Here is a 131,444-nt window from a genome sequence, read left to right on the forward strand (position 1 = left end):
TTGCAATATATAAAGTGATAATATAAAAGCTTACCACATTCTATATATGGATGCGTTCCCAACCACACATATATATAGTGATGAAAAGTCGCATTGTGAAGTGTAGTGTACTGCAATCAACCGTAAGTCTTCGACGATGAAAAAGTCGTGGATGCCCTTATTATCCACCACAAGCTAACCCTTTTTTGATAAACAGGAATGACATTCATCATTCTGTACGGGAACAGGATAAGGGAACATAAACTTAAAGAGCATAAATAATTCACCAAATGAAAAGGTACATCCATTAACAGCATTTAATACCAGCATTGTTGGCGGTAACCTCATTATAAGGTTTGCAAGTTTGCATCATTTGTTATTGTTTTTAAACACTGTATTCGAGTTGTATAACATTATTTACTCGTTTGTTTTGCATAACATTATGATGTGAAACTGTTGGAAACTATTTATTTTACTATTACATTTCCCGATAGGTTCATAAATATGATCTATTGAAATGATCTTTTTTTTCATTTATTCAAGCAAATGGCAAAGTGATCGCTGAAACACAGCTTGTATGACTTGCTGTAGCCGTCAAATTACCAACCTTAGGATGTAACGAAGCTAAAGGGAAAAAAATATTGTCTTTAAAACGCCGCAATCCATTGTAATACAGCCGAAAGGAAGGCACGTCCTTACAACACTATAAAAACGTTAAAGTAGATTTGCATTGTCGTTATTTGTAATGTTTCGTAGCACGAAAGTTTGAGAAAGTCGATAAGTGTAGTTTTCGTTCACATTGCTCTATCATCTCAGTGGGTTTTTTCTGGTTACCGTCTCAATATCGATAAGCAATGTTTTCTACTATATTTGTGTATTTTTTTGGGAATGCAGCATAAAACATTTTATAGTTGACTTTTATGATATAACATCTTTAAAACAATATCGATTTACAATGGGGTTTTTCAAACGTTAGAATTGCGCATCATGACTAATTTGCAGTGCTAGAATGAAAACGAAATCAGTCTGTCGGGCTTCAATGCCTTAGAATTTAAGCTCTCGCTGCGACTGTTTGCTTCAACAATTCATTAACCACAAATCAGGAAAAAAAGGATTGACATGAATTTCAAATTACTGGACAACGTACACTGGCATTAGTCTTTAATTTCCATTTCCATTGAAGACAGACATAGTTATGTATTGGACCTTAGACATATAATCGAGAATTTTCTCTGGGCACTCCGGTTTGTTCTTACTCTTCGCCGGCTTACATGTTCATCTAAGCTATCGATTTTTGTTCAGGTTATATCCTTTTTAAAATTAATAGTGTATGTTTTTGCTTTGATTTACCGGTATATTGTATCTGAGGTTAGCCTATTTTCCACAAATGACCATGAAAAGACATATAAGGATTTTAGTTTGGAAGAAAGGCAGAGTTTCCAAAGAGAAATCATATGACTTCTGCCTAGTTATGTCCAACGTAAGCCCTAAATGTAGCCAAAGTGTGGAAAGTTTGCGGTACAATAAGCAAGACAGTGTAACATATTCGTGCTAGCTCAGGAGTGTATTATTTAATCCAATCCATATGGAGTCTTCAATCCTCTTTATCGACTTTAGTAGACGCCATAATATAACAGAAAGAGGGATTGTGAGATTATAAGAACACTTAGATTTATAACGTGAAGAGATACTCTAGGCCTGGCAGACGAGACAGCTTGAATAATACCGGAGATTACTTTAAAAATGAAAGCGGACAGTTCACGCTGGTGTTCTGTAGACATCCATTCGAAGGTCATGTTGTCGTTGTCATCTGCGGGTGGGTCATTAAAGCCGGATATCCTCATCAATGGATCAGATAAACGCGATTACGATTGCACAATATGTAATATTGGGCATGTGAGCGTGTGATTTTCAGAGATAATATTCTTAGATAAAATATATATCTTATAAGTATATTGTTTCATTCCTACCACCACCATGACACGCCCTTCATAATACCTTACATTTATCACGCAAGGTGAATATATATTTTCACAGAAGAAAAATCATCGGACGGTTCATCGCTGAAAATAATATGCCGAATAATATTAAACAGATTCAAACCCAGAGTTAGTTTCGGTGGGTTTCCCCGATAAAGAGCAAAACGAGATTTATATACCATACTTCTCAGTAAACTAATTCGCTTCATCCCCTTAGGGTGTATTTTGTTTGTTTGTTTGATTAATCAACGTCCTATTAACAGCTATGGTCATGTAATGATGGCCTACCATGCATGTGGTGTATGCTGTGCGAGGTGTGTGCCTTGAGAGACTGATATATTTGTGTTTTGTCTTCTTGTATAGTGGAACTGTTGCCCTCTGTCTAGTGCTATGTCACTGAAGCATGCCGTCGAAGACATCAAGCAGCATACCCAACTCGGTCACATTATACTGACAACGGGCTAACCAGTCGTCCCACACCCTGTATGCTGAGCGCTAAGCAGGAGCAGAAACTACCACTTTTATAGACTTTGTTGTGTCTCGGCCAGGGGACAGAACCTAGAGCCTTATCACAGGGGCGAATGCTCAACTCAAGGCCAAAAGTGAGGCGATGCCAAGGTGGGCATTAGGAAAGATAAAGTCAGTTAAGAAGAAGAGAAAAGATAAGATCCTAAATTTATTCGCCTTTTACGATCATGCAATAGGGGCAGCAGCTACAATTCTAACGCCCTACCTGTAGGGTAATCCCCTTAGGGATTTTGCTTTAGAATATACAACATTGTTAAAAGCAACTGATAAAAACAATCAAGAAGATAGGAGACCAGTAATATTTCAACTAACTTGGAAAGCTCTATTCGTTAAAATTCTAACTTTACAGGTAATTGAAGCTTTTAATTGAATTACTTTTGATGTTAATCATCAAAACTGTTTCACGAAAACAAAATTGTTTACATTTTTCCTTGCAAGATTTACACACAAGACAATATATATAGTTTGGTTATGTGAAAATTAAGAGCAAACATTTACCTTACTAATTAGGCTTATAAATACTACTTTGTGATAAGATATACCAGTTATGTTTCTATAAAGCTCGTTTTTTTAATTATAAAATTTTAATCAGATTCGTTTAAAAACATTTAATTAGTTTTATAATTCATTCTTTTTTTTTTTACTTTGTAGTCACTAGATCAAGTGCGTATAATGCGTTTACTAGGCCAGGTTTCAGCATGGTTAATGTGCTCGCTTCAGAATGGGACACATTGTGTTGATCATAAAATGTGTATCTTTATCGTAAACCGTTTGGTTGCTGTAATACCCATAATGAAATCATTATGCCAAGAAAAAATAGACGATTTTTTGTTGACCGTTTTTCATATATCGTCTGAAAAAAATCCTTCTATTCAAACCATATATATGAAATTATTTAACTGCGACATCTTCCACGGCCCTACATGAAGGGCTTTAGAATTGCAATTGCTGCCTCTATTACATGATCGTAAAAGGCGCCTACATTTAGGATCTTAACTTTTCTTTTTTTCCTATCCTTCTTCCTTCTGTTAACGTCTCCCTTGACACCACCTGACTTTTGGCCTTTGGTTGAGCGCTCGCCCATGTGAGGTAGGCTCCGGGTTATGCCCTCTGGCCGGGACATACCATAGTCTATAAAAGTGGTAGTTTTTGTTCTTGTTTTCCGCTCAGCATTAAGGGAGGTTCGACCGTTGTCAGTATAATGTGACCGGATGAGTTGTGTTGCTTGCTGTCTTCGGTTGCATACTTTAGTGATATAGCACTGTAAAAAGGGCAAGAGTTCCACTATACAAAAAGACACAAAACGAACAGCTCTCACTACATACACGCTATATACTGCATACATGGGAGACCGTCCTTATATGACCAATAGAACGTTAATTAATCGAACAAACAAACAAAGACATCTCCCAATGCCTATATCGATAACTAAAACAACAAATGGATGTAGTTTATAATTTGTTTAAAGCTTTAATAAAGAGTTAATCTTGAGACAATGCAGGGTGGCGTTTTTTCGCAGTAATCATTTGGAGCTTATTTTTACGAAGGCATCTCTTGAAACATCACTGCTACACGAATGTCATCAATCAATTTCATGTTTCTTTTGTATTCAGTCTTGATGACTTCATCTACGCTTTCAATATATCCGCCTATCAAATAAGATATGAAATTTAAGCAGAAGCTGTACAAGTGTAATTTGACGGATTGTTATCCTTTCATAGTTGTAGCTAGCTATGTATTATGACGATGCAGCAACTCATGACATAACTGGTTGTAATCGATGGCATGTTGGAATGTTGACGTCATCAATCATTCATCCACAAGATGCCGCAGCATTATACAATATGAGTCTGTCATTCTTAGCAGCGATACCTAAGAGCTCTACTCGCATATTCACGAAATACGTCATATCGATCTACAAATTGTTTGTAGTGCTGTAAATCGGTTGTAGATGTTAATCAAAATATCTCTATAACCATATATATCTATTTGATCAAAGGATGCGTGTTTCATTGCCGCCGTATCTACTTGTTTCATCAGTTGTACAAATACAAACAAATTTATAATGACTAGAAACGATAAAACATTGTTTATTTGACTGCAAAATTGGCATTCTTATCCATCAGACTTGTTTTTTCCAGCAATGGCGTTCGATATACCGTGTATGGTGATATAAATCAATTTCTCTCATACCTATGGGGTGTTATACTGGTTCATCAGATGATTTGATACACTTATCGCCAAGACCTATATTAAATGGCTACCCATTCAATACAACTTCATGAAGTAACTACGTAAACAACACATTTCCTTGGTAAATTTAAACGCTGTTTTCAGAAACTGTTTTTTTATTATAGATAATACACATAATAGGATTTGCGTTAAAATATCACACCATTGTCATGTATGGATATTTGACAGTTGCAGTTTTTCTTCGAAATTATTTCTTAAAATGGCGGACTGTCATAATTGTAAAATGTTAATAAAGGTCGAGGCATGAGAAAACAAAAATACTCCTTCATTTGTGGATATGAAGGATAGGGATATTATACCCTCGGGATCACAATATGTTGTAATGCCAGCCATCTGTAATCCAAGCGTATCTTCTGATATACAAATGTAAAAGTTTTATAGTATTGGGCATGCAAAGAGATTTGCTGCAAAAAAGACAAGATATATTTCATCATTAAAATAAAGGCCAACATACTCCAATTACTCATTACGATAATACTATATTATGATTTTCATTATATTTTTAGACTCTGAATACACTGTTAGTGACATTACAAAACGTTTATCTTAGTAACATGTGTTAAATTATCGGATGAATTTTTTTCGGGATTTACTTTTTGAACTTATTCGCGGAAGTTTATATTTTGGAAGCGTCATTCATTCATGACAGGCTTGTATTATGTAAAGCTATAATTTAGGTAATATGTAACGATGAAATTTAGCGAAATTAAAACTCCCGGGAATATTAGCACCTATAAAGTAAGTCATATCAATTGTTTGATAACTACCAGATTAAATAGTAAAATATGAAACACGTATCGATAAGCACCTTGCAGTATTCATATCGCATAGAGGAGAGTTCCTTTATCACAAGGGGACATAACACGAACATACGTTAGTCTCCCAAACACACGCGCACTAATCACATGAAATAAACTGACACAAGCGAGGACTTTCTTAAATGATCTTATTTGTTTTAACTATCTTTGGGCCAATATCGAATCAACCGACTTAGTACCATTATATCAATGATAGAGATGAGTGACTGACATTAATGAGTCTTGATTCTAGATTTATATACGGTAAACCTGACCAGCGTGCATGGTCAATAGATTAATTATAAATGTATGGACTTACCTTCAGAAATATCGACCAGTCTAACAAGAATTATATATACAATATGTACGACTACCTTTTATGAAAATCGACTAGACTGTAATTAAATTAACTGTAGATGTGGCTTATCCCTTATTAGTATATCGACCAGACGTAAGTCAGTATAGACACTAGGAGGTCAATAGTACAGGTGGATATGCTATTAATAGATATGTCAATGTGATTAAAGGATTCTCTCACACACGCATGGAGATGATAGCTTCTAATTACATACAGACAGAGTTTATGTTACGGGAATCTAGAGAGAACTCTCCGTACATAAAAGCAGGAATAAACAGTTTTTAAGTATGATTGAATTTATTAAGTCTAGTAAAAGATTTTGATTTAATAAAAACGTAATTTTTGTATTTACTGTTAGAAATATCAATTAGTTTTATTGTCTCTTGTCTCGTCAGGAGAAGGCTTTTATAACTTGCAATAAATTTTGCCTGAAGGATAGTGATATTATACCCCTTTTGTCTTTTGTATTGACAACTAAAACTAGAAATCTTGCATATAGAAAGATCGTTTATAAGCATATTAAAATTTTTGAACATGAAACTTTTATCTAACGCTAGCATTTCTTTTTTAAAATAGTTTACGCGAATTATTTGAAATATCATATTAATTATGGAAAACAAATCAAAACCAATAAAAAAACACAAACAAATAAACAAAGCGGAAAAAAAGAAAAAAATATCGGTTGAGACAATTAACCGAAATTTCCTGCAGACTTAATGTGTAAACACTCCGTCAAATAAACAAACGTTAGGATATTTACAGAGTACTTGGTAACTCTAAACGGGGAGAGTATACGCTACTTTGGATCACTAAAGCATCCCTGGTACAATAAATTTGTCTAGAAGCGTTAGGCGCATTGTTCTTTACGAAAATCAATGGTGGTGTTTGTTGTTTGTTTTGCACACATTCAAACCGAGTTCCCCATGCTTTGGACCAGGAAGTCATATAGCCTTCACAAAACATGCACCATGTGCCGTTTTTTATTGCAGTAACCGTCCCTCTGTGGATACTTCAGAATCTATAACATTTCAGTAAAGTAGGGCTCTTCTAGCAGGAAGTGACATCAACACACCAGGGAATTCTGGGATAATTCTATTAAAATGTCTACGGCTAATATCTGCGCGACCGATGAGGCCGACAGAGCATCTAAGAAAGTCGGTAGAATATTTGGTCGTCAAGGCAACCACTGCGTCTTGTAGAGGTAGCTAGGTAGAGTGATTGCGTGTTTCCTAACAAAGATGCCTGATGCAGGCGTGTCCCTCGTGTAAATGTTTCTTCATTAGTCAAGGGAGATTATATACTCGAGATCGTATCATGGCGGCGAAATGATCATGTGTGCATGCAATGTCTCTATCATCAAACTTGTTATATTCAAAGAAAATAATTGAATTGTAACTGAAAGGAAATTCGCATGAATCTAAATTGCGGGAAAAAATCCCAACAAAATACATGTATAGTTAAATCAGATTGATTAAGGAATAATAAAATGATGGAGAGGTTTATTTTAATTGTAATAACGGAAAGCATTAAAGCTAGTCACAAAAGGGAACACTATATTATTGTGTACAAGATAATGGTATGCTGCCGGGCAATTTGTGGAAATTGTGTAATCATTCAAGTAATTATTTAACCAAATGTACTTGAAGCAGTTCGCTTTTATTTTGTTTATAATTATTGTAATGACAACTCAATTTACCGCATTTTTGTGGTTATCTGGAATTCCTTATGAATACGCATTTTCCGTCATTTTGATAACTGATTTGTCATATTTCTTATACATTTTAAGGAGTAGATGTAGGTCATATTTGGCTCTTCTCTCAGACTATCATTTAATCTTACTGTAGCTTGATAGGAGAAAGTGTAGCGGTCAGATTGGGCCTCGATCTTGGAATCTCCGAAAACTAGACAGATGGTCTAATGCTTGAGCTGCCTAGTCAACGACGTTCGACTCAGTCCAGATTCCAAATTCTCGAAACAAAAGTGTTTGTTTTTCAAGTCAACTGTATATATGTTTTTGTTTGATTAAAGAAATTGGAGCTGATCCCGCGACATTATAATTAACATGAAAAGGACAAATTGAAGCTGAAATATATAATATTTCTAATTTTCGACAAAGCGTTCCAAGAGCCCCTTGTGGCATGGATGAAACCTACGAAAGAAATACATCTACAATTCAGAATGTATAGTTATATTCCTATCGAACCCACCGGCGACAAAGGAGCGCCTTAAAGAATCAACAAACACTTAAAAAAGAAAAAGACAAATTGAATGCAAAACATATATATCTTTGTAACTTTAGACAAAGCATTTCTGAAGAGTCATGTGTGTCATGAATGATACCATCAAAACAAATATGTCTACAATTTAGGATTTAAGTTTATATTCCAATTAAATCCCAACGGCGACAAGGGAGCGCCTTGAAGTTTTACCGACCTTTTGGTATAAGTTTAGAAATGATTTAGACATTTCATTTTGCCAGCCAAGTCATTTTCATTTCAACACAATTCTATTTCGATATACAATTTAATTGAAAAACTCTTGTACAACAGTGTAAGTTCTCTCTCGGGTAACAAAAATGTTCATACACAAATGACGGAAATAGATATAAAATGGGTATAGTCGTAAAGGTTTTGCAGATACTTCTATAAAACATATTTTTAGAAGTAATGAAAAACAAATGTTTCCATATAAGTATGCTGCATTTGTTTTACTAAAAAGTATGATATAAAAAAATTCAACTCAGCAGGCATGAAGGAAATACTTTCATCCATAGAATGCAGACTAAATGACTAAAAAGTCCCGAAGATAACAAACTTCGCCAAAGACATCATAAAACATTTCCAGAATCCTCACTCAACTACTTTTTCTAAAACTCAAAACTCGCATATTACGTAATTTAAGGTCAAGGTCATAGACTAATTCCACTAAGGGCAGTTGAACTCTTGGATGTACCTGTGCCGAAAATTAAATACTTAAAAGTGAGGATGGAAATGTCAAAGGAGCAAAAGTGACGTTAATGTGTTTGTTTACATCGCTTCGGTCACGTAACTTGCCAAAACAAGTTGTGCCAGATGAGGAGATTATACCCAGTTGTATGGGCTTTTCTGGTCTGTTTGAATGCTGGTCTTTGAGGTCATTGAGGTCAATAAGGTCACTGAGGAGTTCTGTATCACTGTTCCCCGTCAATTATTTAGTACAAGAATCGATCGCCCAAAACAGTTCCTGTGTGTCGACGAACACATTAGAGAGTGAAAATTGGCATCTGTATAATGCAACATGGGTATGAACCAAACCACAAGGTAATACTTAAAACTTCGTATCATCATTATAATGAAACTAAGTTATATTGTTTACAAAGCATATAGCTCAGCTAAGGTCATTATATCTTGCCACATATTTGCTACCATTTTGTTGATTAAGTCGAGAAAGATTCTGTATTCATCTAGCTGGAGAAGTAATATTTGAATGTGGCAAACATTCAATTAAGAATATATCTTTCGTTAAACTACATTATTCTGATTATTGTTTTACACTAGAATTAAGACCCCACATTACGGGCCGAAACGTCGAATCATTGCTTATATATTGGAGAATAGACTAGCCTTGTACGACAATCGCCACATGAAATGTTAATCTAGACTCCCACTCGTCGATATAAATGTATCATAATTTGGTCCATTACATTATTGGACATTTGTTTTATGATGCTTCGAGGTTAAAGAACTTTTATATACTACGCAGACATGAACGAAGAAACAAAAATTATAGCACAGCAGACAAAATAAATGTAAATCAGGATTTACGTAATTATCAAGGAAATGTTTAATTGATACTAATAGTATAATTCCTGACATATGGACGAATGTTTCAATCAATCAATCGTTTCTGCCATCATAGCGGCAGAATTTTTGTTTTTCCAGTCTTTATATATCATAAACTTTTTACATCGATACAAAAAATGAACCTCATAAACCCGAGTAAACTGTATTTGTGTTGTGTTAAGATTGTTCATTATAACCTCGCTTTTGCCCCGCTTTTGCTTTGTGTTTTAAAAATTAATATGACGGTATATTTTCATATTTATTGTTATTAGTATTTTTCACATGTCCCTTACGATAAAGATAACAATGATTGTAATGAAATCATCAATAGCAATCTGAAAGTCATATCTAAACAAACAGAACAGCTTACTTTAGATCAGGATACTGTTAACGTGCTTATTTTAGCGTTAACTAATTTTAGCGCAAATACGCAAAAAATGTAAACGATGATTTATTACCGCTATAAATTAGCGCAAATGGGTGATTCAATAACGGAAATGCATTATATAAGACATAAGCGCTGTACGTGAATTAGCGCTTCAGAGAACGCATTGACGATGTACAGAGTCTAAAAGAGAAACTAGATATTCTCTTTGCTACACACGCTTTGCATAATAATGCTACAAATTGCAAAAAAAAAAAAAAAAAAAAATGAACATTAATACATTAAATGATTATGTCTGGTATTTATACCTTGGAGATGTGACACGCCGATAAGATCTTGTTTTCTATGAGGCTGCGATCAAATCTTACATTTACGGACAAACCAGCGTGTTCAAACACCATATCGAAGGTTATGGGTTGAGAGTACCGGGGGGTATGGATTTTATAATTTCAACTAAAATATCAAAATGTGCTTCGACCGATGAAGCAATGTATTGTGTAGATTGAAACAAATCATTTGATGTAAATGCGGACACATATTCCGACCTGACCGTTTTAAGAAGTGTTTTAATGTATAGCCCGCGGAGCCCACAACTTATAGATAAAGAAATTTTGTAATTATGCAATAAAGTAATCTAAACAATCAAGTTGGACTCTCAGATAGATAGTGCAAATGCACATTTTATTTATTACAAATACTTTTTATCTCTGTTACGGGTTCGCCCACTTCTAGCGAGAATGCTTGACTGATGTTAACACAGACAAAGATCCTGTCAGTTAGTTTCAATATTGAATTAGCCCCGAGACCGTTCGTCCATTTTGTATATTGGCATCTGACCCTGGTGAGAATCCCTAGAGAGCAAAAGTAATCTACATGTACAAAAAAGAAAATTGACAATGAATATGAAATAAATAATTTACATAGGTTTGAATCATGTCCAAAATTGAAAAAAAAAGTTATTTGGGAAAGTTTGCAATACGTTGAGATCCCGCAATGCTTATCAATAAATAACATTATGTCTGCCTGCAGAAGATACTTGTTGAGTTACGGAAGACCAATTCAATTATTCCTCCTCATTGCTGAACGAAATTTCGGGAATATTAAAAATGAAATTGATTAAATCATTTTTACTGACTTTAAAACATGCCAGATAACAACACAATGACTGCCTCTATTTTACACAACATAGATGTCAATTCTGGTTACATCCGCGAACAAATCAACAGATAAACTCATGAAATTCTACTATTGGTATCGAAAAATTCGCATTCATATGGAGATTGCAGAAGTAACGAAGTAACGAAAATCGAGGAACAAATGTCAAAACTCGCGAAGATAAACTGTACACGCGGAAGTGCAAAAATAGGTCACTAGAAAATAAGTGTTTGTTTGTGTATACCTGCGTCTCCCCAATGTCAACACGATGTAAACAAGTGCATACACATTTGACATGGTCGAAAATACTTATGTCCTCATTATGTTTTGAAGTAGGCAAAACCATTGGAAGAACTTCGTGAGTATTCGAATACATTTTTAGTTTATCTTCAGTAATAAAATAAACCAGAATAGCATTATAGAAACAATATCTTCGACATAAATGTGCTCAAGAGAACGAAGTAAATTCGACAAATCCGTATTACTGATAGTAGTTCGTGAAAAATTGCATCATCTGACAGCATCGTTTAAGTAGTATGGGTAATCTGAACGCGAATAAACACTTGAAATTCATTTAAACTCACCCAACACGAAAATAACCACGAATGCGCGTAAAGATTTCTTAAGGTTAATAAGATCATTCATTAACGTATCATTGACATTAGGCTTTCTCATGTTACAATGACCTGTCTTGGAGAATTTCAGGTGAATATTAGGTTAATTTTTTCATGTAAAATAAGAATGCAGTTCTTGCTAACTAAGATCACGTTACCTTGAATCTTCCTTGCTAGGAATACATGCATCCTCACGTTTACGTAAGCATGTTGGTTCTATTGCAAGAAATGCCACCCACATTGCAGTAAAAAATGTGTAGTTTTACATGCATATCCCTGAAAATATCTCCTGCAAATCACCTTAAGCCGTGTAAGAGACAAAAAATCGGTTTTACTTTCTAGGAAAAAGATGGTTATCGGCAATATACATCACCCCTTGTGGTATCATTTACATGTTGATTAACTTGTACACATGCTTATAGCACAAATACACCTTTAGAATTCGATTGGAAGGTATTAAAAAGCAGAAATTCAATTTATCACCCCTAAAAGAGCGCCGGCGTACCCCGATCAAATTACTGTGTCAAAATAAACAAACTAGGCAGGTGTTTGGAACGAACGTAGGAAAAGCTGAACTAAATCAAGACTGTGTGGGAGGAATAGGATTGGCTTGACTGTTGCGAAGGTGAGCCAGATATGGGCTTGGGTACAAGGTATTGGCATATGTATCTCAATGGAACTCAAAGGAAGTTAGATTTCCAACCATGACAATATGAGAATTTTTCATCACACCAGACAATCGAATGACGGAACGACTCCTGTGCATACACTGTTTGTGACACAACTGAGCGATTACAAAGATTTAAACAATTATGATTTAAAAAATAAGAAAATCAATTCTCTCTTTTCTATCTTTAAAGATGCTTACTTGGTGATTTGTATTTCTTTTTTAAAATGTTATGGGAAGCTGAGAGCAATCGAAAAACCAGTAATATGGGTTTTTTATCATAGTTTCCCCAGCTCTGCTCGTCTGTGATGCGGAGTGATATTATATAACCCTGTGTTACTCGTTCCTGTGATGTTTTCCTCCGCGCACAATAAGATTCGTTAGCTAAGAGGATATCGGTGGTTTTACTTATGTGCAAAACTTATATTTTACAAGATATCGTTTTATTAATAATGGATATATGTCACTAACCTGTGAACATTGCAAAGTGCTTATACATCGTCTGCAGTAAAAATGATTTTCTACCTCAGGCCTGAATGTAAAAAAAACCCGTTGAAAGTGGTTTTCAGGCTATCGATGGACAGACCATGTGTATCCTGGCCGTCAAATAAAGGTTTTAGCATATATAATATGTTTTTAATCCGTGCAGATAATGGGAAAGGATGAAGATTCGTGGCGTCCATTTCTCTTAATTTTGTCATTTTTCCGTCATAAAGAAAATGATAGTAAATTTCAGATGAGAAGAGACGGTATAATATTCAAACGGAATATGTGTGGTTCGTCCCTAGGGTACAGACGGCTGTCTAAAGAAGCTGCAATTACAAACACAACTGCTTACATATCCATGGAGGCGTAGCGATACCATTTTCAGATGGCTATCATTTACATCGATTGATTTTAGCCGGAGACCATTGTTTTGTTATTGCCTGGTAAAAGGTTTGAACGGAATAGATATAAATAAACAAACAAATAGCAGTAATTAAATAAGAATATAAATATGAATAAGTAATATCACTAATACTTGAAATAAACAATTACCTTCTGTATTTTATTATATAAATTGATGCGTCGACACATTCTATTTTCTAGACGCTATATACACGTAATGTTATGACAGAATTAAGAAAAGGAATGATCGGTGCAATTAAATAATGAACAGACGGTACGTGGAAAATGCCTTATGTGGCCTCGAACTTGCGCCCAGCGGTGGAAGACTGGATGTTGGTTCACACGTTAGTTACCTTATATGTAATAGCTTGTCTTGTCTTAGTTGGAATAGTTGTTTAAAGATCCTGGATGAAAATCTCAATATCACTCATGCAAGAAACCTTTTGATTGGTTCTACCATGACCGAAATCTTGACCAATCAAAGTTGACGTTTAAACATGCTTCAATATTGTGTCAGAATGTGACGAATGCGGCAGACATTGAAAATGATTGTTTGGCGAGTTGTTATCACCTTGGGGTTATAACATTAAAGACAAAATAGATTATCAAAAAACGCTTTCTGATTAGCTACATGTAATACATTTTACGTGGTCACGTGATGATTTGTATATATATAAACACTTTTTCAAAAATTCTGTAAATGTAATGTCAATGATGCGAGCAAAATGTTCAGACGTTGGGTTATTCTCAATGACATTCTTTATAATTTAGCAAATTAGATCACTTAAAAATCCCAAAAAGGATTTTTGAGTCCGTCGATATGGTGTTATACCGCCCTCGTGGAATGGAAAATAATCACATATGATTCTGTCAGGCTGTATAACTCCAGATTCATCACAACAAAGATTCATAATTGATATACATTGTAATTTGTTAGTATTTTTTATTCAATATCATTGCTATACAAATGCGTAATTGTTTTACATACACATACAGATGTATAGGAAATATAATTGAAAAAGAAACTTACCCAACGAGATCAGTCCATGGATACTGCTTCACTAGCCAGGTAAGCACGCATCAAGCTAAAGCTCTCCAGTCCATACAACAACTACCTGTATCAACTTTTAATCTGTCGGCTGATTGCAAACCCAGAGGCCCTTTTAGATATGTCATTCAAAACATTGACAACAGTATGTAGCATGTTATTGTGGAAATTCGCTCAGACACATATAATACATGAACAATCGTTATGAAGTGGGAGGTATACTGTAGTTCATTAAGGAAACACCAAATTGTTTTATTTTGTATTCTTCCTATTAACAATTAATATCATTTAATAATTTATCAGATGGACGAATATCAGGAGTACGCGAATAAAACCACCGCCTTGCTGTCAGTAACTGCTTACGTAGGCGGGGATCTCGCGACCTGATTGGACAACACCTATACTGTTTTTTCTTAACGGCACGCTTTGTTCTAAAATTGTACACTGGAATACACATAGCCACACGTTTTCTTTTAATAGAAATCCTTATTCGGAACCTTATTTGAGACTATAATGGTAAAACTTGTAATAAAGATTCTGCTGAGATAGACATCATTAAGACTAATAGGGGTTCCCAATAAACTTGATTGAGGGAAACAGAAGATCGCATGCATTATTTATCCAGAAAGCACTAAAACAACGTGTATTTTGTTCCGAGAGCATTTTTTGTAAGATTAGAAGGAGGTACAAATGTACTTTAGGTCTAAAGTCTCTTCCGTGTGACGAAATTAGGAAAACGAAAAATCAAAGCTACAACTCGTGCGCCATGAATCACTTAAAGATGTCAATGTGATCTGGTGTATTCTTTACGATAGAAAATTAAAAAAGTGTTCCACGATTGTTGTCAATGCATTTTTTTAAAATGTTTTCCTGGTCAGGGCAAATGATAAAAATCGTCTATATACAAGAGTACCTTTCAGCTACAATATAGCTGATTGTAAGCGAAGGGTTACTGGTCAGAGATTGCAGTATTGCAGTCAAGTCTAGGTCAACAATGACAATTTGGTGGTTCGTTAAACTTGTACCTGCTATTTCTATAATTTATTCATAAATGGCTACTATACATGGGGATTTTTTTTCCATTCGACATCAATGATTTTCTCTTTCTAAAGCTAACTTTTCCTTGACACCACGTCAATCTTGGCGCTGTGTTGGTTGTTAAGGAGGGTTCTAGGATCTGTTCCTTACGATCGAGAAACAGAAGAATGTGTAAAGGTAGTGACGTGAGCAGTTTTCTGCCTATTGTCAGAATCGTGAAAGGTTGCCACTATACTATTCATAGACGTTGGCAAAGCGCCTCAATGAGATGTCTTTCTTGGCGAGAGTTCTACCTATAAAATAAAAAACAACAACAAAATATACATGCAATGTACGACCATACTCACAACCCATCGGATAGGTTTTGTTTTGACTGACAAAACATACACAATTCTTCCAGTATTCACTGATATTGATATATATATGTATAGAGAAATAAATTAAGTTATATTTTGAAACAAGAGGTGTCAAAATATGGAACCTAGATAAAAATTTTGTGACAATATGCTATTCGGATCACTTGAGAATTCGTGATCATGTTGGAAGAATAATTCACCTTTTACGAGGTCATTAACAACTCCGAATTAAAATGCATGCCGGCAAATATCCACGATAATAGCACCCAGTACCCTCTGACTCCGAGTCTATCGTTATTGTCTATGGGTCTGAACAATGACTTGCATCTGCAGCTCAGCTCGTGTGTGACAGCCATTTCAACGAAAACATAAAACTTTGAATTGTTCTTTGGTAAGCATTTATTCTAAAAGTGGACCCATGAGTATTATTTGATTGCAAAAATACTTTTCTTAATTACTTTGTTTTGTTTAAGAAAAGACAATGGATAGTGTTTGTTTCTTCTTGCATTGACTTAAATTTAAAAAAAATCTTCTCTTCTCACAGATGTGGTAGAATCAAATACTCTTCATAGATAGAATGGTCTTATGGTCCTTCACAACAATTGTGAGTTATATGACCCTGGAGTCTCTTGTTAAATATAGTATATATAGAGAAAACACATTTTTGAGCATTATTTGGTCATTTGTAATAGGATATGAGTCAAATGTTGTCAGAATTATCGTTATGAAATGGCCATTAAATCATATTAACAAATTTTCTATGACTAACCCCAAGGGCCTTACGGGCGGGGTCAAAATGGGTCAAATAGGCTAAAACTTAAAAAATCTTCTTCTGAAATTCTGGAAATAATAGAATCAAATACTTTTCATAGATATAAGGATCTTAAGGTCCTTTACAAAATTATGAATTATATGACCTTGGGATCTATTGTGTCCCCCTGGGGAGGGGATCAAGTTTACTTTAGGGTAAAAACATTTATGAGCATTTTTTGTTCAATTTTCATAGGAAATGAGTCAAACTTTGTTAGCATAAGTAGCCTGAGATAGCATTTTAACATAATACCCGTATTGCTCCTGGCCTTCCGCTGGGGGCAGAGGGGCGGGGCCAAAAAGGTCAAATAGGCTAAAAATTCAAAAATCTTCTAAAATTCTGTAAATGGTAGAATGAAATACTCATTATAGATGGAAAGTTCTTAAGGTATTTTTTTAAACAAAATTGTGAAATATATGACCCTGGGTTCTCACGTTACCCCCTGGGGAGGGGTCAAGTTTAATTTAGTTTATATTGGAAAAACACATTTATGAACAATATTTGCTCAATTTTCATAGGAAACGAGTAAAACTTGATTAGAATTATTAGCCTGAAATATAGCATTTTAACATCCATATCGGTCCTCGCTGACTTCGTTGGGGACCAGAGGATCGGAAGCAAACAGGGTCAAAATGACCAAAAAATTCTTCTTCTGAGTTCACAGATTCGATGAAAGCAAACACTCTTCATAGACTAAAACTAAAATCAGGTGACTGTTAAGGCCCATGGGCCTCTTGTTATGATATATAATGTGGCGTTACATAGAATTGTGGGAGTCATACAATTATATTTTACTTTTTAACCAATTATTTTGTGATATTCAATGTTCAGTAATTCATTGTTTGTCACCATTAATTGTACTATATATGGACATTTATTATGAATTATCGAACAGTTAGTACTGGCTAAGCGTGGTCTAATTGGCATCACGGAGCGTCAGAAGAATGCCGAAGGACTAAAAGAAGTAATATGTTTGAATTACTTGAAAAGATTGAAGTGCGATCAGAATCCATTGAACGTTTTTCTTTTCAATCAATCTCGGTCCTAAATAAAACATGGTCACATTAGCGTTTACTGCTTACGGCGATGATCATGGTTAGAGGTCATGACCTTATGTAGGTCAAGGGGGCATACATCTGATAGAGTAATCACAAGTGTAAGATGTATTGATAACTATTCCTCCGGCTACATCTGGCGTCAGCCACTCGCTGTTGTGACGGCGGTGGCATATACCAAAACACAAATAAGCAGACATTTCATTCTAGCCTTCTAATACCTAACGATGCCGTTTTACATGCTACTGCGGCAGCTTACGGACTTGATACATGATACTTTCTACGGAACGTATTCTAAAAGTGTATATGTATATTTATAATGACTCATATTCATAGTCACAACGAGAACGGAGCTTTCGCTTTTCTAAAATTTCCGGCTAGTTATATTATATGTAAGTTCAGAACTGGTAATCTTCATATCAAAACGGTATTAAATCACTAACCACACTCACTCTTATATAATTCATGATTAGCCTTGTTGCACTTTGTGGACCGTTTAAGTATATACAATTTCAACGAAATACTTACACAATATTTTCAATTTTAATCCACACGCTGAAAACTTTAAAATACAGATTCAAATAACAGGTTTCACAAAGCAATTAGGATATGATTTCTCATTTCTCATTTCTTAATAACCACATTTTTGGATTATTTGTCTACTGATTTAGGTGTTTGCAAACATTTTGCTGCATCAAGCCAAATATGAAAATTTGCTGAAAAATCACCATTTTTGAGCTTAAAATCCAATTTTTTCATTCCTGCGTAGAAATCGCTATATATATTGGATTTTGTGGTCGTGATATGTATTTGTTGTTCTATTGTGGTCACCTTGATACCTCATTCGTGTATTTCGGTTGAAAAATGTCAATGTTATGACTTTTGTTCAATTTTTAGTGAAATTCGAGATGGCGGCCATCTTGATGGGGGGTGGGGGGTGCATGTGGGACCCTCCTAGCCCATGGCTTAACATACACGACCTTAAATTACCCTGTTGTGAACACCATAGCTGTCTCTTATGGTTCAAATTTACTTTAGAAATTTGTGTTTTCTTTATATTATATGGCTTTATCATTATATGATTGTTTTTTATAAAAATTAAAATCAAATAAAGTTGAAATCAAATAAGATCTTATTAAATGAAAATAATATAAAGATAACACAAAATGAAACAATGATAGATGTTAATCAAATAAATATGTCACCAAATCCTAAATAATGATTAATCGATTGATATAATGATAAAAGAAAACAACACCGTGACAAATGAAAATAAGATAATTGAAGTAGAAGCAAATGATGCATTGGTCAAATCAAATCAAATATAGATAAAATGAAAACAAATATTGATAGATCAAATCATATAATGATAACAATATATAATATACTGAAAACATAAATTCATATAATATAACAAAATTTTGAGCCATACGAGATAGCTATAGTGTTCCATAACTCTGGTTGTTAAAAGGACGTTACTGTAATCAGACAACCAACGAACACCGCCTCACTGACCAGGGATCTAGTAGTCAATGGTTTTATCACCAACTTTAAATTTGCCGTAGGGGTTGGCGAGGAGAAGTTCCGATTTGATGAATTTGTTTCGGTCTACAGAGAAAACATGAAACTATTCACCTCAACGGATACACGATCAGAATATGATATATTAAAAGGTTTCGGCCTTCGGAAATAAAAATTTAGTCGATATATATAGTATCTGTCAACCATATTCTCAGGTGCGGTAGATAGACAAAGCTTTGGATCCAGTTAGCAGCTTTGTAAAAACTGTCAAAAATATTTAGGAAACATATACTAAATTACCGTTGTGTTTAATACTAGGCATCTGTTCAAGTAATTTCGTCAAGGTATTTGAAAAAAATGTTTGAAGATATACCATTTCAATTTTCACAATTGTACTTTACACTATGAATGTAACACTAAGCATTGCTTCCTTTGGATCTACAGATAGTTTATTTGTCTTAATGTTCTTATTTGAGCAAAACCATGACATCATCACTGCAAAATACAATCTCACTGTCGTATTACTGCGAACCAACTTTTTTTTGGTGAATTAATTTCGCGTGTTATTGTCCAAAAACATTTTTCACGGCGATACGATTTCGCTACATGAACTTGTATGGAGCATAGTTGTAATATTTTCGGGGCGATTAATTTTTGCGATTTTCATCATCCGCAGAATAAGCAAAATTTTACCACACGCGAAAATAAATTGGTATACCGTGTTTCATATCAAAGCAACGAATACCAATGTTTCACTAGTAAATCGTTATTCGTTAGATGTTCTGTTTTAGGTTAAGATAATCCTTTTTTGTAAACCTTTATTTGGTTTTGAAAGAGAAAATAAACCGAATCATGAATATTTATATATAATTCATCTACAAAACCCCATTCTTAAGGGTTTCTAACAGACAATTACATTTCATTACTAAACTATGCTTTATATGTCACCTCTTTGCTTTCTGTCGAAATTTATACCCATGTTTAATCCATCGATATATCACTGTGTTATGCTGGCAGTAACTTTATATATTTATATACTTTGATGGTATAACTACAGCAATGGAGCTCCAATCTGTCGCTCATTCAGGAAAACATTTAAAACAATACATTACTTTTGTGTAATCTGTGGAATAAACATCATTGTCTGAAACGACTGCTATTTGCGTATCTGCGGTGGTAAATATTTTGTTTATTAAAGATGTTGGATTGCACACGTGGAAGAGAAAACTGAAACTTGTTTTCTAGACGGAATCTGGTCGTTAGTAACTGACAACTAGATCCAGTAATCATATTCCAATGTACAAAGCCAAGGTTGCTGATCACATCTTTCTGTGTTTGCTAGGAGATTAAAGCCTCATGTAAATTGACGGAAGCTGAAAAGGGATACCGGATTGAGATTTATGTTAGAACAAACGTTCAATTATCTGACTGAAGCAAACAGTTTATGATATTAAGCTCGCAAATACCTCCAGTTGTGAAATATGATGCTGCTTTCAGAGAACGCACATTGCTTGATATGTGTCGCTTAGCCCATAGACAAACATGTACCTTTTTAGTTGTAATCGTGATTAAAAGTAGTTCCTGCAGCTTGCCATTTCGTGATTAAAAAGATAGTTAAATTTCCATGTATATAGGAATCATTTCTTATATCAAAATCGGTACCTGTATAATAAAATATATTCTGACGTAACTGTATGACATTTCTCTTCTTACAGGTATTTAAAACCTGTATAGTCTAGACACCTGATTATGCCCGCTAAATATCATGTTCCCGATTCCATCCGGTAGTCCAAGTATACTTTAGTGTGTTTTGGTGACCATACCAGAGTCATCAGTTTTTCGACATGGGTTAGATTTGTTAGGGGATAAGAGTTGAAATGATTATTAAATAAAAAAAAAGTCATAATGTCACTCACTTTATTTTTAGTTAATTCCAACGTATAAGCGAACGCATAAATTCGCAATCGAGTGTTATTAAATTACATTTAATTCCAGTGAAACGAGCAATTCTAGTGAAATTATCATGTACAAAATACGTAATTAGACTAATGAAATACCGAGCTAATTACATTTTTGTCATGAAGGTGCCTATCTGATTGAAATACAGATATGTAATATCACTCTGTGTTTTATGGGGATCAAGTGGCAACATGTCACTACGGGTCATATTCTGATGACTGAGCCCTCTGTTCAGTTATTTGAAAGGTCACCAGACCGTGACCTCTTACGGGATGTTGACAGATCCTTTATGAAATGGTGTAATCATAAAGATATATATTTTAATCAGATAAGGAAACAAATGACTTAGACAGAAAGCGAATATAACGGGGCGGGCTCATTGCAATCAAATACATTTGTTATTTTCGGAATGTTTGCAAAAGAAAGCATGTTATCATTCATCATTTCGATCAACATAAAACAATATCAGCAAAATTAAATAAGCTTGGGGTTCATCACGGTTTACCGTTAATTTTCTAAATAAATGTCCGACTTATCTCCCGTTTTTATCGGTAGCTTGCCAAACATTGGGTGATTAGCTATGTTGCTGAATGTATGTCTTTCTTGATTTTTTTGTAAATATGTTTCTTTTTAAAACAGCTTATGGGAAGAAATGAGATATTTTTTTCTACCAACAATTCTTAAATAAAGGGTATATACATATATATATATATATATTATTTCATTCACCATTCCGTTCGAGTAAACGTCAAGTGCCATATTTAACTTTAATGAAAACATCACTTATGCTTTCTAGCAAGGCAAGATATATGACATGCTCTTATGTGGTTATATGGTAACCAACCATTGACAACTTAATTTTCCTATTTTCGTTTAATATCTTGTTTGTGGAATGACTTTTGACGCATTAAGACTCTTCATAATTAAAGACTAGACCAGCCCACTATGAACTTTTGGGGCTGAGTATCAGTAAATCCGTACCTAGTGAAAAAGTAAATCACAAACAGATACACCAGGTTTATTGACAGAAGATTCTCCCGACCATCATCTACACCATTGGAAAGAAATATGGAGAGAATGTCGGTATTTAATGCCTTTAAAGTTTTAGGTATTTACTTTTGTAGAAATCCCATGTGAGCTTGATTTTCTATCTTACAGCTTTTAACACGTCTTACTGATATGATAGAATGCCTAATAAAGAAAGAAAAAAGCCAACGAAATGCCCCCCTTGTGGCAAGACCTTCGTGAAACGTGTTTCAGAGGTGTCTGCCTAGATGCTTCGAGGATGTAAACAAGCTGCAAATAAAAATACATCTGCAATTCCATGACCTTGTCTATTGTTAATTAGTATTGTCATTTCTGGGTGGCCTGCAGTATTTTTGTTCTCCATCGCTCCAAGGAAATCTATTGTTTAAATCCGCCTATCTGTTTATTACACAGGTGTTAATATTACACTAAGTGTAAAATGATTACGTTGCCAGAAGCCGATATAACATAGATCATATTAATAATGAAATTTACTGATATAACATAGATCATATTAATAATGAAATTTACTGTACGATGTGAAATAAGAGAGTATATTAAGAAACATAAATGATGATGTTTTCGTATCTCCTTCATAAAAGTTGATTTATTTCCATAGGTTTGCATTAACGTCTGCCACTCACAACCATGTGTGCCATTTTGTTGCTACAGCAACCGGATTGAACTAGATTCAACATTACGTTTCAGAAAAATAATTAGTATGAGCGCATGTGACAATATAGTCACGTTATTCGAAAAAGGGTCATGGTATTTTTGTGTACTAGATAAATGCAACCGGGTTTCTCGAACTTTGAAATTAGTGTAATAAAAGAAGAAGACAAGCAGAGCAAAACAAAAAAAGCACAGAGAAAACGAGAGAACAAAAATGTATGTAAACCCAAACGTTTTATTGGTTGTTCGTTAAAAAATAGTTTAATCTTAACCAAACAAAGGTCATGGTATAGCTATCAAAAAATTGGATATGTTAACAGTCAATGAGCGTCATGACTACCCACACTTTTTAAAAACTTATTTATTTAATTCGAATCGACAATGCAAACATTTCGACCATTCGCAAGCCTTTCTTCGGGATCCATTTCCTCAATGATTTATCTACTACTATACGTTTAATGAGCATACCATTTTATTATTCCACAAAGAAACTGTCATGTAAGAAGCACAAAAACCTTTAGCAATGAGGAGCCATGGCGACTTCCTTGTATACATGTACGTGATCAAGGGATTTTTTTTTAAAAAAATGAGCAAAACATCATGTGGTTAATGAATTTCAGATATGAGATACAAAGCCATAGTGATTTCTGTAAGACTGTTTAAAATATATATATATATATATATATTTATCGCACCTCGGACAAAAATGTCCCCGAATGATTGGCGGAGAGCCGTCACAAGGTGACCCCCTATCACTTTATAGGGGGTCAGTAAATTTTATTATGGTGCAATATGGCGGCTCTCGCCCCCGCTTCAAAATTTAAACACATTATCTTCAACTAAATATACCACTTCATTACCGTAAAACTATATATTTATTGTTATTTTTTGTGTAAAAATATTTTTAATCGTTTTAATTCTTCAAATTACATGAAATGTATTTTTTTAAATACGAGTTGCTTCCCCCTACGCCAGTTTGAAAGTTGATGACGCGGCGAAAGTCAAACGTAACAATTCAAGCGTTTTCTAGACTGTGATTATAAACAAATGGAGGTGTTCGTACCTACAGATCAATCTTCACTCTACAATCAATTCATCGGCATAACTTTTAAGTGATTATCTCAGCGAGAATGCACAGACTCGACTCGGGGACTATACCTCGCCAGACAACACTATAGGAGAACAGTTCCTTCCGGAAAGGGCCATACTAGAATAACAGTATCCCTCAATATTTGAGCATGTTTTAAATGCTGGTAAACTATTTAAAACGACCAACTCTGGTAAGTTCCACATATATATATATATATATATTTATAATAAATAGATGTTCAATATCCTTGTGATGGAATTAAAAAAAAAACCACAACAAAACTAAAACAAATCTGCGATCGATCTCTAACGTTTTCTTAGCTGCCGCTGTTCTTCAGGAGATGTTTATTGATGTTGATAAGGCAACAACACAAATAATAAGGATTGATGACGTCATTGTTAACAATACACTATGACGTCATAAGATAAGCATATTAGAAGTCACACTTATGAATTAAGGATGTATTCTTCTGAGGTTTCAGTCCCGTTGAAGTCTCGTTTCGACAAAAAACAAAGAAGTTATGAGATTTTCAAATACAATTTATCAATATCTGTAGCAAGTTGCCAGTTGCAAATTTTGTCAAAAAATTACATTTCTATTCTTAGTAGATTTTTTTATACGGGGATTTTAAGAAATGGCCAATTTGGCGGCCATTTTGAAATTGTGTCTTTTTTCGCTTTGAGTAGAGCCACAGTTTTACCATTTTTTAATGAAATTGTTTTCACTTAAATCATCACTGCGCTAGCATTTTTAGCTGTATCGAGCTAATTTTTGCTGTAAATCTTTACTAGGTTCGTGGTAATTAAAATAATGAGCATTAATGCGTGAAATGATACACTTTTGTCATTTTATTTTTACATTTATTGGTATTTTGAGCACTTTTATTTTTTACTCTAAAATATTGAAAAATCACAAATATTCAAATGGGGCAAAAAAGTAAGCACACGGAATGCCCATTTTTATTCCTGATTTAGAAAGAACAACCCATTCACTATTGATATGCAAAATAGTAACAAAAGTTTAATACCAGAACCTTTTCTATAAACGGTTAAATTTTGCAAAAATGGCTGAAAATGGTGCATTTTGTAGCTCAAAATTAAGGGGTAGGGGTAGCATATGTTGTTATTCTGTGAAAAAATATGAGTCTAATTAATCAAAACTGGTATATCTTTAAAGAAGACCACTGTGAAATAAATTCTACAAAGATCAATACATATCAAACACCTCATGAGAGAATTATGGCTTTAATCTCTTGTGTATGTGGTTATAACGGCAAAATTCCCATAAAATTCAGTACTTTGTCTACTAGGTATCTTTGAGTGACAATAGCTCAAAAACGATCACACGGACATATGTTTTTTCTTCCATTTTCTTTTATGGTATGAACTCCTTTTTCGAAAAATCTGTATGAGAAAAAAAGTTTAATACAAGAAAATTTTGACTTCTCAGAGGAGTACATCCTTAACTGAACTATTTTAACTGAACTATTTAAACCTGGTTTTAATACAGCTATTAATTTTGGTTCTTTTCCTTTTTTGTCAACAACATTCTCATTAAATTGGTAAATAGGGATAACATTAAAAACAACACTTGTACATGTTTGACAGGCGGAAAATATTGAAATGCAGCTAAAGATGTGTTTAGTTTTCTCCAACTCAGTATATCGTGCGAAAAAGTGCGTCACATTAGTCAGATCAATTTTAACCGTTTCCGAGTATAAATCAAGAATAGGTGGAGAACAATTCCACTGAGGTCACATAAAATTTTCCGAAACAATAAACCAGTACGGAAAATGTACTTACGTGTATTTTTATTTTCACACTGCGACAATGAGACAAGACAACTCACATGACTGTAACACGTGACGCGTAATTCTCTCGGGTAGCTTTAAAATAGGTTGCGTCTTAATGCCATTGTACCGAGTTTGGGTTCAGCATATAGAATAGACAGAGTAGAATACAAATAACATAATCATGTATATAGTTTGCGAGACTCTTACATACAATGTTTTAAACTAACTGATTTATTAAGTTTATCACAATATACTGTCATCATCATCATCATCATATCATCATCATCATCATCATCATCATCATCATCATCATCACCATCACCATCACATCACCACCACCACCACCACCACCACCACCACACCACCACTTTCACATCCATCTTTGTCATCGATGAACCCTGTTCCTCCTTTTCTCGTCATCATACCAGCATTGATGGAATCACCATTTTAAACCCAATAGCTACGTGGGCAACATAGGACAGTTGCACTAATGTTTTACTGACGTAGGCCTCAATCGTTTGACTAATATCAAGCGTTTCTTTGGAGACTGATAGTATCAGCCACTAATTTGATGACATAAAACATCATTACTGCTGACATTGTCTATCGATAGCTTTTTATCTTATGAAAATTATCTATCTGAAAGACATTTGAACAAGGCATATTTTATCTTCCCTTGATTACGGCAATCATATCAACTTATACTTTTATTTTAACCAACACAAACAATCAAGATTTGGAATTTTATTTGTATTATTTTTTAATCCAGTATTTTTATATTAGTTTCAAGTAAACATAATACGGTCCAAATTATTTCATTAGGGTTTTATCGTAATTACATCAAATCTATTGATGTTACCATGGAAATTATTGGTATGATCAACGAAGAAAACGTATATATATAGGGTGTTGTCCTTTTTCTATTAGGTCTCAACAGAATCGAGATCCACTCGAGCGAATGATGTGTTGTGTTGGAGAAGCAATGCTTAATTGACCATAGGTCGATGTTCACTGAAGAATGATCTGAGAGCGGAATAAGGAAGTGGAGCAAACATTATGATTACTCGATTGTACTTAATAACAAATGTTGGTATACTGTAAGGAAATCCAGGAAGGATATTTGCTGCGGTTGATTAGAGTTTCTTTTAATGCAATGCTATCGCATTGGTTAAAGCACTTGGAGATGGAAAAGTAACATTAGAATTTATTGTAAACAAATTAAATTCGTGGGTTATGAAAAATAGCAAGAATATATTGCCGGAATTCTAACATGGTTTAATGTACAATTGTTACACCTTATATATATAATATAAAACATTAACCTTAACAAATGTCCATGATTGATATGTCTCTAAGCGGTTGTGGCAATATGGTGATGAAATGTCTGTTTCTTATTCAATTTCACAAAACAATTTTACTTTAAAGTCTTTTGGAAATATACACTTAACATAACCAAAATAAACAGTCAATGGATTGCCACGTGTACTATTTTCATGAGTGTACTTTGATGACTGATTTCGGCATGTCGACGCATTTTCGCAGTGTCACATTGCGAGAGCACCAATACAACAGTGCGACATGGTCGAAATCAGTCCCCATAATGTTCTCACGATAGCCATTATAAACCGTCTTAGATTTTCGTGCATGAGAGTAAGTGATATTCACTTTTCTATTTTACCTTTAAGATGATAATTTCCAATCTTTTCTGTTTTATCCCGAGCTCCGTCACGTCAGGGATTGTTTGTGGTTTTGTTGTGTCAGCTTTACATATTGGCATCTCAGGAAGTTTCAAAATGGCCTCCCTTGTGTGTTGGGTTTGTGATTGTCTGTATGTTTTAGAAGGCTGTGGTATATCCATGTTGTGTCGGTAATAGTGAAATAGAAGCTCTGAGTGATCAATTTATGCAATGGGAATATGAAATAATGACTGGTATCCTCGGTGGCAAGTGTGACATCATTGTCAGACCAAATAATTCTTTACTTACACAATAGGCTACAATATCTACCCAATAAGTTATTACGGGGACAAAGAAGTAATTCCAACCGTGTGGACAAAACAATTTTGTCAAATTTTTGAGGCGATCTGCTCCTTGATCAAGAAAAACAAAACAAACACGATTACATAATATGATACGAACAGTAATACGTATACTATTTGTCTTCTTTCATTGTCCCGTATTACTCTTCATATCATATTATGTAATCGCCTCGAAAATTTAACAAAATTTTTGTCTACACGTTTGGAATTAATTTTGTCCCGTATTCACCATTTGAAATAATTCGTATTCTGCAGACATACGTTTGATAGGATCCCGTGTCATCTGAAAAATCCTGTTGATATTACTTCTTCGACTCTAATAGGTTATTACTAAACAATAACATCATTCTTTGCAAACAAAAACAAAGAAAGAAAACTATAAAGATAAGTCATCGATTGTGTACTGTTATCTGATGCGTTCGTCTGTAACTGATATCTATTTCCCTTTCGAGAAAACCTTAACCTTCCAACTCAGTTCATAAATATTGATCGTATTTGATTGCTACATTTCTATTATTCTCTTCCATTCGAACTGTCCTTAATGTTATCTTGGTCCCCTCAGAGGTAACTTTTGATATAATGGCTTTATAGAATGATGTATAACAATAACAGCATGTTAAGTATATAATGAGTAATATAATAGGGCCGTGATGATGTCGCGATTAAAATGCTTCTATCCAACCAAAATTTCATATCTCCAGTTAAATTATGAGAGAAAGATAATCAAACATGGGTCTGTCAGGAGGACAGGGATAGCTGAACCTAATTGTAAGTTTTTAGCTGGTCAACACTAGTGTAAAAATACATAATCTTACACGAGGGATGATGTTCCTATTTTCTCTTAACAGAACCCATGTTCGGTTATCTTAAAGGCCCACTACCATTCCAAAACGTCTTTGAATTTTCGAAATGAGCATATAAAACGGTACTGATATTTTCCTATCGCAAAAGGTTTGAGCTTACCGTTAATACTACACTTATTATCAACTTCTGCAATTTAATTAAAATAGATTAAATATTAATTTTATCATGCGGGTTGTCTTATGCTACCCGACGTTGCTTTAATTACGGCACGTTAGTTGACTTTAACTATGTGAGATAACAAATCAGCGAAACAAAATAAGTTTTTACTGTTAAGAGATTAAATAGATAAGCTTGCATTTTGTGGTGTTGTTTCCTAATCAAAAGTCATCGATATAAATTCTCTTAGGTTTATCATTGTTTTAAGAAACTTTTAAGTTTTGTTTGGGAAAGGTAGTGGGCCTTTAATCAACATTCTTCGTGTCAATAGATAAAAAAGACAAGACGTTTGTGATGATACAACACTGCAGCGTTTAATGTCACGGGTATATAACAGTTGAGCAAGTATTAAATTTAAAGACATTTCCCTTGAGCATTCTCATTCACACAGACTCTTGTTTCTTCGGATGTTTATATACATGTTACCTATATACAATAATAACAACAACAACACAAAACCTAGACTTAACTACGTAATACTGTTGTAAGAGCGATAACTTATTATAGTGTTTAAATATTAATATATATATATATTATATACAAAATATATCACAGATTTCTTGGACGGCGTTTATTGGGTAACCTATCTTAACTTGGACGGGTTATCTCCCTTACATAGCGAGTATGTTTTCTTACATATGGTCGTCACACACATATAACAATTAATAGAAGTAAAAAAACATGATAAGTTGTGTTATAAATGATATTAAATAAGTTTTGATCACAAAGATATAATGAAGAGATACAAAAAAACGATATAAACAGAATTAAATAGAAACATCTATGAATTTGTGTCAATTGGTTTATAAGCACGTGCATTTTCAAAATTATGTTATTTGGAATTGGTTATTATCTCTCAGCTGTAAAATTATTGATTAATCGTTTCAAATGTCAGTTTACGCACCTTCAATACTTACTGTTAACGGACACAATTTAGCGGTCAATTTATTTTAGCAATTTGCATGCTAGGCATCGTACGCTAAATATTATTTCACCAAAAGAAGTACATTAACAGTATATGGTGTCGAACGGTATGTTTCACACATTGTAGCCACAACTCTTTATTTATGTGTCACATTTCGAAACTATTCGTGTCACATTTCGAAAGATTGAGAAATACTACAACATCAATGAAAAACAATATTTCAGATCTTAAAAAACATATTCAATATCGTTATTTCGTCTGATGAATACAAATAACGATTATTTATAATTGGTATGGCTAATTAATTATAGGCAACGATTGATTTACTTAAAAAATCGTCCATTTCGGCCCTTAAATCACCAAGTGAAATACAACAATTCATAATTCTTTGGTGCACTAATAAAATTGAGTTCTGATGCCGTGAGAACGAATTGTAATGTACAAATAAGCAAAACTTATGTCGTGACAAAGTGTACATTCTTCTTTTGAATTTCACATTTCTTTTATATTTCGTTTTAATTTTATTAAATAGTTAGATTGTCTCTAGTTCCTTTTTTACATTAAAATGTATTGGGGCTCGTCACCTCCCCTCGCTGTTGTTCCGCTGGAGCTTCCGGTTTTGATTGTTCCGCTGCGCCTGCTGCGTTCTCCCTTTTGCCTTGTGCCGATGTCGTAAACCGGAAGGAAGTGGCTGGTGCAGGTGGTGCCTCGGTTTTGCTTGGGGTTCGTCTTCCGGCGTTGGTTGGCGGGCGTGTGAATTGTTTCTTGAAAGCTTCGCTTACAGGTGGGCGGATATTGGTTGTGAGATCTGGAACGGTCAAATAGTTTATTAAGGACCGATAATAATATAATATATAACATTTATAACGTCTTGAGAATGTCTTAAAACACAGTATGACATTAAGTTCGCCCCATATATATGACATTCGTAGCGACCAGTTCGCCCCATATATCCAAAATAGTCCAAAAGATTAAAGATATGCTATAATTTTTATTGTCACGTAGTGGTTAATATTTAGCTTATCGACCCGATGTTTCTAATTTTGAAACACCGAGATGGAATTGATATTGTGATTTTACAAACAGGCGAATATTATCCTTGTGAACTTATTTTGCCTAATCGAAGAGTACCATAAGGTGCTAAGGCCATGGTTATTCATATCAAACGATATCATTGTAATTTTTTTTTTCAAACTGTAATATAACAAAAAATGGTAGAATCTAAAATAATTTGGTATTATTTTATTATACTAGGGTCATATAACACCATATTGACCACAACAGAAAGTCTGTGATTGAGTATGATATGCAGAAACTTGAAAAAAATTATAATTTAATGTTTTGCTTTTCAGATTTAGGAATGAAAGTTACTTTAACATGGTCTTCTTATGTGAAAGATAAAAATACGACATGAGTTGTCCAAAACTCCTATATGTTCAAATAAATAACTAATGAAATTAGTTCATGGATATAATGACTTTCTTCTAAAATCATTAATAAATGAGCGAAGAAATAAGCAATGATGATAAAGATTTATAAGTAATATTTAAGTAGCTTACGATGTTAGCTCTAAATATCTCAACTTGATAGTAGCAAACAACAAAAATGTCGGGCAATTTGTTTTCAAAGGGAAGATTTCTCAACATTTTGGATCGAAGAATCACTATTCATCTCTACTCGAGAGTTCAATAATAAATTAATACACATGTCTAAAATATTGGGTTATATCTTGTACCGCCACCAAAAATCAAATCTTCACTTTAAATCTAACCTAAACGCTTTCGTTAAGAGTATGTTGGTTTTTTTCAATAAGCAACACAATTGTCCAGCAAATAAATGCAAAAAAATCAAAACAGGTGTAAAGTCCTATGACTCCCGTTAACACATATATTGTATTACAGTACAGACGGTGGAAGTGAACAAGGCACGTGGTATTTTATATAACTTATACAAGTGTTTTAGTGAATGTGTATTTGTATATGGAATTATGTTTTTTTTATATTACATAATTACATCCATTGTAGGTAGATATCGACTGCAAAGTAATCGCTTTGTGAGGGAAAATACTTCATTTTCTTTATATAATATGACGTTCCGCTCATGAAATAACGTAACAACTAGTACCTACCCACAAGAGCAGGTAACTCTGTAACTTGCAAGAGCAGAAGGTTCTTTTCAGATGCATGTTTATCTACATACTTTCAATGCCTACGTTTCGGCAGTTCATGAAATAATTGTCGTGTGTTATGAAGTCAATGTAACAAATATGGCCGCTGCTTGTTTTGACGTTCATGACTTTGTGAAGGCACAATAAGCGACACATAAAAGCAGCCAAATCAGTGTATACTTGTACCTCCTACCTCCTGGAACCCTAGCACATCGGGCATAAACTCAAACTCTGGAAAGACCATGAATATTTTTATCTCAAAAAATCAAATGCATTTTCAGAATTTTGTTTTAATTTTTATAGTTGTTTTCATGAAAGCTATCAAAAGCACAAAATACGGTATGCTTTCGATATGATGAATTACAAAGAAATATATAAGATAATGTAAAGCCAATGCAAAATAAAGAACTTATGAAGGACTATTTAAAAAGAAAACAGAAAAAAATAACAACGTTTTCGTCACTTGAGCCCATACCCATTTTCTCTCTTTATTGTGAAAAAACCATGTGGGATCTTCCAAATGCCATGTTATATTTATACACTGAATTCAAATTTAGCAAGTTTTATAAATTTATTAGTTGAATGATAAGGCTTTAATTTCTCGTACTTGTAAAACAACAGGCAGAAAATACAACTATTATAATATTAGAGATTCAATTCTCAAAACACATACACATGTACATGCATTTGCTACCTGTATAATGCGTAATTAAAAAAATCCTCTTGCACAATCATTCACTCCTTTTTCTAATCTAACGTTCAGTAACCCAATATGCCTACAGCTAACAAATCGTCAGTATGTAAACTCGGGTAGATAGGGAGCAGAATGCACAATAAATTCAAGAATAAAGACTGATTTAAAAAAAATGTTTTTGGTAAAATACTTTTGGGTTGATGCATTCTGTTTTATTCAATATATCGATATTGTTTAAAAATATAAAAAGAACAAACATTTAGCGGGCAAATGTCAAAGGTTGAACTATATATTGGTTATGTTAACATACATTCACATTTGGAGAAAATATATTTTGTAGTTTCAACCTGAGATACATTATTGGACGAAATGTTAGTTGAGAAGACATTCTAGGTACTGAAACACTATTTTGCCTCCATAATCTACAAAGATATTATTCAGAATTAGCTAAAAATGACCAGTTTTAGTATGTAACTATTCACAGCGTGTGACATTGCACTTACCTTCCTGGTCAGAAATAACGGGTTTAGTCTGGGCCTTAGGGACCAGGGATTCCATCTGGGGCTCTCCCGGGACTCCATGATCTTCCAGAATTAGCCTGCAATAAAAATAAAGGTACATGTCAGTGATGACATTAACGTGACACAAATGACACTCATAAATAAGGGATAACTAAGTATCTGCCATTCTTACAGATATGTAAACAAAATTTTTCATAATATCAATTAAGCTGATGTAAAATTGAGCTGAATATGCGAAAAATTGTTACAGAATCGTGTCAAAGGAAAGAGAAAGAAATCCACCAGTGGATAGAGATGAGAATCTATCATCTTCTTAGGAAGACTCATGCCTAATGATAAATTAGTCATATGGGTGCTATGCTACGTTCACGATAAACAATTACGTTATATAAGCGATCTGATTCGAAGAAAATAATAACAAATGCAGTTTTTGAGATAGCACCTTTTCCCCATACCTCCATCATAGTTCACGGTCACGGCTCGATCCCATATGCAACGGTTGATTTTAATGCGTAATATTAGTTACAATTGCAATGTTTAGTCAGGTATGTTTTTATATTTAGCACATCATTGTCGCTATACACCTCATATCATAGTTTCATTTCAGCATGTACACACATGTGTTATATAATTACTTCTGATTTAAATGTAAAAATACAAATAATTTCGAATATTTATTAATCGAGGTCTACTGCAAGCCGGAACCATTGCTTTGCCTCCACTCTCAAAGAATACAATACCCTTCAGATATCCTATTGTTACATACCTATCTATTGTTTTCTCCATGTCACCTGGCATAGTTTGTCTCTGACTGTCACCGATAGGGGGCAGGACTGTCCTCTGTTCATCAGCGAACTCTGGGTTGTAATCGTGTTTGTAATACGTTTCACGGTTACCCATGGCCGCCTTAATCATATCCATCACCATTGTCTTCTCTGGAAACACGAAATTATTTGAAAATAACACTCATTATTTTTACAACATATAAACTTGAAGCGTAGTCTACGAATCTTTCTTTTACAAAAACATTGTATCTCTTGAATAAAAGAGTGAATAAAACAGGTTTGAAACAAAAGTTATTATATTATCCAACTGATAATAAAGTTGTATTTATAATGTATAGGTATTGTTTACTTATTAATAAGAAAATACCAACATCATTCCGCAAACATTAACCTAGGTGCTACAATCTGTTGTATGATTTGGACTGATGATGAGAGATTGATCATTTTATCATTATCTAATGCGGCTGAATTTCGCGTTCTCACGCATCAAGTTTTTTTTACTGTGATTTGAAAATAAAGCAATTGCGATTTACATCTGTACGGTTTTATAGTGTACCATGAGTTAAACTTTTATCGTGGTGATTAATTTCTAATTTCAATCGCTCAGGGAAATTATAGCAACACAAAAGTAGATCATTCAACAGTACCTCGCTCTCCAGCTGAACACAGCCAGGCCTGAACAGCGTTGATATCCTCTGTCTGAAGGATCTGACAAAGCATGGACAATACCTAGGGAAAGGGAAAATAAGATAGTTTTTTTTCTTTTATAGCATCTAGTAACCCGTGTTAGTATACTTGAGTGTAAGTTAGCAATATTGCAATTGAGTAATTTAGATGTATAGAAATTGTTTTCTATTTTGTACATAATTTATCCTAAATCAATGATGATCGATATGTGTATATTACGGCTTTATGTGGTCTAACATTATTTTTCTATGGCTCAAAATTTATTTGCAAAATAACTTTTTATTAGTTTTTAATATTTTCAAAGGCGATAATTATTTCTAATTGTATTAACCATATTCCTACCATGCTTTCCATATCTGGTTCCGCTGCTATGTGACGTAACAGAGGTTCACGTGCACCCTGTCGGGATGCACGCCGGGACGCCCCACGTGACATTGCACGAGAAGGAGGGGGAATAAGCCGACCAGTTTCCGCTGAATACAGTGTCCTTGGTCGTTCGGGTTCCCTCGGAATTGCAGGAGCCTTCGGCTTCTGTTGCTGTTCTTCACCCATCAGGATACGGGTCAACTGCTGCAGTTCATCCCTCCAGGCTTCTGTCACAGGAACTGTGGAAACAGAAAATTTATGAAGTTATAATATGTGATAATCCAGCGAATAAAGAAAAGTAATGTATGATTGCACAAGTTGTCAATTCACCTATTTAAAAAATGACAATTTACCTAAGAAGAAAGAAAGGTAATATGAGATAATATTTTTAGTTAACAATCATCCCCTGTGACACAATCCCACAAAAAGGTTAACGTATTATTTGAGTTATTTATGATTTTTCGCATTCGATTCAAAATTTAATTAGAAAAAATATTTACGCATAAAATCATATTTTAGTTATTGTCAGCATATTCATTCAATGAATTGTAAAATGAATTTTATGATTGCAAAGGGGTAATAACCCATAACAGTAACATTCGTCTATATTTATAAGTTTGTTCTAAAAATTGCCAGATCAATCGCAATACATAAATTCCATGCCTTCGCACATACTTGAGGAGTTTAAAAAAAGTTTTGTGAATCAGATCAATTCCGCTACAATTCAATAACTTTTAACAATTAATTCATTATGAAGTATCATGGGCTGAGCATTGACAAGCCTTCGGATATAAAACAATACAAAACATAAGTAAAACAATGAATCATTATTTATTTGCAAACAAAACAATAGCATACATACATATATTTATAAACCATTGAGCTTATTTCTATTGTCATTTAGTAAAACTATATATTTTGGTATTATCAATTATACAAGGCCTATCATGTTAAAATTTAAAAAAAAACCAAGAATATACTGCTAGATAATGAGAAACTATTTCTAATTTATACTTTAATGGACATGTTAATTAAACTAAATTGATGTAATCAATTAAATGCAGTCCGTCATTTTGATTTATTATCTTCGCAAGGAACACAATTCACACTCGGCACGTGCTAGCTAAGGCGGAAGTATTAATTTCACGTCGTGGTAAGAAAGATAACTCTCAGGCACTTCTATGGTAAAATATATTATTCGTCATTTCGACTCACAAATCTCTCTATGATGTCAGTCTACACATTTCACAACAAATCGTTAATTTTTGTGGTCACATTCCGAAATTCTGTGAAATGGTCACGTGTTTTCAAATCTTCAAGCTGGACTACTTTGTTGTGATTGGCTGCGCACTAAAAGCACGTGATTTCCATACCGACCTTGGTTGAATCACCTTAACAGGTGATTGTAGCTGTATGAATATCTAAGCGACCCAATCGATCTGACGGTACCTCGAGCGTCAGTTCGTGGGGTCCCTTTCGCTAATTAAAAAGCAGATATGGATAACTTTAAGAACTTTTATCAAATAAAACCTTGTTGGTTTAAATTATTTAATAGTAAATTACAATTAAATGACTTTAATTAAAACCTTATCTTAGATTTAATTACAGTTTTATATATTGGGGAGTTGATTTATTACTAGCAAGAAATACTTCTTTATGATATTTGGAATTTAGAACTTTTTAGTCGGAGTATCAAGCCTAGAGTTCAATAATTTCTAGTTTTAAATAATTAGATCACTATTCAGTGAAAAACCAAATATAAAGAAATTGAAGGACATTCAAGCATATTCGTCATCTTTATCTTCTTAAATTAAAGAGTTTCTTATAAGACACAAGTGTGCGTCGCGAGCATATTAATTAACTTATATTAATAAACTCTCAAAACGTACTTTTGAAATGATGACAAATGTTTCACAGAAACCAAATACACGACGAATTTAGTACATTCTATCAACGTCAAAATTTTGTTTTTAAAAATGAGGCTGATTGATACGTGTTACGTTAATTGTCATTTAAATTTAAACGTTCAAGGGAAATAGTATATTTTTGTTTTGTTTTAGAAAATAATATTTCTTATGTTGTAACTACACATGTCAGTTAGAGCTTATAAAAGCGTTATCATCTAAATTATTGCAGATTTAACTAGCTGATATACTCACCCATGCCGACTTTGGGGATTGCTTTCTCCCTCCATGGGTAGCTCTGTAGGCCAGTGAAGTACTGTAGGCCGGTGACTGTGTTAATGGGATGGAGCTGGGAGTTGACGTTGATGGCGTTGACGGGAACCTTGCCATGGTTGTTCATCTTGTTGTTGTTGAAGGCATTTGGAGGGAATTGCAGGGAATACTTAGGACTAGAGAAGTAGCCATTATCGTTAACGGCACAGATTGGTACATCAAGGAGTCCTGTAAAAGGTATTGAGTTTAGAAAGGAGGAGTGTCAATTTGGGTCCTCTGGTGGCCATGACCGATAAGCATTATTTTTTGTTTACAGATACCCGGGGTTTAGGACACCATGATATGTCATATGATTAAGGTCAGGTCGAAGTAGGGGTGGGGTGGGGGGGGGGGGGGGGGGGGGGGGGGGGGGTTAAACAGGAGGGTCAATTTTCGGTGATTGGAATTTTAAAAACAAATTTTAGTTGATGATCTGTATTTGTCTAAGGTACATATTAAGCTGAAGAAACTAAGTTTTGCTTAATGCTAAGTAAAATTTCTACTAAAGAAAAAAAAAAAAAAAAACCATTAGATTGCAGTATGACTGTATAAAATGTTTTTCTTTACTTTTTGCATTGAAAAGAAATCTCGAAAAGATTTTGCTTTTACATACAAATAAAACCAATTCATGTAATAATAAAACATAATAACACTGTTACGATATGACGTGGACAAAAATATTGGGCCTGTTTATAATGTAAATGGGCGAATTACGTTTCACTAACTGTTGTGACACAAAAGTCCCGAAAACGGCCAGCTTCACGCTTCACTGACTCTCATATGTACAAACACAACGGATAATACGATAAACACACTAAGCATTCCAACCGAATTATATTTTTATTTTGTTAAAAATAATATCCGTCGAACAATAGCGCGTAATGCCCTGTAGCTATGACGACATGTAAACTTGTCAGAAACAGGTCTGACGTTGTATTTTACGGCAACGATACATATATACGGAGGATCCATTCATAAAACAGGTGATCACAGTTATACACAGGTCAATAATATCCGGAATAAACACGGCTTAGATTATTACATAACACCAGTAACATCTAAAAAGAGAACCAAACACGGTCTGCAGAGTCAACAATTGGGAATCCGGAGTAAATCCATTGCGACAAGTGATGCTTAAAATTCTAATCGAAATAATCTTTTGATGGTATGTATAACCGATTTGTTATTGTGTTCGAACACAAAACACAGGTACGCATCCCACGTACCCAGTCCACCCCTCTACGATTTTACCGTAACAGATGAAAACGGGCTAACGTAAACATGACTTATACCGAGTTTTGTTGTGGACAAGGTAAACTAGTTTACTGTAGCAATGAAAGTTTAATAAATTGAACATGAAATTCACTTTATCTTTCCAACGATTTTTGTAAAATATACTCCTTTCATTAAATAAGGTTTCCTTTAGAGTTCTAAATTAATAATTATACGTTACTTTTAAATAACGTGATTTGCATCTTAAAGCTGACAATGCAAGTTAAAATTATTAACATGATTTTTTTTTTAAATAAGTACACTCGTTTTTCCAAGAATCGTTTATGAGACATTCCCCGGTTGAGGACAGCCATTTTTGTTTTACATTCCGACGACTCACCGACCCCTATATAAAGCGCGTGAATCGACACACGTGCGCTCATTCATGTACCTATACACCTAGCAGTCAACAGGTTATATCACCTACAAATAGGTAAACAAAACCCTCACCTGTAAAACTATATGGGACTTTTTTTAGCAAAAAAACACGTCAACTCCTCTAAGTTGTCATTTAGATGTTTCTCAAAATACAATTCCAACGCAAGTGAATAGAAATCCAAAAATAATCCGTCCACATATTTCCACGTATATCATCGTACCCGACGCACTCATCTGACCATATACACGTGACTACGTACCTGACCCGAACGAGCGACAACTATCAAGGACACACACGTGTCGTTGAACATGTACGTGTAAAACTTAGTGTTTATTGAAGTGTTTTATTAGTTCGTATTGGACATATGTTGGGATATAGCTGACAACACATTCATCTATTACTTCAATGAAATATTGTCAGGTGAGTGCAATGTTTATTTTCAATTTGACATTGTTATTTGCAATATCGGGGCATGTGTATCTGAGACAAGATATGTTTAAAATGATACACGTGTGTCAAGTGTCCCGTGCTTTATATAGGGGGTTGGCCAGTGAAGGTTACTAAGCAGAGCAAAAGAAAAATGGCTGTTAATATTTTTTTTTTAATTTCAACTACGTTACTTTTAAATAACGTGATTTGCATCTTAAAATGACGAATTCAAATCGTCATAAGATTAGTAAAAAATCGAGTTTCGGCAATTGAAGAAAATGATGATAGGATGATAATGATGCTACTTGTCGACATTCAGTGATAGAATATTTTATCTGTAATATAATATAAATGAAACAATTTCATTTAAATGTATGTGACCAAATCAAATTCACCAAAAAGGAAAAATTTCGGAATTATATGCAGTTGAAATGAATTTAGTTTTAAGGTAAAAAATCAGTGTTTGCGATACTGACATACGATTTGACCAAATGATATTTTTCTTACATTGTACGTGTCATTAACAGCCAGGGTCAATCAAGGTCAGATAAAGGAAGGATAATGTACCAGGAGAAAAAACAACGACCTGCCACTACTTCCTGGGAACAAAAATAAGAATGTAATAATAGTGCCCTACCTTTGATGTGACGCACTCTGTTGGGGTGAGGGTTGTGTCGTGTGAAGAAAGAGTTCTGACTAAGCTGACCAAATCTGTAGCCTCCATTGGTAGATGGGCGGCTTCCTAGCTTCCTAAAACTGTCGACGGACGCCATGAAACCTTCGCCGACTGGCCCTGGACGCGCAATTAGATCTCCGTTTGATGGTCTAAACACTTCAGACTGGCTCATCCTGAAATCAAACAGGTATGAAGTGAAAATAATTATGTTTGTAAAATTTGAATCCAAAAGTGAGTTTTGGCCATGTTGGTCATATAGTCAACGAAATATTAACATACCAACCGAAGCAGCGACAAATACCGTCATGTTAGTCGGTTAACACATCAGCCGAGTGCTATACCTGTAATACCAATCAATAAATCCCGACAAACAATACAACTTCAGACAGCAAGACTAATTACATGTAAGTTGACCCAACTTCTAGAGTATTTACATCACCTAATCTCTCCTGGGAGTAGTGATTAATACAGGTCGGAAAAGTTCTTGGTGGCAATTCTTTTCTTTCCTGCTACTGCCAATTTCAATGTGTCAGATTCTTCATATATTCCAATGTCTATAACGCATATTGTACTGCTATAGTACAACGTAATGTCGCCTTAGCAATATGGCAGAGGGGCTGCATTGATATATTTCGCATCTAGCTTTGCCATTTCCCAATTCCCATTCCTTGCGGGTCAAGTTTGTACACATTAAACATATTAAATGAAAGCTTTGCATGATCTCCCTATGTTTAGTGTGCAGATATGCATGTATTTGGACTGGGTTCGTGATAGGTACCTTGATTGAGCTCTTATTCGCGAGTTATTTAAATCAATGCCAGACCAGGTTTATATTAGGGTATGTGAGAAAGCCACGATTTCGTGGTCGGTAACTGGTCACTTATCCGCGTGGGTTTCGAACTCGCAACCCAAAGGTGGACGACTGAAGGTGATGAGTTTAAACATCTTAACAATTCGCCAATGACAATCACTATTGTTGTAGGGGAATGTTGAGTAAGACAACTGTAAACTTGAAACTAGTAATAATAGCTACAGTACAATAACTTGGTAAACTTGGAAAAGTACCGCCGAGACAAATTGGCTAGTCCGTGAAATGATGACCTTTGTTATCACCAATTCCCTATGCGGACTAAACCTGGTAATTACGGAGTTTTTGGTCTGGCACATGGCTGGAACCGATACATATTTGATAGTGTCTGTTTCCAAAAGTACAAACTTGGTATTACTAACGGTATCGTGACCTAGAACAGATTGACTAGTGTGCTCCTGATCAATATGACTGTATTATCATGATCTGTGCATTTGATATCACGGTAATTGTTTAGGTATTGCCCATGTGTATAGAGATTTGTTGAGCTCATTCAGTATAGCATGACCCTGTCAATCATCCTATTATTGTGAGAGAGGGCACACGACTTAAACAGGTAATCATTGGGGCGTAAGTGACCGGGATTCAACAAGTTATTGTCAGTGTATACAACTCCATTACGCAGGAACGTTCGATTTTTTTTTGTATTACATGCGGCAATCCACATATTATAAAATATCATTCTGTGATTTCTAATTACCACATAAAAATACTTCTGATTTTTGCATCAGAATTCAATTATTATTTATAGAACTTTAGAAGATGTTTTACGTAGAATTTAATTTACATGGTACTGGCATCCAACAAACATATATGTATGTAATCAATGAGAATTTAATTATCTTCCCCTCTATATATATTTCCCTCTATATATAAGTATTATAATAATTCTTAGCATGCAAATGACCATACTATTAAACAATTAAAACTTATCGGACGGACTTATATGTATTAATAGGCATTATAAACCACCAAATACACAATGTGTCTATCTCGCATCAAACCTCCAAGCGTAAACCCGTTTTCACAATTCAATAAACTTAATCATATAAATATATCATATACTATCGAAATCGTGACCTTTTGACCCCATACACGCGCACAACAATGGCAATAATATCGATTAAAATACCAGATAGTGATATAAGATCAAAAGCATGTTTTCTGCTTCAATGACAACGATTCTGGTTGTAATTATTCAAGCGGATTGATTGATTTTCCAGATTGTTTACGCGTTAAAATCCATGATTCTGCCATAATTAGAAATCAGCATTTTGGATGCATTGTTTAAAGAATCCGTAGTTTTAATCACACCTTTTTGAAGAAACAAAAGGCATGTAAATTAAATTTAGAATTATGAATATATTTTAAACACACATATCAACACATCGAAAGGTAATCTTAATCTAGATAGTTTAGAACCAGTATGAAATCTCCTTATGCATCTAAATTATAGTTTAGCTCACAAACGCTTGATGCTATCAATTATTACATTTTTCAATAAAATTATTTTAATCTCCGGGTGATAATGAATTTGATCGGTAACTACGGTCGCTCTGCATGTCGGTTCTTTAAAATTGACTGTTATGATACAGTCACGTTAGCACGATCGATTGTCCGTGTATTGAACCCCAAGTATTCTATTGAAATCAATAACGGCTTTAATCCTTTTAAATATACAATTTCCTCTAACGTCTTTCCAGAATGATAATCTTCAGACATCTATAAAGCCTCGTGCTGTCAACTTGTCTAGTCATTAAATACTTAGTTTTAAAGCAGATGCAATATTTTTAAATCCACTGAATGATAAAGATTACCATCTTATCTATTTTAGTCGATGCCTTTTTTAATTTCTGAAGTCTAATATAATTTATTTCAAAAATAATTACCATATAGATTTAAAGGTTTGACTAACGTCAAACGATATGTTCACTTTACTTATGTTCGATATCATCTAGTGGGTTTCAATGGTTTCCTAAGAAATCAATTCATGACATAGATATAATGAATTGTCTACTTTCAAAAAGCAACATTAAAAACATATTGAATCGATTATGATCTTTTAATGTGCGCGTTTTCGAGGGTGCAACTTTCAGTTTTCATCCACGTCACGTAATATCAAACTATCGATCAGTCGATTAATCAAACGTAATATTGTGTATTACTATTTAAGTACTACATATTATGTAGTACGAAAAAAAACCGTTCACAATTCTTCTTACTGATGATATAAAATAAAGTCCGTCACAAGTAAATGTCCTACGCAGTACTAAGAAGGAAATATCAAAAGAAATTGTAAATATGTTTACAGCCGTCCCCGGACAAGTATCAGGAATATTGATCTTTTGATTAAATACTTAGGGTAATGTCATTGTATGTAAACTCCAGTATGCTATCGTCTTTTCCCCCGCCACTATCGAACTGGCAAATATTTATTTATTTCAGTTTATCGGTATTTGCATTTGCAAATGACACGCGTTGATATGCCATGAGGTTTGGACAAAGCCTCTCAGGGTAAATCTATTTGGCACCCGGTCCAATGTTTGCTTAAGAATAGGTCTAAATGTAATGTTCGATGTTGCTTATTCAGTTACAAATTCAACTTTAAAGTTATATTAACAAATCATTGATTAACATGCGATATATTTTAACTTTGAATTTTTATCAATCAATATATTTATCTATTCTTCTTCTTCTGCCTTTTAGCAAACAATGAAACAAGATATTTGAAGCCTAAATATACACGATTACTTTTGTGTAATATATCTATTTTAGAACTATGTTTTCAATTTAAGAGAAAATAACTTGGACCGAAAAGGGTTTGAAAAGATAAACTCATAATTCACGTTAAAGTTAAAATATACATTTGAATCACTAATTAAAGACTAAAGTTAGAAATGAAATTATCGAAAAACTAAATGGCCAAAAGTACTTAAGATAGCATCGTTATAGATGTATAAACACTTTAATAAATACTCGATCTTAATAAACAACAACTTTTTGAAATCAGAAATGTATTTCTCTTAACAGCAATAGATATGTCTACAATTAATTTTTCTATAAATGAAAAAAAAAACTTGAGTTCTCTTTTTAAAATAGATGATGAGTCATTTTTAACAATAAAAGCTTACTCACGTTTAAATCCTCATAGAACCCGGAAAATAATTCAATATTTTAATGTGATATCAAAGCAATAATGTTCTTTAATCACCTGAAATAAATATCTACAAACCACCTAACGAATATCACATTCTGACGACATATTCCCAAGCCCATATTAATGCTCTTTTGATCAAGGTTTAATACATTATACATTAAAAAAGATCTGTCAATATCAAAATAAACATAAATCAACATTTATATTAAATGATTAACACACCATCTTATAATTCCGCCCACAACCATCTATGCCATTAGAGTTTAACAGGTTGTTGATCACAAATGCTTACTAGTATAAAATCTACTGATTTGGTATTATTCAATTGTACACCAAATTATTATTAAATCTGATGCAATTTCGTTTGAAGCATGTATTACAATTAGAATTGTGGGTTTAAAGCATGTTGCCTAATTGTTCTTTTTGTTTATGTGCTGTATTTGGCGGTTGTTTTTATTTGTTTTGACGTTCTATTGTAGGTACGGTCATGTTGGAAAGTTTCCATCGTATGTTGTATGCATCTGTAAGACAAGAATGTGTGTATGATTTGAGAGCCTCTGGTAATTTTTTTTGTCTCCTTGTGAAAGTGGAATTCATTTCTAATCTTGTACTGTAACCTTACAGTCGCACACTGCCCAAGACACCGAGCAGGACACCTCGATTGGCCATATTATGCCATATTATTGAATTGTGGCAATGTCGTACTTCAATGACTTGGTATGTTATGTTGTTATGGCTTAAAGATGTTCCACCGCCGACAGAGCATAAATGATATTCATCATTTGAACAATAATTGGTGTTAAATCATGTATAGATATGTCTAATTAACACAAAAAAATAATATAATATTATCCATTTTACCTTTGGTGTATGCGCAATCATTATTTCATTCCATATAGGATATAGTGCTACGGATTTTTTTCGGGATGAAGTTAGTTATTTTTTATATTTCTAACTTGAAGTTAAACTAGAAGCTCAAACTTTTCAGTTATGGTTACGGTGTAGAGTTAGTAACTTTTGTAAATGAAGAAAAATATTAAATCTTCTGCTCCTGTTTCAAATAGCGAAAAAATGTCATTTGTCAGCAGTGGAACATCTTTGAGTATTAATATATTGATTGTTGAAATATTACTGATGTAATTCCAATTCTGGAATCCCGTGCGATATGGAAAGCGGTTATTTTAATGGTATGGTCATTACGGTGTTTGAAGGAAGGTTAAAGTCATCTTATGTGTCAATATAAAAATGATTTAAGCTATTATTCATTTCAGTAGTGTTGGCAAACGTTGTAAATAGTTATGTACGAGTACCTGACCATGGGACCTTAAAATTTGAAACCATTGTTATACAATCATATTATTATTATCAGCAGCCTTAAATACATCCATACATGACCATCTCCCTTTCTAAGTTACGTCCTTTTTCTAGCACACACAATTATAACCGTCTAGCTCATTAAACATTACGAGAATACATGCACATTAAACTTGTATCAATGCATTGTAACAACGACATCGACAACGTTTACTGTTTTTATCCTTACAGTCGAAAAAATGCCAAAATTGACAATATAAATGTACAAGCCGCATTACATTAGAATAACACAGAAGTTGATAGGTAACGTAATGTCATAAAATCTACTTGATATTAAATGTTGGACTGCAATGCAGACTTTTTAAGGCAGTAAAACGTTGTCGATGTATCTTGATACGATGAATTTAATTCATTGACTTATAAACATTGATCTTACCACTGTCAGGATAACACTTCCTAAAACAAAGAGTTAAACAACTTGTTGTGAACAAAAATGTAATAAATATACAGATGGGTTAGTTGGCATAAATGATACATATAAAATAAATATCACACACTGACAAATCTGTAAACCCGACATTTACAAGTTAATCATCGACCTTAATATGACAACAATACCATATACTCCATTACAGAATAAATCAAACAATACATCCGCATACATTCAATTACTGGTTCCGATATCTCGAAACAAGTGATTTGTAAGTCAACTTCTTTTTCCATAAGTAACATCAGAAGCAAAAGTTTTGACTTAAGTCTACACGTTTGTTTCGAGAAAGAAATCGGCGCTTGGTCCAAGGTTCTCGAAACAAAATTAAATCATTTTTTCACATTATTTGAATTACGAGAAAAACTAAGTTTTGACTTCAGTTTGCACTTTTGTTTTGTAGAAATTTAAGTCTGTATAGTTGTTTAATATTTGGAGAAATCATCGCTGTTTTCTCTTTGATATTGATTTGTTTTTATTCACGCAATTGTCAGTTTAAGCCATATAAGTTATCTTTCTTTTTCTGCGCTCCATTCATTGATAGGTGCTTGGAGTTCCGAGAAAATTAACATGACCATGAATATAGCAATTAAATGCCACGCTAATAAATGCCAATATACAGTATCGATACATTTCACTTAAATAGACAGACATGATGGTGTCTGTACTATACCGTAATAATATTCAATCATCAGGGTCACTTTACAAAGAGATTAAAACACCTTTTATAAAAAAATCCTTTTCCTTAATTAAATCCTTGAAGTTAAATTTCAAACCCCCACACTCTATGTACATTTAGAATATTAATGTTTACCGAGCATATCAAACGTTTGCCTTCGGTGCATTAGATAAGAACGTGAACGGAAATTAAAGCACAAATTGCGCAACATATTGACTTTAGTTTTAATGAGAGACTTCTGAGCCTTGTTCAATTAATGATATATATTTAAATGTGAGACATTACTGATAAAACGTAATAGCTAGATGAAACTTGGTATCTCGCCAGGTGCATAAGCTAATAAATCCTTACCCTGTACACGGTATGTAAATATAGATTGTCTGCATATATTATTAGAGGTTTTTACACCTGAAAACCTGCACCTCATTGATTACATATACAACACAAGTGCAGTCTATTGAAGAGCTGCACTTAGTCTACATATCAGTTACTATAATTGACATAAATGATACGCCCTGTCACATTCAAAAAGTTTTAGAAAAAGTATGGAGTATATTTAATCTAATTTTGAATAGACTTCTTATTGAACAAATACTTTCCCCTATGTCAATCATGTACAAATAATTTCTTTTTTTATGTAATAGCCAAAGCAAAATAAATGCATGTAGTTAAACATTTTTGTTTTCATTTAAATGGACAGCTATATTTTTGCATGGCTCTCTGTAGATTCGTAATTAGTATTTATAAATCATTGAGAATATGTGTTTCAATGACAATGATATAATTTTACATTCACCAAAGAAAAACACAAAAATTGGTACTTAAGCTGTGTACAGCTTGTGCTTTGAACTTGCACTAACATTAGCAGTATTATCATAGCAAGAATACTATATCAACTAGGATAAATCCACGTATTCATGTTTATGGGAAGTTCCATATGTACGAATAACATACATGTATATGTAGAGTCAATCTGGCTTTTTTCAAAACAGATTTTTATATAACATTGAAAAAATGAACGGGAGTTAACTTAAACAGATATGTATGTATACAATACATACATCAAGAGTCAAGCTAACATTTTCAAAACCAATTTTATACATAACATAATGAAAAGGTGAACGTGATTCAACTTTCACAGATAATTGTAGGTAACTAAAAACGTACTGAATTACAAGTACACTGACAGGGAGGCTATCTGTCAAGATTGACGAAGTTCACTCAAGTATGAAATGGACACCTCCTAGTCCCTAAACCCGCTGTGAATAACTGTACACGTACCGTTATACACAATTAAAGTTCCTTTATACCACAAGTCCGTCTGTGTAACACTACAAAAAGTCTATAGGCGGGGATAGGGACAGGTCTCGTTCGAATGAATGAAGGGGATTTGTTAATTGAAAATTTGGAATGACTGGCCATATAATTGTGTCGGTACTGTCGAGTGAATAGGTTTAAATCGAAAGCTAATTCTAAAGTAAACCTGTAAACACTATTGATGATTGGTACAAGTGTAGTTAATGTCATTCAGGTCAAATGGCCAATGGGAATCTGTCAATTCTCGTTAACTTTTTTTAAACTTTCAGGTCCCATGGTGATTGTTATCGAACAACATATTATTGTAACATGTAAATGAAAACCCTACTATAAGGCATGAATCATAAAAAAGAAATGTGGGACGGGATTTCTTTCCTTTTTCTATTTCCCTTCTTATTTCCTCACAACCTTAAGCATTTCGAATAATATTAAAGTTAAAGAGGATAGGGTACAAGTACCACTGAAAATATCTGTAAGTCTGACAGATACATTACTATTAAGGTATATTACAAGTCTTACTAGTGTATGTTTGTATGTCAGTTTAATTCGATTTTGCATCTTACAGAATTTTCATTGGCTTAGAATTACATTAGTATTAAATAACGTATGAAATGAGGCCGTCGTTTATAACGTCGTCGCTGATTGGTTGATAAATCATCGTTAAAATTTCATAGATAACGAGAGTCTCGATTAATTTCTAGTTTCACATGATGAGATTTAATTATTAGGATTAACTTGAGTAGAGCTTTCGCGGTATATTTTCATGAATTCATTTTGAGTTTTGTGTGATAGCTCCATGAAATAGATGAATACAAAAACATAGCTAAGTTCATCTTTAAATAACCCCCAAAGACTAAGACAAGATTATCTTAAAAATGACAACCTGGAGAACAACCGTTCAATGATATAGCATGGGGGAGTAAAACAAACATTGACAAATAACAGATTTCATTCAAGACAGATCCCTAGACAGCTACTGGCAAGGTCTCGGTCAAACTCTTATCACATGTATGTTAACATATCCCTTACAAGTGGTGCATATCTCCGAATGTGGTAAAGAAGTACATGGGTGCAGTGTTAATAGACACAGGCCGAGAATCGTTTTACTTGAATTTGTCCTGACGTATACATGTACGTGGAGAGAATCTACTCAGAGCACTTGTCCTTTAAAATCCTTGAGTGTTGTCTAGTACTTCATTATATATTACCAATTGAGGGTTCTATAGAAAAAAAACATTTATATTGTCTTCAAATGTTCAAATTTATAATCTCTGAGAGAGGCGGATGGATCTATTCACACCTGCTGAAAGAAAGGTTACAGACAGAGTCTTTTGCAGATGTTATAAATAACACTATTATATATGATGTCACCATAATACTGCCACCTGGCCGATGAGTACAGACATAGTGAAATATAACTCAATAAATCAAATTGTGGGAAATTTACTTAGTGAAGGGAGCACAAAGAAATGTTTCGATAGTAATGTATGGCCTGCACTCGTTGATACCAGTGTCTTTATCCTCAAAATTGATTATCCGTCAAACAGTTTTTTCGTTTTCGACATATTTTATGAAAGTACGTACCTAATAATAATCTATCATTATTGATGATATTTAAAATAGGGATATTCACACCACAAAGATAATCAACATGATGATAAAACAATAATCTAAATTCCAAAAGTCGATAGGTGTGTACGGAAATGTATGAAAAGGTGTAAGCTGAATATAGACCCTATTGAATAAGTGTCGTCTGCGTCAACTGTTGTCTGCTTCAATGCTCAACATTTGTCTTACAAAACAAGGTCTCAGCGATACCTGGCATGTCAATCAAGACCACAACGACGGTTGTTACTGTGACCTACATTTATAAGACGGGACTTGAGTGTTGAAGCAGACAAATCTAGGTCACGACGACACCTGTCATACAAATGTAGGTCACAGCTGTATACAAATCTAGATAACTCAACAACTCAAACTATGGAAATTTGAAACAGATCACAATGTTAAATGGAATTGGGGGTGACATAGAGCAATAATGAGCAATATTTATGTCTTGTCCATTAACGAGAGCATGTTTGAACATAGCTTCGAAATCTACCCTCAATTTAAGTGTACGTGCTTTTGAAAACATTAATGAATATATATTAAGCTAATTTGCAGTGATCGTATCAAAGTTTTTAAAAAGCGATCCCTCATTTACATATTGTTTAAAGAGATATTATAATAGTTTAAACAAAGTCTAAACTATACTAGTGTCCCTGTTTTGACCTGTATAATAAATTAACATAATTTATCATACTATTAGAATGGCGCCTCTAAACTATTGTGTATATAGCCAACGTTAATAGCTTAAATAATAAAGTTTACCGTCAAAATATGGAAAAGATCACCATAAACTTTCAGACATTGATAAAATTAATCGAATAAATTCCTAAAACCACACACCAAGAGTTAGGACATATGCTACAAATATAGATATTTCACAAAACATATATGTTCCAAACTTGATGAAGTTATAGTTTCTGTAAAAATAGAATCATCCGAAATGCACCAAACATGTGTATCGTAAAGAAGACAAAGCAAAACAAAATAGTTCCGTTTTAATGATGATTCAGATTTCATTTTACCGCTTTTGTTTTGAAAATTAACGGCATTGTTTATTCCAATTGAACAAAAGCTGGTCAAAGTAAATAAAGAGCGTTTGCGATGTTTTTTATCGTTTAAACTTAAAGTACAACTTTCGTAAATTTTTACTTTTTTTTTACTTGTAGAAATAGCAACATTGGAAATTGTAATATCGGGGAACATATAAACAAAAAGTTATTCTTGATTCGTCAGTATGGAAATTGCGGCACATCTACACCAAACAAGACACACATATCATAGATTGATCAGGGTGACCATGAAGGTAATCGATACAGACCCAGGTATGGTTACTATACACTAATTGAGTGAAGAATATAAACCTAATACTCGACTTAAATGTACCCACAGCAAACATGGAGAGGCTCCTTATGTTTATTACCTATTGAGATATATGGGCCATAACAAACACCGGCCTGACCTCTTCACATCCACGTGTAAAGTCTCCAGTAAAGAGGTCGTATGCTTGACAAGGCAACACCGATTGATTGGGCATCCGTTTACAAAACACTTAAAGCGTTAAATCAACAGGCTGTTCGTATGATCTTGTGTTAGTGCTAGTTAAGGTTTCCGATACAAATGATCACAGCAGACGTTATTCTCTGACGTTTCTTCCCAATAAACAATACTTTAAAGGAAAGGATTTTTTAAACAAAGTCTTTGATGTTTTTAATTTTTTAATTTATTTTCAACTGGTAAACCTAACTTGTTTGAATGCCACAAAGAGTTTGTGAAAGGAAATAGCGACCCTTCAATTTGTTATCAACATATAAGTTCATGGTGACTGACTTCTATCAACAATCAAAATATCAAATCTTAAGCCACGCCATTGTGCAACTTGGGTAACAATTTTTTTCTGTGTTTGTTTAAAATTTATTTCAAGTTTTTACGGCCAGGTGTATATTTGCTAGGGGACAAAACTAGAACTTTTCTAACTTGCACAAACCTTCAGAAGCATTCAATAAATATTAATATTTTGCGTTATATGTTTTCATTGTATATTTTTGGAAGATTGAGTCCATAGTGAGAGTTTGTATTTTCAATGTGAAAGAAAAACCTCAAAATGATATGTTGTAGAATGATAGAATGACGTCACATTCGAAAATGTATTATTTAAATGAATTTAAAGCAGTGATTTGTCATGAGACTAAAAGAAGTACTCTGGTCTACAAAATGTCTAAGGACTCCCTAGAACCTTATGACGTAATCGGTGTGCAATGTTAATGTTATAAAGGCGATATCAACATCAATGGCATTATAAGGACCAGCAGGTAATATAAGGTCATTTGATTGATGCTATCCCAGGTAATATCGAGCTATGATTTAATTCTTGTTGAAATGAAAATCCCCCTTGGCTATTTGTAAAAGTCTTTTATGATGCAATTATGTCAAAAACGAAAATGAGGAATCGAAACATTATTTTTTATTTATTTAAAGACGTTATTTGGAAAGAAACAAAGCTAAAATAAACTAAATTTTAAGTGCTTAAGTCTGAAATTAAGAAAGAAAATAAACGTTTCTATGTTAAGAAACATCACGTAAGCTTGACCACTATTCAACTAGATGTTATAGACGACCACTTAAATAATTCTCACAGCGACACAAGTAGCACTCGTAACGGGTGAGGAAAGTATTGTTATCGATTATTGATAACTCAGATTGTTCTGTCGGAAACCCAATGTAAGAGGATTACATCAGAACAAGAAGATTAATGTCGAAGTGAAAACCATGACGTATCTTACGTCATAGGCTGCAATCCTTAACCCCAAGAAACATATCAAACGAGTCGATAAATCCACCATTGCATATGTCTAGACAAAGAATGATCGACTGTTGTGTGGTATAAAATTTTATCGACTAATTACGCCTTGTTTATTTCCAGGCATTGTGACATCAATAGGGAACAACGGAATAATCTCGCTCGAGTGCTCTTAGAGATCCGCTGTATATGAGGTCATTCATCCGTGAATACCATATACATTTTTATATTTGGAGTCGTTTGATGCAAGGTTTCATTCCAGCACGATTGGATACGAACGGTATTAATAAATCAGCACGCATTAATACAATACGAAATGTTCTAAACCAGTCTTTGTTGTTCACTAACTAACACTCTAAAACTGGTCAATAATTTTATCAATGAGTTCTATTATCATATCATATACCCTTTTGTTACATGTACTTAATGGTTCTGATGCGAAATATTCTTTTCGCGACCAATACAAAGAAACCAAGAGATAAGATTCAATAATGGAATATACTTTAATGATATCATTATAAAGAATTTATGCATTACAATATCGATATCAATATGTGGTTTCTAAATAGTCATATCGACCAATCGAATGTCTAAAACGTTGAACAATGTCACATGTTCATCTGTCTCGGTGATATTGCATCAAAGAATTTTGAAAAGTACTATATCAAAATACGTAATCAAAGTCTAAGCCTATACCATGGCATATTTGTACAAAGGTCTTTCATTCGGTTTAAACGAATTCCGATCGAGTTAAATTAAGCTTCACAATCGAGAACAACGTGGTTTCAAACAAAAATGCAATATATCCAAAGGTTGTTTGATACTATGACTCATATTCTGTTCCCAATGTCAACGTTAGAATTATACCTGCTGCCCCAATTGCATGATCGTAAAAGGCAACTAAATTTAGGATCTTATCTTTTCTTTCTTCCTAAATTACTTTATTCTTCCTAACGTCTCCCTTGACACCACCTCACTTTTGGCCTTTAGTTGAGCGCTCGCCCCTGTGAGGAAGGCTCTGGGTTCTGTCCCCTGGCCGAGACACACCAAAGTCTATAAAAGTGGTAGTTTCTGCTCCTGCTTAGCGCTCAGCATAACGGGAGTGGGACGACTGGTTCGCCCGTTGTCAGTATAATGTGACCGGGTGGGGTGTGTTGCTTGGTGTCTTCGGCGGCATGCTTCAGTGATATAGCACTATAAAAAGGGCAACAGTTCCACTATACAAGAAGACATAACACGAATATACCGCAGTCTCCCAAAACACGCACCTCGCACAACATACACACAAGCACTGCATACATGGGAGGCCGTCCTTACATGACCATAGCTGTTAATAGGACGTTAATTAATCAAACAAACAAACAAAATCAAATTTCGTTTTACAGGTAACCCTAAACCCATAGTCTGACTCTTGGACCTTGTGGAATTATGACCCATGAGTTTGTTCCTAAGGTGAACTAGCATTTTACAGGTAACCCTAAAACATATTCATATTCTAGGACCTTATTTAAGAACTTAGAACCCATTTTTTACTCCCATAGCCAATGTTACCTGATATAATAACTCGATACCTACCTGACAATCAGTATCTGGGAGTAGATGTTCCGGAGCGTTACGGATCCGGAACGTTCGTTACGGATGATCAGGACATTTATATCAGTCCTCTCCATTAGGGCTGTCATTTTCTCTAAATAATTTATGTGCAAGCGTTTCCGGGGAATTCCTGAAGGTGAATTAGTGGAAATTTCCGATAAAAGTATACTGAATAGTTCCACTTCTAACTGTCATTGGATCGTAAATTGTCGATAACTTTCTTCTTCGGCTCTTTACTCTAGATGTGTCGTTCATGAAGACGGTTAGGAGTCGATCTAAAGTCGAATCGATTGAACATAACTGTCAAAATTCCGGCGTACCTCAATTCTTCTTCTGTCGCGAAAATCGATACAAATTTGGTGCTCCATAAATACAGGGATTACCCGATACCAGCTAGCGGCTAATATATCAGGTGGATCATTCATGGAGAGGTCTATATCTGTTGTCTAAACACGTGTTTTTATTAGCTCAGCCCATGACGTAATTATTACATGAACTGTATTTCGGTTGTTTGTGATTTCTTAACGAATACGCATGGTCATTATCAGTCAACTACATCGAACTAACTATCCAGCGTTGGTTGGAAGATGCTTCTTCTTCTTATAAAGAACACAATTCCATCGATGCCGATGATTATATTGTGCGGATTGGCAGAGGCGTGATTGTGGAAAAAAAGAGTGAAGTTATTTACAGTGATCGTGAAGGTGCATGTTATTTTTTTCTTTTTTTTTTCTTTTAGTGACAGTTATAAGATAAAAATATGATAGAATGATAGCGTGTCATACACCTTAACTACTCAGACACTGTGGCCAAGAGGTAGAGGATAATGGTAGAATATCAGACACCTTATCCTCTCAGCCATTGTGGTCAAGAAGCGGAGGGCAAGTGGTAGAATGTCATACACCTTAACTTCTCAGAAATTGTAGTAAAGAGGCGGAGGACTGGTAAACGTGTTTTATACACATTACCGATAGACAGTGATGTTAAACATATAAACACTCAACCACCTTAACCCATAGATGGAGGATTAGTGATAAAAGATCAGACATATTACCCACTAGGCCACCATGACACAGAGGTGGAGGGTTTGAGGTAGAATGGTATACAATCTTACCACTCGGACACCATAACCCAGAGATGGTGGACTAATGAAAATAAAGATCTGACATATTACCCACTAGGTCAACATGACACAGAGGTGGAGGGATCGAGGTAGAATGGCATACAATCTTACCACTCGGACACCATAACCCAGAGATGGTGGACTAATGAAAATAAAGATCTGACATATTAACCACTCAGCCACCATGACACAGAGGTGGTGGAGGGCTAGAGGTAGAATGGCATACAGCCTTGCCCAACGCCCGCCATAACCCAGAAATGGTGGACTAATGAAAAAAGATCAGACATATTAACCACTCAGCCACCATGACACAGAGGTGGAAGGCTAGAGGTAGAATGGCATACAGCCTTGCCCAACACCCACCATAACCCAGAAATGGTGGACTTATGAAAAAGGGTGAGACATATTAACCACTCAGCCACCATGACACATAGGTGGAGGGCTAGAGGTAGAATGGTATACAGCCCTGCAACTCAGTCACCTTTGTCCAGAATTGGAGTTCTAATGATAGAATGTCAGACATTTTCGCCACTAAGTCACCATGGTCCAGAAGTGGAGGGCTGGTGAAAGAATGTCAAACATCACAAGTTCACAAACATTCGGACACCGTAATGTTTAAAAATAAAATTGATAACAATTATGATGGGATTGACGATTAAAATAGTCAGTTACCAGTAAATGCATGCCTACTATCATCGTTGTGAAAGATTTTGCTTTCTTCTTCATTTTAATATGCATGAACAAAGGAATGTCTAACACAGCTAACCATCCGTGTCAACAATAAAAATCACATTATTTCTGTAAGTAAAAATAAATGAAATTTCAAACTTTTACAAGATGGCCAAATGAGATGTTTTGATATACCATGGGAGGACGGCCTACCGTGAAAAGTTATAACAACGCGATAAGTTGGTCAAAACGTGCTACTGATGTGTATTTAAAGCTAAAATCTATATGGCATACGATCTTCGCCAATATCTGTCTGATGGGTGCTGTGCGTGTTGTCTCATACCACGCAGAGCTCCCGAAGGTTTCCGAGATAAGTATTAGCTGAAGACCAGGTGTAAAGAGTGACAACTTACAGCGGGGATATTTAAAGCCGATTCAATCATTTGAATAACGTTAGGTCATGGCGGATAAAAAAATTCTTAATCAAACACTACAAAATCTTAAGAAGGCGTCAAGATCGGTTTTTGTAATTTAGAAGGGATTCGTCAAGGGTCGAGTTTATATGCATTTGTATTTGGATTCTCCCCATGTATTAAACTTTCAACAAGAAACCGGATATTCGTCTGTTATATTAGTATGACAGGGAAATGTTGCATTTGGTTTTTAGCTATATCATTCCAACCTGTCTTATAAGTACAATATTGTGTCATTCATTACTCTTTAAATGCCATTTGTGACGTATGGCGGCTCTAGCTGTCAGAATAACACCGGGGAATTTTATCGATATTTGGGGAGAAAGTAGTAAAAGAACTACTACAGTGACGTTCACTTCTCTTGGTGAAACAAGTTGTCTTGTTTGCATTTTACGATATCCCGAAAAAAAATAATCTTGATAATTCGTTCCCAGTCACGTTCCGATATATACATGTACATACGCTGTGATAAGAACGTTATCGTAGATTGCTACCGTAATTTAAAATCACCGCTATGACATGTTGTGATTGTTTGTAAGGCTGGCATATTGCACTTAGGTTGACGCAAGGCTACGACTTTGTAAACAAATCGGCAATTTGACAAACCATTTCCGACAGGTCTACCATTGAAAACATATCAGAAATTACCTTCACCATTTCATATGCGCCATCCAATTTTGTCCAAAAGCATTTCTAAATTACCAAAATGAAACACATCGCATTGCTTTTAGCATTTTGCGCTTTTCAATATCACATTGACTATAAATGCAGGTATTTAATCTTTCATTCGTGTCTGAATCCATTGGACACTTACAAGCTATGTCTTGACAATTTCCCATAAAATGACTTATATATATTTTGAACTTATTTTGAACCTTCTCTATTCTGTCGATGAAATTGTAGCGAAAATGGACAGCCGTAAAAAACTGAAGTCTATCAACTGATCGACAGATAAAACCGTTCGGTAAACAAAATGTAACTGGTCTGCCATTTGAATTGGTCTGATAAATCGGTAGTTATTTTGGACGCCTGTCAATAAACCTGTATACTTTGTTATAGTTGTGGATTAATGTTACGCAACCTGACTCCCTTTTCCAATTAATCTGCAGTAAACAGGTTCTACCAAACGGGACTTGCCATCGCGTGCGGCTAAACATGTATTGGGTTTATTAACAGGGGGTAGGAATTCACTCTGAACGAAATTAATGCACATATTTATATGTTTCTGCATTATATTAAATATTTAGTTTAAAGCCCCAATTGAATTTATGCTTGGAATGTTTAAAGGTATTGTCAGAACGTAAACAAAGCTAAGATGGTCCGAAAGCATAACAGTATACCAAAAATCGTATCGTTGTCGGTTTAATATGCAAATTATTTCCATTTTGTAGTTGTAATAAATTAAACTTTTATTAAAACATATTACTTATACGATTTTGTATCAACTTCTGATCTTACAAGATAAATGTAATATGAAATATATAAATTAACTCATCTACCGGTCACAATCTATATTTGTGAGGTGGAACGGAAACGCATGATTGCTTGCAACTTTATATCGTTCGGTAACATGTAGCAGGCAGAAATTGAACGTAAAATCGAGTACTTAAAAATGATGCCGTATGTATCTTTAAATACATGGTTAATATTTCTCCATTCCATTGTTTATTTTAATGAACTTGCTTATTTTTGTAGATTTCACAACACCATCAATACATTCCGTGGCCCCACAAGACGACTAACAAATCCTTTACTTGCGAATATTTACATATGCAAAGTAATATATTTCTTATAAATCTTCGACTGAGTAATAGTGATGAGGAAACCATTAACTAACGGGTAATAATGCCAATACACAAACATTTCAATAATACATATATTTTTATGACCTCAATTGCACTCGACTTCATCCATAAACCAATACATGTTTTCTACTTTATAGAAAGGTTACTTGAGATCGACACAAGACGACCCTGGACTTCTACAGGGTTACAATATTTCACGTCAACTATTCTAAACAAACTTTACGGCTTATCATACCTCTCCGATAGCGTTATCCTACACCTAAGTCCGGCTACTATAAGGTGTTCCGAACCTGATAAGGTGATCCCGTTACCAGTACATGTCATATCCCGGACTCCGAAGGCCTTTTACATCTACGTAACATCGAAATACACCAGCAAATATTTATTTCATAAAGATCTTTCACGCTTTTCTATAGCGAAATATCTTCAGCAATGTTCCAAATCTAGGAAACGCTTTTCGATATCAGAACATGCATCAACGGTAATACCATTGTTCGTATATCTTTGTCAATTGCGTTTTATCGAATGTTGAAGTATCTTAATCCAAAGACTTGGTTTATCGGTCGAAGTCAATGAAATTTATCCCTGCTGAACATGAACTTGTTGGCTATCGGCGTGACGACAAAACCCTTAACCTGACAAGTCGACCCACTCGATCGTAAGTGACAAATCGTGTAGAAGAGTTTACGTACTCTTGAGGTTTCAGCCCAAACAGAAGTGTTTCACAGACTACCTATGTTTGCAGTATAATCTACAGGAAAGTAAGCAAAGCTACCCGTAATGTACATATCTACTTTCGTCTTCACGCGCTCTTAACTCGGGGAGAAGGACATATCACAGAGAATAGAAACTCCATTGGAGCAATGTCACAGAGGACATGGTAATGAAACTTTAAAAAAATATCAATATATCTCAGAAAACTGACATGGATGTAATAAACCATTCATAGAGCTGTGTAGGGTTTCCTAAGTTTCCATGGTCTGTTGGGGAATCGTTTGGAACAATTTGATCGTTGGTTGGTCGATTGGACTGAAGGGCGGCCTCCGCTGTATGTAATGTTTTGCATATGCGAATGAATGTGTTTTTTTTAGTCTACGGCATATTCTTGTGGTGTCTCTTTGTAAATGTGAAATTTTTGCCGTTTTTATAATGCTATCGCGCACTGCAACGTGTACTAAAGACAACAACAGAGATACCCTAACTGATAACCATATATTGACAATAGGCGAACGATTCGTTCCAGTCTCTTTATACTGAGCGCTAAGCGGAAGGTATGATGCGGAACATATATATTAAACCGTTGCTCCAGACATTATGGTAACGTAAAAGTTCGAATGCGTGTGTCAGGCAAAGAAATAACGCCACATGCAATTGTTACGAACTAAACACTAACATGTTTTCCTAATATTTACTCAAACTAAATCCCAAATAATTCCCTTTCTGTCTAATGTACTGTTTTCAGTGTCGATTCTTACAAGTTTATGACAAACACATTTACAAATGGTTAAAATTTCAATTAATTTCGATGTGTGGCCACTGAAGAGTCATTGACTGGTATATTGGGATTACTTTGTGTACTTGAACAATTCTTAAAATCAACCCACTGTCCTGCTATTGTATATAATTGAATACAACACAGCTGTCAGCTAGGTAATTACAGGTAAGATACATGTAAACTATATACAGGTAAGTCTAATATCTTAAATCAACACGACTTTAATGTCTTAAATAAATCTCGCTGCAAAAAAAAGTACAAAAAAAGATGATTATTTTTTTTATAACATATTCAAATATATGTGGTTGAAATCCATTGTCGATAAAAATGTCGTAACTTAAATAGAAATCTTCGTGTTTGGAATTTAAATGTCTGATTCAATAGACATTAATGTATAATCTTCCTTACAAATACGGTAGGACTATTCGCCACGCTGTGCTGTGTATATCTTGGTGAAGGAGATGAACTGTTTCATGAACTAATCCAAGCTATACGTATACCTAAACGTTTATGTCATATACTTGAAATATATATATCTGTGTTAGAATATACCTAGTAGACCTTATATAATATACAATGTATTTTAAAAAAATAAAAAACAAGATTCAGTATTATGTTTTTATGTATTGCAATATGTGGTTATAAAAACGGCAAGAGTTCCACCATTACAAGGGGCCACAATACAAACATACTGCAGTCTCCCAAAACACGCATCTCGCACTTCACACATGCAACACACCGCATAAACAGGAGGCCGTCCTTTTATGACACTGACAGTTGATACTAAAAAGAGCATTAATCTAATTAACGAAATAAACTTATCTTTGTTTGTTTGTTTGTGTGTTTGTTTGATTATGTTAACGTCCTATTAACAGCCAGGGTCATGTTAGGACGACCTCCCATGTATGCGGTGTGTAGCGTGTGTGAAGTGCGATGGAAGACTGCGGTATATCCGTGTTGTGTCGAGTGGAACTGTTGCCCTTTTATAGTGCTATATCACTGAAACATACCCCATATACTGTTCCATGGGGATCTCACATGTCGATCGCTTTGTCCGGTATTAGAAAATTTAATCTATTTAGTATTATGAATAAAGAAATTAACAAGAGGATATCATACGATAAGAAATAAACGTACAGATTTGATAAATATCGGCATACAGAGACATAGACATATATATCGGCTTTATATCATAATGTATAAAATACAGGATCTTCTACATAGTGTAATTGTAGTGATCGAATTACCAGCTTACCCTATGTACTTTATAGTGGTATCCATTATACGAAACCAATTAAATCATTTAATTCCTGTAAAATTATGAAACTTAATCCCGTATCTGGATTATACATGTGTATAAATGTTTTATGAGGTATATATTTATGCTATTATCAGGGACGTCTAAAGCGATCGATTTGTTCACTCTACAATACAATGTACAGCACAAATTGGACATACCGGTTTGGTTACACCACTTAAAATATTGTCAACCGGATGAAGCACATGACTTAATTGTGCTCTCGATATCGGACGATAATTTCACCTGACATAGTAGGAGAATAAAGGTTTCTTGGTAATCAAACATGATTTACTGGATAAAGACCAAGATTCAGGTTATCTCTTGTAGTAAAGGAACTAAAGTTCTTTCGATTCTGTGGAAGAAAATAGGAGATTCCTTAAACAAAGTGCAGAATCACGATCAATGTCTCGCAATGGTCCGCAATGTGGCATTAACTTCTAAGCCATAACTGAATAGGTACTGTAGTCACAAAATATGATGCGATGCACCTTAAACAATCAGCCAAAGCGAACACTGAAATTATTTTCAATATTTGAGCATTTGTTTAAACAGGGACGATTCATCCCATCAGCTAGCTACACTTGTAGCTGGCAGTCGTCTGCTCATACGTACAAACTGCTGAAGGTTACGGTGAATGTTCCCACATAACTGACATTTCCTCTTGTAAAAGGGCTACCAGTTGAGTTAGTCGATACTGGCCAATACTCTGGTTGTTAGCCATTACAATTCTATACTTAAAACTAATGGACGGTATGCGCCATTCAAATGGATTCCCCTCTACAAACATATACCTAGTATTGAACTAAACAAATTAACATATCTATTCTCCGCTGTGTTTTGTTTGCTAAACGAGGCGGATGGAAGCTTTAACCGAAATAGGGTGTCTTCAAGTCAATAGTCGACAGGCTAATTTGTCACACATATATAGTGTTGCCTACTTACGTAAAGCCCAGGGGGCTATCGAGGAACATAAAGGGGCGGTTTAAATACTAAGGTTAGGTTTCTAAAAAACAGTAGAAGATATAGCTTTATTATGGAATTCATAGATTACAATTGGTCCGCTGAGTCTAGCATATATGAAACAAGCCAAGCAAATCATCGTATATATGCTAGAAGGGATCCTGAACTTCAAACATTTTTATCGCGTACCATTTTCGGTTTTCAAAAACTGGGTTAAGGATAAGAAAGTATAAGGTCATAATTATTTTGGCACACTTTGTTTAACATTTGTATGGACAAAAATGCACGCAGTTAAACTGCAAAGTATAACATTGCAGGTATCGAGATGTATCGGAGAAAATCCTAATAATTTGGATTGAAATTAACTACGTGTTGGTGACATTAATTGATTTAGTTCCGCGCGTGAGACAATGAGTACACACGACTCTAATGACAAAAAGTATAGATCGAAATACAAACTGGTTGTTTGAATTATTAAGTACTCTGACAATTTGACAGTGAATACGAAATCAATAAAACGCTGATATCGTTTTTCGTGGGAGGTAATTTGGATACAGGGGTGACCAACTGGAACAGACTGATCTGCATATGATCACGTTTGATTGATCAGGAGACCTAATACACAATTCATGTATTAAACTTTTCCAATAGCACATGTATACATGTACGTAATTGTACTATAACATGAACACAAAGTATTAGTATTTAATTCTGCAGAGCATTTAAAAAGGGGATAAATAGCATTATAGGATAAGTCGTTTTGGTCCGAATTAGCAGTTAATTTAAGTTTAACGGGGATTTGCATAGCACGGACGCTGTAATATCATTTCGGCCATTCAGCTGACGAGAATTAATACGTACATGTAATATTGAGTATCGTCGATTACACAACTCTCTAACACGTTATCAAAACATAAATTATTACTTCACAAAACGACAATCATTTCTATAGAGTATAATTTCAGAAAAAGGGCAATTCTTCAAGAAAAAACAAACAAAAGAAGCTGATGTTTGCAGAGATTATAGGGAGATATCAGTGAAAGCGATCCAGGACACATAATTTTGGAAATTACTTAAAGCATGTCCGGTTTGGGTTTCCGGAGTAAGAAACTAAATCTGCTGAAATAACTATAGAGAGTTTAACTTTAATGTCGGTATCTAAATTTAGAAAGGAATGAAATTTAGATACATCCTAAATAAGGTTTATCCAAATTGTCACCATAACAAAACCTACATACTAATGTGCCTGTGTTTAAACTACATATGTAAATATACCAGTATACAGATATACCTATCAATATCCCGACTTCAGTTAATCAAATTACTTTGTCAGATTGGACGTGAATTCTGATACACAGCAATGCGATTATTAATTAACAAAATTCTAGACATAATGGAGGGAAACACTAGCTATACGTACACATAACATATTTGTTATCTATTTGACAGACAATCCAAACCTATTTTAAACATCGTCCTATCCCGATGATCTCTTTGATAACAAGGACTTTAAAACGAGTTCGTGTACAGATCTTTAAAACACATGTTTTATTTGGCAACATACATTTATTTTATTTACAAATGTATCAATAATTTAGTTTTTCAAATATGATATATAACCGCAAAACTAACTTGTCTAATAATTGGTGTAATTATAAACTCTGGTCAATCTAGTACTATCATATACTTTATAGAATACACATTCTCACTGAACTGTGAAAAACTAACTACTGTACACTATCTACTCAACATATTCACGATAGAAAATTACATATAAAAGTTCGACGGGAATGAAAATCATACAAACTATTTTCAATTTATAGTCACTAATAAATTCAAAAAGTAATTTTGTAGAAATAAATTGTCTTACCTGTTTTTTTGTCGGTGTAATTCCCCCCTGTTTGTCAAGTGTTAGCGACACAACGGTAGCTATAGAGCCTTGATCCAGGTAAGGTCTAATTCACGGAGACGCTCAAACAGCATGGCGACGGGTAACTAAGGACGCTAAGGCCGTCGACTTAGTCAATAGCGGACTGATTAATACGTCCTACTGGAACAATATATACCGGCCCACGATTAGTCTGCTAATCTGTCAGGACGAACGAATGTGTGCCGGAATCTAATGTATGTTTAAAACTACTGCACCAGTGTAAATATGTTAAGTGTGTATATTAGATATCGTTAACCGAAATTGATTTTAAATACACACGCATAGGAAACCTATATAGGAAGGAGAGCGCTTTAAGTGTATTAGTTGGACAATCTGTTCATTTTATCCGCGTTATATGCGATCATGTAACATATATATTATCTGTTGTATCTAGTACAATGTTAAATTGCTAACGAAGGAAATATGCACTCCCAGAGGCAGCGGAAAAAAATCGCTCGTGGTCAATAATATTCCGTTGAGTTTACAACTACGGATTTGGCGACGAGGAATTACAGAATATCTGCGCCTGGCATTGCCGGATTGACTTAAATCTCACTTTTAATCGTGGCGCAAGTTTATGGAGGGATCCCCCATTGTATAGAAATGGCGGGCGGGTTTTACTACATTGTAAACGGAGAATAGATTAATCTAGGTGCCACATAGTGCATTTAATTGGAGGAATTGAAGTTATGTTAAAGTAAATGGTTTACTTTTGGATATAGACACAATAGAATTAGATCAGCTGAGCTTATGTAAATAATCTCAAATTCAGACAGTGAATATTTAAAAGTCGTTCTGTAATAAATAATCTTACCACACCCACATCGGCTTAATCTGATCTAAAAATCAGACAAGGGATTTGATCAGTTTTTATTTTTGTTATTTATTAATTTACGTATACATGTATTTATTTTGTTCGTATATTTGTTTATTTTTCGTTCATATCCATTACGTTCAAGTAATATACTTGGATTTATATATGTTGAAATTTACTAGCTGAGTAATAAGAATGAAAAAATCACTTTTTTGAGATTTCAGATTTTACATAAGAAACAATTTAGCGTGTAATTCGACATACTTTTACAATGCACGTGCAGTAGCATGCATGGCAAAACGACGTGTACTTTTCAAAAGAGTAAAGTTGTTTTAATAATTTGTGAGAAATGACATAATTCTGACACACAAATTTTAAAGACGGTCGAATAACTGTAACTAAGTGAAGAAAATTCACACGAAAATACATCTGAATCAATAATTTCATCAGTTTGACCTTTCACAATAAAAATATATAAATATGAAATTAATTTTACCTGCAGGACAATTGAAATTGTACAGTGTTGATGGGTGTAGTGCTTATGTAAACCCTCGTACATCAAGATTGTGAGTGACTGATGGTTAGGTGACATGGTTTTAGATCTTTAACTTACAATTACATACACCTACATGTAGATGGAGTTAGATTCCCTAGTATAACTTTGAATTTTATGTATAATACATGTATCGTCTGTGCATCCTTCATTGTCTTTCCCTGGTTTGCTCCAGATTTCTTCCTACTCCAGGTTCTTTCCGATATATACAAAATGTACATGGTGCACTATGATAAATTGTAATAAAAAGTTTTCTGACATTATACAGCCTTTTGTTTTTAATTGTCATCAAAATTGATAAATTAAAAAAGTGGATTTCTAGTAGTATATCTCTTCAGTATAGGATTCCCTAACAGAACTCTTTATCCTATTTACTATAACTGATACGAATGTATCCGGAGCGCTAATTAATGAGAATATAATAAAATGCAAGCTTTTTGTATGGTTGTTGGTTAAATCAAGTTTTCATTTGTTAAAAATATTTTCTGTAAAGTTTCCGTTCAATTTGGTTATGTTGTATGCGAGCAATACTATGTTAAATGGTAAACGTGTGCTATTGTTTGTTGTGTACACGTTGTGTTGTGTCCACAAACACATCCGCGTGTGAAAAGGTACACAGAAAGTGTTTACGTATCATATTATGTGGCTAATCATTCTATCAGCAAACAAAATGGCGTTCACTTATTAAGTCTGCGGTACAAATACCGCTTCGGCAAACTCCGGGAATTTACGGAACCGAAATACCTTTTATTATAAAGCAAACACAAGCTGATTTTATTCTAAATAATGAACTATATTGATTTATATTTCATTTAAAAAAAATATGGATTTATACGAGTTGTGTACACAATGGACTTGTCAGTTGTGTGTTTACACGAACAGTAGACTTGGTGACAGACCTAATATGTTTGTTAATCATTATCAACAATAGACATTAGATATTAATGACTTGAGTGTGCGATCTGTAATGTGACGAGAGCACATTCCTGTTGTCACGGAACGACTAATATCGAATTTACTACAGAGATAATCAATAACACGTCATTTCTAAAGAGACTGATAACCAAATATAGCTGTACATAAAATAAACTAGATATAATTATGTATTATCATATATTCATTTTTTTTTTTTATAAATGGCATACTTGTATAGTTGCACCTTGCCGAATGCCGCGGAAATATTTTATTGGTGTTTGCTGGAAACGTATAGTTTGGATGGTTTGTCAGGGTCTGGTGGTTATATTTCGGGACATACTACTGAAAAGGCCAAAGCCTATTGACGAAACTGACGTCATTGACGTCACAAGAATCGCAATGTGTCCGGAAGTCATTGTGGATTTGACCTCAAACACAAAGGTCAAACATAATTATCTACTCAAGGCATGGGATAATCGTAATCGTGTAATTCTACTCATTTTGAAACTTTTGACAAAATAGCATTCCATTTTCTGATTTCCGTTTGGTCGAATATCTTCAAAAACACAAAATTAAAAAAAAATATAATATTTAAATATATTTCTTTATTTACTCCATCCTAAGATTACAATATCACATAACATTAAAGGCTCGCTACCTTTACGAAATGGCTCTTATTTATAAAATGGGAATACAAAACGAGATAGATCATTTTGTAAAATCCCAAAAGATATTCGCTTATCTATTATACTACACTTACATGTACCTTAACCTTCCGAACAATTTTATTAAAATAAATCATGTTAATTTTCATAACGCGGGTCGCCTTATCTTTCCCGTTGTCGTCCTAAGTACCGCGTGTTAGTTGACTCTCATTGAGCCAGATGACAAAACAGCGAAATCTATTTTCATTGTCAGCATAATTTACGCAGAGAATTTTCAATTTGTTTTGTGTTTTAACCTCATGTTGGGCAATCAATATATATATATATATTTATCATTTTTTTTTCTTATTTTTTTTTTCGGAAAGGTAATGGGTCATTAATATTCATGTCCATAATGACATACCCGTAAAATGCTAAGAAAGATCAGAGGAATATGCTAGAAAAATATGCAAATGTCGTCGATATATGTATTATTGACAAAATTTTGCAGATAGTGATGTATTATTGACAAAATTTTGCAGATAGTGACGACAAGGTACATGTACACCAAAAATGTCGAACACAATAGTAACCCTCTCTTAATAAGGTCACAAAATGGCCGCATTTCCTGGCTTTTGATTTCATTAACAATATACTGTAAGGCATATTCTGATATCGGTAAAAATGACAGGCATTGGTTATCAGGAATGCTAAGTAAACAATTATAAAGCTAGTAGGGCGAGGTGACTATTGCATTCAATCAGGTTGACTTAATAAGAAACTGTGTAAAACCAATAGATAGGTGTGCGCTGCTCCAGCACACAGCACCGACCTTCAAACCACACAAGCATCGTTGCCATAGAGATTATGAACAACGTCCGAGGCAAATATCAGTCAGACATCTCTCTTAGTTATCTTCAACGAAGAAGTGACCAGGCTACGGTCCAAAAAATGGAATGGTGACATTGAAAGAGACTATCAGCCTTCTACTCCGCCCACAAACCTTCTACTCCATCCACCGGCTTCTACTCCGCTCCGCTTACTAACTTTCAACTCATTCCATGCCACACTCTACAGAGCTCGGGGAAGCAGACACCAAAGCTACCAGCGGCCGCAAGCAACATAGACTTAGATAGAATGTGGACCCAGACGACTGCCGAGAAATAAATTCTTCTATATGATGAATGATAGTGATGCCTCACGTATCATCAGTTTTGCTACAACTTAGACGGACAACTCGTTTGACCTTTCTAACGCTCACTTCCGTTACTGCGATAAATCGTCTCATATCCGAAGTATTACAGATTTACACAAGCAATGTATATACTCTATTATTCATTTACACAAGCAATGTATATACTCTATTATTCAGCAAGACGATTGACTGCTAACACCGGTACCTGCTTCCTCACCCTCTTGAAGACGACCGGGAAAAACTTCATCCTCCTCTTCCTACCCACCACTAATACTGTATCAATGGACTTCGAACCAGCTTTATACAATGTCATTCGTCCATTTCACCTTATGCATCTGGAACGCTCAGCAGTCAGGCCCTCAGCAACTCTACAGAAACGACAACTCTATCAACAGACTGGTTCGCCTTACTAGATAACCATTATTCTACTGTACTCTTATTGCCTTCAGAGATTGTGGGAAAGATGTTGATCTACCCGTGAACACGCTGCAATTTACAGACAACATTGTCACCCAAAAGATAGAGGGAGACCGACAGACTTGAAACCTCTACAACAGAGAAGGCCACCACACATCAACAACCTGGAAACCGGGCACGGGAAACTGGAGAAGAAACACACACCCCAACATCTACACCATTATCAGATTTTTCCATGAGATTCAAGCCGCCAGTTGGATCAACAAGATACAAGAGGATCTACCAGGACACTCAGCGAGAGATACATGTACCGGGACTTCCACCACTGACTGAAGACATTCAATGAACACCTGGTTACCAAAACATTGAGTCTGATGGAGTACGCAGTCACAGTCTCACACATTCTCCATTTGGATTAGGTTTTGTTCCAAATATTTCAAATCCAAAACATACTGATATTATAAATTATGGTTTCAATGACGGGTACAAAAATAATGGAGTAAACATTGTGTTTAATGGTACATTTTTCTCTGCAGTATATGTTTTAGTGATTTCTTTTTGTGATATTGTGTCATGATTCGAGGTGTATATAGCAGTACCCATCACATGTTATGATTTCTTGTCAGTGCTTTCTCGTTATACTCTGCAAATGCATTATAATGTGTATCTGTATGAATTATATTATATCACAAGAAGTAATATAATATTTAATTATTGTTTTTTTTAATCGTCTGCTTTTAATGAAGTAAACAGTTAGACACAGATAGCTGGGGTATATATCTCTTTTGTGTACATAGAGATATCGGTTGGATTCCTCCTGAAGTGGAGAAGACGTAGGCTACCATATTCGCTAATCGGTCTCGCCTGCATACAATATCTGTTGCCAGGACTATAAAAATGTTGGTGTTCTGATGGTCATGGTAAATCTGTAGATTTAGATGGAATGAATGTCAAGTTGTTAAAACTACCCCATGCTCATGTAGCTTGACCTCTCACTTGTATTCTCAACCTCTGTATAATATCTGGTAAGTTCTGTAATGAATGGAAACTTACAAAAGTTTTACCAATTCATAAAAGTGGATTGATGTTAGACGTTTCAAAGTTGAACCTATATTTGATTTTAGAAAAAAAATTGACTATGAAATTTTATTACAAAAATCAAATTTTTTCAATGTGATAAAAATGGTTTAAAGTTGTATGGTGTATCACTTTCGCTCTTTTTGTCATAGTGAAAACTGTTTAAGTGTTATCACACATTTTCTCCGTTTGTCTGAGTTTTAAGTTTTCTAATTTTACCACTTTTCATAAAGCTGAAGCACTTAAAGTACTTTTAATTATAAAAGTAAAAACAAATCTTTTTAACGTGTACACGTGAAAAATAGGCTCGAAAGATGCCGATTCATTCCGAACTCTTCCTAACATTGTCGCGACAATCTCGAAGTAACACGGGAGTTGTGAAATCAAGAGAAAATGTCAGCAATTTTTCTTAAACAAAACATGTGGTCGACCTCAAGAGACTGGATCTACAAAGAAAATAATGCAAGCACATTCCAATATTTGACACATGTACACACAAAATTTTACGGCAATATTTATTAAGAATATGTCGGCCCTTACATATAGGATACGTTCTTAGGAGAAATATAAAGTTTGTTCAAGGGTTGCTTTATTTCTACTGTTTTATATAGTGAGGGAAGCTTAAGTTTTACGTATAATTTTACTATTTAAAGTTATGTGATAAATAGAATCTTACACTCGTGACAATGTGATATGAACTTTATCAAACTCGTTTTAAAAATAAAATGATATGTCACTCGCCTAAAGGCTCGTGGCATATAAAATTATTGAACTCGTTTGATAAATTTCATATCACATATTCACACATGAAAGTTCCTCTATATGTTTCAAGCAACAGGCTGTCAGTCAAAATTCTCATTAAAGATATGATTTTGAGACTACAGTATTGCATTAAGAAATTGACAATATCCAATGATAGCTGCAGCAAGCCATTAAGAAGTGTACAATTAATTTCGTGCATGTTTATGGAGAGCTAGAAAGATATGTACTGTGTAGGAGCTTCCTGTTGTTGGAATTAAATGTAAAATGATAACTTTTGTTTTTGTCAGAATCTGATAACCTCAAATAAATATAAATCACGATCATAGGTATTATTTACAAATTAATATATACCTTACACGAAACTGGATCAGTCATATGTTAAAGTGAACAGTCGGGCAAGGATGGCTAATTTCTTATGAAATGGAAAAAATAAAATCTCTCGTCAAATTCTGTCTGTGTACGAAGAAATTAATTTAAAGTATGGAAATTCTAAAACGTCCTCCCGGCTCACTATGTCCGTGGTTACATTTCCACGCAGCCTCGCTTTCAATGCTTTCAACTTTTCTTTACTTTATGGTCAGAACTGGGAAACTAAGCAGAACTTGGCCGTCGTATTAATATGTGAGAACTTTTGGAAGGCCAATGAACGCATTTAAACTGGTTTTCTTTGCCCGACTATTCACTTTAAAGATAATTTATCCAATACTGGTTTAATACATGTAACTTAAATTTGGATGTATCAATGGAACACGTTGTTTTGCAACAGTGGAATTAAATCAACTTATTAAAATAGACTATATGACCAGTTTATACCGAAACGGCATGACGGTATATTTTGATAAGTCGTCTACAGGACAGACATATTCTAGTTTCAAGATGAAGTTTGACAAAGAATAGTAGTTGTTAGAAAGATTGTTATTCAAAAACAGCTTACATACTTAAGTGTCTATTTCATGTACAATTTTCTTAATAAATGTGTTGACATTAAATTTATTAGTGAAACACAATGTCGCCAAAAAGGAACTATAACATATACACATGTAAATGCGGTACATTCCATCCCTATCTACTTATCTTGAACACTAATCCACGAGTCCATTGAGTCAAAGGGAGATAACTCTTAGTTGTAGTCAAACTGCCTCCGTTCTGTCATGAAAGTCATTTTGTGAGTAGTTTATTAGGGAAATCTCTGGCGGAAGGATGTTTACATTAGATTATGTGAATCATGTCTGTTTACGTGATATGTACGTCACACAAATACAACCAGTTGTTGCAAGTATTTCACCTCACAGTACATAAAAAGGAGTACAATGTAGATCTGATTTGTGTATTTTAGTGCAAATTATGGACTTAAAAAAAAAAAAACGGAAATCAAAAATACATAATGAATAAAATGCATTACACACAGGAGAATTCCCTTTCAGAATTAAATACACATACAATTTTACTCTAACTTATACATAAGTACAATAACCACATCCATAAACCGCTATTGTAATGATTATAACTATGAGAATATGAGGAAAGCTATTATTACAATGCACATTTTGTTTATTGTAATCATTGAACTATTTAAGAAGTAATTTGTATAATTGTCTTTTTATTCATGTTTTTGAAATCTTCTTTGCAGGGATTTAAGAGAAAATAATGGAGACTCTTGTCTCGATATAAAGTTTCCATGCATATGCCGTGTAGACACTCAAGATTCCATACATATGCCGTGTAGACACTCAGATTCCTTACATATGCCGTGTGGACACTCAGATTCCCTACTTATGCCGTGTGGACACTCAGCTTCCCTACATATGCCGTGTGGACACTCAAATTCCCTACATATGCCGTGTGGATACTCAAATTCCCTACATATGCCGTGTAGACACTCAGCTTCCCTACATATGCCGTATAGACACTCAGATTCCCTACATATGCCGTGTAGACGCTCAGATTCCCTACATATGCCGTGTAGACACTCAGATTCCCTACATATGACGTGTAGACACTCAGATTCCCTACACATGTCGTGTAGACAATCAGATTCCCTACATATGTCGTGTAGACACTCAGATTCCCTACATATGCCGTGTAGACACTCAGATTCCATACATATGCCGTGTAGACACTCAGATTTCCTACATATGCCGTGTAGACAGTTAGATTCCCTACATATGCCGTATAGACACTCAGATTCCCTACATATGACGTGTAGACACTCAGATTCCCTACATATGCCGTGTAGACGCTCAGATTCCCTACATATGTCGTGTAGACACTCAGATTCCCTACATATGCTGTGTAGACACTCAGATTCCCTACATATGCCGTGTAGACACTCAGATTCCCTACATATGCCGTGTAGACACTCAGATTCCCTACATATGCCGTGTAAACGCTCAGATTCCCTACATATGCCGTGTAAACGCTCAGATTCCCTACATATGCCGTGTAGACACTCAGATTCCCTACATATGCCGTATAGACACTCAGATTCCCTACATATGCCGTGTAGACGCTCAGATTCCCTACATATGCCGTGTAGACGCTCAGATTCCCTACATATGCCGTGTAGACGCTCAGATTCCCTACATATGCCGTGTAGACACTCATATTCCCTACATATGCCGTGTAGGACACTCATATTCCCTACATATGCCGTGTAGACACTCAGATTCCCTACATATGCCGTGTAGACACTCAGATTCCCTACATATGCCGTATATACACTCAGATTCCCTACATATGCCCCGTGTAGACACTCAGATTCCCTAAATATGCCGTATAGACACTCAGATTCCCTACATATGCCGTGTAGACACTCAGATTCCCTACATATGCCGTGTAGACACTCAGATTCCCTACATATGCCGTGTAGACACTCAGATTCCCTACATATGCCGTGTAGACACTCAGATTCCCTACATATGCCGTGTAGACACTTAGATTCCCCTACATATGCCGTGTAGACACTCAGATTCCCTACATATGCCGTGTAGACACTCAGATTCCCTACATATGTCGTGTATACACTCAGTTTCCCCATATATGCCGTGTAGACACTCAGTTTCCCCATATATGCCGTGTAGACACTCAGTTTCCCCATATATGCCGTGTAGACACTCATATTCCCTACATATGCCGTGTAGACACTCAGATTCCCTACATATGCCGTGTAGACACTCAGATTCCCTACATATGCTGTGTGGACACTCAGATTCCCTACATATGACGTGTAGACACTCAGTTTCCCTACATATATGCCGTGTAGACACTCAGATTCCCTACATATGCCGTGTAGACACGTGTGACACAGATTCCCTACATATGCCGTGTAGGACACTCAGATTCCCTACATATGCCGTGTGACACTCAGATTCCCTACATATGCCGTGTAGACACTCAGATTCCCTACTATATGCCGTGTAGACACTCAGATTCCCTACATATGCCGTGTAGACACTCAGATTCCCTACATATGCCGTGTAGACACTCAGATTCCCTACATATGCCGTGTAGACACTCAGATTCCCTACATATGCCGTGTAGACACTCAGATTCCCTACATATGCCGTGTAGACACTCAGATTCCCTACATATGCCGTGTAGACACTCAGATTCCCTACATATGCCGTGTAGACACTCAGATTCCTACATATGCCGTGTAGACATCAGATTCCCTACATATGCCGTGTAGACACTCAGATTCCCTACATATGCCGTGTAGACACTCAGATTCCCTACATATGCCGTGTAGACACTCAGATTCCCTACATATGCCGTGTAGACACTCAGATTCCCTACATATGCCGTGTAGACACTCAGATTCCCTACATATGCCGTGTAGACACTCAGATTCCCTACATATGCCGTGTAGACACTCAGATTCCCTACATATGCCGTGTAGACACTCAGATTCCCTACATATGCCGTGTAGACACTCAGATTCCCTACATATGCCGTGTAGACACTCAGATTCCCTACATATGCCGTGTAGACACTCAGATTCCCTACATATGCCGTGTAGACACTCAGATTCCCTACATATGCCGTGTAGACACTCAGATTCCCTACATATGCCGTGTAGACACTCAGATTCCCTACATATGCCGTGTAGACACTCAGATTCCCTACATATGCCGTGTAGACACTCAGATTCCCTACATATGCCCCGTGTAGACACTCAGATTCCCTACATATGCCGTGTAGACACTCAGATTCCCTACATATGCCGTGTAGACACTCAGATTCCCTACATATGCCGTGTAGACACTCAGATTCCCTACATATGCCGTGTAGACACTCAGATTCCCTACATATGCCGTGTAGACACTCAGATTCCCTACATATGCCGTGTAGACACTCAGATTCCCTACATATGCCGTGTGGACACCCAGATTCCCTACATATGTCGTGTAGACACTCAGTTTCCCCATATATGCCGTGTAGACACTCAGTTTCCCCATATATACCGTGTAGACACTCATATTCCCTACATATGCCGTGTAGACACTCAGATTCCCTACATATGCCGTGTAGACACTCCGATTCCCTACATATGCTGTGTGGACACTCAGATTCCCTACATATGACGTGTAGACACTCAGTTTCCCCATATATGCCGTGTAGACACTCAGTTTCCCCATATATACCGTGTAGACACTCAGATTCCCTACATATGCTGTGTGGACACTCAGATTCCCTACATATGTAGTGTGGACACTCAGATTCCCTACATATGTCGTGTAGACACTCAGTTTCCCCATATATGCCGTGTAGACACTCAGATTCCCTACATATGTCGTGTAGACACTCAGATTCCTTACATATGCCGTGTGGACACTCAGATTCCCTACATATGCCGTGTAGACACTCAGATTCCCTACTTATGCCGTGTGGACACTCAGCTTCCCTACATATGCAGTGTGGACACTCAAATTCCCTACATATGCCGTGTGGACACTCAAATTCCCCACATATGCCGTGTAGACACTCAGCTTCCCTACATATGCCGTATAGACACTCAGATTCCCTACATATGCCGTGTAGACGCTCAGATTCCCTACATATGCCGTATAGACACTCAGATTCCCTACATATGACGTGTAGACACTCAGATTCCCTACACATGTCGTGTAGACAATCAGATTCCCTACATATGTCGTGTAGACACTCAGATTCCCTACATATGCCGTGTAGACACTCAGATTCCATACATATGCCGTGTAGACACTCAGATTTCCTACATATGCCGTGTAGACAGTTAGATTCCCTACATATGCCGTATAGACACTCAGATTCCCTACATATGACGTGTAGACACTCAGATTCCCTACATATGCCGTGTAGACGCTCAGATTCCCTACATATGTCGTGTAGACACTCAGATTCCCTACATATGCCGTGTAGACACTCAGATTCCCTACATATGCCGTGTAGACACTCAGATTCCCTACATATGCCGTGTAGACACTCAGATTCCCTACATATGCCGTGTAGACACTCAGATTCCCTACATATGCCGTGTAGACACTCAGATTCCCTACATATGCCGTGTAGACACTCAGATTCCCTACATATGCCGTGTAGACACTCAGATTCCCTACATATGCCGTGTAGACACTCAGATTCCCTACATATGCCGTGTAGACACTCAGATTCCCTACATATGCCGTGTAGACACTCAGATTCCCTACATATGCCGTATAGACACTCAGATTCCCTACATATGCCCCGTGTAGACGCTCAGATTCCCTACATATGCCGTATAGACACTCAGATTCCCTACATATGCCTGTAGACACTCAGATTCCCTACATATGCCGTGTAGACACTTAGATTCCCTACATATGCCGTGTAGACACTCAGATTCCCTACATATGCCGTATAGACACTCAGATTCCCTACATATGCCCCGTGTAGACGCTCAAATTCCCTACATATGCCGTATAGACACTCAGATTCCCTACATATGCCGTGTAGACACTCAGATTCCCTACATATGCCGTGTAGACACTCAGATTCCCTACATATGCCGTGTAGACACTCAGATTCCCTACATATGCCGTGTAGACACTCAGATTCCCTACATATGCCGTGTAGACACTCAGATTCCCTACATATGCCGTGTAGACACTCAGATTCCCTACATATGCCGTGTAGACACTCAGATTCCCTACATATGCCGTGTGGACACCCAGATTCCCTACATATGCCGAGTAGACACTCATATTCCCTACATATGCCGTGTAGACACTCCGATTCCCTACATATGCCGTGTAGACACTCAGATTCCCTACATATGCCGTGTAGACACTCAGATTCCCTACATATGCCGTGTGGACACCCAGATTCCCTACATATGTCGTGTAGACACTCAGTTTCCCCATATATGCCGTGTAGACACTCAGATTCCCTACATATGCCGTGTAGACACTCAGATTCCCTACATATGCCGTGTAGACACTCAGATTCCCTACATATGCCGTGTAGACACTCAGATTCCCTACATATGCCGTGTAGACACTCAGATTCCCTACATATGCCGTGTAGACACTCAGATTCCCCATATATGCCGTGTAGACACTCAGATTCCCTACATATGCCGTGTAGACACTCAGATTCCCTACATATGCCGTGTAGACACTCAGATTCCCTACATATGCCGTGTAGACACTCAGATTCCCTACATATGCCATGTAGACACTCAGTTTCCCCATATATGCCGTGTAGACACTCAGATTCCCTACATATACCGTGTAGACACTCAGATTCCCTACATATGACGTGTAGACACTCAGATTCCCTACATATACCGTGTAGACACTCAGATTCCCTACATATACCGTGTAGACACTCAGATTCCCTACATATGCCATGTAGACACTCAATTTCCCCATATATGTCATGTAGACACTCAGATTCCCTACATATACCGTGTAGACACTCAGATTCCCTACATATGCTGTGTGGACACTCAGATTCCCTACATATACCGTGTAGACACTCAGATTCCCTACATATGCCGTGTAGACACTCAGATTCCCTATATATGTCATGTAGACACTCAGATTCCCTACATATACCGTGTAGACACTCAGATTCCCTACATATGCTGTGTGGACACTCAGATTCCCTACATATGTAGTGTGGACACTCAGATTCCCTACATATGCCGTGTAGAAGTCGCTCGCCTCATAGTCCGTGTTGTCCTAACGTGTGTCACAGTAGACAAGTTGTCGTAACGTGTTGAGTCGCGCGGACGACGTGAACGCGAGATCGCTGACACAGCGAAGGAATGCCCTTCTCGGTGCCGTACACGGTTCCATAACCGACTTACGCTCTCTCTGTAGTCCTTGTTAAAAACGATGAATACCACTGGATTGACGAAGTTGGGTAAGAAAAGAAGACAGTACCCCATGAAGTCTTGGCCATAGGTAACACTGGCTCTTCTAGCAGTGTCAAGGCTCATCACGGACAGTACGGAATAGGGCGCCCAGCACAAACAGATAGTACCTACAACAGTAGATTCACAACTTTGTATTACATGAGTGGTAACTCTGATGTCCTGGAAATAAAGGTTTAACAAGGTCCAATACAGAGCAGGCAACATATAAACCATCCTCGGTCCCAGGTGTTCCTCGCACTATCACTTACTAACTCCCTGGGACTATGGCAAGCCGTTTGGGTTTTTACCTTTTGAAATGAAGATATCCGTGTTCAAAATACAGATATCTGTATTTCTACAACAATTAGAGATATCTGTATTTCAATTAGAGATATCTTTAATTGAATTAGAGATATCTGTATTTGAATTACAGATATCTCTAATTCAAATACAGATATATCTAATTCAATTAAAGATATCTTTATTTCAATTAGAGATATCTGCATTACAATGTGAATACATATATCTGCTTTTAAAATAAAGATATCTTTAATTCAAATACAGATATCTCTGATTCAATTAAAGATATCTATAATTGTTGTAGAAATACAGATATCTTTATTTTAAATTCATATATCTCTATTTGAATTAAAGATATCCTTATTTGACATGAAATAGAGATATCTGTGTTTAACTATCAAATAGGAAAAATGACTGCTCCCTTGACTCTCCGTTTTGCGCATGACGGAAGTAAAGCGGTATTGACGCAAAATGGCAGGGAATGCAGACGGTGTTACAACATATCTGCTTTCAATATTATTCAATATATAGCTGCAACAGTTCGCTCTGTTTTCCAGGGAGCAGTTGCCATGTCCTGTTCATAAGGAATCCCCTCCAAATAGCAGGTTTATCGGTTTAGGAGACCTACATTTGTCGTACATTTTAAAATCCAATTTAATTACAAGCGTTTCAGTAACATTGATCAGGATTAGGGAGTAGTCATTATTTTCTTTGTGTTTCAAAATTAATCTTCGTACTGAGTAAACACGTAGAAATACAGATATCTTTCATTCAAATAGAGATATCTGTATTGCAAAGTAATTGCAGATATCTCTAATTCAATTAAAGACATCTCTATTTTAAATAGAGATATCTGTATTTGAAATAGAGATATCTGTATTTGAATTAGAGATATCTGTATTTAAAATGAAGACATCTTTACATATAAACAAAATCAAAAATATTTTTATTTAAAATAGGGATATCTTTCATTCAAATAGAGATATCTCTATTTTAAATAAAGATATCCTTAATTGAACAATGATTAAAGACATCTCTATTTAAAATAATAAAGATATCTCAATTACAATTAAAGATATCTGTAATTCAAATAGAGATATCTAAATTTGAAATAGAGATATCTGTCATTTAAAAGAAGATATTTCTATCTTCAGTAGAAATAGAGATATCTGTATTTAAATATGACATATCTTTATTCAAATAGATATATCTTTATTTAAATTACAGATATCTTTAATTAAATAAAGATATCTTCATTTTAAATAGAGACATCTTTAATTAAATAGAGATATCTTCATTTCAATAGGTAAAAACCCAAACGGCGTGCCATATGGGACCATAGACCGCATTTGCCGTTCTATCATGAATAATTCATTACCCAAATTCTGGTCATTTGATTGGCTCCGGTAAAACCAACCGGATGCAATCATATTTCGTGTCTCAAAACAGACTTCGGGTATAATTTAGTACACTTTGTTTATATATTTTAAGGACGTAGATGATGTTTACATATAAACAAACAACAAACAAAAGAAATAAACACGCAATTAAACAACACAAAAAATCAATTTAGAAAACTTCTTTAAAAAACGACAGATACTATGACAGCATATCTGCATGAACGTTAAGTTCTGGCTGCTACTAACTATATAGATACTATCTCCGAAACACATGCGACAAAGGGAGACAACCTTATGACTGAAGATATCGCTTACTTTATGATTTTTATGTACGTTACATATAAGTGTTTGGTGCTCTTTGTGATTTCGAAAGTTTTTTGATTGTAGAAGGACGTTTCCAAATAAACTGATGTTGAATTTATATAATTAATGTTTTATATTGGAATAAAATTGTTTTGATCGAGTTAAAGTACAATGAGTTGTTTGATATTTGTGTGTTTATAACTTACCAATATTGATGATGACTATTTTGAATGTCTTTAGACAGGAAGTGATGGACCTTTTCGGTTGCAACTTCCGGTGTTCAGGGCGAACGTTAGAATTACTCGGTATCCTTATGACAACATTACCCGGCCCGCTTGCCGGAACAACTAGCGACCGCGCAAACAATGCAATTTTTGAATAACAGAATACGAGAATACAAAGCGGTGCCGCGACAGTCAAAGTCCACGAGGCGTATGAATATCCTTTAGAAGAATGCCATGTTGCACCACAAATCTGTAGTGTTCTTGGCTGGAAGCATATTCCCAGGTCTCTCCAACCCAAACACGGCTGGATAGCGAATGCGATACCGACGACCCATGTGGATAACGCCATCAACACACTCTTACGTAGATTCATAGTCAAAGGGTAGGTGAATGGGCGGAAGATCGTAAGAAATCTGTCCACACCTACCAAGGCCAGTGTCCAGTTTGTTGATATAGATGTAACCATGACAACGACCGGCGACGATTGACAGACAGAGTCTGAAAAGGCAAGATGTGGGAAGACAATGGAGTAACCCAGAATTGGTATGGGATACATTGAGGACACAATATAAGCAACTGAAAGACTGATGATGAAAGCCTTCATAGATACCGTCATCGACCTCATCCAGTAGACGACGTAGATCAACAACGCGCATGACGTCACGCTGAGGATGATGACGCAGATGAGGAAGAATATCTGGAGGCCGACTAATGTTGGTTGCACACATACTGGAGAGTTCGGGTAGCAGTAAATAGCGCGGGTAGCTACCCCGTTATGACACGTATCATTCCAATCCATTTGACACAGTCAAGAAAAACTGTCGAAACATCATTTATGTTTGAGATACGTCCAGGAAATATAAAGAGAAACGTCCTGACTGACCATTTCATATCGGGCAGTTACACTGAGTTACTCTCGGTTCAACTGGATCCATAATGGATGCTATAAATTATGTACGGTATACATACACGTATAGAACTCCGTATAATGCGTTACATTGAATTGCCATTTTCTTAATGGCATTGCGAAATACCAATGGGAGATGTCTCGTCAGGTGATTGCTTCCACCCGAAGGTAGTCAACTTTGTGCTCTAAAGAATCGGCATTTTATCCTAGATACCAATCATACACAAACATCACTTACACAAATTGCATTGGAATATCTTTGATACACTCTTAATATTACTCTGCACACCCAATGTACATTTATCGCAGCTACAATGTACATACTGTATAGCAGGTTTTATTCGTGGGCGATTTTTTTTCGCAATATTTGTAGTCAAAGTTAATTTTAGTGAAATTGAATAACCGCGATTTAAATGGAAATTATGGTACAGTTTTGAGCATGTTTTATTTTAAGGACTTTAATTTACGTTACTTAATGGTAATAATTGTTGGCTATTTAAGTGTATAGACAAGTCACATTTAAATATATACACGCATTACAAGTGGTAATGTATTATCATTTAAATGTTTTGTGTTTTAAAAGGGTTCATATTAGCTCCAAGCATATCGACTAGAGGCAGCGGTGACCGAGTGATCAAGATGTCTCGACATATTACCACAAGCCCTCCACCTCTGGGTCGCAACTGCCAGGTACTGACTGCTGGTCGGTGTTTTTTTCTCAGGATACTCCGGCTTTAAACCATCAAAAAACCTGGCATGTCCTTACATGACTCTGACTGTTAATGAGACGTTAGCCTATAAAATCTACAAAATCCACTCGCATTACCTGCGTGAAAATGGCAAGTTTGTTACATTGTTAATAGCAAGGAATGCGCTGCAAACTAGATAAGAAAATAAAAGATTTGGCAGTAAAAAGTGTTGCCATAGACAACCATCAGTCACGTGTGATATCAGTAGATAATGAAGACAAAATGTGTCAAAAATGGTATTTTTGATTCCAATACTCCGGACAAACTCCGTATGTTGTGTATTTACTATTATATGTGTATTCCGGAAATATCAAGCTTGGGTCATTAGTTACAATCTCCTAGCGTAGTAGTTCCTAAAATGGCGACCACGTTTTGTAGTATGTTGAGACGCAACACCATGATATTCTGCTTCATCTTTTGGTCGATCAATCAAAATGTGTACAGGCATAAATCACCATTGATAATATCACAATGTAGATAGTTAGTTGAACAATATTCGAATTTCTATTACATTAAAATGAAGGAACCATTTCATGTTGATACTCACAGTTGGATATTTGACACTATCATTTTTTAGAATGTTGATACTCACAGTTGGGTATTTGATACTATCATTTTTTAGAATGTTGATACAGTTGGATATTTGACACTATCATTTTTTAGAATGTTGATACAGTTGGATATTTGACACTATCATTTTTTAGAATGTTGATACAGTTGGATATTTGACACTATCATTTTTTAGAATGTTGATACAGTTGGATATTTGATACTATCATTTTTTAGAATGTTGATACAGTTGGATATTTGACACTATCATTTTTTAGAATGTTGATACAGTTGGATATTTGACACTATCATTTTTTAGAATGTGTTGATACTCACAGTTGGGTATTTGATACTATCAGTTTTTAGAATGTTGATACTCACAGCTGGGTATTTGACACTATCATTTTTTAGAATGTTGATACTCACAGTTGGGTATTTGACACTATCATTTTTTAGAATGTTGATACTCACAGTTGGGCATCCTCGATACTCCAGGGGTTCCGATCACATACGATCTCTACACCCCTAGACTATCTCATTGTAAAACTGAAGGCAGTTCAGAAGAAAATATCTGACCAATCACAGGCCTGCAAAGATTTCCTTTGAAGACTACAGAGAGAGCGACGCCCAACTTCAAAGCCACACAGTCAACCACAGTGTGCCGTTATACGGTTCTTTTTTTAAATGTACAGTTCAACAGGATCTTTTTTTTAAAATACAGTTGATATCTTTCTATCATTTTTTAGTTGCTACAGTTGGATATTTGATACTATCATGATGTTGATACAGTTGGATATTGACACTATCATTTTTTTAAATGGGTTGATAGAGATCTTTCATTTTTTAGATCGTTGAACCCCTGGATTTGATACTACCATTTTTTTAAAGGTTGATACAGTTGGGTATTTGATACTATCATTTTTTAGAATGTTGATATCACACTTTGACATTTGACACTACATTTTTTTAATGTTGATACATGGATATTTGACACTATCATTTTTTAGAATGTTGATACAGTTGGATATTTGACACTATCATTTTTTAGAATGTTGATACAGTTGGATATTTGACACTATCATTTTTTAGAATGTTGATACAGTTGGATATTTGACACTATCATTTTTTAGAATGTTGATACAGTTGGATATTTGATACTATCATTTTTTAGAATGTTGATACAGTTGGATATTTGACACTTTCATTTTTTAGAATGTTGATACTCACAGTTGGATATTTGACACTATCATTTTTTTAGAATGTTGATACAGTTGGATATTTGACACTTTCATTTTTTAGAATGTTGATACTCACAGTTGAATATTTGACACTATCCAACTGGCCATCATTGGCTAGTGAAACTATACATCTGTTGCACACAATGGATGACGTCACAGGAATTTGTAAATACAAATTGAATGTAGAAGAGGATGTTTACCGATTTTTTACCTAGACCCCTTAAACGTCTGAAAATGGTCTATGGACACTTTGGCGGGTCCATAATTATATGAACTGTAATTAATTAATTCTCAGATCCCTGTGAGCCGGTTAACTATATATGCATATATAATTTACACATACTTGCTGCAAAGTAATTAATTTTTGCATTTTATTTTTTTTTCTTTGCCAATTAATGTATCAATATCATTTGTCAGGTTTATCGCCATAAATTAAGTGTCGTTAGTTTTCGTTTGATTTTTTTTTTGTAATACTCGGTAGTCTACATACACATATCGGTGTTTTGCCGTAAACATTAATATATCCAGTGTTTTGTTCCGTGTCCATTGATAATCAAAACAATTTAATTAGGAAACTGATTAAAATACGACTTAATTTGCGTACGTATATATACACTTCGCCCCACAATTACGAATCTTCATTTCATCGCTTAATTAATAACAGAACCAGGAAACGATAGTGAGAGGTATACCCTTACGTACTGTGCGTAACAGACGGCGAGTCACGTGACCAATAAGTTTGGGATCCCAGCAGCAGTAGCCTCCAGATTGTGATCATTGAACTAATGTCTGGCCTTATTTTTACGCAAAGGAGTCCTAACTTGGATCAGAAATTACTCAAGCAATGGCCATATAACTCTAAAGGATCCCAAAGGGGCCCTGCTACGGTAAGTCAAAAAGTAAACATTCTGTGTGAGTGAGGGAAACAAAGGATACACGTGTAAACTTCCGGTGATATATACATAAACTTCCTAATTACCGATATGATCATTACACGTACGTAAACAATATGGTTTACATTTCTGACATATATATAGATAATATAGTACAGTTAGTGATTTGTGTACTTAAATTTTTTATGATATACTCTTGTAGTGTTAAAGGATGGCTCATTCCATTCGACTCACTCTTTCCACACGCGAGCGATAAGGGGGTACGTGCATGTATGTGTGTGTGGAGGGGGTGAAATGGTAATACGCTGAGTGTATGTATTTATAGTACAGACTCACACTTTGTAAACAGACATGGAATGCCAGCTTTACACAATACGAGGAGACTTTCTTATGGATTTTAATACAGGGATTTGTGGTTTTTGGATGTATACGATATAACACTGATTTAGAACTGGTATGTACATTTGTATAACTTTTTTTATAAAAGAGCAAAGTAAAATAGTATCCTTTGGAATATCTTTAGGAAAATGTAGCACTTCACTATAAAAATAAAAATAAGAATTTCATATGCAGCACATATGCATGTATATACCAATTTTTATTCTGTGATGAAGTTCGAGAAACAACATACAAACCGATACCGAGAGCTGAGAGGTTTGGGCTAAATTTCTTAACTGTATGTTTATTAAATAAATTTGAAAATTCGGTCATGTTTTGCCTATTTTTGTTTTGTTTTAGAAGCACTATATAGAGTCCAATCTTGAACAAAGCAACTGAAAATACTAGATTTGCACTGCTGTTCCTCTATTCCCCTTTGCTAAGATATGTTCACGAAAGGTTCGATAGCATATCAACTTTGTGTTTCCATTTTTAGAAACATCGAGTTCATAATAATGATAAATGTACATTGCAGTATTAAAGGTGACGTCCTAAAGCCTTCGTTCTTCTAGCAATATTCACAAATAAATCATACACATGTAGTTATTTTGACATTTGTCAAAGGAATAACATATCTGATATACAAATTAAGGATCTTGTTTTTGATTTATATGTTGTTATACCGCCTTGATATAAATTAAAATACTGACCTCGGGCTACGACCTCGGTCATAATGTGCTCTATCATTTCTAGATGAAATGGCTAATATTGACAAAATCTTTTTATTGCATAATTTGCGCATGTATGAGATGGTTACCATAAAAACTACAACAACTTTTATTATCCCGAAGAATTAACTATCGCACCGTTTGTACAATGGATGTACTCCATATATGGAATTTAACCCTTTTAATACTGAAGTGGATATAATTTTACATATTCAGGGCTAAAAAAGCGCACAAACTATTCATAGGCAATTGATAATTATAACATCTTGATAGCATACGTTACAGTTCAAGTCAGAAGATTCATGTATAATTCGTATGATATGAATTATCCCTCTACGATTAAAAATACTTCTTTCTCTTTCCAGGACAAAATGCAACAGCGATGGTCACATGTTTTCCGTCTTATGGTGCGAGCTGGAGTTGTATTCTGTGGAATCGCTCTTGTATTTCTATGTTTGGCATCACTGAAGTCCACGCGCAGACAGGAAACGAAGCCCAAACAGATCCACATGTCTCGTCATCAGCCCGTACCAGAAACATGTAATGGAGGAAAATGTCTATCTCCGCCAATAGACGAAAAATATGCACAATATTTTGTTTCCAGAAATGAAAAAGTAAACCCGTTTTCTTTTAATTATATCGTTTCCGGTTCAGCGATTTGTTCCAAAGGGGAATCAACGTATTTGGTCATCCTTGTGCCATCGATACAGACGAACATTGAAGAGCGTCGTGCGATACGAAATTCATGGGGGAGCGTTGCTAGGGGTAACCACTGGCCTCGTCACCACATGAATGTTTCTATCAAACTCGTGTTTCTGTTCGGTGAAGATCCCACGATGAAAAACAACAGGGTTGCTCAGCTGGAGAGTGATATGTATGGCGATGTCGTGCAGGCTGACTTTATTGATACGTATGCGAACTTGACAAGGAAGATGCTTATGGGTCTTCATTGGGTGTCGACGCGTTGTGCCGACGCAGAATACGTATTGAAGGCAGACGAAGACACATTTGTAAACATTCCAATACTAGTCGACGTATTAAAACAGACCCGACACCCTGCCTACCAGGGTGTTGTGCTGGGTCATGTCAACGCAGGCGGTATTGTGAAACGTTTAGGACGATGGAATGTGAAGAAAGCCGATTACCCGTTTCCACATTACCCACCATACACTGCGGGCAACACATACGTCATATCCGCTAACATCGCGGCGAGCTTATTTAGGACCTCCGAGTTTATGCCGTATATCCCCATTGAGGACGCATATATTACAGGTATACTGGCAAAGGTGATCAATGCTGAAGTTATAGATGTACCTGGCTTCACATTTTACCTGGACAGTCCGCCACACGCTTGTGATTATATCCAGAATAGTCGTATATCCTCCACAAAAGTTAGCTCACATATGAAAATCTACATTTGGGAAAAAATGGAATCAGGTGCATTAAATTGTAAGAAAAAGCATACATACACGTAACAACTTTAACTACATGTGAAGGAATGATTCTTCGAATAATTTCGTATGTTTAACACTACTGTTGTCAAAACAGTGAAATCCGTTAAAATCACATATATTTTGATATAACCATCTTTGATTCACAATAAAACAAAAGCAAGCACACCATTTTTAGTTGTTCCATTTTCAATATAGGTATGGTATAACTTTCTACAGAAGAAAAAATAGTCATAAGGAAGTATTGAATTTTCAGCAAAGAAGATCCTCAAGATAGACGTTACTAACACAGTTGAAACTGACTTCACACCAGGTCTTATATATCGAGACGCATTTTTTCAAATGTGATAAACAACATTCCGTTACTATTGTATGCTGTACATTGTTGATGCTAAATAAAGAGTTCATTTTGCATCCCTTTTTAATTATGAATTTATTTGAGTATGTTTGAACATCTTGTAATATCAATAGTCGAAGACGACTTAAAACGCTCTTATAACAGTGGAAAAACATGCTACACTTCTACCAATCTTGTACAACAATGTTTGTTTGTTAAACAAAAACAAATGGCTTTTCACAAACAGCTCGCTTACTTCTCTTCATATGACGAGTCTAAATTGATAACTTGTAAAGGATTAAAAGATTTGGAATGATAGATATTTGTATGTCAACATTTACAAGTCCATCATATGTCTTGTCAAACAAGTAAGTTTTAGTGATTACTTTGTTCAGATAGTGTTTCATGTTCTGTGTAAAAATGATTTTTATAACATCCGTGCATCATTACTTAAAACTATTTTAACAAGAAGTTTGTTTTATAACCATGTAATTCCATTGCAACCATTAAGATTACGAAATATATATCAAGGGAAAAGAAAAACCCAAAAGAAAACAACAAAATATTATGAATAGCATTTAATATTTAAAATTATAAAATGTTACATGATACAATGATATTGATGCTCAGAAGGCGACCTTTCACTCTATCAAACCCTACATAAAAAGTCCTTGACATAATGTAGCATAAACCAATAACGTATAACCAGAATAAGGATATGACGGCGAACAATCTGTTTATTTTTCTATTTTTCTTGTTTATTAAAGATGCTCCACCGCCGACAGAGCCTGAGTGATATTTATTATTTGAACAATAATTGGTGTTTAATCGTGTATATGTGTGCCTAATTATCACAAAAAATAACAAAAAATAATTTATTTCGCCTTTGGTGCATGCACAATAATTCCATATAGGAAATTGTGCTACGAAATTTTTTCAGGATGAAATTAATTATTTTTTCATATTTTTAACTTGAAGTAAAATTAGAAGCTCAAACTTTCCAATGGTGGTAATGGTGTAAGGTAACTTTTGTAACTGAAGAAACATACTAAATCGTCTGCTCCTGTTTTTGATAGTGAAAATATACCACTATATATATGAGCGGTGGAGAATCTTTAAATATTTCAATGCTGATTAAACATTTCAAACTGTGGTATAATTAAAACGCCAGTTTATTAAACTATGAGTTCATTGCTGGGTTGAGATCGGACGTAACCTTAGTGTCGGATATATAAGCTTGCTTTGTGGTGTCTCTGGAACTCTTCAGGAACGGTAGGACACCTGCAACAGTCAAAAGCCTTCCATGTTATTGAAGTGCTCAACCAATAGTTTCTCATCTATTAGAGTTACTTCCCTTCCTTTCACTATGAATGTACAATTACAATATCTCGTAGAATTTTGCGGGACGTTTGCGATTGTCCGATAGTAGGCAGCTGGCTAGTTATATTTACAGTTTGCTGTACATGAATGATTTTTATTCCACGTTTTTAGGTATGTTGTGGCGACTAAGCTATATTGCATATATTTTAATCAAAATATCTTTTCTATCGGGCTCATTGTGTTTAATTTACTTTAATGTTTTGTGCGGTAGGACACGTGTATGAGAGTAGGAGTTTTTGTCAAGTTCCGGATTTTCTCATAACTTTGTAGGGTTTCTGATCCATTAGTGCAAATCTCTTGAAACGAGCTGGTTTTGGGACACGATATAATGAGTTTATGAAATAAAATGTTTTTTTTGTATCAAATCACTCATGCAATAAAATGTTTTTTTTTATCAAATAACACCTTTTATAATCGGGATTGTTGCAACAGAGCTTAATCCCGACTGAGTAGTTGATCTCACTGGTAATACTTACTTGAACCACCCGTTCCTTTTTTAGAGACAGACTTGTATTTCTCTTCTTCCTGTCTCTTCTTGCTGGATGCAATTACTATATACCTTTAATACCAAACAAAGGCAGAATAAAAGCTTACTTAAGGGGAGGGAATGTAGTCAAATAGAGAGAAACATAAATATGAGATCTTAAATTTAATCGCATTTTAAATACGCACTGAATGTAGGGCATTACCTACTGTCTCAATTAAATTATTGTAAAATGCGATAAAAGTAAATTCCAGATATTGTCTCTTCAGCATATCGTCTTTCTGGTCATCGGATCATTTTCGGCCATGCGTTGATCCAAGAAACCCCTGGCCGTGACACACCATAGTCATAAAAGGGGATTAGAGCGACTGGTTTGCTCGTTGTCAATATAATGTGACTGGCTGATCATGCATGGGCTATGTTCTGTGCGTTCAGCAGCCTGTTTTGTTAAGATCAAAATGACTGGAGTTCTGTTAAAGAACAATATAATAAAATACTACAAAAAAAACCCAAAAAACGCCGAAAAACAATAGCATACTGTTTGATTAATTAACGTCCTATTAACAGCCAGGATCATTTAAGGACGGCCACCCATGTATGCTGTGTGTAGCGTGCAAGTCTGCGGTATATTCGTGGTGTGTCTTCTTGTATAGTGGAACTGTTGCCCTTTTTATAATGCTATATCACTGAAGTATGTCGCCGAAGACACCAAGCAACACACCTCATCCGATCACATTTTACTAAGCAGATACGGGTATATTGGCATTCTGTATACTGTTGCGACACATATTACTTACTTCGTGACAAGCTGTATATGATAGCTACGGAAGTCCACTAAAGATTGTATACATTTTCCATAGGCAGATTTTAAATCTTCGTTCGAACTTGAATGAACTGAAATATACGAATTCATAGTTATAATATCAAGTAAGAAATACCTCATTGAATTTGTAATACATATTTTCAGAAATAATTAAGCATTGTTGTCATTAGTTTTTAATTTCATAGGGACATGGAAGAAATTTTGTTTGCAAACTTTTTGAATCCGCGCAATGCTTATGATTAATTTTCCAGACTACTTTCCAGATCAAATAAAATACATTTACACGTTCAATTCCACGTTGATTTTCCAAATCAATTTGCATCGTCAATGTTTCTTTTTTGACGTCACTATGACGTCGGGCTTTATCAGTTTTGTTTTTTCATAGTGGTATGAAAAAAGGAATGGGCCTTTCAGAATGTCGATTTAGTATGAAAACAAAGAAAAATTAATTATTACAGTATGAAAACAGGTAAATGCCGTAAGAATGAATTTCTGAATTTACATATTTTTTTTTTCTGTAGCCATTTACTAAGCAGTATTTTTCTTTCCCTTTTTCAAATGCTTGCAAATGAAATATAACAACAACTAAAGTAGATTCACAAATCCTGTTTTGAGAAAATGTTCACTGACCATAACTTTTGATCTTTGACCTTTCCCGTATGTCATCCAAGAACTGGCGGTGTGGGCGGGGCATATGTGGTTTCATTCGGTCAAAAAATGCCTGGATATCTATAACAACTCACAATCATAACTATTTGTGTTTGCATAGAAATGTGAACCAAAACGTAGGCTATGACGTCCAGTAAAAGGTGTAAATATCATTCTAATATGGTGAACAAATCGACGTTCGACGTTTTAGTTTGAACATACATATTTCATTGTCATATAAGTAACAGGATCGGGCACAAGTTAATTCTATCTAATAAAGGCTCATATAAGTAACAGGATCGGGCACAAGTTAATTCTATCTAATAAAGGCCCTTAACACATATCATATATACATCATAAGATGGCTTTATATTATCAAAATCGCATCATATTTTTTTTTCTTAAAGAGGAACACATAAGAGAGAAGAAAGAGATAAATGAGGACGTAGAGTGGATATAACATCAAAAGATCACATGATATTTACAATCACTGGGATATGTTTTATATACAGTATACTAAAGTAATAAAAAGAAATTTTGTGCCACCCAGTACAGTCGACACTTAAAAATAAAATGTACTATTACAATCCAAAACATTCAACTTTTTTTAAATGTTCGTCACATCCCGTGCTAAAGTTGGCTTTCTCCATACATCCCATGCTTCGATATAAAAAAACTGATTCTGACTGTAGCAGGATGGCACATTCAATAACTACATGTATATACAAATATGATGAAGAATAATGGACGAGTTGATTTCCGTTCACAAAAACACTAAACACACACGCACGTATGCAAAACACCGCCAGTCTCCCTCCCTCATTCTCACACACAAACCATCGCACTTACTCACACCCTACCTTCCACACAACACATACACCCTCCCTCACCACCTTACACTCACACTCATAAAGATAGATGAAGGGGATGAGTGACTACATCAGAACCTATGTGTACTAGATATGTACCGCTAGACATGCAAGAAAAGAAATGTATTTTCATCATAACAGCTAAATTCCTGACCAAAAAGTAACATATTTAGTTAAAGAGGGATGAAAATTCGAAGATTTCGATATAAAAACAGTCTCTAGTTTATATTTATCACTTATGTAAAAAAAGTAGTGTTCCACATCTTCACGTGGGAATCCATATGCGCAGGACGGAGAGTCAATTAAATTAACATCGAAAAGGTCATTATTTTGGGAACTACATTTAGTACCGAGTTTTGTATGTAAAATATTTGTTTTGCGATCACCAATTAAAAATAAAATAGATACATTTTTTAGATACATTTTTTTCGTTTTAAGGTGATGATCTTATGTTAAATTCGAGGTCATTCCATAATTTTAGAGTAGAGAGCATAAAGGAATTTAAAGTGGATTGAAGACAATATTGAGGTATGTAATAGTTGTCAGAGTTTCTAAAATTGTATTGGTTTGTAGAAGATACTAGCGGCGGAAGCAGATGAAGGAGACATATTATTATGTATTTTATAAAATAATTGTATTTTTTTTTGATAATTTCTCCCACCAGTTTCAGCATAAAGAGACAATATACCAGCAAAACATGACAAGCCAATCACAATACGTGCTGCTTCTAACTGGAGTTTTTCAAGTCTATTCGTATCTGATATTGGACAACCTTCCCATACCTCACAGCAATATTCGACATCTATATTCAAAATACATATACTGGGGAATTACAAGATCTCGTACATTGTAAGTAAATACGTACGTTATACCATTGTTTCAATTACGCAATATCCGTACACCACAATAAGTATGTACACCTCGCGAACTATACTCGTACACCACAACAAGTATGTACACCTCGCGAACTATACTCGTACACCATAATAAGTATGTACACCTCGCGAACTATAATCGTACACCACAATAAGTATGTACACCTCGCGAACTATACTCGTACACCACAATAAGTATGTACACCTCGCGAACTATACTCGTATACCACAATAAGTATGTACACCTCGCGAACTATACTCGTACACCACAATAAGTATGTACACCTCGCGAACTATACTCCGTACACTGATGTCTCCTTGTAAAACGAATATTTACAATACATTAAAGAAACCCAGGTTACAAAGAGTTTGCATTAATGAATATATATGTACATGAATATTTCTTTATGTAAGAAAGGTAATTTGGATTAAACGATTTAATCATTTCAAAATAAACAAAACATGTGAGTAATCTAACTTCACAGTTATTATTCATCTAACTTCACAGTTATTAAATTCATCAAAGACGCATTGGAATTCCAAAAGTTTTACATCTGATTTAATTCGAATGTTTTCTTAAACGACGAGATCCGCAGACAGTCTGGTTTACGGTGCTGTATAATTATAAACAGTGACTTAATCATCCCCTGTCATGCTGTATTTCGATTGTAGCTTAGCTTTCCGCTGTACCAAAGATAGACGGTGTTATTTTTAGGATTTTTATTTGTGAACAAGACCTGCATGCCAAAACGATCAAATGCTTTCATGTCGTAACAAGTTCTCAAATTTAACCCATACATTACGATATATTCAATTAGTTGATGTACCGTAGAATATTTATATATATATTGTAGCAGAAAATTTCTGAGATGTTATTCATCACCAAAAATTACTAACATTTTGAAAAGTACAATACTTTTAATGCATTGGTTTTAATTTTACAAATACAAATAAGAGCAGAAAATGATTTTTTAGAAAATGATTTGTAAAAATCATTGTATGTACATCTATGGTGAAGCAAAATGAGTACCTACGGTCAGACCATGAAACCAAATTTTGGTCTACAATTTCATTTGACATTTTTATGTTATTTGTAATTGTACAGTGATTTCTTCAGGGAAAGTTTCAATCTAAACATACAAAAGGCATGAAAACAACAACTTTACAGTACATAATTTCTGCGTTGTAACTAACTTTTATACGGTATCTGAAGCCATTTGAATGATTTATACCACTTAATTAATCAAACCCGATTGTTTTCAATAGATTAATGAAGAAAAAAATAAAAATGATCGCCCAGTTACGGCACATATAACTTTAAGCTACTAATATTTATATAAAATAGTCAATGTATCAGTGTTTCGGCCATTTTGGTTCCTGGTTTGCAAAGGGTTGCACATCTACAGGTCACTGGATAATTTGAAACGGCTTCACAAGTTCCCCCCCCACAGATCGTAAGTAATGCGATTGTAACGGAACAATTACGATCTATCGATAATGCATCACGAGGGTAAAGAGGAGAGAAGGGTTGTGTTGCGCATGTGGGACCGGGCCTTAAGTTGTGGCGGGTTTTCTGAGAGTAAACCAACGTTCAAGTCTCCAACTATTATTACATACCTATTTTTCATCAAGTGCCGTTTCTATCGAGTTTTCAAATTGTTCCCAAAAAGGATTTATACTATCATTGTGTCTGTAAACTGTGCAGAGGAGGTATGAGGAATTATTAAAGAAAATATCAAACCATTCGACTTCACCTGATGTAAATTCTAAGTCGAGACGACGTTTGGCAGAAATATGATCAGATACAAAAACGCCAACACCTCCTCCATGGGAATGTACACGATTCTTTTCTAAATGAGTGTTGTTAAAATCAGGGATTGATATAAAAGTATCATCATTCAGTAATAGTGTTGTTTAAAGGGAGATTCGATTTGATATATTACTACGTGGAATTCATCTGCAGTGTTTTGGAGGCGAGTTGTTTTATTTCTTAAGCTACGAATATTTATATAAAATAGTCCAATATATCAGTGTTTCAGTGTCGGCCGTTTTGGTTCCTAGTCTGCAAAGGTTGATACTCTAAAGGTCATCAAAAATGACCTCAAATAGTAAATAAACAACAAAAAATGAACTTGGACATTAAACAGATCCCTGCTGATCAGTGAATAAAGGGAAAATAACTTTTACTAGTATTGAAAAATTTGAAACTGTCACAAAACTACAAGTCCCCCTCATAATTATGGTATTTTTCACACGTTTAAAATTTTTGAATATGATTTAAACTACATATTGAAACCAGTTTCCAGGCAAATCGGACCAGTAGTTAAATATATATAAGCAGTTTTATTTTGAACAAAGAAAGGAAATGGCGGCCAATCTTGGTTGCTGGTCGGAAAAATGAAATCGGATCGACCAGAAATGACCTCGCAAAATGTCATGGCGATCCAACTTATATTTTCAAGAAATGCGTCGGACAAAATCGCAACGGAAAAAGAAGAACCAGTCACTTGGTTTCGTCAAAATTGGACCAAACAGGAAATTGATTTCCCTGAAATAACTCCTCTTACAAGATCTTAATATCATGCAATATCATGACCGTATCATAGCGGAATTTAGTACTTTTCCTTGTTATTGAATAATTGTCTTTATAATTACCTGTTGAATATTTTGATAGTTAATTTCAATCTTTAAGGATTACGCATATGGCCTTATCTTTGTGGAATTACCTGCCATTTAATATGACGCTAAATTCTACACGTGTCATTCAAAGTGTGTAATTACTGTAGATATCTCTACCTGAGGCGATGGTGTCATTAACTAGTCTTGCGGGAGTTGTCCTTGTATATATTCAAAAGTGCACTACATTATTGTCAAATCCTTTTAATTGTAATGTATTAACCTTACATCCGGAGTTACCTGCCAAACTGGACAGTAGTCACTTCATAAAAACGCATTTTTGATATTTAGTCGCCAGTTGGATCCCAACGATCAAACGGACAGGTCGGTCCACTATCGGACTTTTATTACATATTTTCAAAGGTTGGATTTCCAAAGTAGAGAGAACGAGTGTGAAACAGTGAATTTATTGATGGCATTTGCCATCTACGGACAAAATATACGTTGTTTACATTGGATTACCACTATCAGTGAAACTTTTAAATTTATCCTTCTAACCAATGTGCCACTATTTTGTTTATGTATGATATGAAAACCAATTTAAATTACAATACAAGAAACGAGTACAAGCCAATCGAACTCTTTGTTTTGTGTCCTGCTAATTAAACCAATGCCAACGGTCCGAAAAAAACCAACATTCAATCACCTATCATCATCAACAACAATACAATAAAAAAAAATCTAATGAAAACCGCCTAAGCCCATCTTGACACACTTCCTTTTTTGTGTTTTGTTGGTTGCCCCCGAAACGCATTTCGACTATACTTACCAGGGGCATGCGTTATCCCAAGTAAAGCGTCGATGCTTTGTACTGTAGAGCTCTGAGCAGCACTTCCGCCAGTCATCTACTAAAGGTAAGGGAAATATTTTTTAATATTACATACATGTATTAAATGTCCAATATATTCCATTGGCTAATACATGGTCATGTGAAGAATGAGACTTTGCATATTGTCTCGGCATTCCATTTTTCAGTTATGGTTATGAGCTCGCATTTCCCAATTGTGGAGTTCCACAAAGTAGCTAGGCTTCTTGTACAAGTAATTAAAACGCATATATCAAATAATGTTTTTGACACTTTAAACAATATATCCAATGTATAATTCGGAACTTTTCAATGGGTCACAATAGTCTTGGTAATGATTGAAATACATTTTTACGTCATGTTTAAGTTTTAATGGATGTACTTAGAATGAAACATTTCGTAATACAAAATAATGTCATTTTGACTTACCTGAACTGGATAATCATTGACTCCTTCATAAACAATGCCCTCTGGTAACGGCGATCCTTCACCACCCCACCTAAATAAAATCAAAATATACGTAATGCTTCTCTTCAACAGCATTTCAAGTTTTTATAACGTTAAGTAAAATATATAGATTTAATGGTGTATATTTATATCATATGGTGCAAGATATTCGCACAAAAACCAAATACATTTTTGTATATGGCATAGTGTTAATGGTGAGTGATATTTGTTTGCTGCGGTATATTCGTGCTGTGTCTCCATGTGAAAGTGGAACTCTTGCCCTTTTTATAGTACTACCCCACTGAAGCATTCCGCCGAAGACACCGAACAAGCACACCCAGCGCAGTCACATTATACTACTATATATAGCTATTATGTACCTTAACCACTTGATTTACATAATACATGGTCAATGACATTGTACAAAACTGAATTACTGATTTATATCTAATGCAAAGATGATTCACCGCCGACAGAGCTAAAACGATATTCATCAATTTAACAATAATTGGTGTTTCATCGTGTATTCATTAACAAAAAAAATAATACAAAATAATTTATTTTGTTTCTGGTGCATGCTCAATCAATATTTCATTCCATATATGACATAGTGCCACGTATTTTTTTCCGGATGTAATTAATTATTTTCCGGATGTAATTAATTATTTTCAATATTTCTATCTTGAAGTAAAATTAAAAGCTCAAATTTTTCAATGGTGGTAATGGTGAAAAGTAAGTAACTTTTATGACTGAAGAAAAATACTAATTCGTCTGCTCCTGTTTTTGATAGCGAAAAAATGCCTTTGTCAGCGGTGGAGCATATTTAAAAACTAAAATATCACTCACCCTGTAAGAAACGGCCTGGTAACATTGTAGAATGTATCGGCACTCACTCCATCTGAAGAATATAAAATTCAAGTTAGTTATAATATTTGTTGGTCACAAGATTATAATGTAAAACATAGACCCTTTCAAACAATAAGGATTTTTTTCGTACATGTTACCGAAACGCTAGATATTCACGAGTACAAGTGAATGAAAAGATAAAAAAAAGGATACGAAAGAGATAGACAAATGCATTTTTTCACACCAGTTATTGTATACAAGCATATTTTAGCTTGGGTAATATTTCCAAACAATTCCTTGGCACAATCTTAGTTAAATTTTGTGTTAATTAGGATACCCAACAAACATATAACAAAGATATATATGTATACCATGCATTTTCGATACCGCTGTCTGCATGCTGTTTACAGTGGAAGCAAGGTCCACTAGACATTTTATAAGGGTGACGTCATCTCCAACATCAGCAGCTTCTATGGCCGTCACCATTGGCTGAAAAAATTCTCATGACGCAGAAAACGTATCTATGTATGTTCTTATTGTGTCTGCATTTAATAGTGAACGCTTATCTTTTTGTCTGGAATTTCTTGAGGACTGTCACAAATGATATTGAACAAAATACCCTAAAGGTCTAGCAAACTATAAGCTATGAAGATGGCATGTTCGTCAGACTGCTAATGAACAACTTTACGAAAGCATGGCGAATTAAGATAAACATTCTGTATAACAAGAAAAAATATTAAAGTTTTTCACAAGATATTTAATGAAGACGTTTGCTTCAAGACAGAATGCTTACCTGTAAAGCAGAACAAAACGCTAATTCTACTCCAACTGTTGCCTTGAAGAACCAAGCGGCCTCCTCGCCCCCTGGAAGGTTATAGAGGACCCGGATGTTGCTGTATAAATTAACATGTATTAATCTGAATGCTTTGCAAAACATCGGCAACAATTCGTTCATCTTTTATTGGTCAGTAATAACGTCATATTTACAGTTAAGGGGAATTGTTTATATTCTATACATGTATTTCGAATTTGTATATTACAGAGTTATCTGCACTTAGGGGTAGGCATTGATTGTGACGTCATGTGTTTGCGAGCGTAGCGTCATACGTTTCGGAGAAAACGACGTGAATTGCGCTCACAAAATAATGACGTAACAATCGATACCTACCCGCAAGGGAGCTAACTCTGTAATATAAAAAGACGGAATATGTAGGTTATTGTTGTTCAATGTCTCTGAAATATAGCATTTTTGCCCTTTGATTACAACTTCAGACTTTAAATTGCACTGGAGAAAATCAAAATAGTATTCGTTTAGCCAAATTCTTCCTGTTTAAGGATGTATAACAGAAGTTTTTTTAAACAAACGTTTGCTTTATTAGGTATAATTATCAAGATTTCAAATGTCAGTGGGGTATTTATCACACTTGGTTGATATTGGTAAACTTACTCTAATGATGGTGGTCTGGAAGAGAAAAAAGGAAAACATTTCAACTTCTTTTATCAAAAATAACACGATGAATATTATTAATGCACGAATTAACATTAATTAAAAAATACACAATTTATTAATTGTCATTTGTTATTTAGTGATTATTCTAAATACAGTGTAATTTCTACTCGTGGCATTGTAACTAGGAACGTGTTAACTACGAGATACAACGACTGATAAGGCCGTACCTTGATTTATCGATGAACGCCCAGTTCGATAAGACGAGGTCGATGTGAGATAGAATAGGCTGGACATCTAGTAGTCGTGATATACCACAGAATGGAATGGCCAAACATGGCGGCAAGCTCTTAAAAAAAATATTTAAAAAATTAGCGATAACAAGAGGTCCAAAGGGCCTTAACGGTCATCCTAAGCAATTGTTCTTATACAAAATTAAATAGATATTGTGTCATGATGGCAGGTTACAGCCAAATCGCACTGGTACAACTTGAGAAGAAGCTCAAAATGTTTTCAAGATGGCGGCCATCTTGGATTTCGGATTGACCCGAAAAATAACAACACTTAGTCGGGACCATGTCAGGATCATTTCAGATAAGTTTCACTGTACATGTACTGGTAGAACTGGAGAAGAAGCTGAGAAGAAATTTGAAAAGTTTACGCACGGCGCACGACGACGAACGAAGCATGACTATAGGTCATCCTGACCCTTCGGATCAGATGACCTGACCCTTCGGATCAGATGACCTTAACACTATGGTTGTTCAGGTAAAAACGTTTCCATCAGTTTTTTTGTGATTTTAATTACCAATACATGATCTGGAATGGGAGAGTATGGTTATTAGGATAAGAACACAGAATTATCTAAAACTCATGATAGGATATACACGAAGCTGCATAGAACAACAGGCAGTAAAAGCGTGTACATTTCGGCCTATTGAAATGCTCAAAATCCTGTGTTGACCCCTAAAATAATTACCAATATCCATAATATTATGCAATAATCCTATAAAAAGTAATATCTTGCATATTTTCTTATGTTATGGAGAGATATAACGTGTTCTCTCAGATATTTCAAAGTTTTATTACAATTTTACAGCTACATCCCGCCATTTTGAAAGGTCGAAAACGCGACTGCAAGTTAAACCTCCATACATAAAAATTGTGGAAATTGTCAACGCAAGTATCATTGATTGCATCTATTATAAAACAAGCCTAGTTGCTGGAAAAAATGATAAAATGTACCGAGAAAATAGTATTTTTGTTGACGATGTGAAGTCACCAGGCTTTATTGCAAGGGTAGTATGCAATTCAGACTCGGGTGACATAAGACCAGCTAGTATTTTACTTGTAGGTATGATAGAATAATAGAATCTTACATGGGTCTGTCAAGTGGATAGGGATATCTCAACCCGATTGAAAGATTTTGGTTAAGCCTCGGGTTGATTTTAAAAATCTTTCACGAATCTTTCAATTCAATCAGACTTTAAATTATGAATTGACTGGACGTAAGAAATAATTATCTCTCTCAAATAATTTTGTATCTTAAATTATCATTCATGTGAAAAATTAAAATTAATTTATCTACACTTCATCCAAAGATAGGGTTTGTTATGCTAAAGCCAAGAATGAATTGATTGTGTGGAATGTATTGTATGTATATTGCAAACCGACTATTGTAAATCAATTTTCTCGTAATTTCGCAAGAGTTAGCACGCTTGGTCAAGACTTTTCGAGAATAATTGTACATTGTGCCAATATGAATGCACGGTTGCCAGTATACTTTTTAGAGCCTTTAATACCAAATGTTTCAAAACAAGCCAATTCGTGGAATTTCCATCCCCCGCTTTCAGGACATATTGTAGGTCAACATTATTGAGGTTAGGTTCAAGACCTGCCAAAAGTGGCGATCGAACTTGGCTAAGCTCTTAAGGCATTTAACTTTGTTACCAAGTTTGAACATTTGATAGTTATTACACAGAAACTGCAGAAAAATGACATTTGTAGTAAATTAAAGGGCAATAACTCTGATAAATAGCATCTGTTGAAAGAGTTGATCGAACCTGGCTAGTCACTTAAGGCATTCAACCTTGTTACAAAGTTTTAAGAAAATCGGTTAATATTTATTACAGTTATTGTACGGAAGTGGCAGAAACTGACTTTTCTATTTGAGCAAAGAGTCATAACTCCGCAAAACAAGGTCCGTTGAAGGTCGCGATCGAGCTTGGCCGAGTTCTTAAGGCATTTAACCTTATTACTAAGTTTGAAGAAAATCGGTTAACATTTGTTTCACTTATTGCACGGAAATGGCAGAAAATGATGTTTTTAGTAATTCAAAGGGCCATAACTCCGCTAAATAAGGTCCATCGACAGTCACCAAGTTTGAAGAAAATCGGTTTACATGTGTTAGTTATTGCACGAAACTGAAGTGTTACATACAGACAGACGGACAAACCCAAATTAATATCCCCCGTTTCAGAGAAAGCGGGGAACAATAACGAAGACGAGAGCTATGTTGTACGTACGAAAAAAGTGGTTTCCTGCCATTTGAATAATATATGACGCGACTTTATATGATTATGGAATCGATATCGACTTTGTAATGCTATATATTGTCAATCAACTTCTTTCGCGAACTTAGCGATCAAAGTCAATTTGCGAAAAAGTTATTTATTTTTAGAGAAAGTTATATTTAATTTCTAAATCCGCGAATGGTTAATCTTCCAGAACTTGTTTTAAAATTGAAATCGCAAAATTTAGTAGCTGTGAAAGAATGATGGTTTTCATTATCCAATCTGGCGTCCCAAAAAGATACAAAAATATTGACCTATGTTTAGTTATGTTACAGAAACTTAATTTATTTTCATTTGAAAGCTGTTTCCGTTTTCAACAAATTATTGCCACGATGAATTGCAATGAAGCTGATATTAAGGTAATGTTGCATAACGGCTACTAGAAATTCACCATTGCTAATGAGAATATCTTTGATAGGTTTGTCTCAATTATCGTCAAAACATCTGAACGATGACGATATGTTTTTTGACTTTAAACCTCATGTCCCGTGTTCCTACCTTTGGAACACCGTGATCGCCGTCTTGCCATACATAACCATTGACTATTACGGATAACTGTAGGTGGGCAAGTCGGAGTTGTCGGTGACCACAAAGGCGAGAATGATCCACAACTGGCATCTAAAATAAAAATACTATAAAATTATATTTTCGGTCTTTATTTGACGAAGTTCATTTTAGTAGTACAGTTTATTTTGTTGATACAGTCAAAAATTACAAAAAGTACATTTGTTTGATTAAGTATGAACCCACCGCCGACAGAGCATAAAGGATACTCACCAATTTAAAAGTAACTGGTCTTTAATCATGAATATAATATTACGGAATTTTGTTCGGGATGCAATTAATTACTTTTGATATTTTTGTATTGAATTAAAATAAAAAGCTTAATTTTGTCAATCTTGCTAAAGGTGTAACGTAAGTATCTTTTGTAGCTGAAGAAAAATACTTATTCGTCTGCTCCTATATTTGATAGAGAAAAAATGATATTTGTCAGCGGTAGAGCGTCCTCAAATTAATGTCTTATTAACAGCCAGGGGTATGTAAGGACGGCCTCCCATGTATGTGTTACGTGTGTGAAGTACGTGGTGAATGTGGTGTTTTTAAAAATATACATTTGATTTAATTAATGCTTCTGTCGTCTTTAATGAAATCGGTTGGCAGATTTTGAATAACGTCAGAAAATAAATATCAAGGTCGATGAAGGAAAAAGTAGGGTATATGTACTCTCCGTCTCTACCTCACGTCGTAGTGTGCGACTTTCAATGAGGGGGATAAGTACAGAAGGGTTACTTATGTGATTCCATGCCCGGAAGTAGTCAGGTAGTACCTCCTGTATGTGGTAAATAAGTGTATTGTTTATCATATAGTATACTAGGTTCAGTATAATGCAGTATAATATGAGTTATTTATACCTGATTTGTCTATACATAATTTAATCTTTGAAAAACTAAAGTGCAGTTAACAATAGGGTTAAATACGCATGGAGTCAACTACATGGACATTTGTACGCTTAAATCCGTGCGTAAACACGACTGACCTACATATCGGATTCCGTAGTAAAACAAAATATACTAAATAACAAAATAATGGGCTTGAGCAAGTCTAGAATATAGAAAGACACACGTGCAGTAGACAGTGACAGCTGAGCTATACCTTACAAAGTATTGACACGATAGATGAGTAAATTATATATTACCAAAGCGTCCCTCAACAGAAATCCTATCTGCGGATCTATGTGGTAATCAGATAGCCGGATAGACGACAAACCCGTGTACTCCATAGCGTCCGAGTGTAGGTAAATGTAGTTAAGGTTAGCAAGGGAAACAACTCGCACTGACCGACAGGATAAACGTAAAGGTCAAAGTTGCAAAACATTTTGTAGATTTTATACTAAACAGGGGAAAAGCAAAACATTACCGACGAATACAACAAAGTGTAACGAACAACATTAATTACACGGTCAATTATATATGTGATAAATGATAAGTTCAATTATTTGAATACAGGTACCACAGTTATCAGATTAATTTCCAGTACTTGCCAAGGATGTCCTTCAGGAACGTGCTTGTGCAAAATGTGTTTTTACCTCAATATATTCCATATCATTATCCCGTTTCAAACTGTGTTTATAAATTACTTTTTTGTGCGGCTTGATGTACGTGTGTATGACATCGTGGCTAACCTTAGATATTACTGTTAACTAGTCAATCCGTTGTGTATCTTGTAAATAATGATTACATTGAATGTACATAGAGAGTATATTGTCATAATGTCAATGTTTACTTAAGTCTATTATAGGTAATCACTATAGCAAGTTTGACCAGATTTGACTTTATAAAAGCAAATACATCAAGTTTTTATTTACCCTGGCATGCATACGGCGGTTGCACAAAAATGCCATATATAGAATGGCATTTCAATCACAAAACATAATGCTGGATATACTTTTGTGAAAACTGGATATGAAACGAAGGTGGGTTTTGTTAAAACAACCAACCGCTTTATATTCGACAGAACATACAGCTTTGTGGGAAAATGCTATAAAGACCATTAGGCTGCCACTGCATTTGGGTGATTTAACAAAACGAACAATGTATGACAGAGAATCCGTAAAATACCATTAATTAAAATATTCAAAAGGTTAAAGAACCTCTGTTATGCATGATTTAATGTTGCTTTACCGAGGTGTACACCAGGGTTCCCTTTTGTTCGAAATCTGTATCAAATTAATGTTTGTTTGATTAAATGAACGTCCTTTTAACAGTCATGGTCATTTAAAGATGCTCCACCGCCGACAGAGCATATCATAGTCATCATTTGAACAATAATTAGTGTTTAATCGTGTATTTAATGTCTAATTAACACAAAAAAATTATATAAGATAATTTATTTTGTCTTCTGGTCATGCGCAATCAGTACTTCATACCCATATAGGATATAGTGCTACGGAATTTTTTCGGGATGCAATTAATTATTTTGTATATTTTTAACTTGAAGTAAAATTAGAAGCTCAAACTTTTCAATGGCGGAAATGGTGTAAAATAAGTAACTTTTGTTACTGAAGAAAAATACTAAATAGTCTACTGCTGTTTGTGATAGTGAAAAAATACCATTTGTCAGCTGTGGAGCATCTTTAAAGACGACATCTCTTTCATGCAGTGTGTTGTGTGTTAAGGAGGAATTATAACTTTAAACGGTAGTTGTTATAGCATGGTACAAAATAAGTACAATGGTGTTATATAACCTTACCTTGTTTGTTTTTGTTTGTTTGATTCATGAACGTCCTATTAACAGCTATGGTCATGTAATGACGGCCTTCCATGTATGGTGTGTGCTGCGTGTATGTTGTGCGAGGTGTGTGTTTTGGGAGACTGCGGTATATTTATGTTGTGTCTTCTTGTATAGTGGAAGTGTTGCCCTTTTTATAGTGCTATATCACTGAAGAATGCCGCCGAAGACACCAAGCAACTCACCCCATCCGGTCACATTATACTGACAACGGGCGAACCAGTCCAGTCCACCCCTGTATGCTGACCTTTTTTTTGAATCATTTTCCGAGTTGTGTCCGCGTCTTCAGTTATTGTTCATGCATGCATTTGTTTTGATTAAATGTTCGTACTTTGGCGCCTTCTTAGCTAAAGATTTCAGACGCAAACAAAAAAATATGGAAGGTTTTTTTAATAATCGTCGCTCCCCTTTCAATAAGTTATCTCTATTAAGATGTTTAACATACATCCAGTCCTGCAAAAACAATTTACAAAGGTGCTTTGAAGAACCGCCCACAGCGTTTTCTTGAAATCAACTTTATTTTCCAGTAAAGTTATAAATAAATATATGGAACAAGATGTTATTTTCCTCTTGACCCATTACATGTAGCGCGCCCATAGTACTATCTACATTTTATTTACAAGCAAAACCTGTGTTTTTAACAAACCCATAAGTGGTATTTCTGTTTATCACTGATAGGTTTTCTCACGATTAGGTTTTGTATTGTAGTGCAAAATCATAAACATTTTCCTATAAAAAAAACCCAAACGAACTTAGTAAGATAATAAACCCAAATTTGAAACTTTCATCAAAATCAAAATACCATTTTTAAAATTCGGCATGATAATATGAGGGTACTATAGATGTTAGTGTTTTAAAATCATATTTGACTATTCCTTTGTAGTTTGTATACCATCAAAAGAAGGTCGTGCCGAATCACTGGATAAGGGCAGTATGTGGAAAAAAATGCACAAAATAAACCTGATTGTATTTAAAGTAAAAAAAACAACAACAAAAAAACGGGCGATAAAAAGGGTTCCTTGTCGTACGCAATTATCAAACGTGTTTCCAATAATATGAAGGGACTATCTTATCCTGACGAAACAGCTTGAAGGCGAATTCGTCCAAACGCGTTTCCAATAATATTTCAACGTCCGGACGAGATGTCTTCATCAGCAGCACTTTGATCTATATTTACGGGGGTTGACTAATAGTTTGTTTTATTATTTAAACGCCCTATTAACAGCCAGGGTCATGTAAGGACGGCCTCCCATATAATGCAGTGTGTAGCGTGTGTGACGTGCAAGTGTGGTGTGTCCCTCCTCAATGTGTAGAAATTCATTTGATCTAAAGTACACGTGGTAAAAAGGTCATCCTAATATGAACCCGTTATGGGATGTTGTCAGATCCTCTATTATACGGGGTGGTTATAAGGATCTGTATTACCAATCGATTTGTTTTAAACTTACCCTGAAATAATGGCCCTGCATCAGTAGGGCGTTAGAATTGTCAACCTGCTGCCCCTAGGAAGAAGAAAGCATAGATCGTAAAAGGTCGACTTTTTACGATTTAGGACTTTCTTATCATTTTTCTTCCTTGTTCGAGGTTCCTATCTGACTTTAGAAAGGGCTTTATCTTTCCTAACTCCTCCCTTGGAATCGCCTCAATTTTGCCTTGAGTTGAGCGTTCGCCCCTGTGAGGAAGGCTCTGGGTTCTGTCCCCTGGCCAAGACACACCAAAGTCTACAAAAGTGGTAGTTTCTGCTCCTGCTTGGCGCTCAGCATACTGGGAGTGGAAGGACTGGTTCGCCCGTTGTCAGTATAATGTGACGAGGTGGTGTGTGTTGCTTGGTGTCTTCGGCGGCATGCATCAGTGATATAGCACTATAAAAGGGCAACAGTTCCACTATACAAGAAGACACAACACGGACATACCACAGTCTCCCAAAACACGCACCTCACACAACATACACGCATCACAACGCAAACATGGGAGGCCGTCCTTACATGACCATAGCTGTTAATAGGACGTTAATGAATCAAACAAACAAACAAACAAACCTGAAATAATCCCGATATGATCCAGACAAAATGATATTTTCCGGCGAATCAAAAATCCAAGATGGCTACCACAACCGGCATCTTGAAATCACATTTGAATTGCTTCAATTTAGTTTTATTTCACGATCATGCAATAGGGTCAGTCTATAATAGCAGTGCTGTTATGGACAAATATTTGAACCGACCGAAAGTGATTTGTTTGCTAAAGAAATAACCTTTGGAGCAATTTTTATAACCTTAACTTTGTGCTACTCATACATTCGTGTTCTTGTTTAGTGGAACTATTGTTCTTTTTATAGTGCTATATCACCGAAGCATGCCGCCGAAGACACCAAGCAACAGACACAACACGAACATACCGCAGTCTCCCAAAACACTCACCTCACACTTCAAACACTCTACACACTGCATATATGGGAGGCCGTCCTTACATGACCCTGGCTGTTAATAGGACGTTTAAATAACAAACAAACAAACAAACAAACAAACAAACATTCGTGTTATATGAACGATCTCAAAACAATAAAGAAAAAGTAGTTAAAATAACTCTTTAAATTTGCAACTATTCCACAGATGGTGGGATCAGACCAAGAGGACTACACGCTTCAATTTTGTTTGTTTGTTTATTTGATTAATTAGCGTCCTATAAACAGCCGGAGTCATGTAAGGACGGCTTTCCATGTATGCGGTGTGTTGCGTGTAGATGTGCGAGGTGCGTATGTTGGGAGACTGTGGTATATTCGTGATGTGTCTTCTTGTATAATGGAATTGCTCTTTTTATAGTGCTATATCACTGAATCATGCCGCCGAAGACACCAAGCAACACTTCCAACCCGGTCAAATTATACTGACAACAGTCGTCCCACTCCCTATTTGCTGAGCGCTAAGCAGGAGCAGATACTAGCACTTTTTCACCAAATTTGAGGCGGTGCCAATGTCAATTGGAATGAATGTTAAAAAAGAGTAGAAAATAGTTTTGTCCTTGTATCTATATACTAGAGTATATAATCATTTTCAATATCCTAAATGATTAAAGAAGTGTGATTTATCACAGGAGCTTGACATTCAATAATAAAATTGTATATAGCATAAAATATATTTATGATGTATATTATTGACAGAACATCAAGTTCTTGTGGATTTATCAGCATTTGATAAATCACTAAAAGCTCCAGTTACCTTATTTGGGACAAGAAGTCCCAGTCACTTTTCCTCCTTTTGGACTAGAAGCCATATTCTCTTTCATTGGGACAAGATGTCCCAGTCTCCTCGGCAGACAAGATTGTTTGTTTGTTTGATTAATTTACGTCCTATTAACGGCTATGGTCAAGAAGCCTAACTGTCTTCCCTTAATAATAGTTAGGACTAGAAGTCCCAATCTTTTATTGAGGCAAGAAGCCCCAGTGTCCCAGTCTTCTATTTAGGCAAGAAGCTCAGTGTCACAATCTTATATTTAGGCAAGAAGCCCCAGTGTCCCAATCTTCTACTTAGGCAAGACGCCCCCGTGTCTCAATCTTCTATTTAGGCAAGAAGCCCCATTGTCCCAACTTCTACTTAGGCAAGAAGTCCCAGTGTTAAGAAGCCCTAGTGTCCTAATCTTCCACTTAGGCAAGAAGCCCCAGTGTCCCATTCTTCTACTTAGACAAGAAACCCCAGTGTCCAAATCTTATACTTGGGCAAGAAGCCCCAGTGTCCCAATCTTACACTTAGGCAAGAAGCCCCAGTGTCCCAATCTTGTACTTAGGCAAGAAGCCCCAGTGTCCAAATCCTATACTTAAACAAGAAGCCCTAGTGTTCTAGGTTGGCAAGAATCCACTTGGTTCTGTGAATAACTGATATCACTGACAATGTCTGTAATTGGACTTACAGTGTCTTAACTAGAAGTCCCATCCTCCATATTAGAACTTAGAAGTTCTAGCTATAACATGTATCAGTGATTATGCTTTAAACTTTGATTTGATTCAGCTTTCTTCTCTTATTTTGACCTGGATTCAGCGGACATGGTGTTGTTGCTTTGAAATACATGGCCATATTTCCAGAATTGCATTTAGAAGGCCATATTTCCAGAATTGCATTTAGAAGACAGAGTTGATTGTCCCAATGTTATGGCTGTATTTGAGGGTCCATATTGTGCGAGTGTTCAGTTGGTGTTTAGCCCATTTCTGACTCCTCGTTGTTGGCAAAATAAATTCTCAACAATGTCAGAGTTTATAAATCCTGGATTGATACTGGACATTCCATCCTTTAGGTTTAACTCAGACAGTGAAATGAAACCAGTAATTGAGGAATTTATATCATCCCTGGTCTCCTGTGTGATGAGGTTCTTTCTTTTGATATATATTGTCGACTCATACACTTGTTCCTCCCAGGTATCGAAGAAATCTACTACAGCCCTGAGTTGTTTTTGCCTACTGTCTCCAGTACTGGACACTGGTTTGTTGGAATCACAAAAGATGCTTACAAGAATTGAAGTACTTTCCAGGAGATCAATGGAGGATGACAGCTTCTCAGGATTTGTAAGAGCGGACTGGTATGTCTTCTTGAGTTAGAGCATATCTTGGTGAGAACATCAACAGCAAGCTTGTTTTTGATGCAGGTTTTAGGGAAATGTGTTCCTCTGTTAGTTTCCGGTGTACTCTGAATCCACCTTGAGTGTTGAATCTGAAACATTCCACCCAGTGATCCTAAACAATTGCCTTGTCATTCAACACTAGATATCTTCCTCCCACCGTCTTGTGCTCAGTAGTGCTAGACTCAATGTCATTTCTGATTTTTTCAGGACATACATTAATGTCATCATGCGCTACCTGTAGTAAATGTCGGGGAATTGAAAATTACCTTCCCTTGGTGGTCCTCGAAATAGCATAGACATGGATGCTTTGTTTGTTGTAGCACCATCTAGCATAACATACTCAACTGTAAAGCCATAGTCATTCCCAAAATGTGTTGTAAAGTTGATGAGTTGTAGCAGGATTAGCTCCGTAATATGCAACTGACCATCTGAAACCACTAATTCCATGAAAAACGTATATGCCGAGCATGGATAGCTCACTTCATCTTATGCTGCCTTTCAGTAATGATATCTATATCATTATTCAGTTTTCCCATGTCAACTCCGCCTACTATTGACCATGCATTTCCTTGCTTAGTAACAACTAAATCATCTTGAATGGCCAGTTCATCCACTATTAGCCCTCCTCGTTTTCCAAAGTCTTTCACTCATTGTCTCTCTGATTCTTTTTGCATCCATTTCAGATTGTCAGCATTCAGGCCTGGTGTCTGTTTTATGAAGTTTTTGTAATACTGCAAAATTCTTTTTGATGGGAGAACTAACATCTTACTTTGCAACAGATGGTTGTAAGTGTGGGAGGAGGTTGAGTAGAGACTGAGACAAATACTTATAACTTCTGGATCCCAACGCCTTTGGTGAACATCCAATCCCTTCTTACAGTTTCCAGTAGACTCCAGTAGTAGCTTGAAATTCTTTGGAACATCAGCACTGAGCAAGTTGTCCAGGATTTGAGATATGTAATCATGCTGCTTTGGATCAAGGATAATTGGTACCTCATTTGCGTTACCAGAAACCAACTTTTAATGACAAGAGTTACCGGTCTAGCACAAAGAATATCCATCTGGATCAATATAAATGCATGACATTACTGTTTATTATCATAAAATGTTACCAAGCGGCAGTGTCAAAGAAGTGTATCATACTGAAAGTGATTTTCTCACGAGAAAGCAATTTTTTCGAAGTTTTAATAATTTTCAGTGTCGTTTTATTAGGAATTTGAATTTCCCGCATTACAAATTTTAGAGTAATCTCCCCTTTGTTGACACATTACAACCTTCGTTTTAAAAAGACAATATAGCTTGCAAAAAAATACTTTTTGTGTACAGCTAAAATAAATAAATTAAAAACAACATTATTGTGTATGTATTCGAATTTAATAAAGGAAAATACATATTTTTATACATACCCATTCTGTGCGGAGTGTGACGTCAGCGCATGGATTCGGGAACGAAGTGAAGTTGGCGGTGAAATCAGCTAACTTTCAAAATGACTTTGGATTACACGTAATTATATGCGGTTGTGAACAGGTTAGTGTTGATATATGTGAAGAATAACATCTTAATGTAATATCGGCGCGGTGACACATGCAGACATTGCCCAGAACAAATTTTACAGAACTTTTACAGAAGGTGGTGAAAATTTTGGCCAGCGATGCATTTCATTCCTGGTGTTTTTATATAGTATATAGGGGTATTTTTTATATATTTTCACTATATATTATTGACAGAACGTCAAACACCTGTGAATATACATATAATATGAGATATCAGCTAATTTTAACAGCGTAGTTCTTCTTAACTACCGTTTATATTTCACCAAGCTATTGTATGGCGATAATAGTGAACATTAGACATTGACGAAAAGAACCTATTATACGGTATTTAAAAAATCAAAATAGCTTTTCACGTATGGTTAGCTTATTCGTCGTTGGCCATAGTCCATCCTTCAATATTTCCTTTAAATCGCTACTAGTCGTAAAGTTGTAACCAAGTTTTGCCAGAAACATCCTCTGGGAAAGGGGAAGAGAGTTTGCATAAATTTTGGCCCTGCAGGTAGGGCGTAAGAATTGTACATGCTGCCCCTATTGCATGATCGTAAGAGGCGACTACATTTAGGATCTTATATTTTCTCTTCTTCCTAACTGACTTTCTCTTTCCTAATGCCTCCATTGGCACCGCCTCACTTCTGGCCTTGAGTTGAGTGTTCGCCCTTGTGAGGAAGGCTCTGGGTTCTGTCCCCTGGCCGAGACACACCAAAGTCTATAAAAGTGGTAGTTTCTGCTCCTGCTTAACGCTCAGCATACAGGAAGCGGGACGACTGATTCGCCCGTTGTCAGTATAATGTGACCGGGTGGGGTGTGTTGCTTGGTGTCTTCGGCGGCATTCTTCAGTGATATAGCACTATAAAAAGGGCAACAGTTCCACTATACAAGAAGACACAACATGAATATACCGCAGTCTCCCAAAACACACACCTTGCACAACATACACGCAACACACCACATACACGGGAGGCCGTCCTTACATGACCATAGCTGTTAATAATGTGACCGGGTGGGGTGTGTTGCTTGGTGTCTTCGGCGGCATTCTTCAGTGATATAGCACTATAAAAAGGGCAACAGTTCCACTATACAAGAAGACACAACATGAATATACCGCAGTCTCCCAAAACACACACCTTGCACAACATACACGCAACACACCACATACACGGGAGGCCGTCCTTACATGACCATAGCTGTTAATAGGACGTTAATGAATCAAACAAACAAAAATTTTGGCTCTGATCCCCCGGGGGCAGGAGGGGCGGGGCCCATAAGAGGAAAAAGTGGCAAATTCTATAAATTGCTACTAGTCCTAGAGTTCTGCATGGATTGAATCCAAATCCAGCCAAAATCATCCTTGAGGGAAGGGGAACAGAGTTTGTATAAATTTTGGCTCTTACCCCCGGGGGCAAGAGGGGCGGGGCCGCATAGGGGAAATAGAGATAAATAATATAACTCGCTACTAGTTATGGAGTTATGTACGGATTGCAACCAAATTTGGCCAGAAACATCCTTGGGGAAAGATAAAAGAATTTGTATACATTTTGGCTTTGACCCCCTGGAGCAGAAAGAGTGGGGCCCAATAGGGGAATTAGAGGTAACTATTCAAATTCCTTCGGAAAAGAAACATTGAAGCTCTATTCAGAAAATTACTTGGCATTGCAAACCAGATGATCGATACAGGCCCACTGGGCATCTTTTTTTAACACATTACTCTTGCGGTGAGACTCACAGTATAACTTCTGGCATTGATGTCAATGATAATGTATGTTCCTGATTTCATAATAGGATACCTCGGCAAGTTGACAAGTTTTTGCAGAGGGGGCCGTTGCCAGGCCGGCGTTAGCTTTACTATCCCACGCTGCACTGTACGTAAAAGTGTTATGACACTATGTCTATATTGTCAAATCACAAATGATGCACGCTGTTACATTTTTAGTGTAGGTTTGAGGCCATAATGGCTGACATATGTTTACTACATGTAGTAATGTCTGAAAACGAAGACTTTGTTATGTGTGTCATAAGGCTAACCCTGATATGGATTGGTGATGTGTCTTTCATTTACTTAATGTTAATATTATTTGTAGAAATGAGATATTCATATCAACAGAATCAGTGATTTTTAATGGTTATATAAAAATTAGTCCGCTCTAGATTTCCGTCGAAAAAAACGTCCGTTAAAAAGTGCTGAAATTGCCTTTAAATTACCAAACGTTATTCTTAAATAAACAACTCGAAAAGTAAAAATAAGTTGTATGAATGAAAAGTTTAGATCGCAAGCAAGAGAAAAATGTGGTTTTCTAATGTCTTTAGTTTGTTGTTTTATAAAAAATTATTTAAGATGCAAAACACAAGTGATATCATCATTTCTCTTTTTTCTTACTAGCATTCTTCTTCCTAACGTCTCCTTTTGCAACGCCTTACCCTTGGCCTTCTATCGGGCGTTCTCCCATGTGAGGTAGGATCTGGGTTCTGTCACCTGGCCGAGATACAACAAAGCCTATAAAAATGGTAGTGTCTGCTCCTGTTTAACGCTCAGCAAACAGGGAGTGGGACGACTGGTTCACCTGTTGTAAGAATAATGTGACCAGTCCGGGTGTGTTGTTTGGTATCTCGAAATGAATATTTCATAATATTTACTAGATTCCACATACATTTGTCTTTTCAGTTTTAGTATAGGAATTCCTTGATTACTATGTATTGTAGCATATCTAGTTAATTCATCTTTTTATACAATTTGTCTCTCCAATGCAAAAAATAAAAATATGTTACAATTTTTTTTACAAAGCGTTTCCAACAATATTGTGGTGGTACAAATTCGTTTGTCAAAAAATCAGGTATAAAAGAATCCATATTGAACTTCTTCAAAAATATATCTGGAATAAATCCGATTTGTATATTTGAGCATTCTCCAAACATGAACTGACATAATTTTACAATAAACAACGCTTTCCATACATATTTGATACTTCCAAGGCACAACTTACTCTAAAATAGCATTTTCTTAATCTCTTCTTCACGCCATATATCAAGCACACCCAAACATTGAGTGGTTACTAGTGTAGAAGACCTTTTTGGTAATCCAATACAGCGACGACAGGCATATTTATGAATTAGTTCTAATTTTTCTTAAGATTTCTTTCTATGTCTATACCAAAGTTCACATCCGTACAGCATATTTGAGGATACGATTGACTTGATTATGTTAAAACTAGTTACAGGATTAAGTCCATTAGACTGAATGCCAATGCCAAGAAGGGAACTGAGAGTTTTCCTTCCTTTCAAGCAAGACTTCGTAATACCGTTGTCCGATTGTGAGTTACTCGTAAAAGATAAGCCGGCATACGTTTTGTGGTTAGCACGCGGAATAGCTCTTTCTCCGAGAATACAAGATATTTGGTTATTATTATTAACATGCGATTTGCGAGAATGTTCGGATGCCATAATTGAAATTTTAGCAGGGTTGTACTTTAGGTGCCACTTCAAAGAGTATAGAAATACTGTGTCTATAGTTGGTTTTGAAGCAGAGAAGGCGAAACAGATAGTAATAACGTATCATCTGCTAGTAGAACACAAGCTATGTTAATGTCAAAACCCGGAGTTCTGACTATCTATTTCGACGGCAAGATAATTGATCATTACAAAACACCATGCAGAGAACACTCGACCTTGACCAACCTCTTGTTTTATTGAATACGAGTTGCTCCGTTTGCCGTCAAATAGCACCGCTAACGACGTTAGTAAACGAGTCACGTAAAAGTCTCCAAAATTTACCATTAAAACCCAATTGTATACTTTGTATAAAAGACCGATTATCTATACACTATTAAAGCCTTTTTGGTTATCTAGAAAGGCAGCGAAAACTTTTGATTTCTTTTCAATATAATATAAAATCGATTCCTTTACCATAAATGCTGCAGTGATACTTCTACTCGGAAAACTTTTTGAAGTTTATGGGGGAAAATCCATGACATTATATAGTTGTATTATTCTAGAATAGAGGACCTTTTCTATCAGGTTTTGCAAAACAGGTATTAAAATTATGTCCCGGTAATTGTCCATTTACGATCCATCACGATTACCGCCTTTAAACAGTTATTACTATGCCAAATTTAAAATGTTCAGGATAGAACCCACTTTCAATCATGCCATTAAAACACGAAACAATCGTATCTAACATATAAATACGGGCAAATTTGAATGTTCAAGTACGATACCATCGTACCCGCACCTGTCCATCTACATGTATCAGCAATTCATACGAGGAAGAGTGCTTATTAAAACTCCTTTTTTGTTTGAATAGCTTTATAGAATGTTCCTTTATCAAGCTCTGCTAAACGTTCTAGTTTTTTGAACTGTTCCCTTTCATACCGTTCGCGCGCAAGGTTCAATTCATTTCGAAATAATTTCTTCGCGCCTTTTTAATCATTGTACGTTTTATCAGCGTGCCGTCGTGGACGACCTTCATCGAACCATACTGACCGTAAATGTCTCATATTGGTATGTAATGATTTCACATTGTTATATTTCCAGTAGGGTTTTAAATAATGTCTGTAACGTTTTACGGGAAATGACGATTTCGCAGCGATATTCATTATGTCAGCTAGTTGAGATATATCCGTTGGTTTATTAATTTGATCTAATATCATATCTTACTGTTGGTGATAATTACTGATGTGCTCACTCGTTTCCATTTTCCAGTTAATCGCCGTACTAAATGAATTTGTCTCACGCTAATGGCATATCGTCCGAAAGTTCAGTTTATGGGACGGTGGTCTGATATATTAAGTGAGTGGTCATTTATACAACCGAAATCTACCAAATCAACCTTCGAATATTCTATAAGTATGTGGTCTATCATGGATGTATGAATGCCCTCACCAGATATGTATGTATAGTTAGGACCACGTGACCAGCTTTTGGAATTAACTGATATCAAATGGTGGCTTATTTTTCTATGACAAGACCTCTCTTATTTGCTTCGTTATGGTTTTTTTATGCAGCAATGTTTTGATAGATGAGCATTAAAATCACCCATTACTATTACAGAACCCATTTCAATATACTTGTCATGCAGATCATTTAACATAAGACTGTATCAATAAATTCCTGATGAGCTAAATTAGTAGACGGCATAAGAACACCTATAACGTACACGTAAGAACTTTTGGTGTCTATACATAATACTAATAATTCTGTCATTAGCATCTTCAATAAGCGGAGTGACTTTCAAATCTTTACGCCACAACAGAGCGTAGCAACACCTCTGAAATCGCGTCGGAATCTTTTTCTGGCTCTATCGCTATTCTACAGTCTTTTCTGTCAAATGCTTTAAAACTTGTATCAATAATATTAAGAAAATCAAGCTGTTCCGGCATTAGCCAATGTTCAGAGATAAAACTTATATCAACATTACGAAGGGTATTACAAAGATATGGCGTGCCGTACATGGCACCACGAATATTCCAACTTTGCAGTTTCATTCCAGTGGAGTTTAGAATGAATATACAACAAAGAAATAAATTAATACAGTATTTAATACACATCGTTGTCGAAATCATGCAAGCTACTCACGTTACGACGTTGATCATTGTTATAGTCCCTGTTCTTTTCTGTAGTCATCATCTCCGTAGCCACAGTCGTCATTACAAAAACCGTTCGTCTCGATTCCGTTCCACCGTTTAGATTCGAGTTTGCGCGTTTACTTTGGTGATCGGGAATCATCGCATCGAGATCCCACCAATCGCGGACTAAACACACCCTCTGGCCAGAATGAAGTGACAAGTTGGTAGTCGTTTCCCACTATTTAACCTTGCTGTGTAGGTTGGGTTCTCACTGTCCCAATATTTTAACAGTTTTACCCAGGTTATTTTAACGTCACGATCCGCTGCGTATGACATGATCGATTGGATGATTTCGTTCGATGAACCATCCGCTTTTTATTCTGGACATGAGTAAGCGTTTCGGCTTACACTTTCTCTGTACACCTTGAAATACATATCTAGGTCTGCCTGATGAATTATCTGTGACTGACTTACCATTAATGTTGTACCGCGATCCGATCCGAGATTCAGGGTTGACGATTCACAGATCGGACCACAAATCACCATTGAGATACCAGAAAAAGATTCAAATAAAGTAAAACTGTTTTTGTTGATTTTATAAATTTGGTCTTTATTGAAAATATGTTTGATTGATAATAAAACCATTTTTAGCAATTTTACATTCCTTATCATTAAGCAATAGAGTTACAGGTGAAGTACAGCTGGATTCAGTCAATGTAACTGTAAAAAATATTTAAATCATTTGAATTTTGAAATGACGTCATCTCAAAAATACAACTGCACATCAATTACGGCATGAATCAAAATCAAACCCTCTGTGGAATGGTACACTGTATATAAATTATCATGTTAAGGCATAAATCACCATATCAATGTTATTGTTACTTTTATTTTGGTCATATACAGAAAAACGGTTTTATTTTTAATCGGGTGATTTATAATTTTGACTCATAATTAGCCTACCTTTCGTTTTTAATGGGGTTCACATCTACAGTACTCGTGCGGTAGCCTAATATAATATATATTCGTATTTTTACATATTTCCGACCCGTAATGAAAAGGAAATTGATAATAATCTTTTCCATCTCTAAAATTCAAAAATTATGTTTTATCATTATTATTTTATGAAGAATTCACAACATTGCATCGAAGCGTGGATACGAAAATAACATGTTGCTAGCTTTACTTCAAGCAGCTCTTGTGTACTTCCGGTCTACTTCAAAGTGAAAATATCGATGAAATTCAGACATCAGTGTACATTCCTTTACATTTTTGAGCTATGACAGCATTAAAGAAGGTATTATTTTTTGCTTTTGAATGATCGCGATCCACAAATATCAGGAGTAACGAATATTCGTATCCGATCTTTCTCAATAATTCGTGAATACTCGAGTACTCGGATACTCGTTACAGCCCTAGGCAGCAGGTACAATTCTTACAAGCAGTTCCACTATATACGTATACACAACACGAACATATCACAGTCTCCCAAAACACGCATCGCACACTTTATACACGCTACACAGCAAGTTTTTTCAGTACGGTTTGGTTGAAACATGCGTCAAATGAATGACATGGTCCTTACAAAGTGTTTTTAATTTTCGGGTCGAAAATTCAAGATGACAGCCACATCCGCCATCTTCTACTCAAGTTCTACTGTTGCGATTTGGTTATTGTTCGGATCGATCAGAAATACAAGATGGCTGCCAGAGCCGCCATCTTGAATTTCAGTTATACCAATACGATTTGTTTGAAACCTACCTGAAATAATCCCGACATGATCTAGACAAAATTATTTTTTTCCGGCGGATTAAAAATCCAAGATGGCTACCACAACCGCCATCTTGAAATCACATTTGAATTTCTTAAATTTAATCTTATTTTACGATCATGCAATAGGGTCAGTCTATAACAGAAGTGCTGTTATGGACAAATATTTGAACCGACCGAAAGTGATCAAATTGTTTGCTAAAGAAATAACCTTTGGAGCAATTTTTATAACCTTAACTTTGTGCTACTCATACGTTCGTGTTCTTGTTTAGTGGAACTATTGTTCTGTTTATAGTGCTATATCACCGAAGCATGCCGCCGAAGACACCAAGCAACAGACACAACACGAACATACCGCAGTCTCCCAAAACACTCACCTCACACTTCAAACACTCTACACACTGCATATATGGGAGGCCGTCCTTACATGACCCTGGCTGTTAATAGGACGTTTAAATAACAAACAAACAAACAAACAAACAAACAAACATTCGTGTTATATGAACGATCTCAAAACAATAAAGAAAAAGTAGTTAAAATAACTCTTTAAATTTGCAACTATTCCACAGATGGTGGGATCAGACCAAGAGGACTACACGCTTCAATTTTGTTTGTTTGTTTATTTGATTAATTAGCGTCCTATAAACAGCCGGAGTCATGTAAGGACGGCTTTCCATGTATGCGGTGTGTTGCGTGTAGATGTGCGAGGTGCGTATGTTGGGAGACTGTGGTATATTCGTGATGTGTCTTCTTGTATAATGGAATTGCTCTTTTTATAGTGCTATATCACTGAATCATGCCGCCGAAGACACCAAGCAACACTTCCAACCCGGTCAAATTATACTGACAACAGTCGTCCCACTCCCTATTTGCTGAGCGCTAAGCAGGAGCAGATACTAGCACTTTTTCACCAAATTTGAGGCGGTGCCAATGTCAATTGGAATGAATGTTAAAAAAGAGTAGAAAATAGTTTTGTCCTTGTATCTATATACTAGAGTATATAATCATTTTCAATATCCTAAATGATTAAAGAAGTGTGATTTATCACAGGAGCTTGACATTCAATAATAAAATTGTATATAGCATAAAATATATTTATGATGTATATTATTGACAGAACATCAAGTTCTTGTGGATTTATCAGCATTTGATAAATCACTAAAAGCTCCAGTTACCTTATTTGGGACTAGAAGTCCCAGTCTTTACAGTGGACAAGAAGTCCCAGTCACTTTTCCTCCTTTTGGACTAGAAGCCATATTCTCTTTCATTGGGACAAGATGTCCCAGTCTCCTCGGCAGACAAGATTGTTTGTTTGTTTGATTAATTTACGTCCTATTAACGGCTATGGTCAAGAAGCCTAACTGTCTTCCCTTAATAATAGTTAGGACTAGAAGTCCCAATCTTCTATTGAGGCAAGAAGCCCCAGTGTCCCAGTCTTCTATTTAAGCAAGAAGCCCCAGTGTCACAATCATATACTTAGGCAAGAAGCCCCAGTGTCCCAATCTTATATTTAGGCAAGAAGCCCCAGTGTCCCAATCTTCTACTTAGGCAAGACGCCCCCGTGTCTCAATCTTCTATTTAGGCAAGAAGCCCCATTGTCCCAACTTCTACTTAGGCAAGAAGTCCCAGTGTTAAGAAGCCCTAGTGTCCTAATCTTCCACTTAGGCAAGAAGCCCCAGTGTCCCATTCTTCTACTTAGACAAGAAACCCCAGTGTCCAAATCTTATACTTGGGCAAGAAGCCCCAGTGTCCCAATCTTACACTTAGGCAAGAAGCCCCAGTGTCCCAATCTTGTACTTAGGCAAGAAGCCCCAGTGTCCAAATCCTATACTTAAACAAGAAGCCCTAGTGTTCTAGGTTGGCAAGAATCCACTTGGTTCTGTGAATAACTGATATCACTGACAATGTCTGTAATTGGACTTACAGTGTCTTAACTAGAAGTCCCATCCTCCATATTAGAACTTAGAAGTTCTAGCTATAACATGTATCAGTGATTATGCTTTAAACTTTGATTTGATTCAGCTTTCTTCTCTTATTTTGACCTGGATTCAGCGGACATGGTGTTGTTGCTTTGAAATACATGGCCATATTTCCAGAATTGCATTTAGAAGGCCATATTTCCAGAATTGCATTTAGAAGACAGAGTTGATTGTCCCAATGTTATGGCTGTATTTGAGGGTCCATATTGTGCGAGTGTTCAGTTGGTGTTTAGCCCATTTCTGACTCCTCGTTGTTGGCAAAATAAATTCTCAACAATGTCAGAGTTTATAAATCCTGGATTGATACTGGACATTCCATCCTTTAGGTTTAACTCAGACAGTGAAATGAAACCAGTAATTGAGGAATTTATATCGCCTCTGGTCTCCTGTGTGATGTGGTTCTTTCTTTTGATATATATTGTCGACTCATACACTTGTTCCTCCGTGGTATTGAAGAAATCTACTACAGCCCTGAGTTGTTTTAGCCTACTGTCTCCAGAACTGGACACCGGTCTGTTGGAAATACAAAAGATGCTTACAAGAATTGAAGTATTTTCCAAGAGATCAATGGAGGATGACAGCTTCTCAGGATTTGTAAGAGTGGACTGGTATGTCTTCTTGAGTTAGAGCATATCTTTACTGAGAACATCAACAGCAAGCTTGTTCCTCATTTTTGATGCAGATGTTAAGGAAATGTGTTCCTCTGTTAGTTTCCGGTGTACTCTGAATCCACCTTGAGTGTTGATTCTGAAACATTCCGACCAATGATCCTAAACAATTGCCTTGTCATTCAACACTAGATATCTTCCTCCTACTGTCTTGTGCTCAGTAGTGCTAGACTCAATGTCATTTCTGATTTTTTTTCGGGACATGCATAATGTCATCATGTGCTGCCTATAGTAAATGTCGGGGAATTGAAAATTAACTTCCCTTGGTGGTCCTTGAAATAGCATAGACATGAATGCTTTATTTGTTGTAGCACCATCCAGCATAACATACTCAACTCTAATGCCATAGTCATTCCCAAATGTGTTGTAAAGTTGATGAGTTGTAGCAGGATTAGCTCCATAATATGCAACTGGCCATCTGAAACCACTAAATCCATGAAAAACGTATTGCAGAGCGTGGGTAGCTCACTTCACCTAATGCTGCCTTTCAGTAATAATATCTATATCATTATTCAGTTTTTCCATGTCAACTCCACCTACTATTGACCATGCATTTCCTTGCTTAGTAACAACCAATTCATCTTGAATGGCCATTTCATCCACTATTAGCCCTCCTCGTTTTCCAAAGTCTTTCACTCCTTGTCTCTCTGATTCTTTTTGCATCCATTTCAGATTGTCAGCATTCAGGTCTGGTGTCTGTTTTATGGAGTTTTTGTAATACTGCAAAAGTCTTTTTGATGGGAGAACTAACATCTTACTTTGCAACATTTGGTTTAAGTCTGGGAGGAGGTTGAGTAGAGACTGAGACAAATACTTATAACTTCTGGATCCCAACGCCTTTGGTGAACATCCAATCCCTTCTTACAGTTTCCAGACTGAGACTCCAGTAGTAGCTTGAAATTCTTTGGAACATCAGCACTGAGCAAGTTGTCCAGGATTTGAGACATGTAATCATGCTGCTTTGGATCTAGGATAATTGGTACCTCATTTGCGTTACCAGAAACCAACTTTTAATGACAAGAGTTACCGGTCTAGCACAGAGAAAATCCATCTGGATCAATATAAATGCATGACTTTACTGTTTATCATCATAAAATGTTACCAAGCGGCAGTATCAAAGAAGTGTATCATACTGAAGGTGAGTTTCTCACGAGAAAGCATTTTTTTCGAAGTTCCAATAATTTTCAATGTCGTTATATTAGGAATTTGAATTTCCCGCATTACAAATTTTAGAGTAACCTCCCCTTTGTTGACACATTACAACCTTCGTTTGAAAAACACAATGTAGCTTGCAAAAATTTCTTTTTGTGTATAGCTAGAATAAATAAATCAAAAACAACATTATTGTGTATGTATTCGAATTTAATAAAGGAAAATACATATGTTTATACATACCCATTATATGCGGAGTGTGACGTCAGCGCATGGATTCGGGAACGAAGTGAAGTTGGCGGTGAAAACAGCTAACTTTCAAAATGACTTTGGATTACACGTAGTTATATGCGGTTGTGAACAAGTTTGTGTTGATATATTTCATTCCAGGTGTTTTTATATAGTATATAGGGGTATTTTTTGTATATTTTTACTATATATTATTGACAGAACGTCAAACTCCTGTGAATATACGTAGATCTAATATGAGATATCAGCTAGTTTTAACAGCGTAATTCTTCTTAATTACCGTTTATATTTCACCAAGCTATTGTATGGCGATGATAGTGAACATTAGACACTGACGAAAAGAACCTGTTATACGGTATTTAAAAAATCAAAATAGCTTTTCACGTATGGTTAGCTTATTCGTCGTTGGCCGTCGTCCATCCTTCAATATTTCCTTTAAATCGCTACTAGTCGAAGAGTTGTAACCAAGTTTTGCCAAAAACATCCTCTGGGAAAGGGGAATAGAGTTTGTATAAATTTTGGCTCTGATCCCCCGGGGGCAGGAGGGGCGGGGCCCATAAGAGGAAAAAAGAGGCAAATTTTATAAATTGCTACTAGTCCTAGAGTTCTGCATGGATTGAATCCAAATCTAGCCAAAAACATCCTTGGGGAAGGGAAACAGAGTTTGTATAAATTTTGGCTCTTACCCCCGGGGGCAAGAGGGGCGGGGTCACATAGGAGAAATAGAGATAAATAATACAACTCGCTACTAGTTATGGAGTTCTGTACGGATTGTAACCAAATTTGGCCAGAAACATCCTTGGGGGAAAGATAAAAGAATTTGTATGCATTTTGGCTTTGACCCCCTGGTTCAGAAAGAGTGGGGCTCAATAGGGGAATTAGAGGTAACTCTTCAAATTCCTTCGGAAAAGAAACAATGAAGCTCTATTCAGAAAATTACTTGGCATTGCAAACCAGATGATCGATACAGGCCCACTGGGCATCTTGTTTTAACATATTAGTCTTGTGGTGAGACTCACAGTACAACTTCTGCCATTGATGTCAATGATAATGTATGTTCCTGATTTCGTAATAGGATACCTCGGCAAATTGACAAGTTTTTGCAGAGGGGGCCGTTGCCAGGACGGCGTTAGCTTTACTATCCCACGCTGCACTGTACGTAATGGTGTTATGACACTATGTCTATATTGTCAAATCACATTACTATCCCACGCTGCACTGTACGTAATGGTGTTATGACACTATGTCTATATTGTCAAATCACAAATGATGCACGCTGTCCATAATGGCTGACATATGTTTACTACATGTAGTAATGACTGAAAACGAAGACTTTGTTATGTGTGTCATAAGGCTAACCCTGATATGGATTTGTGATGTGTCTTTCATTTATTTAATGTTAATATTACTTGTAGAAATGAGATATTTATATCGACAGAACCAGTGAATTTTTATGGTTATATAAATTTCACAATTTGCTTTGGTAGAATAAATTAGTCCGCTTTAGATTTCCGTCGAAAAAACGTCCGTTAAAAAGTGCTGAAATTGCCTTTAAATTACCAAACGTTATTCTTAAATAAACAACTCGAAAAGTAAAAATAATAATAAGTTGTATGAATGAAAAGTTTAGATCGCAAGCAAGAGAAAAATGTGGTTTTCTTATGTCTTTAGTTTGTTGTTTTATAAAAAATTATCTAAGATGCAAAACACAAGTGATATTACCTTTTCTCTTTTTTCTTACTAGCATTCTTCTTCCTAACGTCTCCTTTGGCAACGCCTTACCCTTGGCCTTCTATCGGGCGTTCTCCCATGTGAGGTAGGATCTGGGTTCTGTCACCTGGCCGAGACACAACAAAGGCTATAAAAATGGTAGTGTCTGCTCCTGTTTAACGCTCAGCAAACAGGGAGTGGGACGACTGGTTCACCTGTTGTAAGAATAATGTGACCAGTTCGGGTGTGTTGTTTGGTATCTTCGAAATGAATATTTCATAATATCTACTAGATTCCACATACATTTGTCTGTTCAGTTCTAGTATAGGAATTCCTTGATTACTATGTATTGTAGCATATCTAGTTAATTCATCTTTTTATACAATTTGTCTCTCCAATTCAAAAAATATGTTACAAATCTATTTACAAAGCGTTTCCAACAATATTGTGGTGGTACAAATTCGTTTGTCAAAAAGTCAGGTATAAAAGAATCAATATTGAACTTCTTCAAAAATATATCTGGAATAAATCCGATTTGTATATTTGAGCATTCTCCGAACATGTACTGACATAATTTTAAAATAAAAAACACTTTCCATACATATTTTATACTTCCAAGGCACAACTTATTCTAAAATAGCATTTTCTTAATCTCTTCTACACGCCATATATCAAGCACACCCAAACATTGAGTGGTTACTAGTGTAGAAGACCTTTTTGGTAATCCAATACAGCGACAAAGATTTCTTTCTGTGTCTATACCAAAGTTCACATCCGTTCAGCATACTTGAGTATACGACAGACTTGATTATGTTAAAACTAGTTATAGGATTAAGTCCATTAGCATGAATGCCAATGCTAAGAAGGGAACTGAGAGTTTTCCTTCCTTTCAAGCAAGACTCCGTAATACCGTTGTCCGATTGTAAGTTACTCGTAAAAGATAAACCGGCATACTTTTTGTGGTTAGCACGCGGAATAACTCTTTCTCCGAGAATACAAGATATTTGGTTATTGTTATTAACATGCGATTTGCCAGAATGTTCGGATGCCATAATTGAACTTTTAGCAGAGTTGTGCTTTCAGCGCCACTTCAAAGAGTATAGAAATACTGTGTCTAGCTGGTTTTGAAGCAGAGAAGTCGAAACATAGTTATAACGTATCATCTGCTAGTAGTACACAAGGTTTGTTAATGTCTAACCCGGAGTTCTGAGTTCTATTTCGACGGCAAGATAATTGATCATTACAAAACACCATGCAGAGAACACTCGACCTTGACCAACCCCCTTGGTTTATTGAATACGAGTTGCTCCGTTTGCCGTCAAATAGCACGGCTGACGACGTTAGTAAACGAGTCAAGTAAAAGTTTCCAAAATTTACCATTAAAACCAAATTGTATACTTTGTATAAAAGACCGTTTATTCATACACTATTAAAGCCTTTTTGGTTATCTAGAAAGGCAGCGAAAACTTTTGATTTCTTTTCAATATAATATAAAATCGATTCCTTTACCATAAATGCTGCAGTGATACTTCTACTCGGAAAACTTTTTGAAGTTTATGGGGGAAAATCCATGACATTATATAGTTGTATTATTCTAGAATAGAGGACCTTTTCTATCAGGTTTTGCAAAACAGGTATTAAAATTATGTCCCGGTAATTGTCCATTTACGATCTGTCACGATTACCGCCTTTAAACAGTTATTACTATGCCAAATTTAAAATGTACCGGATAGAACCCACTTTCAATCATGCCATTAAAACACGAAACAATTGTATCTAACATATAACTACGGGCATATTTGATATGTTCAAGTACGATACCATCGTGCCCGCCAGCTTTTCCGGTGCTCACATCCTTTATAGCATGTTTCACCTCCAACACTGTAATAGGGCAGTCACAAACACTATCAGTGTTGTTAAAACTATTGGTATACATATGTTCGACCTCGCTTTCAATTTTTCTCATTCAAATTTTTTTTATTGATTTTCATGAACATGTTATTACACAGAACAAGGAATACAATTCATCACAATACCAACAATATGTCTTACATTACAATTTTGTATATATGCAACAAGTAGCAATTGGACATACACATTTACACAAACCCTACAAGACCAACATTTCATCAATCTACAATATGTGAATTGTCAAAGAGACAACTAAATTTCAATGTTTTCTTTTTCAAACAAGGCATGCCATCCTCCCCATTTTATAAGGAATTTTGTATATTCAGTTTTAGATTGATACACAACCTTTTCCGCCTCATAATACTTACATATATGTGATTTAAGTACTTTAAAACATACATTAATTTTACAGTGATATACATATTGTTTGAAAAGTAATGACATTATAGTAAACATATTGTTATGTCGACCTTGTAGACCAAGCAATATTGATAATGGTGATAAACTAACATTGAAAGTGGTTTTCTCAAGTAACCATTTCTCAAACTCCTTACGAAGTTTTGCTATCCTTGAACATTCGTAAAACAAATGTATATGTTTCATTTTCATCACTACAGAATGTACATAGCGGAGAATTCACTACCTACCTCGCTTTCAATTTGCTTTTTGAATAAATTATCAAAATGCGGTTAGTTTTTAATGGACTAGACAGCTCCCATCTACAAGTAATTCATACGAGGAAGAGTGCTTATCAATACTCATTTTTGTTTTAATAGCTTTATAGAATGTTCCTTTATCAAACTCTGCCAAACATTCTAGTTTTTTAACTGTTCCCGTTCATACTGTTCGCGCGCAAGGTTCAATTCATTTCGAAATAATTTCTTTGCGCCTTTTTAATCATTGTATGTTTTATGAGCGTGCCGTCGTGGACGACCTTCATCGATCCATACTTTGTTTGTTTGTTTGATTAATTAACGTCCTATTAACAGCTTTGGTCATGTAAGGACGGCCTCCCATGTATGCGGCGTGTTGCGTGTATGTTGTGTGAGGTGCGTGTTTTGGGAGACTGCGGTATATTCATGTTGTGTCTTCTTGTATAGTGGAACTTTTGCCCTTTTTATAGTGCTATATCACTGAAGCATGCCGCCGAAGACACCAAGCAACACACCCCACCCGGTCACATTATACTGACAACGGGCGAACCAGTCGTTCCACTCCCGTTATGCTGAGCGCTAAGCAGGAGCAGAAACTATCACTTTTATAGACTTTGGTGTGTCTCGACCAGGGGACAGAACCCAGAGCCTTCCTCACAGTGGCGAGCGCTCAACTAAAGGCCAAAAGTGAGGTGGTGTCAAGGGAGACGTTAGGAAGAATAAAGTAATTTAGGAAGAAAGAAAAGATAAGATCCTAAATTTAGTCGCCTCTTACGATCATGCAATAGGGGCAGCAGGTACAATTCTAACGCCCTACCTGCAGGGCCGCGATCCATACTGACCGTAAATGTCTCATATTGGTATGTAATGATTTCACATTGTTATATTTCCAGTAGGGTTTTAAATAATGTCTGTAACGTTTTATGGGAAGTGACGATTTCGCAGCGATATTCATTATATCAGCTAGTTGAGATATATCCGTTGGTTTATTAATTTGCTCCAATATCATATTTAACTGTTGGTGATGTGCTCACTCGTTTCCATTTTCCAGTTAATCGCCGTACTAAATGAATGAGTCTCACGCTAATGGCATATCGTCCGAAAGTTCAGTTTATTGGACGGTGGTCTGATATACTAAGTGAGTGGTCATTTATACAGCCGAAATCTACCAAATCAACCTTCGAATATTCTATAAGTATGTGGTCTATCATGGATGTATGAATGCCCTCACCAGATATGTATGTATAGTTAGGACCACGTGACCAGCTTTGGGAAATTAACTGATATCAAATGGTGGTCTTGTATACATTTTTCTATGACAAGACCTCTCTTATTTGCTTCGTTATGGTTTTTTATGCTATAATGTTTTGATAGATGAGCATTAAAATCACCCATTTCAATTATACTTGTTATGCAGATCATTTAAATAAGACTGTATCAATAAATTCCTGATGAGCTAAATTAGTAGACGGCATAAGAACACCTATAACGTACACGTAAGAACTTTTGGTGTCTATACATAATACTAATAATTCTGTCATTAGCATCTTCAATAAGCGGAGTGACTTTCAAATCTTTACGCCAGAGCGTAGCAACACCTCTGAAATCGCGTCGGAATCTTTTTCTGGCTCTATCGCTATTCTACAGTCTTTTCTGTCAAATGCTTTAAAACTTGTATCAATAGTATAAAGAAAATCAAGCTGTTCCGGCATTAGCAAATGTTCAGAGATAAAACTTATATCAACATTACGAAGGGTATTACAAAGATATGGCGTGCCGTACATGACACCGCGAATATCCCAACTTTGCAGTTTCATTCCAGTGGAGTTTAGAATGAATATACAACAAAGAAATAAATTAATACAGTATCTAATACACATCGTTGTCGAAATCATGCAAGCTACTCACGTTACGACGTTGATCATTGTTATAGTCCCTGTTCTTTTCTGTAGTCATCATCTCCGTAGCCACAGTCGTCATTACCAAAACCGTTCGTCTCGATTCCGTTCCACCGTTTAGATTCGAGTTTGCGCGTTTCCTTGGTGATCGCGAATCATCGCATCGCGATCCCACCGATCGCGGAATAACACACCCTCTGGCCAGAATGAACCATTTGTGACAAGTTGGTAGTCGTTTCCCACTATTTACCCTTGCTGTGTAGGTTGGGTTCTCACTGTCCCAATATTTTAACAGTTTTACCCAGGTTATTTTAACGTCACGCTCCGCTGCGTATGACATGATCGATTGGATGATTTCGTTCGATGAACCATCCGCTTTTATTCTGGACATGAGTAAGCGTTTCGGCTTACACTTTCTCTGTACACCTTGAAATACATATCTAGGTCTGCCTGATGAATTATCTGTGACTGACTTACCATTAATATGTGGACACCGCGTGTGCTACATGCAGATGCATTTTTGACATGTCCCCCACATTTTGCCTTTTCCGCATAGCTTATTTTTTATTACAGTTTCTGATTCTTCTTCTTCTTATGTGTACGGGACGCCGTCAAAGTATGACGATTATGTCACGGGGGACCTGTAGGGGTGCAAGGGTGTGAAAGGATTAGATTTGTGATTTTTTTTTTTTTTTTTTTTTAGTATATAGATAAAAGGTGTGTGCAGAACTATTTTGTGAGGGCTTCAAGGGCTACGTTGGAAATATGTGCCTTGAAGTCCTCGAGTGTAGTGCATTGTACTGCTGCTACAGGGAGGAGATTCCATTGTGTTATTGTTTGTGGGAAAAATGAGTATTTGTATGTGTCCTTTGCAGCAGAGATTTGTCTGAAGCAGTGTGGATTGGAGTGTCTGGTTCTGTGGTCTACTGGTATGAGTATGGTCTGGTATTCGACGGCAACTATATTGTGTATTATTTTGTAGAAAAGTATCAATCTTGTGTGTAGCCGTCGTGTCTGTAGTGTTGGCCAGTTGAGTTGATGTATCATGTTTGTAACTGAACTGGTGTCGTGATATTTGTTGTGAACATATCTTGCTGCTCTGCGTTGTGTTTTTTCTATCTGTTGAATTCGGTGTGTGTTGTGGGGGTCCCATATGGAAGAGCAGTATTCCAGTTTGGGTCGAACTAGTGCTTTGTATGCGTGTGCTTTTATGTGTGGTGAATTAATTTTTAAGTTGCGCTTTAAAAACCCTAGTGATCTGTTTGCATTTGCGGTGATATTATTTATGTGCAAGTCCCATTTTAGGTTTTTTTGTAGTGTTAGTCCTAGATATTTGCTTGAGTTTACTTGCTCGAGTGTGTGATTGTGGAGTGTGTAGTTGTGGTGTATTTTGTTGCGTTTTGGTGTAACACTGATTATGTTGCATTTATCTGGGTGAAATTTCATTAGCCAGTCTGTTTCCCATTGTGCTGCTGCGTCCAGATCTTTCTGTAGTTTTATTGTGTCGTCTTTGTTGTTTATTGTTTTGTATATAATACTGTCGTCTGCGAATATAGTCTTAGTGTGCTGTACTGCATGTATTGATGGAAATCGTTAATGTATATGAGAAACAGAATTGGACCCAAACATGTTCCTTGAGGGACTCCTGAAGTTACTTGTATTTTATTTGATTGTTTTCCCTCAAGTACTACTGTTTGGGTGCGTTGTGAGAGAAAGTCTGTGATCCATTTGTGTGTGTTGCCTGTTATGCCGTAGTATTTTAATTTGTATTGTAGGCGTTTGTGTGGGACTTTGTCAAAGGCTTTGGCAAAGTCCATGATAATAATGTCTGTCTGTTTGTTGCTGTTATTATTGTTTGCGAGGTCGTGTATGAATGTAGCAAGTTGTGTCTCGCATGATCTGGATGATCTGAAGCCGTGTTGATTATTCCAAGATAATCGGATCGTGTTGTTAGCGTCGCCAGTAGAAGCTCTTATAGATGAACTTTTACTCAGCCGAATTTGGCTCTTTACAGAATTTATGCGGGATGTCTTTAATATCTCGCGCGTCACAACTCTTCGCGTATAGTCGTATTAGCTTCTATATTGCCGTCCAAAGTATGTCCGGATGAACTTTTTATTTTATTGAGCTCTTTCTCGTGTAATTCTATGCGCTTCCCCTTTTCTGTATTTTCATGTCTTTATTCTTTTATTTCGTCCCTCATGCTCTTTAACTCTACATTTGAGGTATGTACCAGAGAATTGAGCTGTTCCAATATCTCGGACCGCATCCCAACAAGTAGACGAAATATATCTTCCATGGCGTCGACACCCATGTGCCGATTCGCTGGAGTACTGTTATCGTTATGCTCAACTGGTTCCTCAGTGGTAAGACTTCCTTTTGCATCGCCCCCACCAACCCCCAGTAAATTTGAGTGCGGGTGCAAAAGGAAGTCTTTCCTTTTCAGTAACGGTACCTGTACTAGTCGTATCGAGATCTGTTCTCGACTTATTTCGATCCTTGTATCGCAGAACAAGTTCCAGCCCCTCGACACCAACGCTACCTCCAAAGTAGTGATACAGAAGGTAAATGTCATCTTTTCATCTGCCTTTGAGCTGCCGTCATTAGTAAGTTTCACTAATACTCCGAATGGCGTAGAAGGAATCCTCTTCAAAGCACAATCATATAATGACTGTCGAACATTTAACAACGTTTCGCTATCACATTTGTACACTCTTCTAATGTATGATTTAATGTCAGATTTATAAAGCGACCCCGCTTCCTCAGCTCATAAATGCTACTGTTTATTTGTATGGACGTAAGACTGTTTTTGCATTTTTCCTCTGTGATAATTTCATCACTTACAATAGACATGATTTTCAGGTACGGTACATTTCATGAAGGCGCTTGCTGATTATATGTAACTTGTCAACATGCGTTCAGTTTGTACAGTACGTATATATGTATAGTGGTATCGTGAGAACAGTTCACCGGTCACTACACACTTGACCATGGCCACACAATATAGAAAATACAAGTACATTAGGTCCAGTGTATGCAACATAGTTTCACTATTAGACAATATCATCTTTAAATGTCACACATCATGTGCATCCTTTTCTTTACGTGTCCAAAACGTATATACAAATGCAGAAATTTGTAAACACTTACGGAGCTGTTGTAAAACCGTCCGCTTACATTGACGCATGCGCATAAAAAATATGGATTTGTACCATGATCATCTTCATGGGATGGCCCATTTTTATTAATAAAAGAACTTCTCTATTCACTTCTATAAACAGCTATGCCAACCACAACCACATTGATATAAATATACTTCTCCAAGGCTGTCCTGACTTTGATGGTCCTCCAAATAAAGTACTACTTGAAAACATAAATTGCTTTATTGGAAAACTCGCCCGTTTTAATTTATATATGACTTAAAACCCGGATGAAAAAATAAATAATTATTAAAATAATTTTTATATCATATCAATGTGTATAAATTTGTTACAAAAAGGTTAATGAAGCACTGGAGCATCTGGACTTATACATTTTGATAGATCATACATAGATGTACAATCTCAGACGTTTTAGTGGCATTTCTGTAAAATGCCTTATCCTTTAATATTGCGTTGTGTTTCGCCTTCTCTCAGTAATATACAAAGCAATAAATTGTATGTAGCATGCATATGTATATACCTTAAACAATTTCTACATACATGGTAATATCATTGTATTGTATGTATTGTATCTTACGGGAGTCCGGCTCGTTTATGGGTATAACGGACACTTGAAACTTCGTATAGCTCTATAATTAGAAATTTCAACAGTATCAATTA

The 131,444-nt window shown here is 35.6% G+C and overlaps 5 protein-coding genes across 9 annotated transcripts; 1 reads left to right on the top strand and 4 right to left on the bottom strand.

Moving 5' to 3' along the window:
* Positions 1-29,138: 29,138 nt before the first annotated feature.
* On the bottom strand, positions 29,139-63,733 carry LOC138323971 (protein TBATA-like). Of its 3 annotated transcripts, XM_069268936.1 has the most exons (10): positions 63,483-63,733; positions 45,743-45,762; positions 39,929-40,140; positions 37,155-37,400; positions 34,972-35,234; positions 34,590-34,671; positions 33,924-34,092; positions 33,140-33,234; positions 32,129-32,173; positions 29,139-30,583 (listed from the first exon to the last, which is right to left on the bottom strand). In XM_069268936.1, the coding sequence occupies exons 3-10, from the start codon at positions 40,137-40,139 to the stop codon at positions 30,336-30,338; spliced, it is 1,359 nt and encodes a 452-aa protein (XP_069125037.1). In that variant the 5' UTR covers position 40,140; positions 45,743-45,762; positions 63,483-63,733; the 3' UTR covers positions 29,139-30,335. The 3 variants fall into 3 exon arrangements, with proteins under 3 accessions (XP_069125037.1, XP_069125036.1, XP_069125038.1); XM_069268935.1 differs by lacking the exon at positions 45,743-45,762 and having other exon boundaries at positions 63,483-63,732; XM_069268937.1 differs by lacking the exons at positions 32,129-32,173; positions 45,743-45,762 and having other exon boundaries at positions 63,483-63,726.
* Positions 63,734-71,692: 7,959 nt separating this feature from the next.
* On the bottom strand, positions 71,693-76,788 carry LOC138324444 (uncharacterized). The gene is made up of 4 exons (XM_069269512.1): positions 76,030-76,788; positions 74,227-75,112; positions 72,443-73,162; positions 71,693-71,928 (listed from the first exon to the last, which is right to left on the bottom strand). Exons 1-4 carry the CDS (start codon positions 76,786-76,788, stop codon positions 71,693-71,695), a joined length of 2,601 nt encoding a protein of 866 aa, XP_069125613.1.
* Positions 76,789-77,075: 287 nt separating this feature from the next.
* LOC138324596 (violet-sensitive opsin-like) lies at positions 77,076-80,386 on the bottom strand. The gene is made up of 2 exons (XM_069269646.1): positions 79,507-80,386; positions 77,076-77,425 (listed from the first exon to the last, which is right to left on the bottom strand). The coding sequence occupies exons 1-2, from the start codon at positions 80,321-80,323 to the stop codon at positions 77,076-77,078; spliced, it is 1,167 nt and encodes a 388-aa protein (XP_069125747.1). The 5' UTR covers positions 80,324-80,386.
* A 3,284-nt stretch (positions 80,387-83,670) lies between these two features.
* Positions 83,671-86,842, top strand: LOC138323972 (beta-1,3-galactosyltransferase 5-like). 2 transcript variants are annotated; one of them, XM_069268938.1, is made up of 2 exons: positions 83,671-83,854; positions 85,332-86,842. In XM_069268938.1, the coding sequence occupies exons 1-2, from the start codon at positions 83,753-83,755 to the stop codon at positions 86,439-86,441; spliced, it is 1,212 nt and encodes a 403-aa protein (XP_069125039.1). In that variant the 5' UTR covers positions 83,671-83,752; the 3' UTR covers positions 86,442-86,842. The 2 variants fall into 2 exon arrangements, with proteins under 2 accessions (XP_069125039.1, XP_069125040.1); XM_069268939.1 differs by lacking the exon at positions 83,671-83,854 and adding an exon at positions 84,096-84,314.
* A 475-nt stretch (positions 86,843-87,317) lies between these two features.
* On the bottom strand, positions 87,318-102,474 carry LOC138323973 (myoglobin-like). 2 transcript variants are annotated; one of them, XM_069268941.1, is made up of 14 exons: positions 102,324-102,474; positions 101,858-101,957; positions 101,126-101,247; positions 98,285-98,403; positions 98,055-98,069; positions 97,401-97,500; positions 96,979-97,096; positions 96,608-96,659; positions 95,744-95,813; positions 95,279-95,354; positions 90,072-90,170; positions 89,416-89,512; positions 88,611-88,693; positions 87,318-88,035 (listed from the first exon to the last, which is right to left on the bottom strand). In XM_069268941.1, the coding sequence occupies exons 1-14, from the start codon at positions 102,405-102,407 to the stop codon at positions 87,935-87,937; spliced, it is 1,236 nt and encodes a 411-aa protein (XP_069125042.1). In that variant the 5' UTR covers positions 102,408-102,474; the 3' UTR covers positions 87,318-87,934. The 2 variants fall into 2 exon arrangements, with proteins under 2 accessions (XP_069125042.1, XP_069125041.1); XM_069268940.1 differs by lacking the exon at positions 101,858-101,957 and having other exon boundaries at positions 101,126-101,245; positions 102,324-102,422.
* Positions 102,475-131,444: the final 28,970 nt, after the last annotated feature.

This window comes from Argopecten irradians, chromosome 5 (assembly GCF_041381155.1).
Source record: "Argopecten irradians isolate NY chromosome 5, Ai_NY, whole genome shotgun sequence".
In the NCBI taxonomy this organism is placed as follows: Eukaryota; Metazoa; Mollusca; class Bivalvia; order Pectinida; family Pectinidae; genus Argopecten; species Argopecten irradians.

Coding starts and splice junctions, on each gene's coding strand:
- LOC138323971 (XM_069268936.1), bottom strand. CDS start 40,139: ATGAGCCAGTCTGAAGTGTTTAGACCATCAAACGGAGATCTAATTGCG. Junction 35,235..37,154: donor AATCCCCAAAGTCGGCATGG/GTGAGTATATCA, acceptor CTGTTTCCACAG/TTCCTGTGACAGAAGCCTGG. Junction 34,093..34,589: donor GTGTTCAGCTGGAGAGCGAG/GTACTGTTGAAT, acceptor TCGTGTTTCCAG/AGAAGACAATGGTGATGGAT.
- LOC138324444 (XM_069269512.1), bottom strand. CDS start 76,788: ATGGCATATGTAGGGAATCTGAGTGTCTACACGGTATATGTAGGGAAT. Junction 75,113..76,029: donor TGAGTGTCTACACGGCATAT/GTAGGGAATCTG, acceptor ATGGAATCTGAG/TGTCTACACGGCATATGTAG. Junction 71,929..72,442: donor TGAGCGTCTACACGGCATAT/GTAGGGAATCTG, acceptor CGACATGTGTAG/GGAATCTGAGTGTCTACACG.
- LOC138324596 (XM_069269646.1), bottom strand. CDS start 80,323: ATGGATTGGAATGATACGTGTCATAACGGGGTAGCTACCCGCGCTATT. Junction 77,426..79,506: donor AATAGTCATCATCAATATTG/GTAAGTTATAAA, acceptor CTACTGTTGTAG/GTACTATCTGTTTGTGCTGG.
- LOC138323972 (XM_069268938.1), top strand. CDS start 83,753: ATGTCTGGCCTTATTTTTACGCAAAGGAGTCCTAACTTGGATCAGAAA. Junction 83,855..85,331: donor CCCAAAGGGGCCCTGCTACG/GTAAGTCAAAAA, acceptor TTCTCTTTCCAG/GACAAAATGCAACAGCGATG.
- LOC138323973 (XM_069268941.1), bottom strand. CDS start 102,407: ATGGAGTACACGGGTTTGTCGTCTATCCGGCTATCTGATTACCACATA. Junction 95,814..96,607: donor ACCAGGCCGTTTCTTACAGG/GTGAGTGATATT, acceptor GATTTTATTTAG/GTGGGGTGGTGAAGGATCGC. Junction 95,355..95,743: donor TCAATGATTATCCAGTTCAG/GTAAGTCAAAAT, acceptor TACCTTTAGTAG/ATGACTGGCGGAAGTGCTGC.